General features: G+C 41.2%; 2 protein-coding genes, 1 long non-coding RNA gene and 2 pseudogenes across 7 annotated transcripts; 1 reads left to right on the top strand and 4 right to left on the bottom strand.

Moving 5' to 3' along the window:
- Positions 1–990: 990 nt before the first annotated feature.
- Positions 991–17,449, bottom strand: LOC111757420 (small nuclear ribonucleoprotein G-like; annotated as a pseudogene).
- Positions 17,450–37,516: 20,067 nt separating this feature from the next.
- Positions 37,517–39,501, bottom strand: LOC100719610 (small ribosomal subunit protein uS2-like; annotated as a pseudogene).
- A 20,899-nt stretch (positions 39,502–60,400) lies between these two features.
- LOC100721715 (chymotrypsinogen B-like) lies at positions 60,401–63,933 on the top strand. The gene is made up of 7 exons (XM_063247686.1): positions 60,401–60,518; positions 61,925–62,028; positions 62,131–62,210; positions 62,325–62,403; positions 62,494–62,674; positions 63,159–63,292; positions 63,709–63,933. The coding sequence occupies exons 1-7, from the start codon at positions 60,467–60,469 to the stop codon at positions 63,868–63,870; spliced, it is 792 nt and encodes a 263-aa protein (XP_063103756.1). The 5' UTR covers positions 60,401–60,466; the 3' UTR covers positions 63,871–63,933.
- Positions 63,934–75,249: 11,316 nt separating this feature from the next.
- LOC134475790 (uncharacterized) lies at positions 75,250–97,764 on the bottom strand. Its single transcript, XR_010047037.1, has 2 exons — positions 97,718–97,764; positions 75,250–77,944 (listed from the first exon to the last, which is right to left on the bottom strand). It is a non-coding gene; the product is annotated as an uncharacterized LOC134475790 (long non-coding RNA).
- Positions 97,765–115,982: 18,218 nt separating this feature from the next.
- Zfp1 (ZFP1 zinc finger protein) lies at positions 115,983–142,738 on the bottom strand. 5 transcript variants are annotated; one of them, XM_063247683.1, is made up of 6 exons: positions 142,536–142,711; positions 134,621–134,684; positions 133,380–133,478; positions 132,822–132,889; positions 121,645–121,771; positions 115,983–119,934 (listed from the first exon to the last, which is right to left on the bottom strand). In XM_063247683.1, exons 4-6 carry the CDS (start codon positions 132,822–132,824, stop codon positions 118,859–118,861), a joined length of 1,206 nt encoding a protein of 401 aa, XP_063103753.1. In that variant the 5' UTR covers positions 132,825–132,889; positions 133,380–133,478; positions 134,621–134,684; positions 142,536–142,711; the 3' UTR covers positions 115,983–118,858. The 5 variants fall into 5 exon arrangements, with proteins under 5 accessions (XP_063103753.1, XP_063103754.1, XP_063103752.1 ...); XM_063247684.1 differs by lacking the exon at positions 132,822–132,889 and having other exon boundaries at positions 142,536–142,716; XM_063247682.1 differs by lacking the exon at positions 133,380–133,478.
- Positions 142,739–144,179: the final 1,441 nt, after the last annotated feature.

Below are 144,179 nucleotides of genomic sequence, written 5' to 3'. Positions count from 1 at the left end.
GGACCCCACATCCAGGCACAGAATGGATAGAAGCAAAGATTGTCATGGGGACCCCAGATGTCATCTCCTGTCCCCAGCCTCCTCCCCCACACACTTGGCCCAGCTCCCCAGACCCCTCCTCTGAAAACTCGGTCCTGACTCGGGCCCAGCTCCGGAGTCCCCACAGGCATCACAGTGTGATATATGTTAGGCGCAGGGATGCAAGGGACTCCCTCTCCTACCCCCTCAGTATGGTCAAATGGAGGACGTGGCATCAGGGAGACCAGGCTACATGGCTGGGACCCCTTCCCCAGGTCCAGCTGCAGGGCTGGCTCAGCCACTGAGTTCAGAGACTCAATTTCCTCATCCAGGAAATGGGGATCTTACAGTTGCCCCCCACCTCAGGTGGGTATAAGGACAAGGGACAGATGAGCAGGGGAAGTGCTTGTTCTGTTCATGGCATGTAGTACATGCTCAATGAACAGGGGTGTAAGTGGACACCAAGACACCGCTGCCTGCAAGGTCATTGCTGACTGTTCAGAGCATTTATTGTCTTCTAGGCAGGTCATCCTTGTCCCCTGCACAGGGTACAAGGCCTGGCACAGCTAGGAGTGTCTGCCTCCTCCCCCAGGGTCTCAGCCCTGCTGGGTGCGAGGCTCAGGAATGAGATGACAATGCTGCATTCTGTGGTGGCTTCAGTGCCTGAGCAGGAGAACATGGCCGGGTGCCATCTTCCCCGGGTCACCACTGTAGAGATGTCAGCTCAGAGAGGACTCGGCAGAACTGGGAGCAAGGGCAGCAGCCTTGCTGCCTCTTCCCAGTGTGCAAATCCCTAACAGTGCCTAGCAGGTCCCAGCCCCAGAGGAGCCAGAAGCAGCCCATGGGCAGGGGCAGGCTGACACCACACCCATGCCCGAGAGAAGGCAGGGACTGGCATGGGAACCCTGTGAGTTCCCATGTGTCTTAGTCACTTGTTACTGGTTGTTGAGACAAAATACCTGAAGCCCAAAGTTAGGAAAGGAAAGGTTTATTTCTTACAGTTTTTGGTGGTTCATACTCAGTCCATACTTGGTTGGCTCCAAGGCAGGGTAGCATGGCTGGGTCGCAGTTCATGGCAGCTGCAAACAGCAAGGAGGAAATAGGCAAAAGAGAGTGAGACACATCTTCTTCCTGCCATTAAATCACATCCTGGCTCCACCCCGGGGCCAGTGTAGCACTCACACCCCCAACCCAAGCTCTAGGCAATGAACCAATCACAAATACATGAGGCCTGGGGGCCACCAACATAAACCATGGCACCATGAGACCTGTGGGCTCATGATATCCATGTTCCCTTCCTGGGTGACTTGTTTCTTTTGTAAACGGAGTGCATTTGTGGTACCACGCACCCAGATAAAGCGGCTATAGCTCAAGGCCTTTCAGCAGTACTGGAAACTGGAAACTGGGAACTGCACAGAGAGAAAGAAAATATTTGTCTCCCTGGACAGGTCCCTTACCCTTTGGCAGTTTGTGCATTTCCAGGAGCAACTTCTGTTGTCAGCTTTTTACTCATAGGTTAGATTTTGTTTTGACTTAAGGAAAAACATTTTAGTTGTATGGGACCTGTGGCACACACCTGTAATTCCTGCACTTGGGAGCCTGAGGCAGGAGTATTGTTTTGAGTTTAGGGTAACTTGCGTTACATTGTAAGTTCGAGCCTAAACTACATAAGGAAACCCTGCCTCAACATATCAAAAAAAATTAAGATTAAGTCATTATAAAACACATGCAATTGACCATCTTTTTTTCTTATCTATTGATCTATTTACATATCCATCTATCTATCTATCTATCTCACTCTTTCTCTGTCTTTATCCATCTGTCTCTGTACCAGGACCTCCCTCATGCTATTAGGTGCCCTTTCTCTGAGCTGCATGCCCAGCTCTTTTTCTTTTTTCATTTAAAGCAAGGTCTGGTCGAGCTGCTCAGACTGACCTCAGACTTGCAGTCCTCCTGCCTCAGCCCGCAGCGTGCTAGCCTCACACTTGCTGGGCTTTTGGGAAAGTGACTGGGGCCTGAGGCTTCTGCCTTCATCAGTGGTGCAGCCCTTGATGAGACCACAGTTTGACAACATTACTGGGTGGTGATGGAGATGAGATGGGGCCCCACTGAAGCAGTGGTTGGGGACCAGGTTGGGGACCTGGACACTGGGTCTGGTCCTCAGCCCCTTCCTCTCCTGCTCTTCCCTTTCTGCTCTGATTCCTGGCTGCCATGAGCTGAGCTGCTCTCCTCTACCAGGCTTTCTATCATGGATGGAGGAGGCTTCTGTCTCCTCAAAGGTCTAAGCACATCTGGACCAGCTGTGCATGGCCTGGAACCTCTGAAGCCATGAGCCAAACAGAAGCCTTTCTTTGCTGCTTGATTCCAGTGCCAAAATCCCAGTGCAGGTATGCTCGTGGACATTGCCAATGGCTTTCCACACTGCTTCGCCAGTTTCCTTTAACAGCAAAGCAGAAGGATTGGATTCCTATGTTCATTCTGAGGGTCCCCTCTTCTGAGAGTCACCTTCTTTAAGTTCCTTTTAAGAAACCTTAAAAGCAGGGAACTTGGGGACTAGGCTCACGCAAAGGACTGAGTCTCCAGAGCAAGGCCAGAGACATGTGAATCAGGAAAGGACTCAGGAGAACCGCCCCCCCCCCCCGCCCGGCACTGGAAATGATAAAAGGGCAGGTTGCACCCAGGCAGGGACAGGGGACCAGACCCACATCCCTGCCTAGCCACTCCCTGGGCTGAGGCCTGGGTGAGGGCTATGCAGAACAGCGGGCCTGCACGGCATGGAGCTGTCAGACTGGGCCAGGGCACTGGACACGGCTCCCTCCAGGACTGGTGTTGTTAAGACTGTGGCATCTTCTGAGCCACAGAACACAAATGCTTAGATGAAGGAGACTGAGGCGGGAGGACTGCAAGTTGGAGCCCAGCCTGGGCAACTGAGCCTGTCTCACCCGTAACATTAAGGAAATAAATCAGACGCACAAACTTCAAAATCACATGGTTTCTCTCATATGAGAAAAACCAAAGTATAAGTGAAGAGGAAAATAAAAGTAGATAAGAAGAAATGGGAAGGTGAATCTTTTCTGAATGTAAAGGGGACCAAGAGACAAGGGGAAGGGGAGGGAGAATGGTGAGGGAATGTAAAATAAATTAGGATATTTGGTGTGTGTCTGCCAACTCCTTGGAAGGAATGCAATGATTAGGTGCTGAAAACATGCACCAACAAAAAATTATTGAGAAAATGAATGATTCGGTAAAAAAGAAAAAAAAAAAAAAAGAGAGAGAAAGAGATCCTGTCTCAAAAAATACAAAAGCTCAGTGTGAAGGCCTTGGGCCTTCCCCAGTGCCATAAAAGAAAAAAGAAAAAAAAAAGGGTGAAAGAGCCATTTCACCCAGGTCTGTCCATGGGGGATTCTACCCACAGCATCATTCTGTCAAAGATGAACTTTATTGAAGTACAATTTGTATATTGGAAACCTCACAGATCTTAAGTACATCAAACACTGAAACCAAGATACACAGACCTGGTTGTTTCCAAACCCAACTGTGATAGGAGATTAGAGCGTGGAAAAGCTGGCTGCAGAAGTAGGTGTGACCTGTTCATCACAAGGTCCTGGAACACACCCCAGAGCAGTCCCCAGAGCCCTGCACGTGTACTTCTCATGAGGATTTGAGCAGTTTTTCAACCAGAGGCCCAGACTTGATGTCAGTCCGAGGTGTGAAATCCTAGCAGCACCACTCACGCCCTGTCCGTAGAAGGTCTCATGGGTTTCCTGGAGATGTGGGGGAGATAAAAGGACACGGACGCCAAGGAGAGCTTGCTGTCATGGCTTTCCTCACGACAGCCAGCCCTGCGTCCTCCAGGGTGAGCCCTTCCTCCGGGCTTTTCCTGGCATACTGAGCCAAAGCTCACTCTGCAGAGCCAGTTTCTCCCTCTCTCTTCACTTTTCCTTTTTCAAAGAAACTTTATGTCTTAGTTACTTTTCTCATTACTGAGAGAAAATATCCCACACCTAGTGTTAATTAAGGAAAGGTTTATTTAGCTCACAGTCTGTAGAGGCTGCTGCAAGGCAGGGTAGCCTGGCCGACGGGCATCACAGAGGAGAAACAGTCCATGGCAAGTGGAAGGGGACAGCAAAGCTGCACATACCATGTAGGGCATCCACGATAACCTCATTATTCTACCTGCATTCTGTCTAGGGTGGCTATGGATTGATGCCACAGAATCAGGGTGTGTGTTATGCTTTGTATCTGGATGCCCCTCAAAGCCTCATGCGGTCATATGGGGTGGGCTTTTCACAGGCAACAGAATCCCAGGTTTGTTATTGGTTCATGGTCTAGTGCTAGGAAGGGAAGTGTGAGTGCTTCATCTGCTCTAGTGTGGAATTCTGCATACAATATAAGAGAGGAAAAGAAGCTTGCTCCTCCATTTTTGCTTCTGTTGCTTTTGCTGTCTTCCACTGCCATGGACTGTTGCCCCTTGGCCACACCACTCAGCCTTGGAGCCAGGGATTATGAACTGAAACATCCACAAGTCATGAGCTAAATAAACTTTTCCTCCCTTTACTTTGGGTGTCAGGGATTTTGTCTCAGGAATGAGTAAAGTAAGACAGTGGTCCACCCTTGATCCCAGCATCACATCCTTGCTTGAGCACCACACACCATAGAACCAGCCACCTCTGAACAGCCCCACTTATGACTGCCTGAGGCTTTGTAGGGACATCTAGCTACAAGCCCTCATACTTTGTCATCCCTTTTTGCTAATTTCATTCAATTCTTTCTTGGAGATGAGAAGAACCTGGAATCCAACTCCAGAAGGAGATAAGAACAACACACAACCTGGAAATGCTGATTTGCTGAGCCACTTTTAGAAGCAGCTACCTGGTAACAGAGCCTTTCTGGGTTTCAAACCACCGATCAGTGTAGGGTCACTTAAGGAAGTCAAATGAGACTGATGAACATCCACAGCTCCCGGTGACCCCTTCCTGTAGGGCTAAGACAGAGTCCACACGTCCATGCTGTAGCTTTGCATCTGAAAATTTCCCCAAGAATCTGTGTGATAAAGGATTGTTCAGCAGACTGTGGCTCTACATTGTGAGGTGTCAGAAACTGTAGAGGGCGAGGTGTGAAGAAATAAGTGGGTCACTGGGGTGTGGCTTTGGTTCCCAGAGCCCCTGAAGTGAGCAGCTCTACTGGGCCACCAGTGCCCCACAGTGATGCTCCACCTTGGCACAAGCTCCAGTGAACTGGGTCAGCCAACCATGGGACGAAACAAATGAATCCTCAAGCCAAAATTTTTTCTTCTTCGTTCATTGACTATCTCAGGTATTCCATCAGAGCTGAGGAAAAGCCGACTCAGGATCTCTGGTGGGGAAGATGCATAACAGGACAACACTGGGTGCATTTATGCAAGAAAGGGCAGGATCCAGGCGATCTGTAGGATTGTGACCACGGTGTGGAGACAGACAGTGGGCTGACAGACAAAGGGGGTCCCTGGACTGAGAAAGGGTGGCCCAGAAGGAGCCAGGCCTTTGAGGTCAAAAGTGAAGACCACTCCATGAAAGCTCGCAGGGGCTGATTCTGCAGTTTGGCATTGTGAGGAGTCCCCAAATCTCCTGTGAGTGGGGGAAACTGAGGTAGACAGGGCATCCTTGGAGGCTGAGTTGAGCTATGGTGCAGGCTGTGGGTCAGAGAAGCTACAGGCCTAGGAAGCCACAGGCCAGGGGTGCTGTGGTTTGAGTGGTGTAGATTCTGAAAACCATCGTGAACCTGGCTGGGGAGAGTCGTCCCCTTCCTCCAGGTGAAGCCCAGCCCAGCTGTGGTGTTTGGGGCCCCATTTGGGGCTCAAGAACCCCACAGCTGATGGCAGCCTGAGCCAGGTCTTCCAGTGTAGGAGCAGGTCTTTGAATACACAGGAAAAAGAAGAATAGGGTCCTCATTAGGTCTTCTAGCTAATCTTGACTAGAAAGAGTTAAATAAAGACAAACTAAATTAGGAAAAATCCCTGGGAAATAGATCAAGGATAAGGTAGAGAATGAGAGAAAAGTCTGAAAAGAAAGGCACCAAATGGCCTTGAGACTTGCACCAGGAGACCAGATAAAGGTCTGCCAGGCAGGACACAGAGAAGCCAGCAGCACAGATGATGAGCTGCCCCTGCCTCCAGTAGAATACAGGGAAAGCAGAGGGGACCGACTAGCTTTAAGGCAGTAGGTACTCACACCTATGCACACATGTGCACACACATGCACATGTGTGTTCACGGTGCTCACTGCATTATCCACTCTCGGGTCATTAGAGAGGACAATAGATAGCCACACCTCCCCTTTCTAGCACAAAGGTTACCGAGGGTAAGTCGCCCCCTTGCTGCCTAGGGGTTCACCCCAGAGGTCAGGCCTTCAAAGTGAGGTCAAGGACAAGTAAACACACAGACAGACAGCTGCATGTAGACCACCAGAAAAGATGCTGTCAGGCAGAGCTGCCCAAAGCCAATCCAATGAAGGCCAGATCTGGATTGGGGGGTGCGGTTCTGACTCCCCTATAAAAACAGCCACTAACATGGGACCAATCAGCCCCCATCTTTCCAGAGGTCCCTGTGCTGATTCTCCCTTCTCAGTGAAGCTGTCTTACCTTTGCTTCCTCTTCCTTTTCATCTTTGCAAGTAAAGTGTCTTCCTCTCACTTCATTTTGTCCTTCTAATTCTTTACTGGGGCTGAGTTTGCAATCCAGGTGAGTGCCTTGGACAGGATACCAGCCCCCAGCCCAGGAGAAATTCTTAGTGTCCGTTCCAAAGAGCCCCATCTCTGGGGTTCAGCTATGGCAGCACTGCACTGGCTTGGATGTGGACTAAGTCCCCGCACAGCACTTGTGTGACAGGTAGGTGTGTGCCTGGCTTCCTTGTGCTGGTCCTGAGTTGGATGCCCGACAAGGATGAGGGAAGAGGTGGCTGTGCATCACCTGCATTGAGGTGTGGAATTGAGGCCCCATTGTATAAGAAACTAATGCTTCATTCAAGGATTGATTCAAGGACTTCATTCAAGGTCACTGAAGAGAGTCCCTCAAACACTGCACAGAATTTGATATCCGACATGGCTTCAACTTTCTGTGGCCCAAGCAATCCTCCTGTAGAGGAACTTTTCTGTCCAAATATATGAAAACCCAACAGTCCTGGTTCATAGTTCACTATATTCCTTCTGCTTCTGTAAACAGGTTTGCAAGATACATCAGAGATATAAGCTGACCCCAGCCTGGTTTTATTTGCAGTATTTGTAAAGTTCCATTCATTCACAAAAGACCTGAACCCTACCAGATGAGGGTATAAAATTAACTTCCTATACTAGCTTGGGGCTCAGACTTTGGAGCACACAGCTCCTCTGGTCCCATCAGGGTAATAAAATTTGGTTCCTTCTACTTCTCTGAGTGCTGCTTATTTGTTTTGCCTTCATTAACCCAAATTTGCTGTACCATTCTCACCCTACCACACTCAAACTGCTTGGTGTACAGGGAAAAAGTGACCCCTGGGATAATTCTGATTGTTCAAGCAACGCTTTTTTTGGGGGGGTACTGTGGATTGAACTCACAACCTCACACTGGTCAGGCAGGTACTTATGCCGCTGAGCTGAATCTCCAACCTATGCTTTGCTTTAAATGAGTGTTCGTTGAATTCCTCTTTGCTCAACCCTTGCAGTCAATATTCAGTGGTCCTGGATCTGTGCTGGAAAACTCTCAGACCTACCACTCAGGCTCCTTGGATCCCTGCCTTTAAGGCTGGAAGGGTCCCATGAGGCCCTTGGGGATATCAGACTCCTGTGCCTCACTTGCAAGTGTTTGCTGTTTGAGCCAGTTCCGCGGGCCCCAGGATCCTGCTTGGCAGGGCCTTGTCCTTGGTGTTGCCAGGCTGAAGGTGTCTTGGGTACATGGCAGCTGTCCTTTTCCAAGGAGCTGGAAAGTTCCAGGTTGGCAGCCACCAGGCTGGGAGAGGGACTTGGCCCCATTTATCACTCAAGGTCCTGGATAAGAGGGAGGTGGCACATAGGCCCTCATGGCAGGGCATGGTTTAGGGGATACTGAGGGAAATAAAAGGGCCCCCAAACAGACAGACACCATCTCCCCTGACAGCAGTACAATGGTCTTCTTTTGGCTCCTGTCCTGCTTTGCCCTTGTAGGGGCCGCATATGGTAAGTGCTGGGACCTAGGGTCACCAGATCTGGAGAATGTAGGAAGAAAGCCCGAAGCCCTCATAATCCCCATAGCCAGGCCCCACAAGACAGCTTGGAGCTCTGTCCCCAGTAATGGGTGAGCCTCTTGGCTTTACCTGGTGCCTACAGGGACCTTGAGGCACCAGGCAGGAGAGGGGTCCTTCAGGGCTCTCAGCCCTGGCTCCCTGCAGCAGGAGTGGGAGAGACAAGCTGGGCCAGCTGGGCTTGGTGTCTCCAGATGCATCTGTGGGCAGGGTAGGAGGTGACTATAGCCCTTATAAGGCGTCAGACAGGGGTTTTATTTGTCATGCTGGATACTCATTGAGCTTGTTGTTTATTAAATTTAGAAAGAAAGGCCATGTGTGGTGCCAGGCACATGTAAGCTGAGGGCTCTGAGAGGCCGAGGCAGGAGGATTAAAAATCAGTGTCCAGCCTGGGCAATTGGTGCCTTAGTGAAACCCCATGTTCTCAAAATTTAAGAAATGAATAAGGGCTGGGCTCTAGCTCAGTGCAACACCTCAGGTTCAATTCCTAGCATCACCCCCACTACACAGACACACACACAAAGGAAAAGGATATTTAAAAATATAGAAAGTTGGATGATATCTAGGTATATATGTCGAGATATAGCAGATCATACCTTTTTGAAAATTTGCTTCAGTGATTTAGTTTTTGTTGCTTTTGATTTTGTTTTTATTTTTTGAGACAGGATCTCACTATGTAGCCCTCTCTGTCCCAGAATTCCTGAGCTTCCTAGATCCTCCTGTCTCAGCCTGATGGTACAAACATTGAGGTCCATTCAGATATTTTCTCTACTCTTTCTCTCTCCCTCTCTCTTTCTTTGTTTCTTTCTTGTTTTTTGAAGTTGTTTACATTTCTTACTTTATATATAAGGAATTAGCCTAGTCTCTTTTATCCAGTGGATGTCCCGTGTAATCTTCCTGAGTAGAAGGTCACTAAGCCCAACCTGATGAAGCCGTATCCTTCCCGTCCTGATGGGAACACTGGAGGCTCTTGTTTCTGCATTAGACTATGTTAGTTGGAGCACAGGGACGTGCAGTCTCCTGAGTGCTCCAGGAGAGCTGCTGGTGACCCATGCTGCCTCCAGAGACCCAAGGAAGCCAAAGGAGATACTTCTTTTTTACACATAAAAGGAAATGTAGTTCAAGTAAGGCTTCACTCTGTTCCTTCTTGTTCTGAGTTCTGTGTGTCATTCTAAGTTGGCTCGTACAAGCATTCTACACACACACACACTTCTATCCATAAACAAAGATTCTAAAAATTTGCACAAATAGCATCTTCTCTACCTGAGTTTCATAATGTGTTTTTTCCTACTCATAATGCTTTACATTTGTTCATGTTGCTATGGAGACCCAGCTCTTGCTTTGAACCGCTATAATGCACTCTGCTGATCACTGTGCCTCCTCTCTGTCTCTCTCACTCTTTTTTCCTTTCATAAACACAGACGATTGGGGCTTTTTACATGTGCAGTACCAATCTTCCCCGAAGCCTTTGTTGTGTCTTCACTCCTGTGGGCAGAGAACCCAGAGGAGACGCCTGTTGCCCAGCACTGCACACTCTGAGGGAAAGGCCAAGTATGTGGCCGGTACAGGGCTGAGAAGCTGCTGAGTCCAGGGCCCGCCCAGCACAGCTGTCTTCTCCCAGATCATTCCACACCTCCTTGCTGTGAGCTTTCATGATGTGGAATCAAAGTCTTGTTTTATTTATAATTAAGAAACCCAACCCTTACATGGTCGTAGATGCTGAAATGGTGAGGTGGCGCAGGAATGGAGAATTCCACCCAGGCCTGTGTTCTGAGTCGGTGCCACGTCACACTCCATCAGCCTAGTGTCCGGGCTGGAGGACACAGGATGGGGGTCACAGGTATGAGCTCGAAACACTGCTCCCGCCTGTCCAACAGATGCACAGCGACCTGTGGAGTCAGCGTTGTTCTGCTCCCACTGAGCAGCTGAGGACACTGGAGGGCCTGGTCCAAGGCCACACAGCCAGGAGGGGCACCTAGAGGTCAAGCCTATGTCATCTGAGGGGTCAGCTGTTTTCTCTTAAGGCAGGACAGGCCCGGGTGGGGACAGCCGTGTCCCTCTGCACCTGTGGAAGAGGACTGGAGTCAGCAGGCTGCAGGTTAAAAGAAGCAAGGGGAACTTGCAGAGGTGGAGTCAGCTGTGGAATGGGAATAATGATCCTTGCTGGGTGGGCTGAGGTGGAAACAGAGGCTCTACAGCACCGGGGGATCAGCTGCTCCTGCAGGCCGCAGCCCTCCCTTGCCCTGCTCTCAGAGTGTGGGGTCCCAGCCATCGAGCCTGAGGTGAAGGACCTGGCCAGGATCGTTGGTGGTGTGGATACTGTCCCTTTCTCCTGGCCCTGGCAGGTGTCCCTGCAGGTGAGATCGGATTGGGGCAATGCAGGTTGTAGGGCAGGCTGGGGTGTTACGAGGTAGCAGCTGGGACCCTCCCCTTCTTCCTTCCCAGACAAATACTGGCTTCCACTTCTGTGGGGGCATCCTCATCTGCCCATGCTCGGTGATCACCGCCGCCCACTGCAGAGTCAGGAGAGCAGGAGGCCTGGGCTCTGCTCCAAGCTCCAGGGCAGGGTGGGGACGTCAGCAGCCCATGGTGTTCTGAACTCCTCCTGTCTCTCTTCCTAGTACCTCTGACCTGGTGGTGCTCGGGGAGTATGACCTGGTCTCTGATAGGGAGGATGTGCAGATCCTGGAGATCAAAGAGGTACCTGGCCAGAGGACAGGGGCTTGTCCCTCAGAGATGGGTTACCATGCTGCTCCAGACCTCATGGGCTTGTGGTTGTCTCCCTCAGGTTTTCAGGCACCCAAAGTTCAACTGTGACACATGCAACAAGAGGGTGTCCCTTGTATGCCTGCGCTGGGATACTGATGACTTCCCTCCTGGGACCTCTTGTGTGGTCACTGGCTAGCGCCTGACAAGTGTCTCCATGAGTGTCACTCGGCCTTTCCACAGCAGGAGCTATCGCTGGGTTTAGGAGCTTCCTGGGCAGCAGGAATCCCCACATGTGATCCAAGTGGTTTTTTAAAATTAAAAATCTGTAAAGTATTCTGGCATGGTGGTAGATGCCTGTAACCCCAGCACTGTGGAAGAAGAGGCAGGAGTGTTGCTGGGAGGTCAAGGCCAGTTTGGACTGCATAGAAAGACCCTATCTTACAAGACCCTACCTCACAAGCTCAAAAAAATTCCTATAAAATCTATAAAATATACAATTATTGTTTTGGAGCTAAAAACAACAACAACAAAAAAAACCCACAAATAAGTAAACCGAGGGCTAACTGAGATACATTTCACAGACAGCTTGTGAAAAGAGCCTCAGCAACTGCCTGCACCCCCGTGTGGGCACCCAGCTGGGCATCTCTCCAGGCTTTGGAGGGGGCAAATAGGATCTGAGTGTGGAGAGGGGCTCTCACACCACCCCTCCTGTCCCTGCAGCCTATAAGACCCCCAACACTCTGCAGCAAGGTGTCGACCCCTCGTGAGCACTGATTATTATAAGAAGTACTGGGGCAATCATTTCTGTGACGCGATGATCTGCGCTGAAGGCAAAGATGTCTCCCCCTGCTTGGTATGGTCGGGGTGAACCAGGAGGGACACAGGGACCCTGAACACACTTTCCTTTACTTAAAAGGCACCACTGGTGCTGGCTGGCATCCTGATTCGGGTCCTCTGGCCAGGCCCACACAGTGCTGCCCACAGAGCTCAGTCCTTACCATAGCCCTGGGCACACAGATGCCAGCCCATGGGAGAGGGCACAGCCAGGCCCACAGGGGAAGCCACTAATGCTGGGTCCTTGGGAGTAGATGGCAGAGCTGGACTGCATGGCACCCAGATGGAAGGTGCTTGGGCAGAGCCACTGGGCCCACCCTTGTCATCCCTCTGCCCTCTCCCTGCCTCTGCTGAGCCCAGAGACCCGGGACCTTAGCACCCCTTTCAGGCTGACTGTCAGGTTCTCTTCCTCTCTGCAGGGTGATTGTGGTGGCTCCCTAGTGTGCCACAAAGATGGAGTCTGGTTCCTGGTGGGCATCGTGTCCTGGGGCAGCAGGGACTGCTCCCCCTCCACTCCCGCTGTGTGTGCACACATCACTGCACCGCTGCCCTGGATTAAGGAGATGATGGAAAAATATTGTCATTCATAATGATCCTGAGGTCCCCAATAAAATCCTCATTCAGAAACACTGGCTGTGTGTGTCTCACTGAATGAGCCATGGGGACGTGGGACTGTAGTTATTCATGTCAGTCACCAGGAGTGGCATTGTAGTTCCCTTACCATGCTGTGGCACTCCTCTCAGACAGCTGAGGTCTTTCTGTGTCCTTCTCACGCAGAATCCAGACCTCACTGCTGGAGCAAACTTGAGCCCTGGAGCTCTCTGGAAGGGACCTTTCTATGCCTTCAGCCCCCTCCAGCCAGTGCCCTGGAGCTGCCTTCCAATCCATCCCATCTGCAACACCAACCCCTGCTCACACTGCACACAGACTCAGCTGCAAGCCTGGCCATCTTCAATCTGGCTGCAACACACCCGCAGCTCCCTGCCCGCCTTGTCCTCGGGGTTTTCTGTTATGGAGGAGTTGGCTCCAGAGGCCTGAGCACCCTCAGGTCCATCTGTAGTCACGTACAGGTGGAGCTGGCCGTCTCCTGGGGCAGGGTCAGGACTGGCTGTCTCTCTTTGCTGAGGTCAGCTGGCCTTGATGCTCCAAGCCTGCACCATGGATCCTGTGAGGGACTGCAAACAGGTGGCAGCTGAATTTTAGCCTCTCCTTCTCTTTACTACCTGGGAGATTCCATAGCGTTGCCTCCCCTGCTCTCCCATTTAAATGCCCAGAGGCACAGGGCATATAGAACAGTGATGGAGAACCTTTTAGGACTTTCAGTGATGCAAACAGCCTGCTATGGCACACAGCATAGGTTTGCCACCACTGACATGGAACACGCTATTTTAAAGCAATGTTTCTTCCTTATCCAATGTTTAAGATATGATTTTGTTCCCTCTTATCCTTCAGCAGTGGGCCAATTGGTTTTCTGTTGATGTTTTAGAATCACTAGGATCTTGTGGGTTTAGACATATTTGAGGACTTTGATCCAATGTATTAGAATCCTTCCTGAAGCTCACCTGTTCCCTGCTTCAACCAATGGGAGCTTCTCCAGTGTCCTCTCCCACTGTGTCACTGTGCCCCATGTCATCCTTCATCACTTCCTCCATCTTCATACAACAAGCCACAAGCTTCTATATGAACTGATGTCTTCTGCTTGTTCCAATAGTTTGATGAAAAATTCGTTGGAGAAAATTCTCCCATTTTGGGGCTGTCTAAAAATATCATCGCTCCCATATTTTTTCACTATTACGAAAACTTAACAGAAAATTAACATGAAAATATGTATGGCTCAATTTTCAGTCAGTGAAAACTGCACTTTAGGAGGACCCTGGGTATCTCTGCCGAACAGTCAGTCACTGAACCCTTCCAAGGCTTCCAGCATGATGACAGTATGTCGTATCACCACCAGTTGAGCACTGTTCTGTTGCCCACTTGTTGCCATCTCTACAGATTCACCTATCACAGGATTCATAAAGAGGTCAAATCCTCACAGTATTCCTTGGACATGTTTGCCACTGTTTAATTGCGATGATAACTTTTGTCCATAAATTTTCTCAGCTCGGGAGGGTAAGCTTTGCTCCTCTTGTCTAGTCCATGAGCTCAGAGGAAAGGAAATCTGCAGCCTCCGTCACGCTCCCGTGGCCTCTCATACATTTTTGGGGCCCTGGGCCTCCCAAATATTAGGCAAGCCCTCTACCAATATGCATCCTCTTCAGAACAATTGTTTTTTTATTTCAAGATGGAGTCATCCAGTGTTGCCCAGCCTGGCCTCAAATTTTTAATCTTCCTTGAAAGTAATGGAATTAATTTTCAAAAATTTGCTTATAATTTTGTGGGGTGTTTGTGCTATAGCATGCATACATTTGTGTATGCATGTACATATCTGGACTCTGAAGATGTTTCATTGCCTTTAGAAAGCTTTCTTTGAGAGGTCAGTGTTCAGAATTCTTGTTGCTTTTAAAGGCGTTTTCATAGTTTTCCTTTGGGTGCTTTTAATTCTGTTATCTCTCTTTTGGGCAGTCTTACTGTGATGCTTAGTTTCCTCCATTGTTAACCTAGCTGGAGTTCTTAAGAGATTCTTGAAACTATTTATTTACTTTCATTTTGATAAAACCTGTTTTGGAAATGCATCTCAGCTATTATCTTCCCACATATTGCCCATGATCCATTTTTTCCTAACTTAAAGAATTCTAATTATACACATTGTAACTGGTGGAACCAAGGACACCCAAAGTATCCCTGCCCCATAAATAAAAATATTTTCCTCAAGTTCATTTGCATCATGAATCTGGAGGTGGATTTTTCCAGATTACACAAGTGTGTCCTAAGCCCCATTCCAGCTGTCCTTGAAAGATAGGCAGAGGAACTGGGCACACAGAAAAGAGAGGGACCTGAGGATGAAGATGGACACTTGGCATAATACAAGCACAGGTAGAGGATGCCAGCAACCACCAGAAGCTGGGAGAAGCAAGGGACGGCTTCTCCTCTAAGGTCTCTGGGGAAAATGGCCCTGCTGACACCTTGATCTCAGTACAGTGATACTTGGGATGAACTTCCAGCCTCCAGAACTGTAGGAAAATAAATGTTTGTGCTTTAAAGCCTCTAGGTTTAAGGTAACTTGTTGCAATGCATCAGGAAACTAACAGACATTTCTTAGACCGCTTTCTATGTCTCAGGTGATTCTTATGTTCTTTGGTGTATTTGCCATTCTTTTGTCTCTCATGCTTCCTGTGAGATGTCTTTCTACTTGACTTTGTCATCAAGTAGAAAATCCACTCACTGCATCATCAATTTTAGGTTTTGATTTTCCACTTTAAAGGTTTTTTTCTAAATCTTCTTTAAAAATTCTTTTCAATTCTCCACTGAACTCTCATCTATATTATTCATTTCCTTAAACACAGTAAGTAATCATGCTGAAAGTCTGTGTCTAATATCTCTGTTGTCTAAATGTCCTGTGAATCTTTTTCCTTTTTATTCTGTTGGTGTTTTCTTTCTTTTTTTTTTACTTCAAGATAATAACACCAAATGAGAAAAAAAAATAGGGTCAATCAAAACAAAAGGATCAACATGACTTAAAAACAAAATATAAGGAGATCAATAATGGCTAACATAATGCCTCCTTTTATCTTCAAAAGAATTGCTTAGGTCATCAGACATTATAAAATTAAGCAAAACTACAGAACAAAACCAACAGAAACAAAACATTGGAGACATTATAGGACTTCAAAAGAAGATGAGTCCAACCAAAAATTGGTATCATAGTGTATCTTATTGTCTTCAAAGTAGTTGCCTACACCATAAGACTTTATACTATCAAACAAAGCAGAATAGAATAAAATCAGTCAAGAAAAATAGGGAACGCAATACAGGGCTTCATATCAATACAATAGGAAATCAAAACTAGTTACCATAATATATCCTGCTATCTTTGGGATCGCTGTCCATGCCATCAAATCTACTACAAGTAGATAAACTGAAACAGAATGAAATCAAATTAAACAGATCAATGAAAACAATATGGGTTTCAAATTATGATAATAGATTAACAATTGCTACTGCCTTCCTTTTTTATACAATTCCTCCCCTTTCACTTTCACAGAATGTATTGTACATTTTGGATCCCACTAACTCCTTTAGTTTTTATATTAGGGAGGCAGCCCGCTATTTACCTAAGTAATTCCGAACCTTTTTACCCCTGCACATGATCTCAAGCTGTATCCATTTGTTTACAAGAGCCTCAAGGTTTTCTTTCTTTGTAGCTGAGCAGTTTCCCATTGTATAAACGTGTCATGGCCTTCTAAGCTACCTGCAGCTGATGGGCACAGTTCCTCTTGTCATCTTCTAGCCTTTGTAGTGTCACTTCCAGGTTCCTTGTTATTTTTAAGAGATCTTTCCTTTCACAATCGAAGCTGCAAACCTGTCTTCAAGGTTTGATAGTTTCTTTCAAGCAGTTTTGCCAGCTTTCAATAGAGTTTTTAATTCCCTGGTAATCTTTTTGATTCTGCTTCATGTATTCTAAATTTTTTAATATTCTTTATTGAAGGTTTCCCCCCTTTTTCTATGCTCCTCTATTCTTCCATCTGTGTTTGCTTTAGAGGTGCTTAGCAATTCTTTTATTATGTTTCTCATTTCTTCTTTTACCTGTAATAGTGTTTCTGTTTTAAGTTCTTTTATAGCTTCATGAAGTTGTTTATTTCAATTGCTGTTGCTTCAGAAACTGCAGGTGGGTGACTCTCGATCTCTTCCATGTTTACATCTCCTGGGCCAGCACTGCTTGGGTTGGAGGCCATCGACTTCCTTTTGCTTCTTCCTCTTGTCATGTTCCTGGTTTCTTCCAGACAAGTGGGTAGTGGGGTCCCTGGCACTTCCTGTATTGGTTATAATTACTCTGAAGCATGCTGGCTAGGGATTTCTGCTGTTTGCTGCTTTTCCAGCCTGTTGGTGGCTACTGGAGTGCAAGCAGGGTCAGGGCAGGCTGGCCCCTCCCTTCCAAGCTGGCGGTCTTCACCACGGTAGTATGTGCGGGGTGTGCAGTGTTGGTTGGGGATAGCTTTAGGGAAACCTCAGAAGTGGCTATTGGACCATGCACAGGGGCAGGACTCAGTCCAAGCAATTTCCACCAGTCTGCTCTGAGCTGGGAGTGGCTGAACGAAGCCAGCTACAGATCTGGCTCTGAGCTTATCCTGCCCAACTCTGAAATGGCCTCCGGACAATCTCCCACTCCTATGGGAGGACTGAGTCCCCCCACTCTCACCACCAGCCAGTGCAGTTCTCTGGTCCGCTGCTCCCCTTTGCCACCGCATCTCCCCAGAGAGATCTTCAGGCTTTCCAGCTTCGCTGTGACCGTGCATCTCCAGATTCCAACAGCACTTCTTGCATGGTGGTTCTAGTTCTGGTTGAAAGTGCCACCAACTCCCTCCTTTTTCTGTTTAAGTTTTTCTTTCTTTTCTTTTTTTTTTAATTCTCTCTGTGGGCTTCATTTCTCACTTTAGTTTCTTCCTGAGTCAAGGGGACTCACTTCCTTCCTTCTTGTCTTCTCCAGAATGCTGTATTCCAGCATCTGGACTGTTTTTCCCAGAGGGGCTGTTTACTCTGCTGCTTACTGTTCGACATCTTCCCAGCTTGCTCCGTTGGTATTTTCATATGCTGTGCTATTTCTTCATGTCTAGTCATTTGTTATTGAGTTCTTGGCTGTATACGATGAAGTTTCTAGAGATCATATGAGATTCCATATGAGAATATCTGCCTTTCCAAGGGACCTTCTTTTGCTTCTGGAAAGCTGCTTGAGGCACTAGCAGATTTAGGTGACCTGTACTTTACCAGGAGTTAGGGAATTGAAACAGGGCTTTCATCCTGATTGAGGGTCACAGTTCTTCACCACTGACTAGTTTTTTAAATGCCTTCTATTTTTCTGATTGATTTTTATCTTGAAATGTTGGCTTTTGTTTAAAGCCTTTTCAACATCATGTGAGATAATCATGTGATTTTTTTTCTCCTTTATTCTATTAATGTGGTATATTACACTGATTGATTTTCCATGAGGAATCACTCTTGTATGCTTGGGACAATCTCACTTGCATATGTTATACAACCTTTTTAATATACTATTGGATTTGGTTTTCTAGTATTTTATTGAAGATTTTTGCATCAATATTTAAGACAAATATTGGTCTGTAATTTTGCTATATTGTGATGTTTTATTAGTCTTTTCTTCCATTTCGTTGAGACAGGGTCTTGCTATGTAGCACAGGCTGGCTTTTAACTCACAGGACACCTCTTGCCTCAGCCTCCTGAATACTTCAATAACAGATGTGTACCACATGGCTGGTGATTTTATTAGATTTTGTTGATGCCCTAATGGGCATCTTTGTGTGCACTCATTTATGATCTTTTTTTTTTTCTACTGGTGGCAGTTGAATCTAGGATCATTTGTAATTTTTTTTAACATTTTGATTTGGGTGCTCAGATAATTTTCAACCTTTCTTCCTTCCTAATATACTTTAGGCCATAAATTTTCCTCCAAGCACTTATTTTATTGTATACATTCAGTTACATTTAGTAGTAATTTTTATTTCAACTAAGATTTTTCATTTTGATTTGTGTGTTCTGTTGGTAAATGAACCTAGGTCCTTTGCACGGAGCTATATCCCCAGCCTTTTTGTATTTTCTAAAACAGGAACTTACTAAGTCACTAAATTGCCCATGGTGTCCTTATACTCATCCTCCTCCTCAAACTTTCTGGAGCAAGGAATGCATGTATGCATCACCACACCAGGTTTGTATTAATTTTTAAAAAGCTTTAATTGTGATAAAATACATAAAATGGTACCTTGGTTCAAGAATTTAACTTATTCTATGATTCTGGAAATAATAGCCACATTCCTTTTTGTGGGACAAAGATGGTCACAGTTCTGTTCATAGCTTGGCACAGAATTTGCAAACAAAAAATTTTTTTTTTGCTGATCACTTCTGTTTGTGAACCAAATTGTTCCCAAACAAAAACAAGGTACCAAGATACCAAGGTACCACTGTGTAATATACAATTCACCATCTACCCAACCCCCTCACACCGAGTCCACAACCTCCAGCTTGCTAGCAAGGTACCCCAGGTCAATAGGCGAGAACTGCTGTTAGAGAAAACAAAGGACATGACTTTTGCCCTGTGAGCCGGTGCAGGCCTGTAACCCCAGCACTTGGCGGGCTGAGGCACAAAGATTACCACCCTGAGTTTGAGGCTAGCATGGACTACACAGTGAATTCAAGGTCAGCCTCAACTACAAAGTGATACCCTGTATCAAAAAATGTAGGCAACTCTTCACTTACAAATGAATGTAGGATTTAGTTCATACAGAAATGGAGCAGCAAGCAGACATCTAATGACTTCTTCACTTACTTGTAAAATGTACCTGAGTCAGCCCTCCTCAAGTGCGATAAAAGCAGTCCTGGGACAAGGGTGCCACCTAGAGACCAATGTGAAAACTGCACAGCTGGCCGTGCTTTGCTTCTTCCTATCCCTGGAGCTGGTGTAGAGCCCTGGTGGTGAGTGAGCTGCAGAAAGCAAAGGACAAGGTTGGGCTTGTGTCACGGACCGCGTGGCTGACAACTCGCCATTCATGAACCACAACAGTGCTCTGAAGGAAGACAGTTTCCAGATTTTCCAGAGCAGGATTTTGAGAAATATGGGAGGACAGAGAAAGTGTAAGGCTGGAGAGGGAGCTGAGGCAGAGTTCAGTGGTACAGAGCTCCTCTAGCAAGCCAGGGGTCCTGAGTTCATTCCCTAGCATAGGCTGGGTGGGCGAAGGTAACAGAAATGTAGGCAGAAGGGTCTCATTGGGCGTGCTGGCTAATTCTGACTAGGAAAAGTAAATTTTGCTGAAGGGATAAATAGTTGGGATCCTAGTCAGAGGCATGGTGGTGTACATCTGTGATCCCAGCACTGGAGAGGCTGAGGCAGCAGGATCACCATGAGTTCAGTAGGATCACCATCCTAGCCTACATCATGGTTCAAGGCCAGCCTGGACTCCACAGTGAGACTCTGTTTCAAAAAAGAAAAAAAATAATGCACTTGAGATCCTTAGGTAGGATGAGATTAGGGGTCCTGGGTCCCTTTCAGTAGTAGAAAGGAAGGGGCTCTGCATGTCAGCAATCAGCAGGCAGCAGAGGTAATGGCCTGTGGTTTGTTAGTTTGTTTTTTGGCCCTTGGCTTTGGCATCTCCCTCTGTGAAACTATACTGAGCTCTGTGTGGCTACATTGTGTTAACTAAGTCCTTTTTTAAGTTGGTTACTTCTCCCCTCAAAAATTCTCCTATTAGCACACCAAAACGAGCCCCCTAGCAACCAGCTCAATAACCAATCAAATAGTTGTTGGACACCAGACTACACAGGGTTAAATTTCTGAACAAGAACCTGTGTTGGAAAAGAGCATATGCATGTTATTTGAGGCAGCCAAGGACACAGGCTGCTGACACCCCCATTTTCCGAGCAAGAGCAACGAAGCTGCCAGTCTTAGAGATAAGACAAGACAGTCCTCTTAACCAGTATAACTTATTACTTGGTGAAGTCTTCCAACTGACTCCCAAGGTCCTGCTCAGTTCTCATGCTGGTCTCAGTCTCTCCTTCCTTTGTTGGAAACCAAATGAATGTGGGCTGCTGGATAAGTGCTTTGTCTTAATCCCCAGGGAATCCCCAGTGAATTCCTTTGAGGGTTCTGACCTTCCTGGAGCCCTAAAAATCACACCACTTCTCTCTTTTACTGAAGCTGTTCGCCATCCGCTCATTTAGATTTGGGCTAAGTCAAGACCCCAATAACTGGTGCCGGGACCAGGGACATGCAATCCATGTAGTAGAAATTTTTAGCCTAAACTAGTAAGTCTCCTCAAAAAAGATTCAAAACTGAGAAGGCCTTCACAGTAAGAAACTGCCAAGAATATTGGGGAAAAAGAAGGAAAAAAGTCTCCCACCATGAAGGAAAGCTTGAGTCTTCCACCTGAGAAAACCTTAAAGAAAAATCCAGGAATAAAGCATGGAGCAAAATTTATCAGCTGAGAAGCAAAAATACATATAGTCCAGGGTCTGCTTCAGCGCTCAGGGGCTCATGTGCCAACCAAAGACTAACAGAAATGCTACGAGAACAAACCAAATATCATCCATAATTTCCTCAGACAGGCACTATAGATACTGATAATTGGGAGAGAGTTGGAAAAGTTCTTAAAAGGGCACAGGATAGTTAAAAAATTATTTCCCCTGAGTTGTTCTCACCTTGGAATGTGATTCACTCAGTTTTAAATCCTCCATGGAGCTCACAGCCAACAGCTCCTGCCTCAGGAACAGAGGAGACGTAAATGCTCCTGTCAGAGGCTGCTGTCCCCAAGGCTGAGGCTCTGCAGGAAGAGCTGACTTCCCAGGCACAGGACCCTTCGTAAAGCAGTCAGTCACTGCCAGGGGTGTTTGGGGAGAGACCAATGTGATCTGCAAGGCTTGGGATAAAACGAAGCAGCACAAATCTATCTAGATCCCTACAGACTCTTAAAGGGAGAGCCAAAAGTGCAAGAACAGGGAGAAACTGCTGCCTTCCACTCCTGTCATCACTTCTCATAGACTCCTGGGCAGGGGAGAAAGCTGGGCCTGTGAGCGCTGGCCAGCAGAGCATGGCAAGAACCACACAGCTTGGCGGCCCAGAGCACCCTGCCCCCACCCAGCTCCCCACACCCTCTCCTGGTTGCTGCCCCCTGTCCAGAGAGCTGCAGTGGAGGCAGCAATGGAGGGGGAGGGAGCAGAGGCAAAGGTGGCAGAGCAGTGGCCGGAGGCCCTCCTGGACCTCCCTTTCTTTGCTTTGCTCTCAGCTAAGCGTAACCACTGATATGGCTGTACCCATGCATTTCACCCAGCCAGGTGGCCACAGGAAAAAGAGCACAGGAGCAAGGGCTTGGAAGGACAAGAAAGGCTCCAAGTATGAGTTGTGTCATAAACTAAAATAATAGTTGTTGCCTTGTAGCAGAAAATGCCTCCCTCCAGTCATACCTTCAGTTTCTTAGTTCTCCAGGTAATAGTTCCTGCTCCAGACCCAGTTGTTCCTGTCCCTTAGAAACCACTGGTCACTGTGATGCACAGCCGGTCACTACGATGCACATTGTATAAACCAGCCCCCAGTTGACAAGCCATTCTGCTTCTGTACTTCCTGCTTGCTTATCCAGTATAAACCATCGACCATCAGAGATCAGAACTTGATATTTTCGAGTGGTCCTGACCAGTGTCTGTCACAGTAAATAAATCTGCTTCCAAATCCTGGGTGTCATTTCGGTATTCCTGTTTGTAGTTGTTTACTGATCGGCCAATACATCCAAGAGTATACTCTGAGTGAAATACAACTGTCTTATATTTGTCTATCTGTTCAGTCTGTACTAATAACCTCTCATGACACTCACAGGTGCTTTATTTGAGCTCAAAAATTTTTTTTTCTGTTTCTCAGATTTCCATGGAAAACAGTTCATATAGATTTTCAGGACAGCTGAATATATTAGAGCATTTGGACGTGTGATTTGGGTTGGCTGATAGATAGAATAAAACTGAAGGTATCTTGAATGCATATGGTTCGTGTTGCTTAAGTATGGGATAGTTTAATTCAGTAGAGAAAAGTACTGATGTCTTTAAAGTTAATGACATGTTTCCACCCAGGTTGTCAGCCAATCAAAATGATATAAAAATTGGTTTTACAAATACAATACCAAAAAAGAAAAAATATATAAATTTATATATACACACTTATGATAACTAAAATGATTGTGCTACTAATTCTATTAGTTCTTGGGATAAAACTGTTGAAATTCATAGGATTAGCTCAATTTTGCATGTTTATATCTGATAATCTGAGTAACTTTTGAAGATAACTGCAAAATAACAACCTTTGGTATGTTCCCTACCTCCTTGTTTTGAAAGCCTATATTATTATTGTTTGGATTTTTGTTATTATTATTTATTTGTCTCTTTTGTTTCTTATTTTTCTTGTATTTTTTGTTTTGTTTTGTTTTTCTCTCTCCTACAGAAAGGATAAATGTGCATGTATAGGTTTATACAAGCCTAGAACTTCTCCTAAAAAGTTTACAAGAATCTATTTTATTATGTGTGATGGTATGAACAGCTATTTTGAAGAAAATGAGAAATTATGGTAGCCATTGCTAATTTCCTATCATATTTTTTGAAGTCTTATAATGATTTTATTCTTTTGATTGGTTTTATTCTGTGTGTTTTATTTGATTTTATTATACATGATAGTATGGACAATAGTTTTGAATAAAATGAGACATTATAGTAACCATTGTTTATTTTCTGTTATCTTGTTTTGAAGTCCTGTAATGCCTCCATTCTTTTGCTTTGATTGGTGCTATTTTGTTTTCTATTAGTTGATTTCAATGTGTGTGAAGGTATGGACATCTATTTTGAAGAAAACAAGAGAGATAATGGCAGCCATTGTGGATTTCCTACCACTTGGTTTTGAAGTCCCATAATGCTTTTAATCTTTTGTTTTGATTGGTTTTATACTGTTTTGTTTTGTTTAAATTTATTGTGTGTGAAGGTATGGACACATGATGGTAGCCACTGTTGATTTCCTATTGTCTTGTTTTGAAGTCCTGTATTGCTTGCATTGTTCTGTTCTGATTTACTCTGTTTTGCTTTGTTCTCTAAAATAAAAAATAAAATTTAAAAAATACAAGCCAATTGTCATTTAAAATAATTTAAGAGTTTTCATTGCTACTCAAGAGCTAAACATGAGGAGCAGGGAGCAAAGGATGGCAGATAGATAACAGCTGGCTACAGAAGTTCCCTGAGATGGTCAACTTAGAATTCAACATAATACAGCATGGGGAACCCTGAACAGAGGGAGATGAATTCTCTCATCCCAAGAAGAAACTAAGGTGAGAAGAACCAATCAAACATACAGTCTCAGTACTATTATTGGAACAGCTAAAGGTTCAGTATTCCCCCTGCAGTGGGTGACTTGCTGAGCTGACTGAGGTCCTGCCGCCTCAACTCACTGGAGGTGCAGTCACACTGAGGTTGGGGGTCAGCCAGCTAAGCGGAGAGCTGAGCTGGCAGGGAGCCTGCACTGACCTGTGGTGAGGGGAGTGAAGCCATTCCACAAAAAGGGGGTGTTCTAGCGGACAACATTCTGGGACCAGGCAGGACTGGCAAGTACAAGGGGCAGCAGTGACTTCAGTCAGTTGTTCCCTTCCTGAATGGGATTGGTGGAGTAACTAGGCCTGAGTCACGTGACTTGGCTGAGACCCAACAGGTTATCCGAAATCAAGTCTCTACATGGCGGTGCACTAACCACACTAACACAGTGAAACCTCAGAAGTTTGACTGATCCAGAGGGGAGAGGCCAGCATACTCTGCCTCTGCCTGCGACTCACTAGCACACTGCAGGGGGAAGGGTCATCTAGCCAGTGTGCTTCAGAAGAATTGTAACCAACAAAGAAAGAAACTGGGGCCTCCTGGAAGGAAAAAAAAAAGATGGGAAGAGGAAGCAACAACAAAAAGTCCCCAGGTCCCAACCTTGAGAACATTGACCCAACACAGGTAAATACAAAGGAGAATGAGAACAACAAACATGCAATATCAGACACAGCACCAGTGGACATAAAGAGATACCTTCAGTACCTCATAGACAAGTTCAAAAGTGAAATATTTAGCCAAGATTAATAAGAGATGCTAAGCACCCCTTAAGCAGACACAGACAGAAGAAGGAAGGAACTCAAACAAAGAAGAGAACCACTTGATTAAGTATATAAACAAAATATAGAATACATGAAGCAGATTCAAAGAGATAACCAGGAAATTAAAAAATTCTATGGAAAGATGGCAAATCAGCTTGAAAGAAACTAAAGATAGATTAACCAAACTGGAGGACAGTTTTGCAATGTGGGATTATGAAAGGGAAAACTTTTAAAAAATAACAAGGAAACTGCAAGCAGGCAGTCGTGAGTTCGATCCCTGGTACCAATAAAAAGGAAAAAGACAAAAAAAAAAAAATAACAAGGAAACAAGCAGTACCAACACAAAGGCTAGAAGATGACAAGAGGATCTATAACGTGAGAATAAAGAATGTGAATGAAGAAGCAGGGGTAGGGACTTCTGGGAGAACATGGCAGACAAATAACAGCAGCCACGGAGGCTCTCTGAGATTACCAGCTTAGAATCCAGGAGCGGTGCCATGTGAGGAGTCCTATGCAAGGGAAGATGTACCTTGCCAACCCAGGAACAAAGTAAGCTGAGAGAAACCAACTGGAAATGCAATCCTGATGCTATAACAGGAACAGACAAAATCTCAGTGCGGAAGCTGGATCCCATGCCATTGGAAGCCGCGATTTGAATTTCCTGCTGCCGATACTGCATCCCAATCTGCACGGCAGGGAAAGAGGCACGTGAAAGCTCTGAGAGCGGGAATCGGCCCAAACAGCATTGAGAGAGGAACTGGCAGGGAGCCCTGCATTGACCTGCAGTGAGTGAGAGAAATGGGGACCCTTTCATAGACTAGGAGGCTCCAACAGAGGACATTTTGGGAACAGGCAGACTAGCTGGAACACAGCTCTGCAGTGACTTTAGTCGCATATTCCCCTCTCAAGCAGGAGTGGTGGGGAGCACTTGGCCTGGATGCCGTGGACTAAGATCCTGTAGGCTAGCCCAAATCAGGTCCCCGTGCCTGGTGGTGCACCCTAGCAGTGAAACATTCAGTAGGTTGACCTGGAGGGGCAGACCCAGCAGAGGCTGCCCAGGTCTGTGTCTCACTAGTACACTACAGTGGGCGGGAACACCTAGCCGGCGGATTCAAACAAACTGCAACAAACAAAGAGAAAAAAAAAAAAAACTGAGCCTCCTACATACGCTTGTATGGAAGGAACAAAAAGTATGGGAAAAGGGAGCAACAAGAAAGGGTCCTCAATCCCCAATCCTGAGAACACTGATCTAGGAAAGGGAAATGCAAAAGAGAATGAAGACAGAAAACATGCAATATCAGACATGGCACCAACAGACATAAAGCGGTATCTCCGGAGCCTCATAGATGAGTTCAAAAATGAAGTATTTAATGAAATAAAGCAAGAAATAAGTAGAATAGTTAGAGAAATGCTAAGCACCACCCAAGAAAAAACAGATGGTGGAATGGAAGAACAGAAAAAAAGGGGAGAATTGTTTGATGGAGAAAATAGAGAAAACATAGAATATGTGAAGCAGGTTCACAGAGATTACCAGGAAACTAAAAACTCTATTGAAAGCTGGCATAACAGCTTGAAAGAAACTAAGGATTGATTATCTAAACTGGAGGCCAGATTTGTAAAGTGGGAGCACGAAATGAAAAACTTCTTAAAAATAACAAGAAAACAAACAGCAATAATACAAAGACTAGAAGATGACAAGAGGATCTATAACTTAAGAATTAAGAACATAAAAGAAGAAGTAGGGACACAAACAAATGAACTACAAAAGCTATTCACAGAAATAATACAGGAGAATTTCCCTAATTTAGCAAAAGGTAAAGATATTCAGATGTATGAGGCATACAGGACCCCAGACACCTACAACCCAAACAGAGCTACACCCAGGCATATAATAATCAAAATTCCAGAAATCCAATATAAGAACAGAATATTAAAAGCCGTCAAAGACAAGAAACAGATCACTTACAATGGAACAGCCATCAGACTTACAGCAGACTTCTCGGCACAAACCATCAAATCACAAAGAGCATGGGGGGAAATAATTCAAGCTTTTTTTTTTATTTAAAGAAAAGGAAATGAAAAAAAAATACATGGAGATTAAAAAAAAGGGTAGAAATACTAAATTACAGACAAACAAAAGGTAAGAAATTGCCAGTTGATAAGTTACAAATTGTCATCTTCGAAATGGCTGTTCAGGTTATAGAATTGAAGTATTTAGAATGACATTCAAAAAAGTGACCCTACAAACCATTCTGCTCTATGGCCGAACAAAAGCTCCGTAATATGATTATCAGTCCCACCTATTTGTTTTACATCTCTAAGAGGATAAGGTTAACCATATCAAAACAGAACAGAACATTTAAAAAAAAATAAAGAACAATTTAAAGAAATACAGATTTCAAAGCAAGTCCACTGGAGATCTACCTTATCTAACTGTCTCTAGCTTCTTACAAATAGTTGTCCCTAACTTCACCCACTTTCTATACTTATTGCATATTATAGAACTAATCAAATCATTACAGGATGATGGAGTCTTTTTAGGTCCTCAAGTTCCAAATTAGGGAAGACAATACCAACTACCATCACATCTCTCATTCTCTTTGTGATAGCCGTCCCCATCTCTGCATATGCTGAAGTTGAGCTGAAGAAACCAGTCCAGAGTCATTTTAATCAGCAAGCAATAGATTGCTAGAATTTATATTATAATGCTACAAAATAAGCCTCGGGTTTTTCAGGTCTCTTCCTCAGAGTATTTGTTCCTATCCTCTCTGTATTATAGGGAAAACCAAGTCATAACAAGACAGCGAAACAATTTCCTAGATAAACATGCAATGGATAAGACTTATAAAACTATAATATAAATGATCTTCCGTAGCTACTATGTTTTCTCTTGTTATTTTCAATAGATTTGTCGACAACACTGGCTTATTATAGTTAAACATACTATCACCTATTTTTATAAAAACTTATCTTTGACTGCATTGTAGTATTTGAGAGCTGTTACTGATTCATACCAGTATGGATATCCTTTACATCTTGTCATGCTCAGAGTAGTTTCCTCTACTTTTAGGGTTGATTCTAACACGCATACCGATTTCAAATAGGATCAGTCAAGGTCAACCAATAGTCTTATGATTCAGATACAATTAAGATCAGTCATAGTAAGACAATGTAAGTAATACAGAATTTCAGCCTAAGTCAATAGGAAAGTAAGGATAGTTACCATGGTATAACCTGCTATTTTTGGTTCTAGAGGTCTGTGTCCTCAAATCTGATATGAGTGGACAGACCAGAACAAATTTAATTCAATCTAAATATGGCACTAGGACTACTGTGTCTTTTAAATCGTTATACACCATTAGCAATGACCTCTGCTTTTTTTTTTAAATATAGTTTCAGAGCTGTCTCTACTAAAGACTAGCTTACTGTCTCTGCCTCATGTCTGCTACTCCACTTTTCTGCTATAATTTGTCCACCTTATTCCCTCATTCCATGGTCTGCCCCGTTCACTGAGGCCTCTCTGCCACTGTAGCTGTAATCCTGATATCTCTTCCTCTCTTTCTCTGTAATGTCCTTCAGCGCTCTCTGTAGGGTTGGATTGGTGGCCACGAACTCCCACAGTTCCTCCTTGTCTTGAAAGTATCTTATTTCTTCATTAATTTTTAGAGAGAGTTTTGACGGATATATGAACTTAGGTTGCATATTTTTTTCCTTCAGGACTTGGAATATTTCTCCCCACTCCCTTCTTGACTTAAGAGTTTGTGTTGATAAGTCTGCTGTTATTTTGATAGATTTCCCGTTATAGGTAACCTGCATCTTTTCTCTGGCTGCTTTTAATATTCTGTTTTTTTGGTGGATTTCTGGGATCTCGATTATTATATGCCTAGGCGTAGATCTGTTTTGGTTGTAGGTAGCTGGCGTTCGGTATGCTTCTTTTATCTGGATATCATTTCTTTTTGCTATACGTGGGAAATTTTGCTTTAATATCTCTGTGAATATTTTTTGTATTTCATTTTTGGATGTTCCTGCTTCCTCACTCACATTCTTTATTCTTAGGTTATGTATCTTTTTATCATCTTCCAGTTTTAGAATTGCTTCTTTCTGGTTCCTTGTTATTTTTAAGAGGCTTTTTCTTTCATGTTCATAAGCCCTAAATCTCTCTTCAAGTTTCAGAAGGTTGTCTTTAGTTTCTGTCAAGGCATTTTGCCAATATTCAATGGAGTTTTTAGTTTCCTGATATTCTCTTTGGATCTGTTTCATGTATTCTAAGTTATGCTTAAATTCTTCTTCAGATGCTTCTCTTTCTTTTCTGATTTCCTCAGTTCTTCCATCTGTGTTCTCTTGGGCGGGGCTTGTCATTTCTTTAATTAATCTCTTTATATCTTGCCTCACTTGGATCAGGAGTACATCTTTAAATTCCTCTATGAGATCATGTAAGTACTTTTTAATTTCGGCTGATGCTGTGTCAAGTAGAGGGTGGTTACTGTGTTTGTTCTCTTCAGTGTTTAGTTCTCTTGGGTTTAATTTCTCCTGTTGAACAGCTGGAGATTTTTTTTAATTTTTATCTCTTGTCATGTTTCTGGTTTCTTTCAGACTGTCCTGGAGTTCTCTGGCCCTCTCCGAATTGCTTAGGGCCTTTCGGAAGCATGCTGGCTTGAGTTTTTGCTGTCCTCCCCAATTTGCTGTTATCTGGGGCGGTACAGTCTAGTCTCTAGCCTCTGTGTCAGTTAGTTCATAAATTAGGCTGTACTTTCTGGTTGTCACTTAGTTGTGACTATTTTGTGTCTGCTTATTGGGCCCCAAGCAGAGGCTTGGTTTAGCCCCAGTAGCTCCTGCCAGTTCTCTTTGAATCAGAAGCAGCTGAGTAATGGCACAGGATTCTGCCCAGGTCCCAGCCGTTCTCTTCCAAACCTCTCTGTGATAGGAGCACCAGAAAAGCAGATCTGCCCAAAACCAAGATGGCTCCCACTAAGTTCTCTGTGTGGAGCTGAAGCCAGCAAGTAATCAGGCTCTGCCAGGACTCAAGATGTCTTCCACCAGCCCTCCCTACAGGGGGACCTGGTGATGTCACCAAGCTGCGGTTTCTGCCGCCAGACTAATATGTCTGCACCAGACTCTGTGTTATTGATTTCCCCGTGGTGGCGGGCCAGCTGTTCTCTGGCCAAATCCAGCAGCCGTGGGGTTTTCTGTACTCACCAGAGTCCGGTGCAAGTCCTCATTCCGGGACCGCCGCACACCAAGCTGTCCACTTTTCCCCCACTCGCGGCTCAGCGCTGAACGGTCAGATTTCTGTGCACCATTTAGATTTGAAACGCCAGAGCTTTGTACATCCGCTCTGGTGCAGCGGTGCAGAACTGGCTGCTACTTGAAGTCTCGATCTGGGTCTCAGTTTCCCGCAGTCCCCAAAAGCAACTCAACTTTTCGTGCTGGGTCCGCGAGTCTGTTTGTTGATTTAAGGGCGCGGGATTTGCAGCCTCCGGTCTCAGTACGACTTTAAATCCTCCAGCTGTACTGTCTTGGTTAATAAGAATCGCTATCGATTTGTCTGGTCCTCTCCATGCTGTCTTTTTTTTAGCTTTGAGTTTGAATTCTCTGGAGAGACTCTTCGCTCGATCCCCTAGCTCGCCGCCATTTTCAGACCCCCTCGATAGTTTCTATTTTAGAAGGCTCATTCCTATTTTATATGCCAATCTTCACAAAATTAACATTGTATCCCTTGATTACAGAAGAGGCTCCATAGTTTAGCGAAAATCAGCCCCATCATGAGCACGGGGCCGGGCCGCTGGCTCCCTAAGCAGCAGGTGCCGCCGAGCCGGGTCCCGCACCACGGCACTGGCCGTGGGGACCGAGCAGGAGCCCACCGAGACGCCGCGGCGAAGGCACCGGTCGGCCGCGCACACTCGACCTAACGGCTCAGCCACAGCAGATGAGACGCCGCGCCGAGAGTGGACCGAGAGTCCTTTGTTTCGGGTCAATAATTCAAGCTTTGAAAGATAACCACCTCCAGCCAAGACTGATATATCCTGCACAACTGTCCCTAGAAATTGATGGAAAAACAAGGTGCTTCCAGGATAAAGAGGAACTAGGGGAATTTGCAACCACCAATTCAACTCTACAGAGATTACTGCATGATATTCTAAAAATGAAAAATACCAAGATTCCAGAAACAGTGGCAGAGCGGCCATAATGAATGGAGCAGAAAGCAAAATGAAGAGGACAAACTGACAACTAGTGATAGAAAAAAAGTTCAACAGAAATGAGGCAGAGAAGGTTGGATGGTAGGAACAGCCATTTTGGAGAAAACAAGACATCATAATAGGTAGTGCTGATTTAATATCATCTTGTTTTGAAGTCCCATCAAGCTTTTGTTCTTCTGTCTCCATCGGTTTTAACATGTTGTATCTTATTGGATTTTATTATATGTGACAATATAAACAAAAACTTTTATAGACAAGGAGATTATACAGAAACCACTGTTCCTTTTCTGTTAGTTGATTCTAAATACCCTGTAATACTGTCATTCTCTTGAATGGTTTTACATTGTCTTGATATGTTTGATGCTACAGTATACGAAGTTATACCCAAAGATTTTAAGGGAAGAGACACCATGGTAACCACTATTATGTTGAGATTATCTTGTGGTGAAACAATATTTTGCTTAAATGGCTATGTTTTGACTTGCACTGTTTTGTTGTTATGCCCTCTTTTTTTAAATCTCAATCTCCTTTTTCATTTTTATCCTTTTAATTAAGGTAAAAATTAAGGTAAAAAAAATAGCAGGATATATTATAGTAACCCACTTTGATTTCCTATTAACTTGATTTGAAACTCTGTATTGCTCTCACCATCTTGTTTTGACTGATTTTCCTCTATTCTGTTATGCTAGATAGTACCAAGTTTGAAAGTATAGGCAACAACTATGAAGACAATAAGATCCATTGTGACACCCATTCTGGTTGACTATGATCTTCTTTTGAAGTACTCTAATGTCTCCAATGTTTTGATTTTATTGGTCTTATTCTTTACTGTTTTGTTCAATTTTATTATAACTGCTGATATAGGCAATTCTTTTTTAAGATAACAAGAGGCATTATGGTAACCATAGTTGATCACCTTGTATTTTGTTTTTACATTATATATTATGTCCATCCTTTTGATTTGACTGACTCTGTCCTGGTATGTCACATTTGGTTTTACTTTCTTTTTTTTTCTTTTTTTCTTTTTCCTTTTTATTGGTACCAGGGATCAAACTCACGACTGCCTGCTTGCAAGGCAGGCGCTTATGCCGCTGAGCAAAATCCCCAGCCCCTGGGTTTTACTTTCTTCAAAAAAAAAAAAAGTAATAAGAACTGTGGGAGTAATAAAACCCAAAATGTGTAATTGTCATTGTACAAAAGAAAGGAAAAGAAAGTTCTCTAAAAGATATAACTGCATATATATTTAAGTGTGTAAGATAGATAACCATATTACTGAGTTTTGTTGGATTATTGAACAAAACTATTTGCAGTCTCACTGTTTGAAAGTCCCCTCTATATGCTTTAATTTTGTAACTTCAACAACTATTTCTAAGATGACAATATGTAATTAACTAGTGATTTCCTACTGTTTATTTTTTCTGAAATTCTGTATAATTTGTACCCTTTTTCTGTTTTTTTTTCTTTTTTCTCCTTAAAATTAAAAAAAAAAGAAGCAGGGGTACAAACAAAGGAACTACAAAGGCTATTCACAGAAATAATTAAGGAAAACTTTCCAAAAATAGGAAAAGGAAATGATATTCTGATGTATGAGGCATACAGAACTCCAGCCACTTACAACCACAACAGAGCTACACCTAGGCATATAATAATCAAGATCCCAGAAATTCAATATAAGAACAGACTATAAAAAGCTGTTAGAGACAAGGAACAGATAAGCTATAAAGGAAGGCCCATCAGAATCATGGCAGACTTCTCAACACAAACCATCAAGTCAAGAAGAGCCTGGAGCAAAATATTCCAAGCCCTGAAAGAAAATAACCTTCACCCCAGACTGATATACCCTAATAAACTGTCTCTAGAAATTAATGGAGAGACAAGATGCTTCCAAGACAAAGAGGAACTTGGGAAATTTGCAACCACCAAGCCAACTCTATAGAGAATACTGCAGGGCATTCTAAAGAGAGAGAAAAGTACTAGGATTCCAGGAACAGTGGCAGAGAAGCCTCAATGAATGGAGCAGAAAACAGAATGAAGAAGATAAGCAGACAACTGATGGTAAAAAAAAAAAAGAGGATAACAGAAATGAGCCAGAGGGAATCTCTAATATAGATGGCCTTGATACACTAAATTAAAAAAAAAAAAAAAAGAACCACACGTGGAGTAGATTAGGAGGCAGGGTCCACCGAGATGCTATTTATAGGAAATATAATTAACATGAAAAAGAGTACATGGACTGAAAATCAAATATGAGGAAACAATGCTCTATATGACAGAGAACCAGAGAGTAATAGGGACAACTAGACCAGTATTTGTGGATAGGCTGGAAAGACAGGCTTTAATAGGTAAAAGTATACAATTAGAGATCAAGTTCAGGAGAGAGAAGGTTCGGAACCACTTAGGTAAATAGCAGGTTGCCCCCCACTCAATTTAAAACCAAGGGTCTTGGTCAGACCCAAAAATGCACACTGTACCCTGGGGAAGTGAAAGGGAAGGGAGAGTCTTAAAAAAGATGACAGAAGATATTGTTAATAGTGTATCAGGATTTTAAATGCACATTACTCACACCACTTTGCTTAGATAGATTTTATTCTTTTTTGATAGATTTTAATCTGCCCCAGTTTGTCTACTTACATTAGATTTGAGGACACAGACAGCTATCCCTAAAACATCAGAATATAGCACAGTAATCATCTTTAATTTCCTGTTATCTTAATCTGGAGCCCTGTATGACTTATATTGTTTTATCATGACTGATCTCAGTTAAATCTGGCTTGTTTGATTGCTGTTTGGTATCGACAGATTTTATTTAAAACTGATATGATTGATAATATCAAGTCTGAGAGTATAGACAACTACACTGAAGATGACAAGACTCTATGATACACATTCTGGTTTGATAACTGCCTGCTTTTGAAGTTTTATACTATATACAAAGTTGTGTTTTTATTAATACTGTTATGTACTGATATATTCAATTATACTATGTCTGATGATATAGTCAATTATATTGAAGATAACAAGAGACAACACAGGAACCATGGTAGAACTTCTTATACAACAGTTTTATATGTCTTTTTCATTTCATGTGTTTATAGGAATACGTTTTATTTTGTCTTGCTTTGTTTGGTTTCTCCCTCTAATATAGAAAGGATAGAAATAAATGTTAAGATTCATGCATGCGTAGAATCTATAAACAGTTTATGAGAACTGACCTTATGACACATGATGAAATGAACAGATACTCTGAAGAAAAAGAGACACTAGAGTACCCAGTGTGCTGATCCTGGAGTGTCATAATGTGAAACCCAGCAATAGTATTGTTCTTTAATCAGAGTGATATTAGACTGCTTGGGTTTGTTCAATCTCACCATAATTGAAGATACGGATAACCGCATGTATGTTTAAGTGTATAAGATTGAGAACCATATTTCTAAGTTTTTGTTGGATAGTTGAACAGAACAGGTTGCAATCTCACTGTTTGAATCCCCACTTTATATGCTCCACTTTAGTGTCTTGAATAGCTGTTTGTAAGAGGACAATCTGTAATCATCAACTAGTGATTTCTTACTGTTTATTTTTTTCTTTGAAAGTATGTATTATTTCTATCCATTTTCTGTTTTGTTTAGTCTTTCTTTAAAATAAAATTTTTTAAAAAGACACTACAGTACCCAATGCTGATCATGGAGTGTCGTGATGTGAAATCCAGCAATACTATTATTCTTTGTTCAGAATGATTTTAGCTTGCTTTAGTTTGCTTAATCTCAACATAAATAAAGATATGGATAACTGCATGTATGTTTAAGTGTATAGGATTGACAACCGTATTACTAAGTTTTTGTTGGATAGTTGAACAGAACCATTTGCAGTCTCGCTGTTTGAATTCCCACTTTATATGTTCCACTTTTGTATCTTGAACAACTATTTGTAAAAGGACAGTATGTAAACATTAACTAGTGATTTCTTACTGTTTATTTTTTCTCTGAATGTATGTTTTATTTCTACTCATTTTCTATTTTGTTTAGTCTTTCTTTAAATAAAATTTTTTTAAAAAGAGCTAAACATGAAAATGGAACCTAAATCCTAGAATGGGAAAAAAAAAAGAGTTAAAAATAAAAGCACCCAGCTTCTCACTCTGATGCGCCCGTCTGTATGTTTGGACACCACTCTGAGTGAATACAGATTACTACCTTGCTTTTTTTGCTTCTGGAGTCCCATTTAGGTCTAGACAAGTAAATTCCTTTCTAACCTTTAGGGGCTCACTTAGGAGATGGCTGTGAGCACCAGGTCCTGGTGGAGGGGAGAAACATCCCTAATTTAGGTGGCCCAATCTGCCTGGCTATTCCATCTCCTCATAGAAGCCACAGAACACTGAGACTGCTGTGCTAAAGACAGCAAAACCAGTGCAGCAAGAGATAAAACAGGTAACTCTGGTGACCAGACAACCCATAGTCCAGCCATGGCGGAAGAGCTGGATGATAGGTACTGCATCTTGGTGGTCAGGATATTTTCAGGAAACCAGTGTATGACCAAGACCTGTCTTGGATGGGGGTTACATGTACAGACAAAAAATTCAAGGTACAAAAGAAGACTCCATTTGGGATGAGGTTAAATATTATTGTTACTGAGGACATGAGAAAGGCTACAGGACCCTGGTGCAATTTCCATTGGAGAAAGACCCATCAAACATGCTGACTGCAAACCCATGCATGGGTAGATGCTGATGAATCTCACCAGTTGGGTTGGGGTACAGCAGGATTTTGAGATCTTGTTGGATCTCCTGATGAGACCGGAGATGTCCTGTCTCTTTATCAAAAGGTGGGAAACTGGATGTGGCTGCACACCTATAATCCCAGCAAGCAGGAGGCTGAGGCAAGAGGATTACTGTTAGTTGAAGGCCAGCCTGAGCTACACAGTGTATCAAAATCCAGCCTGAACTGCACACTGACACCCTGTCTCAAAAAAAGAAAGAAAGAATAAAAAGAACAGTTGAAAAGACAAACTACCATAGGCGGGTGCTTGCAGAGGGCAGTTTGGAGGCTTAGCCAGCCTGCTTCCTCCAACTGGGCCTTGGAAGCAAGGGATCTTCTGCATCAGGGGAGTGGTGTTACAGGAGGTCACCCTCTCACTCAGTCTCTCCCTCCAGAATTAGACCACCAAAGTTTAAGAAAGAGGGCCTTCATCTCAGAGTGCACAAAACACCTTCATTACAGTAGGTTATAGGATATTCAGTCACAGAAATCATCCAAAAATGGAGAATAAAATTCTAGGCTCAGGGAAACAAAGAGAGGGAAAAGCAATTCTTCTTGGGACATTGCCCTGAATAACCTATTGTACATAAACACCATTTCCTAGATTTACAAAAGCTCTAAGGATGTCCTTTCATGTTTGTCAGTAGAGTTCCGAGTTATAAAACCTCTTAAAGGGAATCTGAGTTTTGCTAAATCTTTTATGCAGCAGTGACATTCATTATTGTCACCTCCCTGTTGTATTCAATGTATTCAAGATTTCCAAGTCTACAGGCCTTCAGGGGTGCAAAATTGAAAACATCTCATCATACTGGTGACTTTCAGGCTAAAGTTGTTTGTGAGAAATTTTTTAGCCTCAAACACCTGGCTTTCCCTCTCACGTGTTCCCATATCCTGTGATAAGCTGTGGATGTCAATCCAACACCAGCCAGATGGTGCACATACTTTTGCAAGGCTCATGCATTTGTGAAGTGTGTTATGTAGGTGGCACAGCACTTAGAGATTCTCAGATACTGTGCATTCCAGGCAAAGTCATTGTAGAAATTAGAGTCGGAACTTAACAACCTATAAGTACATCCACGGACAGATGCACTGTTCTTCAAGGGCACCCTACAAAAGAATGATAAACTTGGGTGAAAGTTATTTATGTCAGAAAGATAATGGATTCATCTGGGGATATAGCTCAAGGGTATAAATGCCTGCCTGGCAAGTGCAAGGTCATAAGTTTCTGGTGTCCTCCCTACCAAAAAAGACAATGGACTTACATGGTTACAGATATAAAAATAAAACCAAATAGTTCTAATATAATAATGTCATCATGACGGCATGTTAAAAGTTATGTTGGCCTTGATCTCAAGTGTTCTTTGTAAAACTGTTCATCGTTATCTGTATTATTGTTATCATTGTTATTCTGCAGGGATTCAATTTCTCAGACAATTGTGACTGTAAGGAGATAACTGTTCCCTGGTCACACTATATATTTCAAGTTGCATGCTATATAGATAAAATAATAAAATAAAATCTGGGGGCCGGGGATTTAGCTCAGCGGCATAAGTACCTGCCTTGCAAGCAGGCGGTCGTGAGTTCGATCCCCGGTACCGATAAAAATGAAAAAGACCAAAAATAAAATAAAATAAAATAAAATCTGAGCAGGGATATTTGGGGTCCCCAGAAGACAGGAGTCAACCAGTGTACAGTGGGATAATAGCAGGGTCACCAAAAAGAAAAACATTTCCTGTGCTTCCCTGGTAAGCCACATGGTCAAGCAATCCTTGAGCATCCTGCACAGAGGAGCTTAAGAGGCTCTGTACATAGCTCTAACTTTAGCTTTTAAATTATTGAGGTTTCATCAGAGGGATGGCAAGTCTAACTCTGTTCTGTTGAACCTTGTAACACAATCATTTTGTGATAATAAAAGTTGGGAAGAAAATTTGTTACCTTACTTTTTCTCATTAAAAGCACAGTTGGTACTTCACATCCATACATTTTGTATCTTTGGGTATACTCAATTAGGGGTCAGAAATGCAGTTACCCCTGTGTTGGCTGGTTCTGTATGGAACACATACAAACCTTTTCCTTGTCATTATTTCCTATGCAATACAATATAAGAACTACTCACACAGCACTTACGCAGTGTGAGGTATTATAAGTCATCTAGAGATTATTTAAAGTATACAGAAGGGTGTGCATAAGTTAGATGCAAATACTATCGATTTATATAACGGCCTTACACATCTACAGATTTTGTTGTCTGGTGGCGACTGCCCATCACATATCCCCAAAGATACTGAAGAACAACTGTACTTCATCAAATTCAGCTCTTTCCTAGTGAGAAGAGTGCTAATTCGCCAACAGAGCAAAGCAAAAGATGACTTTGAGCAGCATGCCCTAGAATCATTCAAGTCTAAGTTTTCAATTTCAGATGTCTTTCAATCAAAGATAAGGTTTTCATATTATCAGACAAGGCTGTGAACAGTAGCACTCCAAAATAATACAGCAAATAAAATAATGGCCAAGGCAAAATTAACTAAAGATCAAATAGGAAAAATTTTTTAAATCTCCCAAAAATATAAACTAAAATTTGACGTAAAAAAGGAAGTGCTGAAGGAGACACTGTTTTCAAACTATCAGGTTTAGAGACTCCCCAAAAGCCAGATTTCTTTGAGGATTAAGATCCACCAGAGATTTACAGATGTCACTCTCCTAGGACCTGGTCTCTGATCTAACATACCCAAGGACACAGAAATGTGCCTATAAGGCAGAACAAGCTTGAAGCATGGAAAAAGTTCAGTCAAGTAAAATAAAAAATGAATCACATTCAATTTCAGAGTAGCTTTAAGTTTCAAATCATGACCATACCCTCTCATGGCCCATCTTGCCCTACTTCTGGAGGTCTCTGGAGGTTCTTTAGCCAGTTCCCCAGGCCACCTGCTTCTTGGACTCTGCCCCCTTCAGTCCTGCAGCTCCATATATGGTCCCACAGCCTTTGTCTAGTCCTTTCCAAGTTCCGTATTCTGAGGTCAAATTCTCCAGTTCTGCGACACGAGCCCTTTCAGTAACATTTTGTACTCCTATATCTTTTTTTTAAACTGGTGTTTTATTTTCCATCAACCTCATTCCCATTTTGCTGAAATGTCTACAGAACAGCTCAAGACCACTTGATGGTGATTCCTACCTGCTCAGTGGCCTGGGCATTAGGGGCTTCAGACCAGCATTCTGAGCACTCCAGGCTTCGGTAGGGAACTGCTGGATGGGCACAGAGGGCACCTGGCAAGCCTTCAGACCAGTCTGCAACCTCAGGCTGAGCAGCAGTGAACTCAGGAGCTGGTGCAACTCATTCACCTGAAATTCCTCCTTGGTCACCGCTTTTTCAGCAACAGCAGTCTGTTCTTCCTTTCAGTCTCTTCAGGATCCCTGTAGAAGTAGAGAGAGCAGGCATGATTTCCCACAGGTGTTGACGGGAGATGGTGCCACACATGTGCAGCACTTCCCAGGCCAGCATCCACCACATCAGACCCACTGACTGAGCTCCCTTACGTTTGCCTAGGACTCGAGGTCCACATAATGCAGAGGAGAATCTGTGTTACACAGAGCAATGGTTGGCAGGTTGACATACTGGAATGTCAGTTGGCTGCCCTGGAATCAGTAATCACCAGAAGAAATGCTCTCAGAAGCTTGCCTGGATCTGGTTAGTGAAAGGTCCCAGGAGTGAAGCAGCCAGAGATAGGAGTAGCTTCAGTGGTAGCGGCAAACTCCAGCATAGCCCACTAGCCAGTGTTCCTAGAGGATATATCATCAGCAGGATTTTCAGTGGCAATTAGGGCTCCAGATTCCAGCAGAAGCTTCTCCCAGATCGGCTTCAGATTTATGATGTAGAGCCCATCACTTTTCCTATTGTAGATATACTGCTCCTCCTGGAAATCCAGGTTGGTGCCACCTAAATGGGTTCCTGCAGCAAGCAATTTGAGGACATCCTCCTTCATTTGCAGGACACCAAGGGCTCTAGACATTGTGAAAATTTCCCTTTAAGTTACTATGGGAATAAAAAAAAATGCCATTTGGAAGCAGCTCCCCTCCCTAGTAAGTGGCTGTGGTGTGGCAGACTGCGGCCCCTCCAGGGGGAGAACCACCAGTGTCTCCTGAGATCCACGCCATGTTGGAACTTAGGACGCTGGGAAACCAAGCAAGCAGCTCACCTCCCTGATAAGTGCCTGCAGTGTGGCAGACTGCAGCCCTTCCAGGGGGAGAACCACCAGCAGCTCCTGAGATCCATGCCATGTCAGAACTCATGACACTGTGAAACCAAGCAAGCAGCTCACCTCCTTGGTAAGTGGCTGCAGTGTGGCAGACTGTGGCCCTTCCAGGGGGAGAACCACCAGTGTCTCCTGAGATCCGTGCCATGTTGGAACTTAGGACACTGGAAAACCAAACAACCAGCCTGCCTCCCTGCTAAGCAATAGTGAACCTACTGGTGCACAGCCTAGAGTCAAACATCCCACTTCCCCTACCCATTTCCCCTGTCCACCCCCCCTACCCCACCCTCCGTTAGCAAATGGGAACCAGAAATCTGAGCATCTCCTGGGAGGTTGACCTAGCAAATAAGGGAGATTTCCTTCTACCATCTCTTTGAAGGCAAATATTTTTATTACTGTTTTGCTTTATTCTGATTAATGTACTGCTGTATTCAATATTCTGTTTTGATAAGTACTATAATGTTCTGTATTTCATTTTATTTTGATATATGTGATTGAAAGAACAACTATTTTAAAGATAACAAAATATACTGTGATACCTATTACTGTTATCCCGGTAACCTGCTGGGAATTTCTGTACCAATTTCACTACATGGTCTCAGTTGGCTTTATTGTCTTGTTCTGTTGTATTTTACTATTTTCAAAAAAAATAAATAAAAATGCCATTCGGACCCCTACTTGGGCAGCATGGAAAGCTACTGTTACATCTTTGTTCTTGTTGCTGTTCAGGTCTCCAGTTTCCTAAAGGCCATTCATGTACAGCTACTACTCACGGGTTCTCACAGCTTCATGCTTTACAACTCATCACTGAAAACACACTGATCATTATTTATCCTTTCCTGAGTGGTGAAGAGAAAAATTTATTTTTCCTTTGGAATGCAGGCAAGAGAAAAGAGTATGTATTTCTATGGTCCTGAACCATTATTTTACACTAGATTGTTTTTTGGATGAGAAGAAGCAGTTGTCTTTTGTGTTAGACCATTTTCTGTTCTTATAACAAAATACCCGAGGTTGGAAATGTTATAGAGAAAAAGAAGTTTATTTAGCTCACAGTTCTGGAGATTCAAAAGCAAGACTCCAGTAACTACTTTAGCTTCTGGTAAGGATCTTGTGTTGGATAGCATCATATGGCAAGGGGCTGTGCCAAAGAAGAGGAGTTAAAGAAGGTTCCAGGTTTGCTTATAACAACTCATTCTCAAGACAGTTCTATGAGACCTGGTGCATGCTCATGAGATAGTATTAATCCCTTCAGTGAGTGATATCCTGTCTGAGTACCTTGGACTGTGCCTCACATCTTAAAGGTTCTCGCCCTCAACACTGCCCCACTGGGGATCAAGAATCAACCTCAGGAACTTTCAGAACAATGTATATCTGAACCATAGCACGTTCTACATACCCTGTCCCTGAAAGGCTTTGCTTCCTCTCACAGACCTCAGTTAGCATTGTTGTCTACATCATCATCCAAGCTAGGAACCGGTGAGCCTTCTCCATCCTATCTTTTCCTCTTCTTCACCATTAGTATCTACATACACATCACCAAAATGGCTATGTTTGCTTCCCAAATGTTTTCAAATAGATTGCTTTCCCACCTTCAATAATATCCTGTCCAGGTTCAGGACTTCATCTGTTCTCATGTCTTTCCTCATTTATTGCTGCAACTCCCCACTTGGTCCTTCCACCATTATTCCTGTCCCCTTCAATCCACCCTCCAACATCTGCCCATGGCACAGTCAAACATAGCAGAAAGCTCCCTCAGTAACCCTCCCCTTATCTGTCTCATGCCACTTCCTCCATGGTGTGTTATGTTCTGGTTGCAGTAATGAGGTTGTGAGAGCAACCACTGTGCTTGACTTCAGCCCTGCTGGCCCTCTATGCATAGCCTGCCCTCTTGGCTCTGCCCATCCTGCTCCTCTGCTCCTCCACATAGATGCCATCTCCTCTATGGAGCTTCTCAGACTCATTATCCCTGTTAACCTAGATTGGGCCTCTCTTCTGCACCCCAAGATCAGTATAGATATCCTTTATCACTGATCTTATAGATTATATGTGCTTCATTTATTTAACCAGTTTGCAATCCATTGAAAGCAGTGACATCAACACCTGATCTGGTATGTAGTAGAAAGTCAATACTGAACTGAATCTGAATCAGTAGTCTACTGACACCTTAAAGTCCACATAGACAAAACTATATTCACTAAACTTACTCCCAAACTGTTCCTGAAATGGCACCACCCATTCATCTGAGGCAGAATGAGCTTTCTCTCTGCTCCTCATTCTTCTCAGTTAATCAGTGATAAATCCCTCACTAACATCTCTTGTGTCCTCTCTCGCTCTCTCCAAATTCAAGGTCACCATTGCAGTTACTTTGTGGTTCATCTTGATTGAACTGAGAAACACCTAGCCAATTAGTAAGGCACACTTCTGAGTATTTTGGTTAGCGTGCTTCCAGAGACAAATTTCAGGTGGGTCAGCCAACTGATGTGGGAGATTCGCCCTGAATGGGTGCCACCATCCAATAGAATGGGGGCCCATTGCAAGAAAGGCAGTAGGATGCCTTCTCATCCCCCTTCCCTGCTTTGCTCTGCCATTTCCTTGTGCCATGGTGCTTTGCCTCAATAGAAGCCCACAGCAATGGAACCAGTCAACTGTGGGCTAAAAACCTCCAAAACTGTGAGCCAGTTTTGACTTTTTCTGCTATTTTTCCACAGCAATGAAAAGCTGACTAACTCAGATTTGATTCACTGGTATCTCTGCCTGTCTTTTACTTAATTAACTCATCTCTCAAATGTTCAGGGACTGAACAGCAGGTAATTAAGGTTTCTGCAAAACTGAAATTAAAGTTCATTACTGTGTATATTACTGTTCAACATGGGTCCTAGGGAAGCTTTGGTCCACCACCACTACCACTCCCTCTTTACCACTCAGAGACCAGGCCAGCAGGTTCCACCTTCTTAGATCAGCTCACTCTAAACTGCACTGTCTCGTTCAGCAGCTGACAAACATTTATGGCCATTGAGTGCTTGAAATAGTGATAGTCTCCCCCATTGATTTTAATGCATTCTCTTTAGCAACCATCCATAGATCAGCCTTTTGAAATCATTGATGGAGATCAGCTTCAGAAACTGCAATAAACATTAACAAATAAATAAATTGATGAACATAAATTAAGTATATATATAAGCTATGGAGTGGAGAGAAAATATATGAATCACAGAAATTTGAAAGAAACCTAAATAAATTAAGATGAAATAAAGGCAGTTATAATAGGAAAAAAAGGATTATAGATTAAGGAAATTTTTAACTCTAAAAACTAAGTTTAGACAAAATTAACTATGAGATTATATCCAAATGCAGTCAATGTTTTTATTTTAGGAAGTAAAAACATATGAGACTCAAGAGAAAAAATACATAAAATCAGAAATCAAAATGTATATTTACATCATACTTTTTCACATCAGACATTAGGAGAAAATGGAGTAGTCTTCAAGACTCAGGAGAGAGCAGATATCAGAGAGTATCCAGCAGGCAAATTTTTCTGGACCTCTCTGATAAGTTGCATATTAGATTGACTCATATGCTTATAAGTTGTACATTTTGTTATATTATGTAAGTAATTTGTCAGCACAGCTGTGGGTATGGTGCCCCCAAATCAGAAGGATTAAGTGATTTTATAGCTTCTAAATGCTCAAAGAGTTTTCACTCTCAGATTTCTTTACCCTCACAATTTCCAGGACTCTAACAACAATCTTTTTGCCTTCTGGTAAAATACTAAGGAATCTGACTGGACAAGGGGTCTCCTGCAAATGATCCAGATCACGCTTTAGTAAAGCTCAGAGTTCAAAAATTTACCTATATATACTGAGATTCCAATTGGCTTCTATCTTAATCTTGAGCAGACTTCTAGGGGGAAAAAGTCCCTCTAACATACAGACAGTGTCATAGTTTATGTCAGTGGTCCCCAAACCTCATGCAATTATGTGTTTGTCTAGCACTCATATTGGTGGTGTGAGTGCTACACCCGCCTAGGGGTGAAGCTAGGATATGATGTAACAGCAGGAGGAAGGTGTGTGTGTGTCTCTCTCTGGCTGGTACAGGCCTTGTTATTTGCAGCCAGCAATGAAAGGTTTCCCACCATGCCACCCTGCTGCTTGGAACCAACTGAGTATGGACTGAAACCTCCAAGAGTTGTAAGAAATAAACCTTCCCTTCTCTAACTTTAGGCATCAGGTATTTTGCTCAACAACAAGTAAAAAGTTACTAAGGTAGAATTTGATAACAGGGAAATGGGGTCATTGCTCTGATTATATGTGACCATGTGGTTCAAGAACCTTTGGAAATAGCTTGTGGGAAGTTTGGGAAGGCTTGGAGATGTTGCTTGAAAGAGTGGCATTGGAACAGCTTAGGCTGTTGTTCTGTAGGGCAGATTCTGGTCAGAACTCAGGAGACCAAAAGGATGATAGAAAGCCTGCCAGTAAACACCAGACTTGGGAGGTTTCTGCTGGGAAGAAGGACTGCATTGGTTGTTGGACTCTAGACCATGTGTGTTATGGATTAGCAGAAAGTTTATCTGCATTTTGCTCATGTCTAGAGACTTTGTCTGAGATTGAGATTCAGGGCAGAGGATTTATTAATCTGGCAAAGGAAATTTCAAGGCAGTTGGAGATAGTGTCAGTGGCATGGCTATTATTGGATGTTTTTTTAACGAGATTTATATTGCAAATTAAGAACAAAGAACCCAGCAGGATAGTTTAAAATACTGTGAGTTTGGCCAGAATAAAAACTCCAGTAAAGTTGTGGATTGTAAAAACAGAGTGGACACTTTGATTGTTGAGAAGGAACACAGAAATAAAAAAGATGGCCAGGTGGTATCCCAAGAAGCAGTGTGTCTCCATACTTTGCAGCCTCAAAACTGCAAAAGTGAAAGACTTTGCTCAGAGGAGAAAGCTGCAGAGAACCATTCTCCAGAATGGTGATGGAGGCCACGTGCTATTCCAAATTGGTGGCAGCCATATGAGGTCTATCACTACAACCTATCTCTTAAAATATCAGCAGCCAAAATATCTCTCAAAATGGCAGCAGCCAGATGAGGTTCCAAACCTCATGCAATTATGCGCTTGTGATTGATTAATTGTCTAGCACTCAGACTGGTGATGTGAATGCTACACCTGTCTAGGGGTGGAGCCAGGATAGGATGTAACAGCAAGAGAAAGGTGTGTCTCTCTCTCTCTTACTAGTGTGCACCTTGCTGTTTGCAGCCAACCATGAAAGGTGGCCCACCATGCCACCCTGCCACTTGGAGCCAACTGAGTATGGACTGAAAGAGTTGTAAGAAATAAGCCTTCCTTTCCCTAACTTTGGGCATCAGGTATTTTGTCTCAACAACAAGTAAAAAGTAGCCAAGACAGACAGATAATTGAAAGAAAGAAAGAAAGAAAGAAAGAAAGAAAGAAAGAAAGAGGGAGGGAGGAAGGGGGAAAGAGGCAGGAGAGAGAGAGAGAGAGAGAGAGAGAGAGAGAGAGAGAGAGAGAGAGAGAGAGAAAAGCATTAGGAAAAACAGAAAAGATGCAAGCACAAAAATATGTTAAAGCCTAGTTAAAGAGCTCAAAGACAGACCTACAATGCATAATGGCTGAACAAATCTCTGTTTCTCACTCTCATAATGTTTTGAGTGATTGTTGAGTGTTTGAGTGTTCATGTCTCTACCATATGGGAATTAAGGACCAAATTTCCTTTTTTTTCATTTTATTTTTTTATTTTAAAGAGGGTAAGATTGAACAAAACAAAACAGAACAGATCATAAGGAAATAATTGTAAGAAACACAGATTTCAAAGCAAGTTCACTGGAGATCTTCACTGTCTATCTTATTGTCTCTAGTTTTCTTCCAAATAGTTGTCCCCATCTTCACACACATTGAATATGTACTGAACATTATAGAACTAATCAAGTCATTACAGGATGATGAAGGCTTTTTAGGTCTTCAAGACCTGACATTGGGGAAGTCAATAATGACTACCATAATGTCTCTCATTAGGTAGTAGCTGCCCTTATCTTTACGTATGCTGAAATTGAACATAAGAGACTCGATTAATATCACTCTGAACAGTGAATAATAGTATTGCAAGGTTTTATATCATAATGCTATAGAATTAGCACTGGGTTTCTTAGGTCTCTTCTTCAGAGTATCTGTTCATTACACCATGCATTATATAATCTGTTCCTATAAACAGTTTAGAAATTCTCCCCATATGTGAATCTCTACATGTATATCTATCCTTTCTGTATTATAGGGAAAAACAGATCATAGCAAGGCAGCAAAACAAATTTCTAGAAAAACATGAAATGAAAAAGACATATAAAACCACAATATTAGGTGATATACAGTAGTTACTATGCCTTCTCTTGTTATTTTCAATAGAATTGTCATATTCAATTCAAATTCAATAGAATTGTCATCATCAGGCATAATATAATTGAACATAGCATTACATAGCTATTTTAATAAAAACACAACTTTGGAGACATTGTAGGACTTCAAAAGCAGTTAATAATCAAACTGGAATGGGTATCTTACTACATCTTGTCATCTTCAGAGTTGTTGCCTCTGCTCTTAGACTTGATACTATCAAGCATACCAAATTCAAATAAAATCAGTCAAGGCAAAACAGTGGTCTAACAAACCAGCTTCAAGTAAGATCAGTCACAGTAAGATAATGTAAGTAATACAGGGTTTCAGTTTAAGTTAATAAGAAATTAAGTATAGTTACCATGGTATAGCTTGCTATTTTTGGGATAGCTGTCTGTGCCCACAAATCTAGTATGAGTACGCAGACTAAAACAAAATAAAATCAAACTAAACAGATCGATAAGACTACTATGACTTTTAAATCCTGATACACTATTAACAATGTCCTCTGTCTTCCTTTATAGGCAATTCCTCACCTTTCCCCTTCTCAGGATGCTTTGTATATTTTGGGACCCACTAACTCTTTTAGTTTTTAGATAAGGGGTCAATCCATTATCTATCCGAGTGTTGCTGAACCTTTTTACCCCTGAGGTTGATCTTGAGCTGTACTCCTTTACTTGCTAAAATCACAAGGGTTTCCTTCCTTCCAGCTGTGCAGTTCTACACTGCACAAAAGTGTCATATCTTTCCAAGCTATCTGAGGCTGCTGGACGAGTTGTCCCTATTTCTCTCTGGTTTCCTGTCACATAGAGCATCATTTTCTCATCTTTGACTTTCAGATTATTAACCCTCTTTCAGGTTGAGTATATTTCCTATTCAGAGCTTCTTGATGGATCCCACCTCCTAATCTACTCTGCCTGTGCTTCTTTTTGTTAGTGTATCAAGGCTATCTATATAAAAGATTATAGCCTACCTTCTCTGGCTCATCTCTGCTATTCTATTTTTCTGCTATTATTTGTCCACTTTTCTCCTTCATTCAACTGTCTGTCCTGTTCATTGAGGTCTCTCTGCCACTGTTGCTGGAATCCTCATATTTTTTCCTCTTTCTCTCTCTGGAATGTCCTTCAGTATCTTTTGTAGGGTTGGATTGGTGGCCATGAACTCCCACAGTTCCTCCTTGTCTTGGAAACATCTAATTTCTCCATTAATTTTGAGAGAGGGTTTTTCAGAGTACATCAATCTGGGTTGGAGGTTACTTTCTTTCAGGGCTTGAACTATTTCCCCCCAGGCTCTTCTCAATTTGAGAGTTTGTGGTGATAGGTCTGCCATTATTTTGATGATTTTTCCTTTGTAGGTGGTCTGCTTCTTTTCTCTGGCCACTTTTAATATTCTGTTCTTCTGGTGGATTTCTGGGACCTTGGTTATTATATGTCTGGGTGTAGATCTGTTTTGGTTGGAGTTGGTTGGAGTTCTGTAGGCCTCATTTATCTGGATATCATTTCCTTTTCCCATGCTTAGGAAGTTTTCCTTAATTATATCTGTGAATAGTCTTTGTAGTTCATTTGTGGTTACTCCTGCTTCTTTGCTCATGTTTTTTATTCTTAAGTTATAAATCCTCTTGTCATCTTCTAGCCTTTGAATAGTTTCTTCCTGGTTCCTTGTTATTTTTAAGAGATATTTTCTTTCAGGATCACACATTATAAATCTCTCTTCAAGTTTCAAAAGGCTAACTTTAGTTTCTGTCAAAGCATTTTGCCAGCTTTCAATGGAGTTTTTAGTTTCCTGCTAATCTCTTTGGATCTGTTTCATGTAACCTAGATTTTGTTTATATTCTTTAACAAAGGTTTCTCTTCCTTTTCTAGGTTCCTCCAGTCTTCCATCTGTGTCTTCTGGAGAGGGATTTAGCATTTCTTTAATTAATCTTTTTATATCTTGCCTCACTTGGATTAGAATTTGTTTTAAGTTCGTCTATGAGGTCACAAAGGTATTTCTTTATGTCCGCTGATGTTGTAGCTAATATTGCATGATTGCTGCACTGGTTCTCTTCTGTATTTACCTCTCCTGAACTTATTTTCCCAGGATCAGAGGCTAGAGGTTTTTTTCTCATTTCTATCTCTTGTCTTGTTTCTGGTTTCTTTCAGACAGGTGTGTCGTGGAGATCTCAGGCCTTTTCCGTATTGCTTACAGTTTTTCTGAAGTGTGCTGACTGAGGTTTTGCTACCCTCTCCAATTTGCTGTTATCTGAGGTGCACACAGGGACGATGCAGGCTAGCCCCTCACCTCTGAGCCAGTCAACCGGCAAGTGCCTTCAGCAATTTAGCCTGTGCTTTGCGGACATCACAGGGTCGGGATAGTTTCTTCCCTGGCTTTTGAGTCCCAACCAGGGGCATGGCTCAGCCCAAGCAGATCCCACCAGTCCTCTCTGGGTCAGGGGTGGCTGACTGATGCCACCGTGGCACCGGGCTCTGCCCCACTCCAAGATATCATCCAGCCAGCAACACCTGTGGTGAAACCCAATTTCTAGCACTCACCGTGAACTATTACAGTTCTCCACCTTGGCTCCACTCTATGCTGCCCTGTGTCCTCCTGCCAAGGGCCCAGGGACTCACCAACTCCCATTATCGGCAGCCATGGCTTCAACGTGACCTTGAGTCGCCCAACTCCATGGTGCTCCCAACACAGCACAGGACCGGTCTCAGTGAGCACATCAGGCTCCAGCCCTCCACCCGCATTTTTCCTTCCTCTTCTTATTTTTCTTTTTCCTTCAGTTTCCTTCTGGGTTCATGAGAGTGCCTCTCCACTTGTCTGGCCCTCTCCATGTTGTCAAATTCCAGTGTCTGAGCTATTTTTCCAGAGAGGCTGTTTTTCCAGTTACCTAGCAAGCTGCCATCTTCTCTCAATCCCCCCAATTTCCTCTTCATCTCATGGATGTAAAAGTGCTGGAAAATATAGTCCCTGGATGAGCACAAACCTCCCAAATGCAACTCTCTGGATGGAACATGAGGGCAGCTGTTAGTTTTGCTTCACTGTCGCACCTCACAGGCCCCAGGGTGTCCCAGGTCCCACAGACAGCCTCTCTAGAATACATTCCTATAAAATCCTCCCTGGAGGGCCCTTCCCAATGGAATCGTTTCCTTCTCGTTATTAGCTGGGGTTATGTTTGTTCAAGTGGTTCTTCAAAACTAAGCAACTAATACAGCAGCACAATTTGTAGTAGCCAAATCTTGGAAACGACTCAAATGCCATCAACTGAGGAATGGATAAAAAAAGATATGTACTTTTATGCAATGGAGTACTTCTCAGCTATAAAGAAGGATCACATTGAGGCTTTTATAGGTAAAAGATGCAACCTGAGACCATACTCAAAAGGAAAATTAATCAAACTCACACGTGTAAATAAAGTATTGTCCCCCTCCAGGGCCCCTCTTCCTGAGGACATGCAAGCACCCAGCATCCCCCTGCAGTGTCCTGATGATTGTTCAGGTGACCTTGTAGAGGAGGCTTGAGATTCAGGACATCTGAAGTGGGGGCTCAAATCCTCCAATGTGCACCCTGGGGAGCTATTCGTCCCTTTCTGAACTCAAGTGTCTTGGGACAGGATTTTGGGCTACCCTGCTCCTGTGGACTTTGCTCCCATGGCCTGAGTCTGGGGCAGGAGGGAATGAAGCACTTGGGGACACAAACACTCAGCTGTTGACAATGGGGGTGGCAGTGAAAACATGAGGAAGGGGCAGGCTGTGTGGACAGACATGGATGCAGAACAGGATGGGGGCTTAGGGAATAAATTTGGAAGGTAGAGGAGCCAGGTGACCCCTCTGCCTCAGCTTATGGGATGTGAGACTAAATGAGTAGTTAAAATCAAGACCAGAGAGGGTACAAGAGGTGTCTGCTGACATTGGGCATAGCCAAGTGATGGGGAAACTAGGGAAGGAGCCCAAGGGGTGTGCAGGTGGGCAGCAGCTGTGAGGGGAGATAGCATGTTGGCTTCTAAGAGGAATGGGGACCCCTTCAGGTCACGGGCTTGCACTGCTGGCCCTGTTCCTACTATTGGCACTTAAACCCTGGGAGACATGCATGCCTGGAGCTCCCTGGTGGCCCAGCCTCCTGCTCACAAAGCCTCCGCCAGAAGGGTGAGGGGCACCATGGAGGCCTCTTTGTGCCCCCACTCCGAATGCCGGCTGTCACCCACATCATGTGGCCTTGGGCTCTGAGGTTCTGAGCTTGACAAAGGGAAAGAGTGCCAGAAGGAGCTGGGAATATGGGACCACTATGAGGGAAGAAGGGCTTTCACAGTGTCCCAGCCCAGGCCACACACTGCACCACTCCAGGCGGTGCCCTCCACATGGGGATCTATGCAGCTTTGTGATGTGGCTGCTCTGAGCCTAGAGTCCCCGCCCTGTGCCCTCTGCTGAGCCAGCAATGATCCCCTAGGAGTCCTGTCTCCCTGACTACTGGGCAGGCAGGTCTTTGGGGGAGAGCAGACTATTTAGCACTTTTGCTCCTCTCTCTCTGCCTGTCTCTCTGGCCTGGGATGTTTCCTGAAGGAGCCCATGGTGGGCAGGGAGAGGGAGTGGGCAAAGCCCAAAGGCCCCACAGAGCAGGAGGAGATGCCACTGGCTCTGGTGCAGATTGTCACATTAGTGGCTGGATTAGTACAGAACTTCCTGCAGTGGGTAGAGACAAGCAGGGGCACAGCCACCTCTTGCAGGTGTTCCACAGGGCAGGGTGAGGAGTCAGCATTCATAGTACCCAACCTGCCAGTGCTCACCTCCCATTGGTCTCAAGTGTGTCTGGTGTTCCCCAGCCTGTGGTGGCATATAGTATCCCCATGGAAAGCCCTCATCCTCACTGGGCAGGCACATGGCAGACGCTCTCTGTGAGCAGCGGGCATGCATGGCCAGCTTCATGAGTGATGTCACTTGAGATGGTGAACAGGGTGGAATCAGGGTTGCCCAAAACCTGAGGGTGATAACACAAGCCCAGTGAGGCCTTAGGGGAGGCCAGGTCTGTGCATCTCCTGGGGTCAAGCTCCTATCCCCAAACTCCTGTCCCTGGGCCTGGTACCTTGTGATCTTCATTACCTGCGTTGCCTCCTCATCAGAGCCCTGGTCAAACTGAGCAGCTACCACCATGTGGGGGGTCCCGGCCCAAAGACAGGAGGGGTTGGGGACAGGATGGGGTCACTGATCTCCACTAGGTCCACCCAGCATGTGTGCCACCTGATCACCTGACCCTGTATTGCATCACAGTGAACACCCAGTCTGGGGTGACAAGAGCTCCCTTGAAGAAGGGAACACGTTTTTTCCTAGGGTCAGAAGAAGGGAGGATGACAGCTGCCACCTGGGCAGCACCCCAGCATCTCCACATCACCTGCAGGAACACCTGCCAGGGTCAGGAGCCAGGGCCATTGTCCTCACCATTGAAGATCCTGGCCAGGCCACTCAGCATGGGGTGAATAGCAGGGACCCCACATCCTGGGCAGGGAGGGTGGAAGCCAAGGTTGACTTCAGGGCCTCCAGGTGCCACCTCCTCTCCCCAGCTTCCTCCCATCCACACCCAGAACAGCTCCCCTGCCCCTTCCTCTGAGAGGTCAGTCCCGACTCCTGCCCAGCTCTGGAGTCTGCAGTGTGACATTTGCTAGGCACAGGGATGCAGGGGACTTGCTCTCCTGTCCCCTCAGCATGGACAAATGGAGGGAGGTGGCAGCAGGGAGACCCAGATCTGTGGCTGTGGCCCCAGGTCCTAGATTCAGTTGCTGGGCTGGCTCAGCCACTAAGTTCAGAGACTGTTGCCTCATCCAGGAAATGGAGATCCCACAGTTGCTCCCCACCTCAGGTGGGTTTAAGGACATGGGACAGATGAGCAGGGGAAGTGCTTGTTCTGTTCCTGGCACGCAGTATGTGCTCAATGAACAGGGGTGTAAGTGGACACCAAGACACCGCTGCCTGCAAGGTCATCGCTGACTGTTCAGAGCATTTATTGTCCTCTAGGCAGGTCCTCCTTGTCCCCTTCACAGGGTGCAAGGCCTGGCACAGCTAGGAGTGTCTGCCTCCTCCCCTAGGTCTCAGCTCTGCTGGGTGCGAGGCTCAGGAATGAGGTGACAATGCTGCATTCTGTGGTAGCTTCAGTGCCTGAGCAGGAGAACATGGTCGGGTGCCATCTTCCCCGGGTCACCACTGTGGATACCTTGGCTCAAATAGGGGACAGTGACTGTGCTCAAAGGGCAAGAAGAGCAGCCTTCTTGCCTCTGACCACCGAGCACCTCCCAAGGACAGTGCCCAGCACGTCCAGTCCCAGAGAAACCAGAGGCAGCCCATGGAGCTGCAGCCACGGGAGTGCAGGCACCTGCCTGGGTTCCCCACTATACACACCCTCTATGCCAGGTGTTACTTGAGATCTTGAGGCCATGATCCCTCCAAGGCCAGGTACCCAAGCACACAGAATGTACCAGAGCAGGTCTGGCACCACAGCCTGGGATGGCAGCAGCTGTGGCCCACAGCTGAGCCCAGGACCAAGGGCAGAGGTCAAGCTTTTCTCTGCATCCCCCTTCTGAGCCCAGCCTTGTGTCTCATGTTCTGGAGACATGAAATTTGTTTGCTGTTGGCTGTTCAGAAGCCCCTGGGCAGTGAGGTCAAGCAGGGAGCAGCTTGGAGAGCTGACTTTGCCATGTGGCCTTAAGAGAGTCTAGGGAGGCTCAGGGAAGACTCCAGCACACTCTGTGGCTGTCACTTGGACTGGAACAGAGTGACTTGCAGGGCCCAGCTGCCCATTCACAGCTGGGCCCCTGGAGTTGGGCCACAGACATTCAGGGACCCTGCGGTTAGCCCATGACACCTGCCTGAGTTGGGTGTGGTGGCCTATGCCTGTAATACCAGAACTTAGGAGGCTGAGGCAGGAGGATTATTGCCAGTTCCAGGTCAGGCTGGGCTACACGGTGAGCTCAAAGCCAGCCTGGACTTCATAGCAAGATTCTGTCTCAAAAATAAAATCTGACAGAGGTTGGAGTCACTCAGGAAATGTAGGTACAGGGAGACCTGGTTCTTGGCTTGGAATACAGGGTGGGACCTCTCCCAACAGCTAGAATGTAGGTAGCAGGATGATATTTGGGGTGGAAGCTTCCAGATGCAGGGCAAGCTCCCAAGATGGCCCAGGACATTGATACTCCATGGCCAGGTTTCATTTCCATTGCACTGGAACTAGAATGTTCTGGTGAGAAAACTGTGGAGATGTGGGCAGGGCACTCACCCTCTTTGACCCACTTCTCTCTCTGCAGTTAGGAAGTTTTAATGTCTGGATCCCACTTGACAAAGTCCATTCTGAGACCACTAGGAACAGATCTCACACATAATCCACACTGTTGCCCTTTGTATTTGTCTTGAACAAATTTCCTGTTCATGCCCTGTGCTCATTTTTGGAGAGTATCTATGACAGAGACTGACTGTAAAGCCGAATGCAGTGAGGGTGGCCCTTCCCTCAGGGACAGCTCAACTGTGCTGTCCATAGCTCTCCAGGTCCCCTGAAATAACCAGAGAAACCACAAGTCCTGCCTTTGACAGGGACATGGGAAAAGGGGTGGGATCTTGAGGAAAGAGCCCATTTTTAAAAAATCCAAATACACATCACCACCAGCTAAGAAATTATATCATTACTATTTCTTTTTTCTCAGTATTGGGGGTTAAACTCAGGGCCTTCTCAGTTTGGGGAAGTAGCCAAGGGCATCATGGAGGAGGCAATGTTCAAGTCATAGGCAGCAGGGACAGGTGTCAGGATCAAGGGCAGCAGCCAGAATGGAGTCCAGCAGCTGACCCACGAAGGGCCAGTCTTGGAGGTCAGATGGAGATGGGCAGCCCTATGGGCCTGGGAGCCTGCAGCTGCAGGCACTAGGCAGTGAGAATGTGCAGGTGTAGAGGTGGGTAGGGGAGGGGCAGGCTGGTCCCCACATGGGAGAGAAAGGCCCATGGCATTGGGGGAGGGAAGGCAGGTGTCTGGCATGGGATCCATGGGCCCAAGGAGATCCCTGGACAATGGGGGAAGCTGCTTCCTGGGCCACCCCTTTCTTTTGTAAATGGAGTTCGATTTATGATGCAATGCACCCATATGAAATGTATATAGCTCAAGGCCTTTTGGCAGCACAGGTAACCTTAAAACCAAGAGCAACCCAGAGAGAAATAAAATATTTGTCTCCCTGAAAAGGTTCCTATATCCTTTGGCAGTTTTCCCCACATTTCCAGAAGTAACTTCTTTTCTCAGTACTTTTTTCATAGATTACATTTTGTCTTGATTTTTTAAAAATTTAAGTTCACCATATCTGATGGCACATGGTTATAACCCTAGCACTTAGAACGATGAGGCAGAAGGAGCTTCCCAAGTTCAAGGCCAGCCTGCATTACATAGTGAGTTCAAAGCCTGTATTACCTGTGGTACACAGTGAGTTCAAGGTCAGCCTGAACAGCATAGTAAGACCCTGTCTCAAAAATCAAACAAAAAATCAGAACACACACACACACAGAGTTGTGGTCAAACATACATACTATGAATTTAGCATCTGTTCATTTCTCTTCTCTTCTTTTTTTTTTTTTTTCCTCAATATGAGGGCCTCCCCAAGGCTAAGCAAATGCTGAGTTGCATCCCCAGCTCTTCTGTCTTATTTTTAAGGCAAGGTTTGGCTGAACTCCCCAGACTGGGTTCAAACTCGCAGTCCTCCTGCCTCAGCCCCCAGCATGCTGGCCTCACACTTGCTGGGCTTTTGGGAAAGTGACTGGGGCCTGAGGCTTCTACCTTCATCAGTGGAGCAGCCCTTGATGAGACCACAGTTTGACGGCATTACTGGGGGGGTGCTGGAGATGAGATGGGCCCTCTGAAGCAGTGGTTGGGGACCAGGTGTAGTGACCCTGGAGACTGGGTCTGGCCTCAGCCCCTTCCTCTCCTGCTCTTCCCTTTCTGCTCTGCTTCCTGGCTGCTCTGAGCTGAGCTGCTCTCCTCTGCCAGGCTTTCTACCATGGATGGAGGAGACCTCTGTCTCCTCAAAGGTCTACGCATACCTGGGCCAGCTGTGCATGGCCTAGAACCTCTGAAGCCATGAGCCAAACACAAGTCTTTCTTTGTTACTTGACCCCACTGCCAAAATCCTACCATGAGTATGCTTATGGATATTGCCAAACAATTTTCACACTGCTGGCCCACAGTTTCCTTTAACAGGAAAGCAGGAGGATTGGATTCCTATGCCCCATTCTGAGGGTCCTACCTTCTGAGAGTCACCTTCATGAAGTTTCCCTGCTTCTTCTGAAAGGCAGAGAATTTGGGGACTGGGCTCACACAAAGGACTGGGTCTCCAGAGCAAGGCCAGAGAAGTGTGCGTCAGAGACCTGCCCAGCACAGGAAATGGCAACAGGGCAGCCTGCTCCCAGGTAGGGACAGAGGACCAGATCCACATCCCTGCCTAGCCATTGCCTGGGAGGAGGCGGGAGTGAGGACTATGCAGAACAGCAGGCCTGCCTGGCATGGAGCCATCAGAGTGGCCCAGGGCACTGGGCTTTGTCCCTCCAGAACTGGCTCTGTTAAGACTGTGGCATTGTCTGAGACACAGAACCCAAATGCCTTAGATGAATCAGACTGAGACAGGAGGACTGCAAATTCAAGCCCAACATGGACAACTTAAAAAGTCCCTGTCTCAGTCATAACGTTAAATAAAATAAATTAGACACACAAACTTTAATATCACATTTTCTCTTATATGAGAAACCCAAAGTATAAATAAAGAGTAAAATAAAAGATATATAATACGAATCAGGGAGGTAGATCTTTTGCAAATGTGAAGGGGACCAAGACACAGAGGGAGCCGGGAAGGTCAAGGGAATGCAACAAGAATTAAGGTGTGTGTATGTGCACCACCTCCCCACAGGGAATGTAACCAGTAGATGCTGCAAACATCCACCAATAGAAAATGAAAATGCACCAACATAAAATGAATGATCATATAAAAAATGGAGAGAAATTCTGTCCCAGAATAAAAAATATAAAAGGTGCTGGAGTTGCAGCTTAGTGTGAAGACCCTGGTTCAATCCCCAATGCCACCAAAGAAAAGAACAATAGTGAAGGAGCCAATCCACCCAAATCTGACCATTGAGGAGTTCTATCCCAATCTTATTTTTTCTTAGAAATACTGTATACTGAAATATAACTTGCATATGGCAAAACTTGTAGATTTAACTACAATAAACAGTGCAACCAAGGCACACAGACCTGGTTGTTTATTATTCAAAGCCAGGCTCTCTGTTTCAAACCACCAATCAGTGAAGGGCCACTTGAGGAAGTAAAATGAGACCAGTGGATGTCTGCACTCCTGATGATCCCTTTCTATAGGGTCAACACAGAGTTAAGACATTCATGCTGTACTTTTGGATCTGAAAGGTCCCACAATGGTCTACATGCTGAAGGATTGGTCACCAGCCTGTGACTTTACAATGGGTAATGTTAAAACTTTTGGGAGGTGAGGGTTTGTAGGAGGAGGTGAGGTCACTGGGGGCATGCCTTGGTTTCCTAACCCTGCACTGAGCAGCTCTGCTGGGACACCTATGTCCCACAATGATGCTCTGCCTCAACACAGGCCACCAGCAACCCAGCCAAGGAACTGAAACTAATGAAACTTTGGGTCAAAAACCCTTTCCTCCTCCTACTCCTCCATAGATTGTCTCAAGTATTCTGTCAGTAATGGAAAACACCACTCACAATCCCTGGTGGGGCAAATGCAACAGCATAACACGGGAAGCGTTTCAGCAGGGTCCAGGAGATCTGTAGGATGGTTGACCACAGTGTGAAGACAGACAGTGGGTTGACAATGAAGGGCATCCTTGGACTGGGAAAGGACAGCCTAGCAAGAGCCAGGCCTTTGTGGATGTAAGTAAAGATCACTCAGGGAAAGCACATGGGGCTGATTCTGCAGGCTTGGTACAGCAGAGTCCCCATGTGCCCTGTGAGTGGTGGAGGCCAAGGCAGCCAGAGGATCCTAGGAGGCTGAGATGTGCTATGGCACAGGCTGTGGGCAGGGGAAGATGCAGCTGGGGAAGCTGTGCTTTAAGTGGAACAGACTCTGAAATTTACAGGAAATTGAGATGGGAAGGGATCTCCCCTTTCTCCAGAGGAAGCCAAGCCCAACCACACGGTTCAGTGTACCATCTTAAATTCAGAAACCTTAAAGCTTCTGGAAGCCTGAGTTTCCAGCATGGGAGGAATTCACTCTTGGTTACAAACAGCCTTATCCCTAGGATTCAGCTGTGGCAGCACAACTGGACGTGGGGTGCACACCTGTAATCCCAGGGAGACTGAGGCAGGAGGATCACTACCACTTCAAGGCAAACCTGAGTTACAAAGTGAGTTCAAGGCCAGCCTGAACTACGTAATGAAATTTTGTCTCAAAAAGACCAAAAAAAAAAAAAAAAGCTATGGCAGCACACAAAGCACTCAGATGCAGGCTAAGTCCAAGTGTGGCATCTGTGTGGCTGCTGGGGGTGGACCCAGCTTCCTTCCCTTGGTCCTGACGTGGAAGCATGGCGAGGATGAGGGAAGAGGTGGCAATGCATCACCTGCCGGGCACTGGGGCACATGCTGCTGGGTGGGGTTCCTCTCACTGGCTGCCGGGGCTGCTGCTGAAGATGGGAGATGAGCTTTTATAGCCATCTCCATAGCTTTTATGTGCAGCCTAGCCACTGTGCAGTTGACTTCTCAGCCTCTCTCCTTCTTCCAAATTGAAACAAAGATCAAGGCAAAGGATATGGGTGCAGGGAGATGTCAAGAATTTTGAATTTTCCAATCTATTACTGGACCTACTCTTGCTAATGGTTGGGGGCTATGAAGGGAGTGACAGGGGTTCTGAGGAGATTTCCTATCTCCTTGTGAGATTACCATCAAGGCTATAACTGTAAGGGATTTTTGCTTTCTTTTTTCTTGGGAAATGGGTACTGCTGGGGAATAAACCCAGGACCTTCACATGGAGCTACTTCCCCCGCATTTGCTTATTGTTTTAATTTTCAGATGGAGTCTCCCTAAGTCACTCAATTGCCCAAGTCAGGCTTCAGTGTGCAGTCCTCCAGCCTCAGCTTCCCACATGGCTTGTGTTACAGGTATGTGCCACTATGCCTGGCTGTCACTGATTTCTGCAGGGGAAGACTGGCTTCCTCCCAGAAGGCCAGTTTCCTAGGGACAAAATGAGACAGAAGGCAGCAGCACCATCATGATGATTCTTTTTTGTCACTTTGACCTTTTGTGGAATCAAATGCAAGTCCAGTAATGGCTAAAAAACCAGTGTTCATTTTTCCTCCAGGAGCGGCAATTTGAGGACGCCACCGCCTGGCAGAACATGGCACTGTGGCTCAGGTGAGGGTCTCTTGTCTCTTCTGTGGGCTCAGGATGGAGGTCAAGCTCCACATCCCCACAAGGACACGTTCTGCTCCCCTCTCCCTGCCTCTCTGGGTCTGTATTGGTCAGCACTCACAGACTAACACACTGGGGAGGTGGGCTCCCCAGAAGCATCATCCATGTGGACAGGAAGTGGAGACGGCTGTGCCAGGTGGTAGCCAAAGCTGTCCCTTTGTAACATCAGCACCTGCCCCAGGATGCACGGGCTTCAGGGCTGGCTGGAATAAGGCCCGGGATGGTGACCAGAGAACCCACTGGGTATGAAGACACACAGCACACGCAAAGCTCAACCTGCTGTCGCGCGCTCATCTCCGGCTTTCCCTCCCCTGTCCTGAGCCTCCCAGGGACAGATGTCCACATCCCCAAGTCTTCAGGAAGTTCAGTTCCCACAGTGCACAGGAAAAACCCATGACTGAAGGCTGCTTTTGTTTTTCTGCGCTAGAAAAATCTCCCAGGTGAGTGAAATGGAATGGATGATGGAGGAAACCTGGCAAACCTCATTAGTTCAATAAAGTCCCTGCCTGGAAACTGAAATATGAATTCCTCAGGCTCAGAGCCAGGCTGCTGCTCAGTGACACAGTTGGGCCCCAGTGCAAGGGAACAATGTGGAAAAGTCACATTACTGGAGGTGGAATGTAGCACTAGGACCATGGTCCCCACACATGGGGGTCCAGGGCCTGCAGGACTCTGCCCCTCCCCCATGGGCATTGCCAGTCAGAGCTTCTGCTTGGCTGCAGGCTGGATGCTGTGACCCCTCCCTGCTGGAAGACACTGCACCAAGCTGAACTCCTAGGATAAGGACAAAGTAAACTTCTAAGTGCACCAAGTTTAAAACAACAGCTCTGCCCTAACAAACCCAGTGCCACTGTTCTGCTCCCCTGGATCAGACTCTGCCTTGATGACATGTCCCTGGGGACCACAGGACCCCAAGGCCTCAGAGGAAGCCTCAGTTCAGTGACTTTGTCCTTCTGTCACTCAACTACACACAGTGGGGTGTATGCATCCCGCTGCTGTCACTGTGTTCTGTCCACCGAATTACTACATTCTCTTCTCACTGGTGTGGTGCCTTCCTCTATCACTAGGGGTGGGAATAATGCAGGGTCCTGAGAATACATGTGGCCTCTACTTCCTGCTTGTGTATAGGCATACCTTTCATACTGTCCTATGACAATGAAGAGTTGGTGTGGTATCAAGATCCCATTTTATAAGAAACTAATGCTTCATACAAGGACTGCTTCCTTCACTCATGAGAGGTCACAGGACAGAGTTCCACTAAATGCCACAAAGACCCAGGTGGGTGGCCTGGCGCTGGTTTTGCTATTCTGTGGCCCAGGGCACCCCTCTCCCCTCCCACACTCGAACTGTTTGGTGGGCTGGGACAAGGGGAACCCTGCATCATGTTGATGGTCAAAGAAATGCTCTGTTTTTAGATGAGTGTTCACTGTGCCCCCCAGCTGACACTCAGTGGTCCTGGGCCAGGACTGGAAAACTGAGGCCCCAGCCACCAATGCTGGGAACCTTGTGGTGCCAGGCCTTTAATTCAAGGCTGGGAGGCCACCACAGCATGGGGACAGCAGTCTCCTACCTCACCTGTGAGCAAAGGCTGTGTGAGCCTGGTTCTGCAGGGCCCAGGTTCCTGGCCTTTTCTGACCTTAACCATGGCATTGCCCAGGATACAGGTGGCAGGGGTACAGGGCAGCTGTCCTTTTCCCAGGAGTTGGAAAATTCCAGGCTGAGATCCAGCCAGATTGGGAGAGGGGCTTGGATCCCACTTATCACCCAAGGTCTCTGGATAAGAAGGAGGTGGCACACAGGTCTTCTAGGTGGGCATGGCTTAAGGGATACCAGGGGACATAAAAAGGGCCCCAAAACAGGCAGGCACCATCTTCCCTGACAGCAGCACCATGGCCTTCCTTTGGCTCCTGTCCTGCTTTGCCCTTGTTGGGGCCGCACATGGTAAGTGCTGGGACTTGGGGTCAGCAGACCTAGAGAATTTGGGGAGGAGGCCCAAACCCCTGATAATCACAAGACAGCTTGGAGCTCTGTCCCCAGTAACAGGTGAGCCTCTTGGCTTCACCCTGTTCCTGATGAGACTTGAGGCTGCAGCAGGAGAGGGGTCCTTCAGGACTCTCAGCCCTGGCCCCCTGCAGCAGGAGAGAGAGAGATATGCTGGCCCAGCTGAGGTTGGCGGCTCCATGCATGCCTGTAGGCAGGATAGAAGATGACTGCAGCCCTCGCAAGACATCCAGAAAAGGTTTTTAATTTATCATGCTGGCACTGGCTGAGCTTTTTGTTTATTAAATTTAGGAAGAAAGGCCAAGCATGGTGGTATGCACATGTTATATGAGTACTCTGAGAGGCTGTGGCAGAAAAATTACAAACTCATGTCCAGCCTGGGCAATTTCTGGATCAGGCCTTGCTGGTTGGAGCAGATGCTGCTTCATGGAGAGCCCTGGCCGAATTCCCTTGGGCACCTCCAGTAGAGCTGTTGGTGACTCACATTGCTTCCAGAGGTCCAAGGAGAGGAGATACTTCTTTTTAAAACTTAAAAAGCAGTTCAGCTAAAGCTTTCCTTCACTCTCTCCTCCTTCCCGTTCTGAGCTTCGTGCATCATTCTAAGCCAGCTAATAAAAATATACTATATACACACAAACACATTCATAAACAAAGTTTTTAAAAACTCACATAAATAGCATTCTACTCTGCCTGTTTTACTTTTCTCTGTTCATAATGTTTTAGATTTATCTATGTTGCTATGGAGAGCCACCTCTTGCACTTGAACCTCTAATGTTTCAATATGCCACCTCTGTCACTCTATTTTTTCCTTTTATAAGCATCAATGGCTTTTTATGTGTGCAGTACCAGTCTTCCCTGAAGGTCTTATTGTGTCCTTGCTCCTGTGGGCAGATGGAGACCTAGAGGTGGTGCCTGGTGCCCAGGGCTGCATCCTCCGGGGGAAAGGCCAAGTGTGTGGCCAGTACAGGGCTGAGGTCTGCCCAGCACAGCTCTCTTCTAGTCCATTCCACATTTCCTTGCTGTAAGCTTTCATGCCAGGAGAGGCTCCTAGAGGTCAAGCCCATGTTGTCTGAGAGCCCAGTTGTTCTCTCCTAAGGCAGGACAGCCTAGGTAGAGACAGTCATGTCCCTCTACACCTGTGGAAGAGGACTGGGGTCGGCAGGCTGCACGTGAGGGAGCCTGATCCCAGAAGTTGGAAGAAGCCAAGGGAACTGTAGAATGGAGATCCTGAGTCAGGCTGAGTCAGGTGGAAAATAGTAGCTCTGCAATGCTGGTGGGTCAGGCCCACCGTAAGTAGGTCAGGCTTGGCCCACAGGCCTTCCTTACCCACTTCTATTTCCACCCAGGCTGTGGAGTCCCTGCCATCCATCCTGTGCTGACTGGTCTGACCAGGATCGTCAATGGTGAGGACGCTGTCCCTGGCTCCTGGCCCTGGCAGGTGTCATTGCAGGTAAGATGGGAATCCAGGGCATGCAGAGGGTACCCTGGGTTGTTGGCCAGGCTGGTATGCTTCCTGGGCAGTAGCTGTGACCCTTCCCTCCCCTCTCTCCAGGATAAAACTGGCTTCCACTTCTGCGGGGGCTCCCTCATCAGCGCAGACTGGGTGGTCACTGCTGCCCACTGTGGAGTCAAGTGAGTAGGCGGCCTGGGTTCTACTCCTAGCTCCAGGATCTGAGGATATGAGGGGATGGGTGTGAGAGGGCAGGGCCCCATCCTCTTCCCAACCTCTTCTGTGTCCATGCCTAGGACAACTCATGTGGTGGTGGCTGGGGAGTTTAACCAGCGCTCTGATGAGGAGGATGTGCAAGTCTTGAAAGTTGCAAAGGTACCAGGCCCAAGAACAGGAGCTGGACCCCCAGAAACACGTGACCTGTCTAGTTCATGTCCTCACTGAGGTTGTGGTTGTCACTCTCAGGTTTTCAAGAACCCCAAGTTCAACATGCTTACCATCCGCAATGACATCACCCTGGTGAAGTTGGCCACGCCTGCCCAGTTCTCCAAGACCGTATCTGCCGTGTGCCTTCCCAGTGCCAGTGACAACTTCCCTGATGGGTTACAGTGTGTCACCACTGGCTGGGGCAAGACCAAGTCCACTGGTGAGTGTGCATGGCTTTTCCACAGTGGAAGCTGTCCCTGGGTTTGTGAGCCAAATGGTTTTTTTAAAAATTAAAATCTATAAAACACATGGGCATGGTAGTGCATGCCTATAATTCCAGCACTCAGGGAGCTGAGACAGAATTTTGCTGCACAGTCAACCTGGGTGACACAGTGAGTTCAAAGCCAGCCCGAAATACACAGCATGACCCTGTCTCAAAAATTTAAAATAATACAAATTTTTGTATATAAAATATACAATTACCAATTAAGAACAAAGACAAAAACCTACCACATACAAATAAACTGAGGGCTAATGGAAGTATGCCTTACAGAAAGCTTGTAAAGAGAGATAGGAGCGGGGGGCGGGGGGGGGCTGGGCAAGCTGCCTGCGCCCCCTGGGGCACCTTCAGCAGACAAGGTGCTCTCCAGCCCAGTGGCTTTGGCGGGACAGAGGCTGTGAACCCACCTCTCCTTTCTGTGCAGCTACCAAGACCCCCGACAAGCTGCAGCAAGCAGTCCTGCCCCTTGTGTCCACTGCTGACTGCAAGAAGTTCTGGGGCACCAAGATCACTGACGTGATGATTTGTGCTGGGGCCAGTGGCGTCTCTTCCTGCAATGTATGTTCCTGGGGAACCAGGAGGAACACAGGGACCCTTCACACAGGCCTGGGCTCTCCCCTGCCCTCCTCTACTTACAAGGCACCACTGGTACTAGCAGGCACCCCTGGCCAGGTCCTTTAGCCAGTGCCGTGCTGTGCTGACCACAGAACTCAGTCCTCAAGGCCTAGGAGCACAGATTCCAGCCCATGGGAAAGGGGACAGCCAGACTTAAGACAGTGGAAGCCACCTGTGCAGGGTTTTAGAGAGTAGACAATAGAGCTGGGCTTCATGGCATCCAGATGGAAGTCAGTTGTGCAGAGCCACTGTGCCCACCCTTGCCATCCCTCTGCCCCATTTCTGCCTTTCCTGACCCTGGAACTGTGGTCCCTGGCATCACTTTCAGATTGACAGTTAGGTCCTCTCCCTCCCTGCAGGGTGATTCTGGTGGCCCCCTGGTGTGCCAGAAGAATGGAGCCTGGAACCTAGTAGGCATCGTGTCCTGGGGCAGCAATACCTGCTCCACCTCCACGCCTGCTGTGTACACTCGAGTCACCGCACTCCTGCCCTGGATTCAGGAAATCCTGGCAGCCAACTGATCATATTTCCTTGCCATCCCTTCTCCAGAGATCCCCAATAAAGTCTTTTATTCAGAAACACTAGCTACATGTGTCTCACTGAGTGACCCATGGGGATGTGGGACTACACTGGTCCACATCAGTCACCAAGCGTGCACTACCATTCCCTTACCATGCTGTAGCACTCAGACAGCTGAGGTCCTTCTGGGTCCTCCTCACACACAGTCCAGACCCCGCTGCCAGAGTCATCTTGAGCCCTGGAGCTCTCTGGAAGGCAGGAGGCCCTGCCCACTCTCTGCTCCACTCACTGCACTGGGACCTAAGCAGCTCCCAGTCACGGCTTCTGCCTGCTCCACAGGCTCCAGGCACCTTTCTCTGCATCTAGCCCCCTCCAGCCAGTGCCTGGAGCTGCCTTCCAATCCATCCCATCTGCAACACCAACCCCTGCTCACACTGCACACAAACTCAGCTGCAAGCCTGGCCATCTTCAATCTGGCTGCAACACACCCGCAGCTCCCTGCCTGCCTTGTCCTCGGGGTTTTCTGTTATGGAGGAGTTGGCTTCAGAGGCCTGAGCACTCTCAGGTCCATCTGTGGTCAGGCACAGGTTGGAGCTGGCTGTCTCCTGGGACAGGGTCAGGACTGGCTGTCTCTCTTTGCTGAGGTCAACTGGCCTTGATGCTCCAAGCCTGCACCATGGATCCTGTGAGGGACTGCAAACAGGTGGCAGCTGAATTTTAGCCTTTCCTTTTCTTTACTACCTGGGAGATTCCATAGCGTTGCCTCCCCTGCTCTCCTATTTAAATACCCAGGGGCACAGGGCATATAGAACAGTGATGGAGAACCTTTTAGGACTTTCAGTGATGCAAACAGCCTGCTATGGCACATAGCATAGGTTTGCCACCACTGACATGGAACATGCTATTTTAAAGCAATGTTTCTTCCTTATCCAATATTTAAGATATGATTTTGTTCCCTCTAATCCTTCAGCAGTGGGCCAACTGGTTTTCTGTTGATGTTTTAGAATCACTAGGATCTTGTGGGTTTAGACATATTTGAGGACTTTGATCCACTGTATTAGAAGCCTTCCTGAAGCTCACCTAATTCCCCTTTGACCAGCAGGAGCTTCTCTTGTGACTTTCCCACTATGTCACTGTGGCCCTTGTTGCCCTTCATCACTTCCTCCCTCTCCATGACAACTGGCTCTAAGCTTCCATCTGAACTCATGTCTAGATCTCTGCTTCTATAATATGATGAAAAACTTGGAGAAAATTTCCCCATTTTTTAGATTGTCTGAAAATATCATCACTCCCAAATATTAGGTAAGGTCCCTACCTGTAAGCTTCACCCCCAGTCCACTTAAAAATCTTTTTTCTGGGCCGGGGTTTAGCTCAGCAGTGTAGGTACCTGCTTGGCAAACTCGAGGTCATGAGTTCAATCCCTGGTACCAAAAAAAAATTTTTTTTTCTAAGACAGAGTCTTCCTAAATTGTCCAGGGTAGTCTCAAACAATTGATTTTCCTTCCAAAATAGCCAATATTACAGGCAGGTGCCATCACACCTAGTTGCCTTCATTCATTTTAATTTTCAAAAACATGTATGTATCTATGTCCACATGTATTTTATACCCTGAAGATATTTCATTGCCTTTAGGTTTTCCTTGAGAGGTCAATGTTCAGAATTCTTTTTGCTTTCATAAAGGTTTTATAGTTTTTATTTGGGTGTTTTCAATTCTGTTTTCTTTTCAGCAGTAATACTTTGATACTTTGTTCTTATCCTACCTGGAATTCTTAGAGATTATCAAAACTATGGATCAAATAATAGGATTTTGCTGTTGGTGATGATGATGATGATTCTGTATTTATTCTTTCTTTTTTTGGTTAAACCAGTTTTGGAGAATGTTAGCTATCATCTTTCCAAATATTTCTTATGCCCCACTTTTCCTTCTATAAGGAGCACTAATTATATATATATATATATATATATATATATTGTAACTGTCAGAACCAGGACCACCCCAAAATTTCCAGCCCCATAAAGAAAGGTACAATTACATCATAGATCTAGAAGGGAGAAGATTTTCCTGGATTATACAAATGAGCCCTTAACCCTATTCCAGCTGTTCTTGTAAGACAGCAATTGAATACACAGAAAACAGAGGAATGTGAAAAATGGAGATGGAGATTTGGCATAATACAACCACAGGAAAAGGACACCAGCATCTACCAGAAGCTGGGAGAAGCAAGGGATGGCTTCTCCTGTAGGGCCTGGCACATACCTTGATCTTAGCGCAGTGACACTTGGGATGGACTTCCAGCTTCCAGAATTCAAATAGGTGTTTGCTCTTTGAAGCCTCTGTGTTTAAGGGTAATTTGCTGCAGTCATGTCAGATACTAACAGATACTTGTTAGACTTCTGTCTATACTCAAATTATCAGGAGCTAGCCAAGCTCCCAATCTTAGAGATGAACATACAGGAAAGAATTAAATAAAGACACAATGTGATATGGTTTGAGGGGAGTCCAGAAAGGTCAGAACTCTCTTGGAGCTAACACAAAGACTTCTCTAGACTATCTGGGTCCTTAACAAATCAGGGGAGTGCAAGGAAGTGCATGGCACATCAGAAGCAAAAGGCATGGGAAAATGAGCAGTCCTTGAGGAATTAAAACAAGGACATTCAAAGTAGTAAATCTTGTTATTTGAGAGAACTGTCTTATTTCTTAGGTTGGCAGTTACTGCCCTGGAATAAGGACTAAGAGAAAATATCCTCAGCTGTGTGGTCTTATCTTGCTTTCAGAGACTGTGAATAAGAACTTTTCCAACACAGTGAGAGAGCACTGTGGTCAGCAACTTACCCCTCACAGAGCCTGACCCCCAACATCAAGTGACTCTTCCGCTGTTTTCTGTATTTTCCACTGTTTCTTCGTATATCCCGTGGAATTTTTTTCACCTGGTTTTTTTTTCAGCTGTTAAATTCATCCATTGATTTATCAACTTTAGGTTTTGTAAGTTTCCATATTAAAATTTCCTTCCAAATAGTCTTTAAAAATCCTTTTCAGGGTCAGGGATTTAGCTCAGTGGCACAGTGCCTGCCTGGCAAGCATGAGGGCCTGAGTTCAATTCCTGGTACCCCCTCAAAAATAATCCTTTTCAGTTTTCTGGTGAACTCTCAACCCTACCATTTGTTTCTTCAAACACAGTAAGTAGTTATCCTCAAGTCCATGTCTAATCTCTCTACTGTCTAAATGTCCTTTGAAACTTTTCCCTTTTCATTTCTCTTGAAGTTTGTATATACTGCACTATTTCCTCATCTGGCCATTTTTTATTGAGTTCTGGGCATTATACTGTATGGTATAATTTTTAGAGATAATTTGAGATTCCATATGATTACATCTCCTGTTCTAGAAGACTTTCTTTTGTTTCTGGAAAGCTGCTTGGAGCACTAGCAACTTCGGGTGACCTGTATCTTATCAAAAGTTAGAGGGTTGAAATTGGGCTTTCATTCTTGTTGAAGATTGCAGTTCTTCACCACTATGATATTTTAATAATGGCTTTTATTATGTTAAGAAGTTCTCTTCCATTACTACTTTTCTGAGTGCTTTTTATCATGAAAGGCCCTCTTCTACATCCAAGGCTTTTTTCTACATCATTTAAGACAATCATGTAATGTGTTTCTATTTTACTAGTGTAGTGTATTACACTGGTTGATTTTCCATGTGGGATCACCTTTGCATGTTTGGGATACATCCCACTTGGTCATGTTGTATAATTCTTTTAATATGCTATCGGACTTTATTTGCTAGTATTTTATTGAAGATTTTTACCTCAATATTTATGACATTCATTGGTTTGTAACTTTCCTTTCTTGTGATGTTTATTAGGTTTAGTATCAGGGTAATACTGTTTTGCTAGTTTGTGCCTATTCATTTATGAATTTTTTTGCAGTGTTGGAAATTGAAGCCAGGATCATTTGCTTTTTTAAAACATTTTGATCATTAATTTTCAAACTTTCTTCCTTCCTAATGCAAGTATTTTAGGCTGCAAATTTTCCTCCAAGCACTATTTTCATTGTATCCTATCAATTTTGCTTCCTCTTAACCCAATGCTGTGCCTTACTAGAAAGACAAAAAGAAACATAAGTTAATTTTAATAATGTATTTACCCCAATATACCTGTCTTGTTATTCTTTTTTTATACACCAAAAACATTTTAATTAATTCCAACTATAGATTCGTTGAATAAGTTAATGCTGCAAATGAGAAACATTTAGGGGGAATATACCCATTAAGTAATTTGATCTAATAAGCACCACTGCTGGTATGGACAAAACACCTGAAAATGGTGTGAAATGACAACCAAAGTAACACTGGGAGCGGGGCACAGTAAGGCATTTAAAAAAGTTCCACATGGCTTTGGCATAGTCAAACAGCTTACACTACTTAACAGAAGATTTGAAAGCACCTGAAAAACATGCCAACTGTTTGAAATCTCTGCATGGCAAATTCAGTTTGCCAGCATCATTCAGATGTTTGCCAACACAGTGCGGAAGCCTCTCCCGAGATGGAGACAATGCACGGTGGGAAGGTCCTGCTTCTGGCTGTCTCACACTGGACGGCAGCCCAGGGCTGTGTGTGGAAGCCTGGAAAAAGGTGGTTTTATCTGGAAGGGGCACTGGAATTTCCATTTGTGAGGAACAACCTAGCTTTAATTTTTCAAGATATTCTGCATGCACAGGCTTAAGACACTGGAGAACTCTGATTGTATCTTCTACTTTGCACCACTCTCTTCCTTCATATATTAACAGAATTTTCGCGACCTTCTAATATTCCTGGGACAGCAGCCCTTGTCCTCTCACTCACTGAAGAAGCTCTGCCTGCTTTTTGAGTCCCTCAAGGTCGAGGTCCGAGTTTGGGGCTTAAACGTCATCATAGAGGCAGCCACCATGCCATCAGGCAGTGGGGTGGAGCTGAGCCGGCCAGTAGGTCAAGGAGCCTTGAGGCAGGTCAGCTCTGAGACCCCAGTGGCTAGGACAGGCGGCTGCGGGCGTGGCTCACTGGAGCCTGGGTGAGGGAAGGAAACGCTGCCACTACTCTGGCACCTGCTGCTCTCCACCGAGCCCCGCTGCCGCCTGCTCAGCTCCCTGCTGCTGCTGTGGCTACGGCTGTGGCTGTAGCTGCCAGAGAAACACCAAGAAGACACCCATATCTTATCATTCAAACATATAATCGATATTTTACAGAGATCAATGATAACTTTTACATGCTGTTTCTCCTATGGAGTCTTGAAATCCAATATTTAATTTGCTTATTTACATTTCCATTCTGTTAAATTTCTTCAGACCTATTGATCTATATTTAAACCTAATAAAATTTACAGTTAAAAACAAAAAAGAATCATGTACCCAAGTTGCCATTTAGGTACTACACCACAAAATGCAGTTAAACATAGAGCCCTGAGCTTACTCCAGAGTCTCTCTTGACGTAAATCTCCATTTCCAGCATATGCATCGTGGAGCAAGGCACCCTGTCAATGCGTTTTGAACCAAGTCATGTTAAACAGGACACACGTGCTCCTCCCTTCCCCCTCACAACTGAGCTCACTGCCCACAACTGAGACATCTGAAGCTTTCAGAAGAGAATCTGTCACTCCCCAGCCTGTAGCTGTGCCCCGAGCAGAACGTATACTGTGCCCAGCTGTGGCACCACTGCACCAGCCTTCAGTGGTCATTCCTCGTTGGGGACATCCTCAGCTGAAGAACCTGGCTTTGAGCATGGGCCAGGCCTTCTTTCTGGGCAGGGACCTCTAGTGACACAGCCCAGACACCACCAGCTGGAAGGAGCCCAGCTGCCATCTTACAGAAATGTAAGTTTCATCTTACTTAGGTCACAAACAGTCCCCCAAGGACATAGCTGTGGGTCACAGAGGACATGCGAGCAGGCCACAAGCAGTCCCTGGAGGACACGTCAGCAGATTACAGAGGTCACAGAGAGTGCATCCGCAAGCCACAAACCCACCAAAGAATGCTATTTAAAAATGCCTCAGCCTGTAAGAGACACCTTCTTAGTTCTGCTTGAGCAGACTGGTCTCTCTCCACTTTGGCAATAAACCTGCTTGGATTGTAGGTTATATCCCTCCTTTCCTGCTCATCTAGTGCCAAAACTGGGAGTGGGAGCCAAGAGCAGGGGCTCTTTTGCAACCTAGGAAGCAACAGGTGGCAGCAGCTGAGCCTCCCGTTTCCCACCGTTTCTCCTCCCCGAAGAGTTGGTTATATGGCTCTCCTGGCCTCTATGAACAGACTTTGAGGCTCTGGCTAAGCCCTTAAAATGTCCAGAGGCAACTTTTGAAACCTGACTGGATAACCAACTCTCCCTTCCTGTCCCCAAACCTCCCCCTTTTATGAACTCCAGTCCAGCTACCATCCTGCCAGACCTCAAACCTGACATCCACCAGGCTGCTAATCCAAGGTCACCCCTGTGAGGGTCAGATTCTGGCCGATCAACTTTCTCTTGGTGCCCAGAGAAAACAGGTCCACTGTCCCCCTTTTTCCTTCCTCTTTTTCTTTCCTTCCTGTTCTCTATTTGAGGGTGCCACAAAAAGGGAGACCTCCTGCACCTGACTAGTGGGAGCAGTTCCTTTCACCGTGCAGGAACTCTCATCTGGATCTGGGAGGCTGACTGCAGGGAGACTTGCCAGCAACTTGTCTCCCAACCCCAGCTGCCTTTCTTACATCTCCCTGCCCCCATGATGGGAATTTTCTCTCAAAAACTCAGGAGACCCTTTGTCAGATGTCTCTTGTATGATCTTTACAGATTGGAATTAAAGGAACAGAATAAACCCCCCAAAATTGATCTTTCTTTTCACTTCGGTGTGACCCCAGTACAGACTCAATAATGGTCACACTGGTCAGCTGAGGGAACTATTGATTTCCAAATTCTCCAACACCTTGATTACTTCTTCCGGAAAATGGCAAATAGTAGTTTCCTATATCCAAACCTCTTACCCTCTGTGAGCAACCTTCCCTCTGTTCTACTCTGTCTTCCGAACTCTTTATGCCCAAATGCCTACTCCTACAAAACTCCTGTCCCCATGCCTGACCTAGCAATATCACACCTGCACCCTCTCTGCCCTCATCTATTCACAAACTCCATCCTCCTGATGACCTTGTCCTATCGCCTCCCTCTTCTACTACCTCAACCAGGCCCACAACCTTCCCAGCCAACAGCCCCTCTCTGCTCTAGTGCTCCCTCTCTTCAGGATCCGTCGGCACACCAGCCCCCTCCTCAAGTCCACCCTTTGCTCCTCCCTTGACATGTTCTCACACTCTTTCTTCTCACTGGACACCTCCCCAGCCTGCTGCTCATCCTACCCTACCCTTGCCCCTCTATGAGGTAGCAGGCTTTGAGGGGCCCATTGGTCTTCACCTTTCTTTTTCAATTACTGGTCCAGAACATTTCCAAGAAGAATGGAGTCCTTCTCAGAAAATTCCAAAAATCCGGGAAAGAATTCCTCCTACTCACCCAAATGTATGCCCGCACCTGGGGAGATGTTTAACTCATCCTCTGGTGCACTCTTACTGTTGACGAAAGGGAGCCTATTTGCCAGGTGGCTGAAAACCCTGCTGATGAGCTCCACCTCTAAACCCCAACTGTACCTATCAACTTGGTGACTCTAGTAGGACAGATTGTGATCATATGATCATTTCCCTCCTGGCAGGAATGGGGAAGAAATAGTAAACAGGTCCACTATGAGCACCTCAGAGAAGTCACCAAGGAGACGGATGAAAATCCAGTCTCTTTGTGAACTGCCTTTCAGAGGCCATGATTAAATATACAAACACCAACCCTAACTCTCCTGGAGGTATAATTCTTCTACATCCCCACTTTATTTCCCAATCTTATCTAGACATCTGCAAAAAGCTCCAAAAATGAGAAAATGGACCACGAACACCACAAAAGGAGCTTATAAACACTGCCTTTAAAGGTTTCAACAACCAAGATGAGGCATGGAGAATTACAAAAGAAAAACAGACTACAGTCAAGTATCAAATCCTGGTCTCCCTAGTTTGACCCTCAGCCAGAAAACCTGCTCAAGGCTCCACCTCACACCCACTTAGCAACTGTTTTCACTGGAGCAGTTCCCTGGGTCCTGAGAAGCAGTGGACTTCATTATAAGCAGAGGTTCTCAGGGAGAACCTTACACAGCAGAAAAACGCAGGCACTCATTTGTAAGACCTCTGCCCCACCCTAGCTACAGTTTCAGACACAATGGAATGGGGCTCCACTCTGCCCTTTAACAAACTTTCCAGGTGACTCTGATGCACACTTATGGTTAAGAATCAGTGATACAAAGTAGGAAGAGTGTTCACATTTTCTTCATTAAATGTCTGGTTGGATCACTTGTTGAGAGGATGTTAAAATCTTAGTACACACGTGGATTTTGCTTTCCTTAAATTAGTTCATTGTTGCTTCATCTATATTGAACTGTTATCAGATTCATAGGCTTTTATATCTTCTTGAATTGACTCTTATATGATTACCTTTTATCTGTGGTGATACTTTTAAACAAATGTTTAATTTCTATTAGGACATGTTTATACTTCATAATGATTTATTGTGGAGAATTGGTACATATACATAGCACACCTTAATTCCTTTTATCATCCTCTTTCCCCCCATCTTTTAGTCCCTTCTCTTTTGCAAAAGATCTATTTCCTATTACTTATCTTTTATTTTGCTCTTAATTATATTTTGAGTTTCTCATAACATTATGGTCTCAAGATGTATTCACTTTCCTACAAATCATTTGAGTTTCTCTTCAATGTAAGAATAGTATTCCACTGTATATAAATAGTACATTTTCTTTATTCATTCACATGTTGATGGACACATAGGCCACTTCCAAAATGTAGCTATGATACATTGTGCTGCTATAGCCGTAGGTATACATATGTCACTGTAATGTAATGTCTTTAACTCTTGCAAAGACACCTAAAAGGGCAATAGTGGAGTCAAATGGAAGTTCTAATTTTAGTTTTTTGAGGAATCTCCATACTGTATGATTTTCATAGTGGTTGTACTAGTTTCCATCTCCACCAACAATGCAGCTGTTTCCCACAGTTTTGCCAGCATTTAAATGTGATTTCTTGATAATAGTCATTTTTTGGAGTAAGATGGAACATGCAATGTTTTAAATTGCATTTCTTGAATAACTACATATGTTAACATTTTTCATGTATTTGAGAAGTATCTATTCACTTCAGTGCTTTTTTTTTTTTCCCTACTATGTAGTGCAGGTGAGCCTTGAACTTGTTTATGTACTTCAGACTGGCCTTGAACTCAAAGAGATCCCGCTGCCTCAACCTTCTGAGTACTGGGATTACAGGCATAAACCACCATACATATTATGTAGCCGAGGCTGGCCTCAAACTCATTCGGATCCTGTCTCAGTGTCCCAAATACTAGGATTACAGGTGTATGTACCAGGGCCAGTTATTTCTGTGGTCTCTTTTGCCACTGATTGCTAGTTTCATTGTACTATGATGTGATAATATAGGTGGGATATTATCAGTTCTTTTGTATTTGTGTCAACATGAGTTATGGGCTAGTATATGATCTATTTCGGACAAAGTTCCATATACAGATAATAAGAATGTGCATTCTGTTCTTGGGTGGAAGATTCTATGGATCTCTATTAAGTTCATATAAGGATTTGGCTCAAATCAGGTATTTCTTTTCACTTTTTTGTCTAGTTCATCTGTTTATTTGTGGCAGTGAGGTACTAAGGGTCTCCATTATAATTGTTTTTATATGGCATCTTATTTCCGGTAGTGTTCATGAGAGTGAGTGTGCTGGTACTGCATGCACATATAACTGTTATCTCATCCTGTTGAATTGTTCCTTTAATTAATATATAGTGATCTTCGTTGCCTCTTCTGATCAGTTTTAGCTTGAAGTCCAGTTTGTTTGGAATAAGATAGACATTCCTGCTTGTTGGTTCCTATTACACGGATTTTTGTCTTCGAGCCTTTGATTATGTATTTATTTTTGTTTTTGAGGCAGGGTATTGCCTTGTTGTTCAGACTGGCTTTGAACTCACTATGTAGCTCAAGCTAGTCTCAAATTCACCTTAATCCTCCTGCCTCAGGCTCCCAAGTGCTGGGATTATAGGCATGTGCCAACATGCCTGATCTCATTCCCTGATTTTTAGACTATGAATTTCTTTTTCAATTAAATTTATTTCTTGTACATGGCATATTGTTAGATGCTTGTTTTATTTTTCTGAGATCATCTCATGGGAGTTAGCACTAAAAACATAGAGGATTTTACATCTAAGTTATAAATGTGAGCTGTCCTGATGAGTCAACTAAAAACACTAAAGCCAAATCATAACATAATTTAAGGAGAGGCCATAGCCTTTAAGTTACAAAATGTGGGTGCAATTTTCTGTGCTGCTCCCAATGTTATCAGCTCAAGTAAAACATATACATTTCATAAACTATCTGTAAAATTCCTTTTTAAAAAAAGCCTCTGTGTGTGTGTGTGTGTGTGTGTGTGTGTGTGTGTGTGTGTGTGTGTGGTGCCAGGAACTGAAAAAAAAAAAGCCTTTATTCTCATTAAATATGTAAAACAAAACACTCCTAAAATAAAAAAGTTGTCAGCCCTCTCGTGTCACGACTCTTCTTTCATCAAAAATCAATCCCAATATCAATTTAAAAACTACACAGGGGGACAAAACTGTCACAACACTGTGATATCCACAAGGTACAGCCTAATTTTGAAAGACAGTTTTGCAGAATATTTCAGTCTGGGTTGGAAGTTGTTTTCTTTTTTAAAAAATGATTTTAGCCAGGGGTTTAGCTCAGCAGTGTAAGTGCCTGCCTGGCAAGCATGAGGTCATGAGTTCAATCCCCAACATCAAAAATAAAAATAAAAATTAATTTTATTCATACTTTTTTTTGAGACAGAGTCTCACTATGCAATTCAGGTTGGCCCTTAACTTACTACGAAGCAGAGCCTGGCCTCAAAACTCACAGCAAGCCTCCTGCCTCAGCCTCCTGAGTGCCGGGTTTACAGGCATGCACCACCAAGGCCAATTTATTCATACTTCTGATATGAATAATAATCACATTCATCATAGGGAATCTGTACCTGTACTTAATATGTCTTGATTCTTCTTTTATTACTTATTTCCCTTTCCTCCCTTCAACCCTTCTTCCCCTATTTACAAAAGCTCTGGTTCCATTTTTTAAATTTTTTTTTCCCTTTGCCCTTCCTTCCCGTATCCCTCCCCCTTTTTGTACCTCTTCTCATGTGAACATTTTCTTCCCACTTCCCAACATCTATCACTCATTTTGGCCCCATTTTGATGTTTTTTGATGTCTCACACAAAAGAAAATATGCAGTATTTAGACACATATATCCAATTTATTTCCCTTAGAAATATGGTATCAGGGGTTGGAGATTTAGCTCAGTGGCATAAGCATCTGCCTGGCAAGTACAGGGTTATGGGTTTGATCCCTGGTACCCATAAAAAAAAAAAAAAAAGAAAGTAGAAATATGGTATCAAGGTGCATCCATTTACCTAAAAATGTCTCAGGTGTACTACTTTATGGCACTGGCACTGCATTGTATACAAAAACCACATTTTCTTTATTCATTCATCAGTTGATGGGGATCTAGACTGTTTCCAAGATTTAGCTACTGCAAACTGTGCTGCTATAATATCTCTGTGGTATGATGCTTGTACTGTAACTCTTTCAAGAAGGGCAATAGCTGGGTCAAATAGAACCTCTAGTGCTAGTTTTTTGAGGAATCTCCATACTGATTTCCTTGGTGATTGTACCTATTTAAACTCCCATCAATAGTGAAGAAGCATTCCTTTTCCCCCAGAGCCTTACCACCTTTTGTTATTGGTTGCTTTCCTGCTGATTTTCATCCTTATAGGAGTGAAATGGGATCTCAGCATTGTGTTTTTTTGTTTGGGTTTTTTGGTACCTGGGATCAAACTCACTACTGCACTTGCAAGGCAGGAACTTCTGCTGCTGAGCTAAATCCTCAGCCCCCACAGCAATGTTTTAATTTGTATCTCTCAAATGAGCAGTGGTGTTAAATATTTTTTCATATATTAATTTGCTGTTTGTACTTCATCTGATACGTGTATTCATTTCAGATGTCCATTTGAGGTTGGGTTTTTACATTTGTGGAGTATAATTTTTTTTTAGTTCTTTATATATTCTAGATAGCCTTTTGAAGAACAGCTGGAAAACATTTTTCCCACTTTGTGGATTGTCTATTCACTCTGTTGGGGGCTTTCTTTTGTTGTGCAAAAGCTTTTTAATATTATGTGATCCCAGTTGTTCCTGGTAATATTTCCTGTGCATTTGGGGTTTTATTCATAAAGTGTTTGCCTACATCTGTGTCTTCAAGAGTTTTACCAATTTTATCTTCCAGCAAGATTGTTTCTGTTTTAATATTTAGATATTTACCTATCTCAGTTTTAGTTTAGTGCATAATGCAAGATATGGGTCTAGGTTTAATCCTCAACATGTAGAAAGCCAGTTTTTCCAGGACCATTTATTAAAGAAGCTATCTTTCTTCCAGTGAAGGTGTTTGGCACTTCTGTCAAAGATATGGTAGCTGAGTGTGCTCAAAGTTGTTTCTGCACTTTCTGTTATGTTCCACTGATCCTTGGGTGCTGGGGATTTTTGCCAACACCATACTATTTTATTGCAATAGCTTTGTAATATGACTTTGAATTGAGATTGTGATGCCCCCTGACTTGCCTTTGTTGCCCAGAATTGCTTTTGCTATTCTAGGTCTCCTGGTTCCATATAAATTTTAGGAGTGGGCCTGGGGATTTAGCTCAGCAGCATAAGTGCCCGCCTTGCAAACATGCAGTCATGAGTTCAATCTCCAGTACCAAAAAATAAATAAATAAATAAAATTTAGGGGGGAAAATGGCGGCTTGCTAGGAAGCTGGACAGAGAACCTTTGTGGAGAAAACAGCTCAGATGCTAGAATTTCACAACATGGAGAGGGCCAAACGATTGGAGAATGATTTTTATTAACCTAGGAGGAAACCAAAGGGAAAAATAAAATTAGGAAGAGGAAGGAAAAGCGCGGGTGGAAGGTTGAAGCCTGACACGCTCACTGAGAACCGTTCCACGCTGTGCTGGGCACGCCCTAGAGTCAGAAGATCCAAAGTCGTGCTGAAGCCACGGCTGCCGATTACAAGAGTCAATGAATCCTGGACCCTTGGTGGGAGGACGCGGCGCATTGTGGAGTGGAGCCAAGGTAGAGAGCTTTATTGGCTCTCGGTGAGTACTAGAAATTGGGTCCTGGGGCCCTGTGGAGCAGCTGGAGCCACCTGGCCAGGCTGGAGGAGGCCACGGAGTTTTCTGGGCCTGGGCACCTGGGCACCAAAGCCAGGTGCCACGCAGTTTTCTGAAGAGGCAGGATGCTGATCTAGCAGTGGAAAAACCACATCAAGCTAGAATCTACATTTGCGGAGGAAGGAAAAATGCTGGAACCCTATGCGCTCACTGAGACTGGTCCGCACTGTGCTGGGAACACCGTGGAGTCAGGCAATTCAAGGTCAAGCTGAAGCTATGGCTGCCGATAACAGGAATTGTTGAGTCCCAGGCCTTGGTGGGACACAGTGCAGTGTGGACTGGAGTCAAGATGGAGAACTGCATTGATTCCCAGTAGTGCTGGGGATTGGGTCCCATGGCTGCTGTTGCTGGCTGGAGGACATCTTGGAGCTGGGCAGAGCCTGGCACCATGGTGGAATCAGTCGGCCACCCCAGGTGCAGAGAGGACTGGTGGGATATGTGGGGGTGAGCTATGTCTCTGGTTGGGACCCAGTATCCAGGGACAAAACTGTCACAACACTGTGATATCCACAAGGTACAGCCTAAGTTGCTAAAGGAACTTGTGGGTCAACTGGCTCAGAGGCTCGAGGATAGCCTGCACCATCCCTGCATCCCTGTGTGTACCTCAGATTACAGCAAATTTGGGAGGGCAGCAAAACCCCAGTCAGCATGCTTTGGAAAGACCCTAAGCAACATGGAGAGGGCCAGAGACTCACAGGACACACCTGTCTGAAAGAAACCAGAAACATGACAAGACAGAAATTAAAAAAAACTCCTCCAGCCACTGACCCTGGGAAAATAAGCCCAGAAGAGGTAAGTACAGAAGAGAACCAGTGCAGCAATCATGCAATATTAGACACAGCATCAGCAGACATAAAGACATACCTTCAAGACCTCACAGATGAATTTAAAACTGTACTTCTGATCCAAGTGAGGCAAGATATAAAAAGATTAATTAAAGAAATGATAAGAACCCTCCCAAGAGAACACAGATGGAAGAACAGAGGAACCCAGAAAAGGAAGAGAAACCTTTGATAAAGAATATAAACAAAATCTAGAATACATGAAACAGATCCAAAGAGATTACCAGGGAATTAAAAACTCCATTGAAAGCTGGAAAAATGCCTTGACAGAAACTAAAGTTAGCCTTTTGAAACTTGAAGACAGATTTATGATGTGTGATCATGAAAGAAAAGATCTCTTAAAAATAATAAGGAACCAGGAAGAAACAATTCAAAGGCTAGAAGACAACAAGAGGATTTAAAACTTAAGAATAAAAAACATGAGCAAAGAAGCAGGAGTAAGCACAATGAATTACAAAGACTATTCACAAATATAATTAAGGAAAACTTCCTAAGCATAGGAAAAAGAAATGATATCCAGTTAAATGAGGCATACAGAACTCCAGCCACCTACAACCAAAACATATAATAATCAAGATCCCAGAAATCCACAAGAACAGAATATTAAAAGCAGCCAGAGAAAAGAAGCAGATTACCTACAAAGGAAAAATTATCAAAATAATGACAGACTTAGCAACACAAACTCTCAAACTGAGAAGAGCCTGGGGGGAAATAGTCCAAGCACTGAAAGAAAATAACCTCCAACCAAGACTGATGTACCCGGGAAAACTCTCTCTCAAAATTAAGGGAGAAACAAGATATTTCCAAAACAAGGAGGAACTGTGGGAGTTCATGGTCACCAACCCAACCATACAAAAATTACTGAAGGACATTCTATAGAGAGAGAGGACAAAATACCAGGATTCCAGCAACAGTAGCAGAGAGGCCTCAATGAACAGGGCAGACAGTGGAATGAGGAGTAAAGTGGACAAATAATAGCAGAAGAATAGAATAGTACAGATGAGGCAGAGAAGGTAAGCAATAATCTTTAATATAGATAGCCTTGATACCCTAACAAAAAAGAAACACAGGCAGAGTAGATTAGGAAGCAGGATCCATTGAGATGCTCTAAATAGGAAATACACTCAACCTGAAAGATGATTAATAAACTGAGAGTCAAAGATGAGAAAACAATGCTATATGTGACAGGAAACCAGAGAGAAATAGGGACAACTCATCCAGCAGCTGCAGATAGACTGGAAAGCTATGACACTTTTGTGCAGGGCAGAATTGCACAGCTGGAAGGAAGGAAACCCTTGTGACTTTAGCAAGTAAAGGAGTACAGCTCAAGATCAAGCACAGGGGTAAAAAGGTTCAGCAACACTCAGATAGATAACAGGCTGGCCCCCTTATCTAAAAACTAAAGGAGCTAGCGGGACCCAAAATATACAAAGCACCCTGAGAAAGGGAAAAGGAAGGAACTGTCTTAAAAAGGAAGACAGAGGACATTGTTAATAGTGTATCAGGATTTAAAAGTCACAGTAGTCTTATTGCTGTTTAGTTTGATTATATTTTGTTCTGGTTTGTCTACTCATAGTAGATTTGAGGGCACAGACAGCTAACCCAAAAATAGCAGGTTAGGAACTTCTGGGAGAACATGGTGGACAAATAACAGCAGCCACGGAGGCTCTCTGAGATTACCAGCTTAGAATCCAGGAGTGGTGCCATGTGAGGAGTCCTAAGCGAGGGGAGATGTACCCTGCCGACCCAGGAACGAACTAACCTGAGAGAAACCAACTGGAAATGCAATCCTGATGCTATAACAGGAACAGATAAAATCTCAGTGCGGAAGCTGGATCCCGCACCATTGGAAGCCACAATTTGAATTTCCTGCTGCCGCTGCTGTGTCCCAGTCGGCACAGCAGGGAGAAAGACTCGCGAAAGCTCTGAGAGCGGGAATCGGCGAACCAAACGGTGTTGAGAGCGGAACTGGCAGGGAGCCCTGCATCGACCTGCAGTGAGTGAGAGAAATGGAGACCCTTTCATAAATTAGGAGACTCTAACAGACGACATTCTGGGACCAGGCAGACTAGCCGGAACAGGGCTCTGCAGTGACTTTAGTCGCATATTCCCCTCTCAAGCGGGATTGGTGGGGAGCACTTGGCCTGGTGACACTGCGGACTAAGAACCAGTAGGTTAGCCCAAATCAGGTCCCTGTGCCTGGCAGTGCACCCTCGCAGTGAAGCCTTCACTAGATTGACCTGGAAGGGCAGGGCCTGGCAGAGGCTGCCCAGGTCTGTGTCTCCCTAATACACTGCAGTGGGCAGGAACACCTAGCTGGCGGATTCAAACAAACTGTAACAGACAAAGAGAGAGAACACTGATCCAGGAAAGGGAAATGCAAAAGAGAATGAAGACAGAAAACATGCAATATTGGACATGGCACCAACAGACATAAAGCGGTATCTCCGGAGCCTCATACATGAATTAAAAAATGAAGTATTTAATGAAATAAAGCAAGAAATAAGTAGAATAGTTAGAGAAATGCTAAGCACCGCCCAAGAAAAAACAGATGGTGGAATGGAAGAACAGAAAAAAAGGGGAAAATTGTTTGATGGAGAAAATAGAGAAAACATAGAATATGTGAAGCAGGTTCAAAGAGATTACCAGGAAACTAAAAACTCTATTGAAAGCTGGCATAACAGCTTGAAAGAAACTAAGGATAGATTATCTGAACCGGAGGACATATTTGTAAGGTGGGAGCATGAAATGAAAAACTTCTTAAAAATAACAAGGAAACAAATAGCAATAATACAAAGGCTAGAAGATGATAAGAGGATCTATAACTTAAGAATTAAGAACATAAAAGAAGAAGTAGGGACTCAAACAAATGAACTACAAAAGCTATTCACAGAAATAATCCAGGAGAATTTCCCTAATTTAGCAAAAGGTAAAGATTCTCAGATGTATGAGGCATACAGGACCCCAGCCACCTACAACCCAAACAGCTACACCCAGGCATATAATAATCAAAATTCCAGAAATCCAATATAAGAACAGAATATTAAAAGCCATCAGAGACAAGAAAGAGATCACTTACAAGGGAACACCCATCAGAATTACAGCAGATTTCTCAGCACAAACTATCAAATCACGAAGAGCATGGGGGGAAATAATTCAAGCTTTGAAAGATAATAACCTCCAGCCAAGATTGACATATCCTGCACAACTGTCCCTAGAGATTGATGGAAAAACAAGGTGCTTCCAGGATAAAGAGGAACTAGGGGAATTTGCAACCACCAATTCAACTCTACAGAGGTTACTGCGGGATATTCTAAAAATGAAAAAGACCAAGATTCCAGAAACAGTGGCAGAGAGGCCACAATGAATGGAGCAGAAAGCAAAATGAAGAAGACAACCTGACAACTAATAACAGAAAAAGAGCTCAGCAGAAATGAGGCAGAGAAGGCTGGACAGTAGGAACAGCCATTTTGGAGAAAACAAGACATCATAATAGGTAGTACTGATTTAATATCCTCTTGTTTTGAAGTCCCATCAAACTTTTGTTCTTCTGTCTCCATCGGTTTTAACCTGTTGTATCTTATTGGATCTTATTGTATGTGATAATATAAACAAAAACTTTTTTAGACAAGATTATACAGAAACCATTGTTCATTTTCTGTTAGTTGATTCTACATACCCTGTAATACTGTCACTCTCTTGAATGGTTTTACATTATCTTGATATGTTTGAAGCTGCTACAGTATATGAAGTTGTACCCAAAGATTTTAAGGAAAGAGACACTATGATAACTACTTTTATGTCGAGATTATCTTGTGCTGAAACACTATTTTGCTTAAATGGCTATGTTTTGACCTGCACTGTTTTGTTGTTATGCCCTCTTTTTTATCTCAATCTCCTTTTTATTATCTACTTTTTCATTTTTATCCTTTTAATTAAGGGAAAAATAAATAAAAAATAGCAGGATATATTATAGTAACCCACATTGATTTCCTATTAACTTGATTTGAAACCCTCTATTGCTCTCACCATCTTGTTTTGACTGATTTTCCTCTATTCTGTTATGCTTGATAGTACAAGTTCGAAAGTATAGGCAAAACTGTGAAGACAATAAGATTCATTATGACGCCCATTCTGATTGACTATTATCTTCTTTTGAAGTCCTGTAATATCTCCAATGTTTTGGTTTTATTGGTCTTGTTCTTTACCCTTTTGTTCAATTTTATATAACTGATGATACAGGCAATTCTTTTTAAGATAACAAGAGACATTATGGTAACCATTGTTGATCACTGTGTATTTTGTTTTTACATTATGTATTATGTCCATCCTTTTGATCTGACTGACTCTGCCCTGTTATGTCACATTTGATTTTACTTTCTTCAAAAAAAAAAAGTAATAAGAACTGTGGGAGTAATAAAATCCAAAATGTGTAATTGTCATTGTACAAAAGAAAGGAAAAGAAAGTGCTCTAAAGGTTATAACTGCATATATATTTAAGTGTATAAGATAGATAACCATATTATGGAGTTTTGTTGGATCATTGAACAAAACTGTTTGCAGTCTCACTGTTTGAAAGTCCCCTCTATATGCTTTAATTTTTTAACTTAAACAACTATTTCTAAGATGACAATATTAACTAGTGATTTCCTACTGTTTGTTTTTTCTGAAATTCTGTATCACTTGTACCCTTTTTCCGTTTTTTTTTTCTTTTTTCTTCTTAAAATTTTAAAAAAATAGCAGGTTATACCACATTAACTATCCTTAATTTCCTATTAACTTAAACTGAAACCCTGTGTTACTTACATTGTCTTACTATGACTGATCTTATTTGAAGCTGGTTTGTTAGACCGCTGTTTTGCCTTGACTGTTTTTATTTGAATTTGGTATCAAGTCTAAGAGTAGAGGCAACTACTCTGAAGATGACAAGATATAAACAATATCCATTCCAGTTTTGATTATTAACTGCTTTCAAGTCCTACAATGTCTTCAAAGTTGTGCTTTTATAAAAATAGTTATTTAATGCTATGCTTAACTATATATTGCCTGATGATGTGGACAATTCTATTGAAAATAACAAGAGAAAGCATAGTAACTACTGTAGATCACCTAATATTGTGGTCTTATATGTCTTTTTCATTTCATGTTTTTCTAGGAATTTGTTTTGTTGTCTTTTTGATCTGTTTTCCCCTATAATACAGAAAGGATAGATATACATGTAGAGATTCACACATGGGAAGAATTTCTAAACAATTTATAGGAACAGATTATATACTACAAGATGTAAAGAACAGATACTCTAAAGAGACATTAGGAAACCGATGCTAATTCAGTAGCATTATGATATAAAACCCAGCAATACTATCATTCACTGTTCAGTGATATTAGTCTAGTCTCTTATGTTCAATTTCAGCATACATAAAGATAAAGACAGATACCATGAAGAGACTGAGAAACATTATGGTAGTCATCATTGACTTCCCCAAAATCAGGTCTTGAAGACCTACAAGGCCTTCAGCATCCTGTAATGATCTGATTAGTTCTATAATGTTCAGTATATATTCTATGTGTGTGAAGATGGGGACAACTATTTGGAAGAAAACTAGAGACAACAAGATAGACAGTGAAGATATCCAGTGGACTTGTTTTGAAATCTGTGTTTCTTTACATTGTTTCCTTATGCGGGGCTGGGGATTTAGCTCACAAGCATAAACACCTGACTTGCAAGCACGCAGTCATGGATTTGATCCCTGGTATGGATAAAAAAAATTAAAAAACATTGTTTCCTTATGAACTGTTTTGTCATGTTTAATCTTACCCTCGTTAAGATAAAAAACAAGTGTGTAGGACTGATAACCTTATTACTAAGTTTTTGTTGGATCACTGAGCAGAAATGTTTGCAATGTCATTATCTGAATATCACTTTGTATGTTTTAATTTTGTAACTTGAACAACTATTTCTAAGATGACAATATATAACTTATCAACTAGTGATTTCTGTTTATTTTTCTGAAGTTCTGTATTATTTCTACACTTCTTTCCTATTTTCTCTTTAAATAAAAAATTAATTAATTAATTTTAGGAGTTTTTTTCCTAGTTCTGTGAGGAATGCTGTAGATATTTTGATTTGGATTGCATTACATTTGTGTAATAGTTTTGGAAGTATGGCCATTTGCACTATATTTGTTCTATCTACCTAAGGACAAGGGATATCTTTTAATTTTCTGATATTCTCTTTGATCTTCTTTTTCACAGTACTGTAGTTTCAATGTATAGGTCTTTCACTTCCTTTGTTAGGTTGCTTCTTAAATATTTCAATTTTTAGATGTTATTGTGGAAGGTGTGACTTCCCTAATTCATTTCTTAGTTTGTTATTCATGTACAGGAATGCTATTAAATTTTGAGAGCTGACTTTGTATCCTGCTATACTGCAGAATTTGGTTATTACTTCTAAGAGTCTTTTGGTGGAGTTTGTGGTGGTAATCTGTCTAGAATATCCTGTTATCTGCAAATATCGATAATTTAACTTCTTCCTTTTCTATCCATATCCCTTTTATTTCTTTCTCTTGTCTAATCACTCCAATATTTCCAGAAATATACTGTACAGAAGTGGTGATAGTGGGCATCCTTTCCTTGTTCCTGATTTTATAGTGAAAGCTTTCAGCTCTTTTTTTATTTAAAGAAAGGCAAAACAAAATAGAAAACGGGCAGAAATACATACTTTCAAAGAAAAGAAATAAACAGTAATAAATCACTAGTTGATGTATACATATTGTCCCCCACCAATAGTTGTTCAAGATACAAAACTGGAACACATAAATGGGAATTCAACTAGGAAAACTGCAAACAGTTCTGTTCAACTATCCAACAAAAACTAAGTAATATGGCTATCAATCCTATACACTTAGACATGTACACATTTATCCATATCTTCATTTATGTTGAGACCTAAAATTTATTAGATTAAAATCCTTCTGAACAAAGATTAATAATACTGCTGGATTTCACATCATAACACTCTGGAATCAGAACTGGGTACTGCAGTTTCCCTTTCTTTCCTTCAAAGTATTTGTACATTTCATCATGTGTCATAAGATCAGTTTTGATAAACTGTTTATAGGTTTTATGCAAGCATGAGTCTTAACATGTATTTCTAACCTTTCTGTATTAGAACAAAGCAGGATAGAACTATACATTTTTCCTATAGCTACATAAAACTAAAAAGACAAATAAAACTGTTGTATAAGGAGTTCTAGCAGGTCACTGTGCTGTTTCTTGTTACCATCAACAGAATTGGCTATATCATCAGATAAAGTATAATTGAACATATCAGTACATAACAGAATTAACAGAAATACAACTTTGTAGATAGTGTAGAGCTACAAAAACAGGTAGTAATTAAATCAGAATGGATATCGTGGTGAATCATTGTCATTTTCAGTATAGTTGTCCATACTCAGCTTGATACCAGCAACCTAGCAGTTTTCAATAAAATCTGTCAATAGTAAGCAGCAATCAAACAAGTCAGATTTAACTAAGATCAGTCATGAACAACAGTATAAGTCATTTAAGGATCCTGATTGAGTTAGTAGGAAATTAAAGATGACCACTATGCTATGTCCTGATATCTTCGGGACAGTTGTCTGTGCCCTCAGATCCAGTGCTTGTATACAAACGAGGATGGAACAAGTTCCAACCAAGCAGAGTGGTGCGAGTAATAGGGGTTTTAATTCCTGATAGGGGTTTTAATACACTATCATCTATATCTTCTGCTGGTTTTTTTTTTTTTTGAAGACTATTCTTCTTCTTTATTCCCCCAGAATGAACTGTGTATTTTTTGGTCTCCCCAACACTATATTGTATTGTATTGTTTTGTACTGGGGTGGGGGGGGCAACCTGCTATTTACCTAAGTGTTTCTGAACTTTCTCACTCCTGGGCTGGATTTCGAGTTATATTTCTTCATTTATTAAAGCCTGTCTGTTCAACCTATCCATAAATACTGATCCAGTTACCCCTATTACTCTCTGGTTCCCTATCACATCGAGTTCCGTTTTCTCATATTTGAATTTGGTCCATATAATCTTCTTCAGGCTAATTATACTTCCTATAAAGAGTCTCTTGGTGGACCTTACCTCTTGATCCACTCTGCCTGCAATTTTTTTCCCTTAAATTAGTGTATCTAGACCATCTATATTAGAAATTATATCCAACCTTCTTTGCCTCATTTCTGTTGTGCTCTTTTTCTGTCATTAGTTGTCTGTTTGTCCTCTTCATTTCACTTTCTGCTCCATTGATTGTGGCCTCTCTGCCACTGTTTCTGGAACCCTGGTACTTTTCTCTCTCTTTAGAATGCCCTGCAGTATTCTCTGTAGAGCTGGATTGGTGGTTGCGAATTCCCCCAGTTCCTTTTTATCTTGGAAGCATCTTGTTTCTTCATTAATTTCTAGGGACAGTTGTGCAGGATATATCAATCTTGGCTGGAGGTTATTGTCTTTCAAGGCTTAGATTATTTTGCCCCACACTCTTTGAGATTTGATGGCTTGTCCCAAGAAGTCTGCTATAATTCTGATGGGAGTTCCCTTGTAAGTGATCTGTTTCTTATCTCTGACAGCTTTTAATATTCTGCTCTTATACTGGATTTCTGGAATCTTGATTATTATATGCCTGGGTGTTGTTCTGTTTTGATTGTAGGTAGCTGGAGTTCTGTATGCTTCATACATCTGAACATCTTTTCCTTTTCCTATGTTTGGGAAGTTTTCCTTGATTATTTCTGTGAATAGCCTTTGCAGTTGCTTTGTTTGTACCCCTGCTTCTTCATTCACATTCTTTACTCTTAAGTTACAGATCCTCTTGTCATCTTCTAGCCTTTGTATTGTTACTGCTTGTTTCCTTGTCATTTTTAAGAAGTTTTTCCTTTCATGTTCCCACATTACAAACTTGTTCTCAAGTTCAGATAATCTATCCTTAGTTTGTTTCAAGCTGTTATGCCAGCTTTTAAGTTTTTAGTTTCCTGGTAATCTCTTTGAACCTGCTTCATGTATTCTATGTTTTCTTTACTTTCTCCATCAAATAATTCTCCCCTTTTTTTTGTTCTTCCATTCTACCATCTGTTTTTTCTTGGAAGATGTTTAGCATTTCTTTAATTACTCTTATTTATATCTTGCTTTACTTGGTTAAATACTTCACTTTTGAACTCGTCTATGAGGTCCCGAAGATATCGCTTTATGTCTATTGGTGCCATGCCTGATATTGCAAGTTTTCTGTCCTCATTTTCCTTTGCATTTACCTTTCCTGGATCAATGTTCTCAGGATTGGGGACCGAGGACCCTTTTTTGTTGCTTCCTCTTTTCATATTCTTTGCTCCTTCCATACAGGCATATATAGGAGGCCCAGTTTCTTTCTCTGTCAGTTTCAGTTTGTCTGAAGCATGCTGACTAGGTGGTCATGCCCACTGCAGTGTACTAGGAGGTACAGACCCGGGCAGCCTATGATGGGCCTGCCCTCCAGGTCAACCTACTGAAGGCTTCACTGCATTAGGGTGCACTGCCAGTCACAGGGACTTGATTTGGGCTGGCCTATTGGGCCTCAGTGCACGGTGTCACCCAGGTCAAGTGCTCTCTACCAATCCCACTTGAGAGGGGTATATATGACTGAAGTCACTGCAGCACCCTGTTCTGGCCAGTCTGCCTGGTCCCAGAATGTCCTCTGTTGGAGCCTCTATGTCTATGGAAAGGTCTTTATTCCTCTCACTCACCACAGGTTGATGCAAGGTTCCCTGTCAGCTCTGCTCTCAATTTAGTTCACCGATTCCCGCTCTCAGAGCATTTGCGTCTCCAGTGAGTTGAAACTAGTGGGCTATCCCAGCTGCACCAATTCAGGCACAGCAGCAGCAGTGAGTCCAACCCGCAAGTTCTAGTGGTGGCACCAAGACGAGCTGTTCCAATCATAGCACCTGAACTGCATTTCTAATTAGTTTCTCTCAGCTTAGTTTGTTCCTGGGTTGGCAGGGTATATCTCCTTCTGCGTAGGACTCCCCATGCCACACCATTCCTGGAATCTAAGCTGGCTATCTCGGAGAGACTCTGTAGCTGCTGTTATCTATCCACCATCTTTTCTTGATCCCAAGCTTTCAGCTTTTGAACATTTAGTATAATGTTGAATGTTGGTTTGTCATAGATGGCTTTTATCAGATTGACACAAAGACCTTACAGTCTAATTTTCTATAGGTTTTTTATCATGAATGGTTGTTGGACTTTATCAAATGTCTTTTCTGCATCTAATAAGATAGTCATGTGATTTTTTTCCTTTGGTTCTGCTAATATAGTATATTACATTTATTGATTTGTATAAGTTGAACCATCTCTGCATACCTGGGATAAATCCTAGTTTGTCATGGTATATAATCTTCTTGATGACTTGCTGCATTCTGTTTGTCAGTATCTTATTGAGGATTTTTGCATCCATGTTCAATAAGGAGACTGGCCTGTAATTTTTTTATGGTTAGACCTCTTTCTGGTTTGGTATCAGAATAATGCTTACTTGCAGAAATGAGTTTGGGAGTATTGCTTCCCTTTTGATTTCATTAAAGAGTTTGAGGATTAATGGCATTAGATCACTACATTTCTTGTAGAATTCAGCAGCAAATCTTTCAGGATCTAGGCATTTATTTCTTTGTAGGTTTTTAATTTTATCTTCAATTTCATTAACTAATATTGGTTTAGTTAGAATTTTTACTTCCTAATTCAGTTGGGAATTTGTAAGTATCTAGGAATTCATCTATTTCTTCTAAGTTTTCCATCTTACTAGAGTACGACTTCTCAAAATAGTTATTAATGATCTTCTGGATTTCTGCAGGATCCATTGTGATTGCACCCTTTTCTTTCCTGATTGTATGGATTTAAACCTTTTTTTCCCTTTCTTTAATACGGTTGGCTAAAGGCTTGTCAATTTTACTTAAGCTTTCAAAGAACCAACTCTTTGATTCATTGATGCTTTATATTATTTTCTTAGCCTCAATTATATAAATATCTGCTCTGATCTTTATAACTTCCTCCATATATGAGATTTGGGCTTCACTTGCTCTTCTTTTCCTAGAAGTCCGAGATTTAATGCTAGGTATTTGAGTTTGCTCTGTTTTTCTGATGTGGGAATTCACTGTTATAAATTTCCCTCTTAAGACTGCTTTCATTGCATTCCATACGTTCTGGTATGTTCTGACACTATCATTTAGTTTTAGAACTATCTTTTCTTCTTTAATTTTGTGACCTATTAGTTGTTTGGGAGGATGTTGTTTAATGTCCATGTGTTCATGTAGTCCATGTGTTCATGTGAGATTTCTTTTAACATGATTTCCAATTTCATTGCACTATGATCTGATAATATACACGGGATAATTTCAATTGTTTTGCCTTTACTTAAGCTTGTTCTATGAGCTAGTATGTAATCTATTTTGGAGACCATCCCATATGTACTGAGAAGAATATGTATTCTGATGTTGTGAGGTGGAATACTATTAGATATCTACTAAGTCTATTGGATCAGCTCTGATTTTTTTTGTTGAATTTTGGGTCTATTTGATCTATTTGTGACAGTGGAGTACTGAGGTCCCTGTTACAACTGTATCAGTGCTTATATGATTTTTCCAATCAATTAGTTTTATACAGTTAGATGAATCAATATTTGATGCATATATATTTATGACTGCTATATCTTCTTCTTGTTCTCTTAACAAGAATCTATTCATCTTCTTTGTCTCTTCTGACCACCCAGTTTGAAATTCACTGTCTCCAATTTGAATAACTACTCCTTTCTCTAGCTTCCTGTCATGAGTATTTTTTTCTACCCTTTAACTTTGTCTATGAATTTCTTTTTGAATTAAATATGTTTCTTATATGCAACATATTGTTGGATATTGTTCCTTGATTTATTCTGCCAATCTGTTTCTTTCCACTGTTAAATTAAGACTATGTACATTGATGGCTATAACTGCTATGAACTGACTTATCCTTGTTATGGTAATTTCCTGACATTGGTTCTTTTTCTTTACCCTCTGTTTATTTGCTTGTCTTAACTCATAAAATCATGGAACTATCCTCATTATCTTTTTCTAGAATATCCTTCAGAACTTTTTGGAATGCTGGTTTGATGGTCATGAATTTCTTCAGCTATTATCATGAAGTATTTCATTTTCCCATCATTTGTGAAAGGTAATTTTGCAGGGTACATCAATCTGGCCTGAAGCTGAATATTGCTTTATCTATTTATTGGCCTTCTGTGAAGTGTCTATTCATTTCAGTTGCCAATTTATTAATTCTTCTATTTTAGAGGATTTTAAGTTTTTGAGTTCTTCACATACTTTAGATTTAGTCCTCTAGCTGGTAGTAATTTTCCCATTCTGTAGACTTTTTCACTCTGTTGTTTATTTTGCTGTGTAGAGTTTTTAAAATTTGATATGATCCTATTGGCTGATTTTTGGTACCATTTACTCTGCCAGTGGGGTTCTGCCTATGCCTATGACTTGGAGTTTTATCTATTCTATCTTCCAGCAGATTAAATGATTCTGTTTTAACATTCAGTTCTTTAATTTTGACTTTAGAACACTGTGAGATATGGGTTTAGATTCATATTCTACATATGAATAGCTAGTTTCCCCAGCATCATTTATTAAAAAGGTTATCTTTCCTCCAGTGTATGTTTTTAGACCTCTGCCAAAGATAAACTATTCAGATGTGGTTGGGATTCTTTATGAAACTTCTGTTCTCTTGGTTCTCATGTCTGTTTTCATGCCAGTACCATGCTGTTTGCATCACTGTAGCTTTGTAATACAACTTCAAATCCAAGATTGTGATGCCTACCTCTTAGCACTGGTTGTTCAGGATTTATTTGGCTATTCTGGGTCTTTATGGTTCCACATAAATTTTAGGATTGTTATCTACAGTTCTTAGTGAAGAATGCTGTTGATTTTCGATTGTGATTGTGTCAAATCTGTGTATCAATTTTTGAAAAATGGCCATTAGACTATATTGGTTCTGCCTATCCAAGAACCAAGGATGCCTTTCCATTTTCTGATGCCCTCTTCAACTGCCTCTTTTAGAGTACTGTAATTGTTAATGTGAAGGTCTTTTATTTCTTTAATTCCTATGTAATTTTTCTTGATGCTATTGTGAATGGTATTGTTTTCCTAATTTCTTTCTCAGTGGGTTCATTATTAGTATAAAGGAACACTACTGATTTTTGTGTTGATTTTATATTATGCTACATTGCCAAATTTGATCGTTAATTCTAGAAGTCTTTGATATTTTTGTGCCTTTCACATAGAGGATCATGTCATTTGCAAACAATGATAATTTGGCTTCATTTCCTATACCTATCCCTTTTATTTTTCTTACCTAACTGCTCTGCCTAATTTTCAAGTACTATGTTGAACAAGAATGGTGATAATGGACATGCCTGAGAGTGACTTTGTTTCTGTTTTAGAGGGAAAACTTTTGGGTTTTCTTCATTTAATATGATATTGGCAGATTTGTCTTAAATAGCTTTTATCAGATTAAGGCAAGTTCATTCTATATTTATTCAGGGTTTCTTTTAATCATGAAAGAATGTTTAACTTTGTCAGATACTTTCTGCATCTACTGAGATTATCACATGATTTTTGTCTTTGCTTCTATAATGTAGTATATTTACTGTTTTGCCTGTGTTGAATCTTTCTTGCATCCTTGGGATGAAGCTGACTTTGCCATGATATATACCTTTTGATGATTCTTTGCAGTGTTTGTCGTATCTTATTGAGGATTTTTGCACCTGTATTCATTAAAGAGACTGGTGTTCACTTTGTGGGGGTTGGGGGCTGGATGCTTGTCTGGTTTTGGAATCAGGGCAATGGTAACTTCCAGGAACAACTTAGGAACTACTCCATCCCTTTCAACTTCATTAAAGAGCTTGAGTAGTACTGGTGTTACATCTTTCCTGAAGTTTTTGTAGAATTCAACAGTTAATCCATCTGGACTGGGGCTTTTTTTTTTTTTTTGAAGAGAATAAAACCAAATGAAATAAAACAGAATAGAATCAATCAAAACAAAAGGATAGACATGGTACATGACTTAAAAACAAGTACAAGGAGATCAATAATGGCTACCATAATGCCTCTTGTTGTCTTCAAAAGAACTGCCCTAACATCAGGCATAATAAAATCGAACAAAATAGTACAGAATAAAACTAATAAAGGCAAAATAATGGAAACAGTGCAGGACTTCAAAAGAAGATAAGAGTCAAACCACAATGGGAATCACAATGAATCTTATTGTCTTCAAACTAGTTACCTATACCATCAGACATGATACAATCAAACAAAATAAAATAGAATAAAATCAGTCAAAACAAAACAATGAAAGCAATGCAAGGCTTCAAATCAAGCTAATAGGAAATCAAAAATGGTTTCTATAATAATATATTTTATTACCTTTGAATCAGCTGTCCATGCCATTAAATGTAAGATTAGACAAACTGAAACAGAATAAAACCAAACTAACCAGAACAATGAAAACAATATGGGTTTCAAATCACAATAATAAATTAACAGTGGCCACTGCCTCCCATTTTTAGATACTTTCTCCTCTTTTACTTTGACAGGATATATTGTACATTTTGGATCCCACTAGCTCCTTTAGTTTTTATATTAGGGAGGCAACAACTACCCCTGAGCATGATCTCAAGTTGTATCCATTTACCTACAAGAGCTCAAGATTACCTTTCATTATAGCTGAGTAGTTTTCCATTGTATAAACATGCCATGGCTTTCTAATCAGTCTGCAGCTGATAGGCAAGCTACTACCACTTCTTTCTGGTTCCCTGTCACATAGAGCATTGTCTTCTGACCTTTGGCTTTCAGTCTATAAATCCCCTTTCAGGTTAAATGTGTTTCTTGTATAAGACATATTGATGGACCCTATCTCCTGATCCACTCTGTGTTTCTTTTTATTGGTGAATTGAGGCCATCTATATTAGTGATTTTTTTTGTCTTTTTCCTTTTTATTGGTACTGGGGATTGAACTCACGACTCCCTATTTGCAAGGCAGGTGCTTATGCCACTGAGCTAAATCCCCAGCCCCTATATTAGTGACTATGGCCAACATTCTCTGCCCCATCTTTGTCATGCTATTTTCCTGCTGTTGGTTGCCTACTTTTCCCCTTCATTCCATTTTCTGGCCTACTCGGTAAGCCCCCTCTGCCACTGATCTTAAAGCCATGGTCTATCTTTCTCTGTCTCTGTCTCTCTCTGTCTCTCTCTGTCTCTCTCTGTCTCTCTCTCTCTCTCTCTCTTATCCTACAGTATTTTTTGTGGGGTTGGTTTGGTGGTCATAAATGCCTTCAGTTGTTCTTTGTCATGGAAGTATCTTGTTTCTCCATTAATTCTGAAAGATAGTTTTTCAGGGTACAAAAATCTGGGTTAGAAGATGTTTTCTTTCAGGACTTGAAATTCTTCACTCCAGGAGCTTTGGGAGTTTAAGATCATCGCTCCCAGTGGTCAAGGACCCATCCAGCTTCCAACCACACTAGACTGGGTTCTGCGTTTTTGGGTCTGCTTGGGCCATGCCCAGTGATCTTCTTTCAATCAGGGGAACTAGGCTACTGGAGGAGTTGAGTTTCTGTACACTGGCGGGGAATCTGGGAGTCCTCCCAGTGGTTAAGGACCCGCCCAGCTTCCAAGCATACTAGACTAGGCTTGGGAAGTTTTGTGGCCCAACTAGATTATGCCCAGTGACCTTCTTCAATCAGGGAAGTCGAGGGCACGTGAAGTGAGTTCCACACATTGGTCCTTACCCATGGAGAGCTTTGGACCATCATGCACAGTGGTTAGGTGCCTGCCCAGCTTCCTGGAACACTGGAGGTGGCACGGGAGGTCCTGTGGGTCTGACGGGACCATGCTCAGCAGCCTCCATTCAGTCCCAGGAGCCGAGGGCATAGGAGACAATTTCCAACATGCCCAGGGGAAGCCTTGGAACAACGCTTGAAATATGGAAATATAGGAAAATGATAAAAAGGCAGACCAAAATGCAATCTCAAACCTCCAGCCCATCCAAAGAAAGCCTAGGAGCCCTGTACATAGAGAAAATATATGCCATACACCTGAAATACCTGAAATAATAGCAACTGAAATAAAGAAGCAACTCTGGGAAGCTTTAAAGGAATTCAAACTAGAAATAACCTCCCAGGTAAAAGAAGAAATGATAAAAGTAATGAAAGAGATGCTGAACACATCTGAAGAAGACACAGTTAAAAAATTAGAGGAACAAAACAAAAAGAGAGAATCTCTGGATGAAGAATATAAGAAACAAACAGAATACATGAAAAAGATTCAAAGAGATAGACAGGAAATCAAAAATTCCATTGAAAGTTATCAAAACCACCTCAATGAAAGTGAAGATAGAATTTCAGACCTCAAAGACAAGATTGTAGCTAGTGAACAGGAGAGGAAATATCCTTTAAAAATAACAAGAAATAAGGAAATAACAATTCAAAAGCTGCAAGATGATGCAAAGAAAAACAACATAAGATTGATAGGGATAAATGAGGATAGGGATAGGGATAAAGAAAGGGACAACACAAATGATATCAAGAGGCTATTAACAGAAGTAATAGCTGAAAATATCCCAAACATGAGAATGGAAACTGACATTAGGATTAGTGAAGCATATAGAACTCCAAATAGCCATAACCAAAGTAAAACTACACTCAGACATAATCACCAACCCAGAAATCCAACATAAGATATCACCATCCCAGAAATCCAACATAAGAATAGAATATTAAAAGCTGTTAGAGAGAAAAGACAGATCACCTATGAAGGAAAACCTATCAGAATCACAGCAAATTTCTCAACACAAACAATCAAGTCAAGAAGAGCACAGAATGAAGTATTTCAGATCCTAAAAGAAAATTATTTACAACCTAGACTGATATACCTTGCAAGCTGTCCTTCAAAATGGATGGAGAAATAAGATACTTCCACGACGAAGAACAGCTGAAGAACTTCATGATCACCAAGCTAACCCTGCAAAGAATACTGAAAGACAGTTTAGATACACATAGGAAAAAACCACTAAGCAAGGCAGACAATTAAACAAAATGGAAAGATAAAGATGCAACAGCAGAGAGATAATATGTCAATAATAAACCAATATATAACAGATATAACCATTAATGTACATGGTCTCAATTCACCAATTAAAAGAAACAGACTAGCAGAATGGATCAAGAAACAATATCCAACCATATGCTGTCTACAAGAAACCCATCTAACCCAGAAGGAAACTCATAGACTGAAAGTCAAGGGATGGAAAACAATACTTCATGCAACAGGAACCCCCCCAAAAAAGGAGAGGTAGCTATTCTGTTTTCAGACAATGTGAACTTCAAACCAAAAATGATACAAAGAGATAAAGAAGGTCACAACATACTGGCTAGGGGAAAAATTCAAGAGGAAGAGATAACAATCTTAAATATATATGCACCAAATTCCAGAGCACCCAGTTACACAAAGCAAGTTTAATAGAAATGAAAAATCAAATAAGCAATAACATAATTATAACAGGAGATCTTAACACACTATTGACACCAAGGGACAGATCAACCAGACAGAAAATCAGCAAAGAAATAATAGAAGTGAATCACACCTGTGAACAAATGGACTTGATAGATATATACAGAGTGTTCCATCCAACAACATCAGAATATACATTTTTCTCAGCAGTACATGGGACATTCTCTAAAACAGAACATATACTAGCCCACAGAACATATTTAAATAAATGTAAAAGAACTGAAATCATCCCATGCATGTTATCAGATCATAGCACCATGAGACTAGAAAATAATGATAAAAGAAACTGAAAAAAACCCCACAAACACATGGAAATTGAATAATACACTCTTGCACAATCAGTGGGTCATGGGGGAATTAAAGAAGAAACTAAATAATATCTACAAGCAAATGAAAATACAAATACAACTTACCAGAATCTGTGGGCTGCAATGAAAGCAGTCCTCAGAGGAAAATTTCTTGCACTGAAATCCCATATCAGGAAAACAGAACGAATACAAATAAACAACCTGATGCTACATCTCAAACATCTAAAAAAAGATCAAGTCAAGCCCAAAGCCAAAAGAAGGGAGGAAACTACAAAAATCAGAGCAGAAATTAACACAATAGAGACTAATAAAATAATCCAAAGAATCAATGAATAAAAGAGTTGGTTCTTTGAAAGAATAAATATAATTGATAAGCCCCTAGCCAGCCTTATTATAAAAGGAAAGAAAAAGCTCAAATTTATGCAATAAGGAATGAAAAAGGTAAAATCACTACAGACTCTGTGGAAATACAGAAGATCATTAACACCTATTTCAAAAACCTCTACTCTAATAGGTTCAGTAACACAGAAGAAATAGACAGAGTCCTAGAAACATATGAAGAACCAAAGCTGGGTCAAGAAGATGTAAAACTGCTGAATAACCCAAATTTCTATTAATGAAATTGAAAATGTAATTAAGTCCATACCTACAAAGAAGAGTCCAGGCCCAGACGGATTCACTGTGGAATTCTACAAGAAATACAAAGAAGACTTAATGCCAACACTCCTCAAACTCTTCAATGAAATCGAAAGGGGAGAAATTCTTCCTAAGTCATTCCTGGAAGCAAATATTACTCTAGTACCAAAACTGGAGAAAGACCCAACTAAAAAAAGAGTACTACAGACCAATCTCCATAATGAACACAGATGCAAAAATCCTCAATAAAATACTGGCAAATAGAATGCAGCAAATCATCAAGAAGATTATATACCATGACCAAGTGGGATTCATCCCAGGCATGCAGGATAATTCAACATATGTAAATCAATATATGTAATCTACCATATCAATAAAGCCAAAAGCAAGAATCAAATGATCATTTCTACAGATGTAGAAAAAGCTTTTGATAAGGCCTTATACTCACTCATGATAAGAACCTTACAGAAAATTGGAATAGATGATCTTTACCTCAATATGATAAAGGCCATCTATGACAAACCAACAAACAGCATCATATTAAATTTCCAAAAACTGAATGCCTTTACCTTAAAATCAGGCACAAGAAAAGGATGTCCCTTATCATCGCTCCTATTCAACACAGTACTGGAAATACTAGCCAGAGGAATTAGACGAGAGAGAGAAATAAAAGGGATAAAGATAGGAAAAGAGGAAGTTATCATTTGCAGATGACCTGATGCTCTACATAGAAGACTCCCAAATTCCATTGAAAAATCTCCTAGATATAATAAATAAATTCAGCAATGTGGCTGGATACAAAATCAATACTAAAAAGTCAATAGCACTCCTATACACTAACAACAAAATCACAGAGAGAGAAATAAGAGAAGCCACACCCTTCACACTAGTATCCAAAAAAATGAAGTACTTAGGAATTAATCTCACAAAAGAAGTAAAAGATCTATACAGGGCAATCTGTAATACCCTGAAAAAGGAAACTGAAGTGGATCTCAGAAAATGGAAAGACATCTCTTGTTCATGGATAGGAAGAATAAATATTGTGAAAATGGCCATTCTCCCAATGCAATCCCAATGAAAATACCATCAACATACCTCATAAAGCTAGAGAAATCACTCCCAAAATCCATCTGGAACTAGAAGAGACCTAGAATAGTAAAGACAATTCTAAGCAGCAAAGGCAAAGCAGGAGGCATCACAATCTGACTTGAAGTTATACTACAAAGCAATTGTAATAAAATCAACGTGGTACTGGAATAAAAACAGATCTGAAGATCAATGGAATAGATCAGAAGATACAACCACAACTACAAATATACTCAACCACCTTATCTTTGAAAAAGGGGCCAAACATGTTCACTGGAAGAATGACAGTCTCTTTAATAAATGGTGCTGGAAAAACCAGCTCTCCATATGCCGAAAATGAAAACTAGACCCATGCCTATCACCATGTACTAAACTAAAGTCTAAATGGATCAAAGATCTGAATATTAAAACAGAAACACTAAATCTGTTGGAAGACAAATTGGGTAAAAATCTTGAAGACACATGGGCAGGTACAGAATTCATGAACAGGAATCAAACTGCACGGGAAGTACTTCCCAGAATCAGTAACTGGGATCTCATCTTATTAAAAAGTTTCTGCATGTCAAAAGAAATCTCCAGCATAGTCAAAAGAAAATCTACAAACTGGGAAAAAAAATCTTAGTGAACTGTCCCTCAGACAAAGGTCTTCTGTCTAAAACATATCAGGAATTTTAAAAAAATCAGACCCCTGAAATTCAAAGACCCAGCCCAAAAATGGGCATCTGAGATTAATACACAGTTCTCAGATGAAGAAATACAAATGGCAAATAAATATATGGAAAAAATGTTCACCATCATTAGTCATTAGAGAAATGCAAATTAAAACCACACTGAAATTTCATCTCATTCCTGAAAGAATGGCCAAGATCAAGAAAACCACCAACAACAAATGCTGGAGAGGCTATGGGGAAAAAGGAACTCTCCTGCACTGTTGGTGGGAGTGTAGACTAGTGCAACCATTGTGGAGGTCAGTCTGGAGATTTCTCAGAAAGCTGGGACTGGAAGCCCCATTTGACCCAGCTATACCACTTCTAGGCATATTCCCAGAAGAACTGAAAGCATCATACCACAATGATATATCTGCACCCATGTTTATAGCAGCACAATTTGTAATAGCTAGGTCTTGTAAACAACCTAAGTGTACAACTGAGGAATGTATTAAAATTTGTGGTATTTTGAAACACTGGAGTATTACTCAGCTTTAAGGAATGATCTCATTGAGATATTTATAAATAAATGGACGCAACTTGAGACCATACTCACAAGTGAAAGAAGTCAAAGTGACATACATAAATCCTGTATAGTCTCTCTAGTGTAAGAAATGGTAAGAATACATAAGATTTTATGGTAAACATGATTCCCCATTACATTGTTTTAAAGCCTTATATTGTTTCCATTCATTAGTTGAAATGGTTTTATCCTGGGTTGTTTAATTTTATTACCTGTGATGGTATGAACAGCTATTTTGAAGAAAACAAGATATTATAATAGCCAATGCTGACTTAATATCATCTTATTTTGAAGTCCTACCACATTTTTGTTCTTCTGTTTCCAATTGGTTGTATCATGTAGTATCTTATTGAATATTATGTGTGGTAGTATAAACAAATTTTTTATGGACAATGAGAAAATTTAATAACCACTGTTCATTTTCTGTTATTTGGCTCTCAATGCCCTGTAATACTTTCATTCTCTTTAATGGTTTTATACTATTTTGTTGTTTGATACTATTGTATATGAAGGTATACTCAACTATTTCAATGAAAGAGACATCATGGTAGTAGCTACTGTTAATATCGGGTTGCCTTGTGCTGAAATACTGTGTTGCTTAAATTGTTCTGTTCTGATCTGCTTTGTTATGTCCTCTTTTATCTTCATCTCTTTAAAATAAAAAAAATTTTTAAAAGAAATACTTCACTCCAAGCTCTTCTTGATTTGATGGTTTGTGTAAAGAAGTCTGTCATGATTCTGATGAGTTTTCCTTTATAGGTGATCTCTTTCTTTTCTCTGACAGCTTTTAATACTCTGTTCTTGTGTTGGATTTCTGGAATGTTGATTATTATCTGTTTGGGTGTAGATTTATTATGGTTATAGCTGGCTGGAGTTCTATATGCCTCACTTACCTAAATATGATTTCCTTTTCCTATGCTTGAGAAATTTTCTGAAATTATTTCTGTAAATAGCCTTTTCATTTCATTTGTGTTGACCCCTGCTTTTTCACTCACATTTATTATTCTTAAATTGTGCTTCTTTGCATCATCTTGTAGCCTTTGTATTATTACTTCCTGGTTCCTTCTTAATTTTTAAAAGATCTTTCCTTTCACAATCACAAGCTGCAAACCTGCCTTCAAGGTCTGAAATTCTATCTTTAGCTTCTTTCAAGCAGTTTTGCCAGCTTTCAATGAAGTTTTTAATTTCCTGGTAATCTCTCTGAATCTGTTTCATGTATTCTAAGTCTTTTTTATATTCTTCATTCAAGGTTTCCCTTATTTTTCTATGCTCCTCTATTCTTCCATCTATATCTTTAGAGGTGCTTAGCAATTCTTTTATTATGTTTTTCATTTCTTCTCTTACCTAAGACAGAATTTCTGTTATAATTTCTTTTATAGCCTTGTGAAGTTGTTCTTTACTTCAATTGCCATTACTTCATAAACTGCAGGTGTGTGACTCCCAATTTCTTCCATGTTTACATCTCCTGGACCAAAACTGCTTGGGTTGGAGGCAAGAGACTGCCTTTTGCTTTTTCCTCTTGTCATAATCCTAGTTTCTTCCAGACAGGTGGGTAGTGAGGTCCCAGGCACTTCCTGTGTTGGCTACAATTTTTCTATAGTGAGACTATTTGATTTTTCTAGCCAGTGCTGGCTACGGGTATCTGATGGTGACCACTGGATGCACAGGTGTAGGGCTGTCTGCTGCTTTTCCCAGCCTGCTTTGGCTCACTGGTGGCTGAGGGAGTACACGCAGGGGCAGGGGCGCGGTAGGGGAAGGGGCAGGCTACTGCCTCCCTACTGAGCTGGTTAACAGCAGAGAGCCCCCACCATGTAGAGTATGTAGCGGGGAGCTGGCCACCACCTCTACACTGAGCTGGCTGGGAATAGATTTAGGGAAACCTCAGCGATGGCTGTTGGAATATGCACAGGGGCAGGACTCAGTCTAAGCAATTTTCACCAGACTGTTCCCAGCTAGGAGTGGCTAAAGGAAGCCAACTGCAGCTCTAGTTTCAGGCTTATCCTGCCTGATTCCAAAACAGCTCTCAGTCAATCACCCTCCCTGTGGGAGGACCAAGTCCTCTGCACTCAAGACCAGCTAGTGTAGTTCTCTACATCTCATGACAACCAATTTATAACTACAGCTATGTTATTATGGCTATAGTAATAAAATCAGCATCATAGTGCCAAAGATGAACTAAACATGGACAAACCCTAAGGACCAACAATGTATCATCCTTAACCACAGTAAAGAGATCTATGATTATAGTATGAGTATTATGACAAATAAAATATTGACCTACTATTTATCTATAGTAAATATCTACTAAGTGGAACATCCCTACTTCTACTAACAAAAGAACAATAATAGCATAATATTAACTATCAAGACATTCATAAAGCTTAGTAATTATAATAATACAGGTAGAGAGTTAAGAACTGGATAATAAAGTAAAATTTGAAAATTCAATGGGACATGAGGACAGAAAGTAATATAGGAGATCCTTTGAAAAATAAAATGAAATTTATTGCTTGAAAACAGTCAATGCAAAGAATGAACAAGATAAACACGGAGCAAACTACAGGAAGTAAAAGAAAGATAAGAAGGAAGCGGGTATGGCAACATATGCCAATAACCCCATGCAGGAAGATCACTGTAAGCTCAAGGTTAGCCTGGGCTACACAGTAAGTATAAGGCCAGCCTGCACTAAAAGAAAGATTAAGTAAAAAAAAAAAAAAAACCTTTAATTTGTGAACAAATAGTTTCTTCCCAAGATCTGACATCTTGGGACTAGTCAGTCATGATTTTATCTACCTATCTTGGGCTTTATGGGTTTTTGAGGTACCTTCCATGGCCCCTCTGATTGTTCACCCCTGAGTTTTGTCATCCAAGCAAGGTATGTTTTTGATCACATTGGTAAATGGGAAATGTGATCAGTCCTCTGGTATTTGCTGAACGTAGGTTGCCAGGTGGATGTTCAAGTGGACTGCTGGACTTAATGTCAACACTCTAAAGTCCAGGGCGTATGCCATTCCCAGCCTTAGCTTACTTCTCTAGAAGGTCTCTGTCTAGTCCACTCCCTCTCCATGGTGGTCACCTATAACTATTTCTCATCCAGTCAATTTAGGAGAGTAACACTGGGATCCCTGAAGTCTCTGGCCAGGTCCATACCTTCTCCATGTTTCTGCAGGCATTCTGGGCATAGTCCTTATCTATATCAAGTCAGTTTATTAGTCTGCACCTCTGCTGCCCCATGGCAAAGGGAAGCAAAATGTTCTAGGGCCATCTTGGAGTTGGAAGATTGTTACACCCTTGTGTGGGCAGTTGTTGGGCCTGCCTATTTGCATTGAGGGGTCCTGCACTGAGGTTTTTAAATTACTGATTCAATCTTCTTATTTGCTACTGAGTTGCTCAAATTTCTATTTATTTATGACTCAGTTTAATGAAGTATTTTTCTGGTCTACTCAAATTGTTAGTATATAATTTGTTCATAGTGGTCTCTTATAATCCTCTGCATTTCTATGGTACAGTAAGTCCCTGACTTATGAACATTTCAATTGTGAATTTTCAGATTTTTATAAAGGACCTTGCCTTTGATGTGATGTGAACAATTCATAGAAGTAGCTCATATGTCTGCTGGATACTGTCACAGATGCACTGCTGTGTGTTCACTGTATGCAATAGTGTACACTAGTACAGTACTCAGGGCCCAGGATGTCCAGAAACAAAAGGAAAAGCCGTGGGGGTGTGGAAGAGACTGCTACGAAGTGTAGAGCAACATACACTGTACTGTATATTTGTGTCAAAGGTACACCAGACTCACTTTGTTGGACTTAGAAATGAATCCAACTTATGAATGTTCTCCCAAAATGTAAGTCAGGAACTTACTGTATTATGCATAATGTCTCTTCATTTTTTTATACCTGGAATCGAACCCATGACCTTGTGCTTGCCAGGGAGGCGCTTATGTCACTGAGCTAAAAACCTGGCTGTTGTCCTTCATTTTTGATTTATTTTTCTTAAAGGATGGCTGATTTTCTTTCGAAAAGCCAACATTTATTTTTTTGCTCCTTTTTATTGTTTTCCATTCTATTTCATTTATACCTAATCTTTATTTCCCTCATTCTCACTCTGGACTTAATTTGTGTTTTAACGCCTTAAGACATAATGTTAGACTACTTGATATATATATACATTATATATATTTTTTCCAAGATAGGGTCTTGTCATTTACCCCAAAGTGACCTCAAACTCACAACAATCCTCCTGCCTCAACATCTTAAGTGCTGGAATTACAGGCATACCTCTTTTTTAAAAATTGGTATGTTTTAAGTATACCTAATAACATTCATCATAGGGAGTTTGTACCTGTACATGATGCATTTTTTCCCATTCTCCTTCCCTCCCTTCAACCCTTCTTCCCCTTTATTTACAAAAGCTTTATTTCCACATTTCCCTTCTTTCCTCCCCCATCCCTGAATCCCCTCCCCATTTGAACATTTTCTTCCCATTTTCCAATATCTAGTATACATTTTGGCCCTTATTTATACTTTTTCTCACATCACAGAAACTATGGGATACTTGGATTGTGTATCTCATCTATTTCACTTAAGAGTATGGTCTCCAGGTGTATACATTTAGCTAGAAATGTCTCAAGCTTATCCTTCTTTATATGGCAGAGTAGTACACCCTTATTTAAAAAAAAAAAAAAACCACCTCTTCATTCATTGGCTGATGGGCATTTGGGCTATCTCCAAGATTTGGCTGTTGTGAACCATACAGCTATCAACATGGGGCATGATGATTTACTTCAGGAAGACACTCAGGAAAGGAATAGCTGGGTCAAATGGAACAGCTAGTTTTCATTTTTTCAGGAATCTTCATACTAATTTCCACAGTGGCTGCACCAGTCTACACTCCCACCAACAGTGGAAAATGGTTCCTTTTCCCTCATGTCCCTGAGAGTTGACTTCTTAATAATAGTCATTCTTCCTGGAGTGAGATGGAATCTCAGCAGTGTTTTAATTTGTAGCTCTTGAATGACCAGAGATGTCAAACATTCTTTCATATATTTATTTGCCATTAATACTTCTTCATCTGAGAAGTGTACGCATTTCAAATGCCCATATTTGGATTGGGTCTTTAAATTTGTGCGGGTCTGTTTGTTTTTTGAGTTTATATATTCTAGACAGTCTTCTGAGAAATAGCCAGCAAAATTTTTTTCCCCACACTGTGAGTTGTCTCTTCACTCTGTTGCTTTCTTTCACTGTGCAATAGTTTTTTTAATATGATGAGATCACAGTTATTGATTCTTTGTGATAGTTCCTGGCAATCAGGGTTTTGCTCATAAAGTCTTCGCTTATACCAGTGTCTTCAAGAATTCTACCTATTCTATCTTCCAGTAGATTAAGATTTTAATATTTAGGTCTTTAATCAATTTCAATTTTAGTTTAGTGCATGATAAAAGATATGTTTAGCTTTAATATCTGACATATTAAAGCCAGTTTCTCCAGCACTATTTTTTTAAAGAGACTATTTTTCTTCCAGTGAATGTTTTTGGCACTTTTTCAAAGATAAAGTGGCTGAATATGTATGAAGTTGTTTCTAAGTCTTCTAAACTGTTCCCTTGATCCCTGGGTCTGTTTTTTGCCAGTACCATGCTGTTTTTATCATGATAGCTTTGCAGTATAATTTTAATTCAAGGAGTATGATCTCCCTTGCTTTGCCTTTGCTTCCCAGAATTGTTTTTGCCATTCTAGGTCTCTTTTGTTTCCAAATGAATTTTAGGAATATTTTCTCTATTTCTGTGAGGAATGCTATTGATTCAGATTACATTAAATTTGTATAATAATTTTGGAAGTACAGACATTTTCACTATATATATAGGTTCTCCCTACATAAGAACAAGGGACATCTTTCCATTTTTTAATTTTCTCTTTGATCTCCTTTTTCAGAGTACTGCAGTTTCCAATGCAAAGGTCTTTTGCTTCCTTCATTAGATTAATTCCTAGGTGATTTTTTTGGGTGTTATTGTGAAAGATGTTGTTTCCCTAATTTCTTTGTTATTTGTGCACAGGTACTCTATTCATTTTTGAGCACTGACTTTGTATTCAATTATGTTACTAAATTGGGTTATTAAATCTAGAAGTCTTTTGGTGGAGTTTTTGGTGTCCTCAGAATATCATGTCATGTGTAAATAATAATTTAACTTCTTCCTTTCCTAACCTTAATGTTTTTGTGTCTTTTTCTTATCAAACTGCTCTAATTTTTCCAGAACTACACTAAGAGTGGACATCCTTAACTTGTTCCTGACTTACAAGAGTGGAAGCTTTGGTTTTTCTTTATTTACTATAATGTTAGCTATTGGTTTGTTATAAATGTCTTTTATCAGTTTGAGACAAAGACCATGTATTTCTACTTTCTGTAGGACTTTTTTCACGAAAGGGTGTTAGACTTCGTTGAATGCTATTACTAAATCTATTGAGATGACTGTATGGATTTTTCCACTGACTCTGTTAATATGGTATGTTATATTTGTTGATTTGCATATTGTTGAATCATCCCTGCATACCTGGGATGAATCGGCTTGGTCATGATGCATAATCTTCTTGATGATTTACTGCATTCTGTTTGCCAGTATATTACTGAGGATTTCTACATCCATGTTCATTAGGGACATTGGCCTATAGTTCTCTTTGTTGGCTAGATCCTTCTCTGATTTTGGTATCAGGGTAATGCTTGCTTCCAGGAATGAATTTAGAAGTACTGCTTCCCTTTCAATTTCATTAAGGAGTTTGAGAAGCAGCAGTATTATGTCTTCTCTAAATTTCTTATACAGTTCAGCAGTAAATCCATCAGGGCCTGTGCTTTTCATGTTAGTAAAGTTTTAATTACATCTTCCATTTCATGGACTGATATTGGTTTACTCAGAATTTTTATATCTTCCTGATTCAACTTTGGCAATTCATATGTATCTAGGAATCTGTTCATTTCTTCTGCATTTTCCATCTTATTAGTTCTCAAAGTAGGTGTAGATGATCTGGCCTTGTGCAGAATCTGTTGTGATTTCACCCTTTTCATTTCTAACTGCATGGATTTAAGCCTTTTCTTTCCTTTTTTTGATAAAGTTGACTAAGGGTTTGTCAATATTATTTAATCTTTCAAAGAACCAATTCTGCAATTCATTGATTGTATTGTTTTTCTACTCTCCATTCCATTAATATCTGCCTAATTTTTATAATTTTCTTCCTCTGAAAAGCTTTGGACTTGACTTGCTCTTTGTTTTCTGGAAGCTCAAAGTCAATGTTGGTTTATTTGAGTTTGCTTTGCTTTCCTGATATGGGTAGTCACTGCTATAAATTTTCCTTACAGCACTGGTTTCATTGAGTGTCATGAAGTTCCAGTATGTTGTGTCAGCATTATCATTTAATTGTAGAAACTGTCTAATTTCTTCCTTAATTTCATTTGTGACCCAATGACTGCTCAAGAGGGTGTTAATCTTCACATATTTATGAAGTTTTTGTGGTTTCTTTTGCCATTGCTTTCCAATTTCACTTCACTATGTTCTCATCCTATGCATGGGATAATTTAAATTCCTTTGCATTTACTTAAGCTGTTCTATAAGCTAGTATGTGGTCTATTTTGTAGAATATCCTGTGTCCAGCTGAGAAGAATGTATATGCTCATGTGGTGGGGTGGAACACACTGTAGAAAGTAATTTGTTCAAAAGTTTGGTTTGGGGGCTGGGGATTTAGCTCAGTGGCATAAGCGCCTGCCTTGCAAGCAGGCAGTCGTGAGTTCAATCCCTGGTACCGATAAAAAGGAAAAAGACAAAAAAAAAAAAAAAAAGTTTGGTTCAGTTCACTTACTGCTTTGATTTTTTTTTTTTTTTTTTTTTTTTTGGTCTGGTTGATCTATTTGGAACAGTGGGGCTTTGAGGTACCACATTAGAGTTATATTAGTGCTTATTTGATTTTTCATGTCCATTAATGTTTCATATAGCTGGATGCACTGTTTATTTAGTGCATATTTATGATTGTTGTCTTTCTTTTTGATTGTTCCCTTTACCAAGATGTAGTAACCATCTTTGTTTCTCTCAATCAGTCTTGCCTTGAAGTCCACTTTATCTGCAAATAGAATAGCTATCCTTGGTTTTTCCCAGGTTCCTGTCCCATGAAGTATTGTTTTCCATCCTTTGATTTTCAGTCTATGAATTTCTTTTTTAATTAAATATATTTCTTGTATGTCACATATTGTTGGATCTTGCTTTTTTTTTTTTTTTTTTTTTTTCTTTTTTGAGAAAGGCCTCTCTATGCAGTTCAGGCTGGCTTTGAGCTCTCTTTGTAGCCCAGGCTGGTCTCAAACTCGCAACGATCCTCCTCCCTCAGCCTCCTGAGTGCTGGGATTACAGGTGTGAGCCATCACACCTGGCTGGATTTTGCTTCTTGATCCATTCTGCCAGTCTACTTCTTTTGATTGGTAAACTGAAATCATAAACATTAATGGCTATAATTGATATGCACTGACTTATCCTTGTCATGTTGTATTCTTGTTGTTGCTCCCTTTTCCCCTCTCTGCTAACTGGTTGCTTTGCCTTGTAGATTCATTCCGTCAGGGTTCATGGAATAATCCTTATTATCTCTCTCTAGAATGTCTTTTAGAACACTTTAGAGTGCTAGTTTGGTGTTCATGAGTTTCCTCGAGTATTATTATGGAAATGCCTTACTGCTTCATCAATTTTAAACAATAGTTTTTCAGGGTATGTGAAGGTGGGTTGGAGATTATTTTGTTTTAGGGCTTGAAATACTTCACTTCAAACTTTGCTTGATTTCAAGGTTTGTGTTGAGAAGTCTGCTGTGATTCTGATAGGCTTCATTTTATAGGTGATTTGTTTCTTTTCTGTAACAACTTTTAATATTGTTTTTGTATTGAATTTCTGGAATCTTTACTATTATACACCTTGGTGTAGCTTTTTTTTCTTAAATCATGGCTAAATGGAGTTCCATATGCTTCATTCATCTCTATGTCAAATTCTTTTCCTCTGTTTGCTAAGTTTTCTGCCATGACTTTTGTCAACAGGTTATTTTATATCACTTGCACCATCTCCTGCTTTTTTCATTGACTCCAACTTATGTTATTCTTCTTTGCATCACTGAGCAGATGCTGGATTGATTTTTCGTGGTCCCTAGCTATTTTTAAGAAATCTTTCTTTTTCATGATTGCTAACCACAATTCTGTCTCCTGTATTTGATATTCTGTTCTCACACTGACTCATTCTGCTGCATATACTTTCAGTGGACTATTTTTATCTCATAGATAAGTGTTGGAATCTTTTTCATGGATTCCATTTCTTCCTTATGTTGGATGATCATAGTTTCCATCATTTTTCCTATGCCCCTCTATTTTTGTATTTGTATCTGCTCTACAGTCACTAACCATGTCTTTCATTATGGTCACCATCTCTGTAGTTATCTGAGAAATTGTTTTTTATGTGATTTTTCCTAGAGCCTTGTTCATCTGCTTTATTACTTCCATTTTTACCACTTTAGAGAGTTCAGGTGGGCAACTTTTGAATTGTTCCAATTCATTGACTCCTGGGATTGCCTTTGGTGGGCTGGAAGCCTGGGGCTACATTTTGTCTAAGTATCTTTTCATTTTCTTTTTTTAAAATTTCTGGGTTTACGCTTATAAATTGCTTACGGTGAGTACATTTATTGTTAGTATTTAGAACCCTTAGGAAATGACTACTTCTCAAAAATGTCTTCTAGGTGTAGCTGGCTTTTGGATTTTGAGTATGTTACAAGATCCTCTCTCTTCTGTTTATTGGTGATGGGAAGGTGCTATCTGCTCGGCCCAGCCCAAGATTCTTTGGCACTGGCCTATAATTTGTTTATAACCCTTATGCAATCTCAGTCTGTTATATCAGAAACAACAACTGATTGGAATAATTATGCCACCAATAACAAAGCCTAAAACAAACCAGAAAATTGTATACAGTAATTAAGCCCTCAATACAGTAATTTTACCCTCAATGGAGAAGATTTAAAAGGGGCCAGAGGAGAAAACAGAGAAATACAAGAAGAGGAAGAGATTAAAAGCAAGGCTGGAGGACAATGGAAGAGAATATAAACCTTAGGAATCTGGTAAAGGAAATAGGAGAGAAAAAGGAGAAGAAAAAAATAAAAACAACAGAACATCAAAAATAAAAACTAGAAACCATGTTCGCACTCATATAAAAACAAGATCAAGAAAAAAACTAAAAAGAAAAAAGAATTTTTAAAAATGTCTACATCAAGGCATGCCTCTTCTGTCACTGGCAGACAGTATGGCCACTCAAAGAGTCCAGATCTAAGTTGATTACTCCCTGCAAAGCCAGTCACAGGTTTACAGTGTGTTAGTAGATAACCCCAGAAAACCTGTACTTTTAGTTTCACTGAGGTTTAGACTGGTTTCTGGTTGTAAGGCTGGCACCTGATTTGTTCAGTCTATAACACCCTGTGTAGTTCTTGTTGGCTTGAACTCAACTCCCTGACTTCCTGCAGACTTAAACTTACCCTGACACTGGGAGCCACTAGAGGGAGCCAGTCTGCAGCTGTCCTCAGTTCTGAGCTCACCAATATCCCTCTCCAATATGGCCACCAGCCAATCACCCTGTTTTGGAGGATGTCTGAGCCCAAATGACTCACCAGCCACTGCCATTAGTTTGAGTCTAGCCTGGGAAACTTCGGAACTTAGTTGAGACTCTGTCTCAAAAAATTAAAAAGAGCTGGGGAATGTAGCTGAATATAGCTGGGGAATGTAGCCATGGGTTCACTGAATAGTACCAAAAACCTTTTGCTGTGTCCCACAAGGCTAAGTATACTGCAAGTCCACTTTCATTAAAGATTTTTAAATTTTCTCTTTTAACTTGTTTGACACATTGTTTAAGAGAATGTATGTGATTTTAAGGTATCTATAAATGTTCCAAATTCCCAATGCTATTTCTAGTTTTAGACCATTATGATCATAAAAGATGTCTGATATACTTTTGATATTCAAAAGTTCAAGACATACTTTGTGGCCTAACAAAGAATGAGCATGCACTTGAGAAGAATGTGCACTCTGCTGCTGTTGGGTGGAATATTCCATGGATGTCTGTAAGGTCCATTTGGTCTAAAGTGTAATGTCCAGTGTCTGTGGAATTATCTTGATGATCTGTTCACTGCTGAAAGTAGGATAATGAAGTCTCCTTCTGTTATTATAATCTTTCTTTTCCTTCATGCCTAATATTTGCTTTATATATATTTAGGCACTCTGACATGTCCACATACACAATATTTCCCATGAGGTCATAGGGATTGAACTCAAGGGTGCTCTACCACTCAGCTATATCACCAGCCTCCAAAATAGTGAAATTCATATTTATTATCATTATATCCTCTTGATGAATTGACATGTTTATCATTACATGACTTTGTTTTTAGATGTGTGTAGTGCTAGGCATCTACCCCAGTGACTTATGCTACAAGTAAACTACTGATGAGCATACATGCTCAGCCTTTTCTATTTTGAGACAAGCCATCAAGGCTAAACTTGAACTTGTGATCCTCCTCTTCAGTCTCCTCAGTACCAGAGATTATAGTCAAGCTCCACCACACTGGTACTGTTTTAAAACTTTTTACTTAATGTCTACTTTAAGTATAGCTACCTCTCCTCTCTTTTATTTCTATTTACATAGAATATCGTTTTCCATCCTTCCACTCTTGAGTATCCTTAAAGCTTAAGCAAGTCTCTTGTGGGGAACATTTAATTGGGTATTGTTTGTTTGTTACTTATGGGTGAGATTTTTTTGTTTTGTTTTGATTTTTAGCATTCAGTTGTTCCTTGTTTTGTTCGTTTACAGTTCTGGGAATTGAGGCCAGTGCATCACACATGTGAAGAAGGCGCTCGACCACAGAACTACACCCTCAGCCCTTTGTAAAATTTTGAGACGGTCTTTCAGTAAGTTGCCCAAGCTGGTCTTGAACTTGCAATCCTCCTGCCTCAGGTTCTTGTGTAGCTTGGATTCCAGGTACATATTACTATGCTCACTCTTTTGACTGGGAAATTCATTTACACTCAAGGTAATTATTGATAGGAAATAACTCACTATTACTATTTTGTTAGTTGTTTTCTGTTTTTGTAGATCCTTTCTTTTGCAGCCCTCTTTAATAAGGAGATGTTTGTTGGTTTGGTTGGTTTTGGTACTGGGGATCAAACTCATGACCTCATGCTTGCCTGAAGGCGCTTACACCACTGAGCTAAACCACCAATAAGAGGTGATTTTCTTTAATGGTATGCTTTGATTGCTTGTTTCCAACTCTGTTTACTCATGCTTTTTTTCCTTTTTGTTTACCAGGAAACTTACATAAAATACCTTTTAGATATAATCTATTTTAAACTGATTATTTAATTTTGATCATATGTGAAAACTGCACTTTGAATCTATCCATGCCCACATTTTGTGCTGGGTTTTGTTTTACTTCTTTCATACTAGCGATTGAACCCAGGGAACTTAGCACTTCAACTATAATCCTCAATTGATTGATTGATGGGGACAGGGTGTTACTGTGATTCTCCTGACTCAGCCTACCAGAGTGCTGAGATTGCAGGTGTGTGCCACCATGTTTGGCTCACCTTTTTTAAAGGTCATAAATTGCCATCTACTTAGAGTATTAAGAACTTGAATATGCATTTACTTTTATTAGCTGGTTTTAGTCATCTGTATCTAGTATCGATTTTATACTAACTGCCATCTTGTTTCTGTCAGTAAACTGATGGAGAATTGTGTCTTAACAGAAACAGACAGATAGCTAAAGAAATGCAGGCTGAAGACCTAGATGTGGTAGAAAAATAAATAAATAACCAAAAACAGAAGTTTAACAGTTAAAAAAATTAAAGAAAAATAAATATAGCAGTGAAAATGAAAACATTAACAGCAGAATTAGAGAAGAATGTAAACTCAAAGAGAGATTGTTTTCAGATACAGTCAGAAGAGTGAAAGTGAAAAAAAGCTTACAAGATGTATGAGAGATCATCAAACAAGCAAAATTTGAGTCATGGGGATAACATAGAAGAAAGACAAAGAGTTATAAATATTAAAGAAATAACAGAAAATTCCAAATTTAGGTAAAGATATTATCTATGGGTTTACTATGTATCTGCCTGTCTTAAAAGTATAGGTACTGGGGCTGGAGATTTAGCTCAATGGCATAAGCACCTGCCTTGCAAGCAGGTGGTCATGAGATAGATCCCCGGAACTGAAAAAAAAAAAATTATAGGTACTGATGGCCTTTGTTCCAAACTATGTTTTCAGGATGTGTGAGCAATAAATGGTCCTAGAACACAGCTTTCTCTCCAAAGGACAGACTAGTTTTGATTTGCATCAAGCATAATAAAAATGTCTCTCCCTGGGGCCAAAGTTGGACATGTTTGACTGCAAACCACTGTAAGACTCAGGTTCCCTAAATCTGAAAGTCCTTTCCTGTAAAAGACCAATACATATGCTGGTATCACATGGCCTGTCACATCATCCTGTAGAAACTGGGACAAGAAAATGATATCCTGGCCATAGTTGAGTAATAACTATCATGGGTATTTCTTAAGGGCAATAAAATGTGTCGTCAACTGATCCATGAAAGTGTGACACATTAACTTGTTACCTTGTAAGTAGAATAAAATCTCAGATCCTTTAATATTGATACGTTGCTTCTTATCTACACTTTCTATTTTCAATTTCATCTCAATTCCTTCTAGACTTTGTTAGATCATTTCTTTGAAACTATTCTTATCAAAGTGTCCTCACTCTATATAGGCCTGTATGGAAGGAACAAAAAATATGAGAAGAGGAGGCAACAAGAAAGGGTCCTCAGCCCCCAATCCTGAGAACACTGATCCAGAAAAGGTAATGGCAAAGGAGAATGAGGACAGAAAACATGCAGTATCAGACACAGCACCAACAGACATAAAGCGATATCTCTGGAGCCTCATACACAAGTTCAAAAGTGAAGTATTTAACAAAGTAAAGCAAGATATAAGTAGAACAGCTAGAGAAATGCTAAGCATCGCCCAAGAAAAAACAGATGGTGGAATGGAAGAACAGAAAAAAAGGGGAGAATTGTTTGACGGAGAAAATAGAGAAAACAGAATACATGAAGCACGTTCAAAGAGATTACCAGGAAACTAAAAACTCTATTGAAAGCTGGCATAACAGCTTGAAAGAAACTAAGGATAGACTATCTGAACTGGAGGACATATTTGTAAGGTGGGATCATGAAATGAAAAACTTCTTAAAAATAACAAGGAAACAAACAGCAATAATACAAAAGCTAGAAGATGATAAGAGGATCTATAACTTAAGAATTAAGAACATAAAAGAAGAAGTAGGGACACAAACAGATGAACTACAAAGGCTATTCACAGAAATAATCCAGAAGAATTTCCCTAATTTAGCAAAAGGTAAAGATTCTCAGATGTATGAGGCATACAGGATCCCAACCACCCACAACCCAAACAGAGCTACATCCAGGCATATAATAATCAAAATTCCAGAAATCCAATATAAGAACAGAATATTATAAGCCATCAGAGACAAGAAACAGATCACTTACAAGGGAACTCCCATCAGAATTATAGCAGACTTCTCGGGACAAGCCATCAAATCATGAAGAGTGGGGGGGGGGAATAATTCAAGCTTTGAAAGATAATAACCTCCAGCCAAGATTACTATATCCTGCACAACTGTCCCTAGAAATTGATGGAAAAATAAGGTGCTTCCAGGATAAAGAGAAACTAGGGGAATTTGCAACCACCAATATAACTCTACAGAGATTACTGCAGGACAATCTAAAAAAGAAAAGTACCAAGATTCCAGAAACAGTGGCAGAGAAGCCACAATGAATGGAGCAGAAAGTGAAATGAAGAGGACAAACTGACAACTAATGACAGAAAAAGAGCTCAACAGAAATGAGGCAGAGAAGATTGGATGGTAGGAACAGCTATTTTGGAGAAAACAAGACATCATAATAGCTAGTGCTGATTTAATATCATCTTGTTTTGAAGTCCCATCAACCTTTGTTGTTCTGTCTCCATCGGTCTTAACATGTTGTATCTTGTTGGATTTTATTATATGGGATAGAGATTATACAGAAACCATTGTTCACTTTCTGTTAGTTGATTCTAAATACCCTGTAATACTGTCATTCTCTTGAATGGTTTTACATTGTCTTGATATGTTTGATGCTACAGTATACAAAGCTATACTCAAAGATTTCAAGGAGACACCATGGTAACTACTTTTATGTCAGGATATCTTGTGGTGAAACAATACTTTGCTTAAATGGTTATGTTTTGACCTGTGCTGTTTTCTTGTTATGTCCTCTTTTATCTCAATCTCCTTTTTTATTACTTTTTTATTTTTATCTTTTTAATTAAGGGAAAAATAAATAAAAAATAGCAGGATATATTATAGTAACCCACTTTGATTTCCTATTAACTTGATGTGAAACCCGTATTGCTCTCACCATCTTGCTTTGACTGATTTTCCTCTATTCTGTTTCGCTTGATAGTTCCAAGTTCAAGAATATAGGCAACAACTGTGAAGACAGTAAGATTCATTATGATGCCCATTCTGGTTTGACTATTATCTTCTTTTGAAGTCCTGTAATGTCTCCAATGTTTTGGTTTTATTGGTTTTGTTCTTTACTGTTTTGTTCAATTTTATTATAACTGATGATACAGGCAATTCTACTTAAGATAGCAAGAGGCATTATGGTAACCATTGTTGATCATCTTGTATTTTGTTTTTACATTATGTATTATGTCCATCCTTTTGATTTGACTATGTTTTGTTATGTCACACTTGGTTTTATTCTCTTCAAAAAAAGTAGTAAGAACTGTGGGAGTAATAAAATCCAAAATGTGTAATTGTCATTGTACAAAAGAGAGGAAAAGAAAGTGCTCTAAAGGATATAACTGCGTGTATATTTAAGTGTATAAGATAGACAACCATATTACTGAGTTTTGTTGGATCATTGAACAGAACTGTTTGCAGTCTCACTGTTTGAATGCGCACTTTATATGCTTTAATTTTGTAACTTGAACTATTTCCAAGATGACAATATGTAATCTATTAACTAGTGATTTCCTACTGTTTATTTTTTCTGAAATTCTGTATAACTTGTACTTTTTTTTCCTCCTTAAATTAAAAAAAAAAAAGTGACCTTACTAATGATCACTCTCAGCAAACACCAAAATAGCAAGTAGTATTTAAGATACTGTGATTACCATGTCTAGCTGCAAATACCCTTGGCTTCTGGAACTACCCTCTCCTGGCTGTTCCTTCTCAGTTTGCTTTCCTGGCTCCTCTCAAATCCTCCTAAATATTCTAGTAAACATTTGAAATTCTCTACACCGTGAAACCTTAGATTGTGAGTAGCTTGTTCTGCAAATGTTCTGCAAGATAAGCAAAAATTTCTAATAAATTTTACAACGATGTGATGTCTTGCAATACAAGCAGTGTGACACCAAATGTCACATGATGACAACTGAGCTAATGGTTTTTCTGTCTTTTGCTGCAGGACTGTGGGTGATCATCTCCCAAGAGTAAGAGGTTATGAAGGAGAACTTGTCTGTAGAGGAGGAAAAAAAAGTGGAAGAATCCCTCCCTTCAAATAAGATCAGGGAAATGTTTAAAATGTGACAAACTATAATTTTGGAGAAAAGCTTCACCTGAACAAGGTTGTAGTAGTGTAAGCAATGAATCTGTTTAATGACAATGAAATGTCACATTTTCACAAAATACTCAAAAAGAAGCAAAAGCAAGTGGCACTGGATGGGTTCCTTATTAAAGTTGCACACACACACACACAAAAAAAAGATTCCACTGAGCCGATAATAGAGGTTATCCTACATGATAACACTCCTCTCATCTCCCTCACATCAGCCAAAGGAAAGTGCAAGTTAATTTATTATTCTTTATATTTTGTATTATATTATAGTATTGTAATCAGTTTTATATAAATGAATTTGCAGTGTAGATCAAATCATCTGAGTTTCCAATAATTTTATGAGGAAATTTGCTTTGACATACAGGTGCTTTGGATTGTAAGCATGTTTCTGGAACAAACTGTCCTCACAAACCAAGGTTTTACTGTACAGTTTTCTAGGTAATTTCATCAAGTTTCATGGCTTACAGTACTATCTGTGCAAGATACCAAAATTATATTTTGAAATTGGGTTTTGTGGAACCACCCAACCCTAAATGTATAAGGAATACAAGAGCAATAGCAGGCATGCTGCAGATGACTGTTAGGGAAACCCTCGTTACAGCTGAACACAAGGTTGAGAAACTGTGATGATCCGCTCACTGCTGCATGCCCTCCAGATCTACTCCACATCCTTGTTGTCCTTTTATCCCAGGAGCATTACATTGTCTCCACTTATGGTGGGGTCCAACCAACAGAAGCGCCTGCAGGAGACTGGTAGCAGCAGAAAGTTGAGGTTTTTCATCTCTCCTGCCTCCCTGTTGCAGGTGTTTCTCCCACACAAGCTGTGCTTCTCAAGAGCTTCACCATCACTCAGCAAATCCCCTTCCAAGATTTTGGCTCGCTGGGGGTTCCTGAAACACTGCTTCCTCCCTCTGTTCCCAGAGAAACAACAGGTTCTTGATGCTGCTTGTCTCTGGATGCCTCACCATCCTTTGTTCCCTTGACCATTTCCTCATCTTTTCTTTCACAAGGATTCTGTTAGTTCAGCTTCCTGCTGGAACCTTCACTTGAGCAGCTGAGAAGTTAGTTTCAAAGGGTACAATGGGAGGAATTTTATTCTCTGGGCCCATAAAATCAAACACACACACAAAGGTTCTTGAGCTTTATTTTGTAAAAATCGGTATATTCGCTCTCTTTCATTAGACCTGGAAGAGCTTGTGCCTACACGTTCCTTTCTATGGAAAACCATTCCTTACTGATGGTCTTTTTTTTTTGCCTTTTTTGGTCCTTGCCAAAAAAATACATAGATAATCAAAAAATCTCAAGTCCTGGCACTTTATGTTTTTCTTAGAAATACATTCCCAGGAGTTAGGGGCTGGGGATTTAGCTCAGTGGCATAAGCACCTGTCTAGTAAGCACAAGGTCATGAGTTTGATCCCCAGTGCCGCTAAAAAAAAAAAAAAAAAAAAAAAAAAAAAAAAAAAAGATTTAAAACATTCCCAGGAGTTAATATTCCTGGGCTAAAGAGTATATATATTTTCAATGTTAAAAGACAGACTAACAATGTTTTCCAAGAAGGCTGTTACAATTTACATTTCTAACAGCAGTGCTGAAAGTAACTCTTTCCCCTTGTTTCCTTGTCATTAGTAGGTAATATTCTAACTTAGAAAGGTAGGATTTGCTGGGCTATGGATGTCCTGGTATAGTTTTCCAGAAAGTCATTCACAATCATATTGAGTCACAATACCTCAGAGATCTTCAAAAATGATAAAAACCAGTTCTGCTTTCCATTTATAATTCCACTGCATGATGTATGATTAAGAGGGAGAGGTTGAACTTGTGCACTTGAAATAAAGCTAAAATGGCAAACTACGATTATGCAAAAAACGTAACTATAATGTCAATTATCACAGCATATGGAGAAACCACTGAAAAGTCTAACTTACAAAGTGTGAACTCTAAAAAGAAACGTAATCAATTTATGCTAAGTCAGATCACAAAAGGATAGTTTTAGATTGATGAAAATGAGATTCAAGGAAATAAAGATCCTTTCTTTAAACAAACTACTAGAAAAATTCATCTCTAAAATGGGTTATACACATAGAAACTTTAAAAAGCAAAACAGAGAATTCTTTATACTTTTCTTAAAATAAATTTTTCCTCCAAGGTCTTTGAAATGTAACTAGAATTTTCAAGGTACATAGCATCATATGACTTTTTGTAAGACAATTCATGAAGTATTAAGAGAACCAGGGAAACACAAAAATACAAGTGACTTCTGAGCTACACAATCTTTTGGAAATACATATGCATTTGTATGTCAATATCCCATGGGAAAATAAGAGCATAATGGTTGATATTCTCTGTGCATGGCCTATTTTTATTCTGTAGTACACACTGAGTAATACAGTCACATCTGCTTCTCTTCACTGATCTCTTAGCTATCTAACACTTCTATATTTATATAAATATTTCTAGAAAATCTTCAACCAAGAATCAATTCAAGATTCCAACAATACTGTCTTTTCTTTAGCAAAGAGGCTCAGTGACAATGGCCACATTAATTTATGTATGTCAGCAAGCAGTAAGAGAAAAAATCAGCACCATACTACTTTAAAATGCAACATATTTCATTTGGAACCCATACTGGGTTGGAAAGGTACTGAAACAAACATGATGTTTACCATAGTATGAAAAAATCTTGTTTGATATCCTAATTAGCACCAAAGACAAGAATTTCAAACTCCCAATAACTGTTAAATTCACATATGCAGATTAAAAACAGAATTTGTGCTTTGTGGCATACTTTCATACATAAATTCCATAGGGTATTGTCAATATAGGCTTTATGCTGTTGCCCAGAATATTCAGTTCTTTCAAGATTTTAAAAAGCTCATTGTGCGCTGGTGTTGTGGCTCAATGGAAGAGCACTTGCCCAACATCGGCAAGAGATCAGGTTCAATCCCTAGTGCTACAAAAACCAAACAAAGCTCACTGTAATATAGCTGGGTATGTCTATTTACAACTGAATATATTCCAAGGTGTATACTTCAGCTGTATATCATACCTATCTTCCAGTAAAATGTTCTATATGCAATGCTATTTTTTAACACACATTTCTGACTTGAGAGAGATTCTATCTTGGCATGAATTTCAATGCTTATTTTTCCTTCACTGGAGAGATTCTGAGTTTTTACAACACCACCTCATAGCAGTCTCAAGGTCTATCCCCCATATGAACTCTCTGATGGACACTGAGTCGGGACTTCCTGCTGAAGGCCTTGCCACATTCAGTACACTCATACGGTTTCTCTCCAGTATGGATTCTCAAATGTAATCTAAGTGTTGACCTCTGGCTGAAAGTTTTGCCGCATTCAGTACATTCATAGGGTTTCTCTCCTGTGTGAGTTCTCATATGTATGATGAGTTGTGAGTTCTGGATAAAAGATTTCCCACATTCACTACACTCATAGCGTTTCTCCCCTGTGTGAATTTTCTGATGTATAATGAGGTTTGACTTCTTAAAGAAGGTTTTTGCACATACATTACATTCATAGGGTCGCTCTCCAGTATGAATTCTCTGGTGTGTAGTGAGTTCAAACTTCTGAGCAAATGTCTTTCCACAGTCACTGCACTCATAGGGTTTCTTCTCCATATGTGCTCTCTGGTGTACAATAAGGTTTGACTGGTGGGTGAAAGCTTTTCCACACTCAGGACATTCAAAGGGTTTTTCCCCAGTGTGAATTCTCTGATGTTTGATGAGGTTTGCCTTATGGGAGAAAGTTTTCTTACATACATTACACTCGTAGGGTTTTTCTCCAGTGTGTATTCTCTTATGACTAATGAGGAGCGACTTAAAGGGGAAGGCCTTGTCACAGTAATTACAAATAAAAGGTTGAACCAAGTTCTTTATTTTCTGATGTTTAAAAATGACTTCTTTATGGACAAGGGCTTTCCCACTTTTATTATATTCAGAGTAAACTGCTCCAGAAGTATTCTGCTCTTGCTTCAGATACAGGAGTGGTTTTCCAAATCCAGTATATTCATCACCTTTCTTTCTTGCATAGCTTTTGTTAAGTAAGTCTGAATTATATTTCAGAGTTTTTTCATACAAATCATATTTATAGGGCATTTGTCTTAAAGAAACAAAGTTTGTGTTCAGCGTAAATGTTCTTCCAAAGAGATTACCTCCTTCCTCAAGTGCAGTTTGGTTCTTAAGGATCATAAACTGCCTTGCCTGCTCATCTGGATTTTCATGCTCCCTTTCCATTTGGTCATCAGCCTTCCACACTTCTAGGATAGAAACGTATGAGATGCATGTTGTTAATCCTTTTTCTAAAACGAGACAATGGAAAGCCTCCACAAATAGTCTATACTTAAACTAACTCTTCAGTTTTGAAGCAAGTCACTCAGTATTAAAAAATATCAGGAGGAAAATTTCCAATTTTTTGAACTTTGAAAGAAAAAGACAAAAATGCAAACTTGTGGCAAAAAATACAAACTGACACAAGTAGCCAGATAACAAAATGACCTGAAAGTGGAGAGAAAAAAGTGAAAAAAAAAAAAAAAAAAAAAAGAACACAAATGAGATAAGAAGGTAACAATTCCAGGGATGAAGGAGATTCAGTGTCTTAAAACACACTGAGCTGCTACTCAGAGAACAAGAAAGGAGGCAAAGACATTAAGTGGAAACACCCAGGCCAGTGATAGCAAACCTTTTAGAACCTAGGTTTGCCACAACTGAGCTAGGCAGAGCAGGTTAGTAACTGACACTTTTGACTCTAGATTACAGCATTAGTCTACCTGCTTCTCTCATACAAAACAAAGCAACTTCTTAATCAGTATTCCTCATAGGTCTGCAGGAACAATTTAAATTCTCATTTGTAAATGGATGGCAAGATCCAGAAACAAATATTGCATCAGAAATGTAAAATAAATTTAAACCTTACAATAAAAGCACTCACTGATGCTAGGTTTAGTGGTTTTTTTCTATTGCAGTTGTTAGTGACTGTTTTTATTTATTTATACACATACACATAAAAAATACATTAATCTTTTTAAAATTTTGCTTTATAGGAGATTGAACCCAAGGGACACTGAACTACGTTCTCTGACTCTTTCTAAATTTTATTTTAAGACAAGATCTTGCTGAGTTCCCAGAGGTTGGCTTCAAACCCATGATTCTTCTGCTTCAAGATCTGGAGCAGACAGGGTTACAGGTGTACACCACTGAGCCCAACTCCTCATCATATTCTGTTTTTCCTCCTTTATTATGTCCCTGCTTTTATCTGAAGAGATCTTAAGGATCAAATTACCCAGCATTTACTTTCATCTTACATATTACTTGTTATTCCCAATTTTTATGATTCTGCTGCCATTTCACTTGGGATAGTGATTCTACTGCAGTACCAAAAAACTGCATCTTCCTCAAGGTCACTACACCAATGTCCCAAAAGCTGCAATATGAAAGTTAGCATTCTGGCAAAGTGAGAATACATAATTAACAGCAACTAATAACAACACCAAGGTTTAAGATGTTAGGTGAGCATCTTCAAATGGAAAAATCAAGCAAGGAAAGCTGAATATTTGGAGGTGTAGCTAAGATAAGAGGTACATATCACTTGCCCTCAGCCACCTCTAAATCTTTTAGGACTTGAAAAATAGGCTTCATGAAAAGTATTCAAATGTACTGACTGCTCAGAATCACTGCGTTACTTTCACTGGTTCCGATGCCATTTTCCTTCTTTCATATCTTCCCTCAGAATTTCTGAATTGACAATTGTAAGTCTACCACTCATGATTCCTTTTGGTAACTCCTAACTGCTTGGAATTCAGGGACCTTGAAAATCAGGAAGGTAGATCTTCAGAAGCTGTACGTGGCACCAACACTTCAAGATGGAGGCCAACATTGTTTAATAATACAGAAGCTCATAATTTTTGGTAACCAAGAAAGGACATCTGATACTAAGCAAACAGTGAAGTAACCCCAAAAGCTGTTCTTACCCACTGAAAGTAAGTTGCTATAATTTTCCAGCATCACATCCATGTATAAAATCCTCTGAGTAGGGTCCAGCTGCTCCCACTCTTCCTGGGTGAAGTCCACAGTCACATCCGTGAAAGAAACTGACACCTGAAATGGTACATGCTTGATCATTCTGAAATAATCAGCTTTTGGTGATGTATAAAGAATATAAGAGAGCTTAAATACATTCTGTATATACACTGTAAGTCACTCACCATGAATATTTACTTATAATACCAATTTTTCATTTTGTTTGCTTTGTTTTGGTGTATCTCCAAATACTTTTAAAAAGTTAAGACATTCATTCAGATTCCCATCTCTGGTACTTTCACTTTGATCAGTATCTAAAATAAATAAAACACTGTGCTCCCTAGGCATGTACAGGTATACAACTACATAAATATTCAGCATTTGATGTTATTATTGTAGTGCAATGATGAAGCTCACCTAAGTAATTTCTGTGATAGCAAAAATATTCAATAAGTTTAGAATATTTCAAGCCAGAAGATATATTTTCCATTATAAAACAAATTATTGCACACAAGTGAGGCTCTCTTTAGCCCTTCCAAGCCACAGAAACAGTAGAAAAGATGATCAGCTAACTGGAAAACATGTCAGTAAAAAAAAATCCAAATACAGAAATAACAATTGAAGGTAAATACATCAAAGAGCCTAAAAGACACAAGGAACCAGTTAAAAGCCCTAATACAGAGGTAAATGCATGAAAACAATATTTAAACAGGTAATGGCTGAGAAATTTCCAAAATAGCTCACATCAGGCCATAGTTTCAAGAAACACCACTAATCTCAAATAGAATTTTTTTAAAAATCCATACTTAGGTACATCACAATAAAACTAAAATCCCAGAGGTAGAAGTATTACCTTCAAAAGCATAGTAATAAAAGAGCTTATTAAAAAATGGAATCCAGGAACCAGCCATGGTGGGATTCAGGCAGCTTATTCACCCGCCCTCTTGGTAAGTGCCCCTGGTATGGGCCAGGAGGAAAACCAGTGCTTCCCGAGATCTGGCCACGGTGGAACTTAGGCAAGTTATTTGTTTGCCCTCTTGGTAAGCACCCCTGGTGCTAGCCAGGAGGAGAACCAGAGCACCCAAGATCCAGTCATGATGGAACTTAGGCAGCGTATTCATCTGCCCTCTTGATAAGCGCCCCTGGTGCAGGCCAGAAGAAGAACCAGCAGCTCCTATGAGTCTACCAGAGTGGACTGAGACTCAAACACAGACACAGACACACACACACACACACAGACACACACACACACACATACACACACACACATACACACCCCGTTGCAACTGGGGATACATGTCTCGGTATATCTTGGGAGGATGACCATATGCAATATAGCAAATATGGGGGATTTCTTTCTATCTTCCATTTGAAGGAAAAGGTTATTTTCACTGTTCTGTTATGTTTGTTTCACTCTATTCAGTACTCTCTATTAATTGGTTTTATAATGTTCTGTTTTGGTTTGATTTCACTATACCTAATTGACTGGACAACTATTGTGAAGATAACAAGATATACTATAGTACCTAATACTACTATCCCAGTATCCTATTGTAAAGTTCTGTACCAATTTCACTGCATTGTCTCAACTGGCTTTGTTCTGTCTTGTTCTGGTGTATTTTTACTACCTTCAAAATTAAAAAAAAAAAAAAAAATGGAAGTCAGAAAGTAATGAAACATCTCTGAAATGCTGAAAATATTTAAAGTTGGCAAACTGTCTATAAAGGACCTGAAAGTCAGTATATTAGTTTGCAGGCTGTGTGTAGTCTCTGCTAGAACTAATCACTCTGCCACCCTACCATGAAAGCAGACATGAATAACTTGTAAATAAATGGCACAAGTGTATCCCAACAAAGCTTCATTTATAGACACTGATATTTGAATTTCATATAATTTTTAAAGCATACAAAGATTCTTGATCTTGTTTCCCATTTAAAACTAAAAATCAATCTTCCCCTGTGAATTATACAAAAACAAGGCAGCAGGCCATTTGGACAATGGGCCAGAGTTTGACAACTCTTGCTCTAGAATGATGACTGGTACACAATGTCAGGTATATTATTACTAGAGATAAAAGCATACTCCAAAAGAAAATTAAACCTAGCAAGAATCAGTTGGATACAAAAATATTAAATAAACCAGTGAAGTATATTATATAATAAGCTGTAACTAATACTTGGGTGCCAACAACTTGGGAATGTGGCAGGCAAGAAGTATGTTCTGGAGGAAAATAAATCCTGATTAAACTTTAAGATATACATTCAAATGAGCACAAAAAATACAAAAAACATTTAAAAGACATTTCTGGCAGACAGGGAAAGTGGATCAAGAAAATCAGTAGTCACAGCCAAGTGTGGTAGCATACACCCATGAACTCTGCACTCTGGGAGGCTGTGGCAGGAGGACGCCAAGAGTAAGTCCAGTACGGCCCTGTTTCAAAAAAAAAAAAAGCTAGGAGGGGGTGGAGGATGTAGCATAGTGCAAAGGCCCTGGGTATGGGGGATGGGAATATGAATGTTTACTAAAAAACTAAGGCTTTCAGAGGTGTTTTTTTTAAACATGTTTTTATAAGAGTTAAGTTTGACATTAAAGCCTGAAAATAAAAGTTCAACAAAATTCCAAAAACTGCATTATTTGACCTCAAAACTTTACAAAATTCTATTGATACACACAAAAATACTCTTAAAAACTGGAATGGTGTTATGGTTTATATCTGTATGTTTCCCTAAAGCTTCATGTGATCACACGCAAGGCTTTTCAAAGGAGATAAGATTATAGGGCTTACAGCTGACCATAAGCTGAAATCTCTACAAACTGAGAATCAAAATAAACCTTTCTTTCTTTCACTTGTGTCGGATATTGTGTCCCAATAACAAGGACAAAATACATCAAACCACCACATGCAGACAATGCACAGCAACCACTGCAGGGCTGGAACCACTGAGAGGGGTATTATATCAACAGAACCCACACTCACAGTGATGCTATAATCATGGAGGGTGCAAAAATATTCTTTAAAGGCAATTTTCAAAATCATGACATGGAGCCAGGCTCACGCCTGTAATCCCAGCACTCAGGAGGCTGAGGTGGGAGGATCGTTGCGAGTTTGAGACCAGCCTGGGCTACCAAGTGAGCTCAAGGCCAGCCTGAATGGCATAGGGAGACCCCGTCTCAAAAAAGACCAAAAGAAATCTTGACATGGAAAATAGAGCACAAGCAGAAATGAGTATCGCTATATGGAAAAAAGCAACTAAGATTTGGGCGCAATGTGCTATAGCCTGAATATTTTTGTCCCACATAGAAATTTATGTTTATCTTAGCACTTAAGAGGCTGAGGTAGGATTTCAAGCTCAAGGCCGGCTGCGGCCCCTCCAGGGGGAGAACCACCAGGTCTCCTGAGATCCACGCCACGTTGGAACTTAGGACCCTGGGAAAACAAGCAAGCAGCTTGCCTCCCTGGTAAATGGCTGTGGTCTGGCAGGCTGTGGCCACCCCTGGGGAAGAAGCACCAGCGTCTCCTGATATCCACCCCATGTTGGATCTTAGGACCCCGGGAAACCAAGCAAGCAGCTCCCCTCCCTGGTAAGCGGCTGTGGTGTGGCAGACTGCGGCCCCTCCAGGGAGAGAACCACCAGCATCTCCTGAGATCCGTGCCATGTTTGATCTTAGGACGCTGGGAAACCAAGCAACCAGCCTGCCTCCCTGCTAAGCAACAGTAAGCCTACTGATGCATGGGCTGAGAGTCAAACATCCCACTTCTCCTACCCCCCTTCCCCTACCCCCTGTTAGCAAATGGGAACCAAAGATTTGAGCATCTCTTGGGAGGTTGACCATAGCAAATAAGGGGGATTTCCTTCTACCATCTTTTTGAAGGCAAATATTTTTATTACTGTTTTGTTTTATTCTGATTAACAGTACTGCTCTATTGAATACTCTGTTTTGATAAGTTCTATAATGTTCTGTATTTCATTTTATTTTGATATACGTGATTGAAAGAACAACTATTGTGAAGATAACAAGATATAGTGTGATACCTATTACTGTTATTCTGGTAACCTACTGTGAATTTCTGTACCAATTTCACTACACAGTCTCAGTTGGCTTTATTCTGTCTTGTTCTGTTGTATTTTACTACCTTCAAAAAAAAAAATGTTCAAGGCCAACCTGCTTGCTCTCGCTGTCTCTCTCTCTCCCTCTGTCTCTCTCTCACACACACACACACACACACACACACACACACACACACACACAGATTCATCTTGAGTGCTAGGGATACAGCTCAGCAGTAGAATACTTGCCTAGCATGCACAAGAGCCTGGGAGGTTCAATCCCTAGCACTGTTAGAAAAAATAATTTATGTTGAAACTCAATCACTAATGTAACAGCAATAGTATATATAAACTCTGACATGCAATTGGGTCATGAGGGCTCCCCTCCTCAAAAAAGAAAAAACAGGATTAGGTGCTCTTATCTATCTATCTATCTATCTATCTATCTATTTACTTATGGCCTTGTGAGCCAAACTGACCTTGAGCTTACTACATAGTCCAGGCCGGACTCAAACTCATGATCCTTCTGCTTCTGCCTCTTGAGTGATAGGATTACAGGTATGTGCCATCATGCCTAGCAGGATTAGGTACTCCTATCAAAAGGCTTGACAGAGTGAGCTTATCTCCTTTTTCCCCCTCCCCGTGCCACAAAAGGGAATAGGATTTAAATCCCCATACACACACACACACACACACACACACACACACACACACACACATATGAATTGAGCACTGAACCCAGAGCCTTCATACTGAGCTACATCCTCAACGCTTTAAAAAAAATTTTTTGATGCAAATTTCCCTAGACTGTTAGGTTCCCCAGGATGGGCTAAATTTGAGGTTTGCCTACCTCAGCCTCCTTGAGTACACCAGAACAGCCAGATTTAGACTACTCTTCCAGAAGCAGAGACTGGGCCTTCATCAGACACTAAACTTGCCAACACTTTGAGCAAACTCATCCTCCAAAACTGAATAGATCAGTTTTCTTATGAAATCTCAGGTATTCTATTAAGACTAAAATACAGGGTAAAGGGCCTAAGGACACTACAGAGAAGGGACTCAAAATTCCACATAAAAGTTTACCACAGATCTTTGGCTGGTATCTAGTATGGGCTGTTGAGGGCAAACTTCCAGGAAAAGTAGGAGACAGTAGCAACTGAAAGACTAGGAGCTGAGTCAAGATTTCGGAGATTATATAGTGCTGGGGAGATGCTGCAGTTTAGACCAAACAAGAACAGACATACCAGCAAATAACTGAGGTGCCAGTGAGTAAGGACTATGCCCTGAGAGGACTGTGACCTAACTGAAAGAGGCCTTCCTTCACAGTCATATGTGGCTCAGTGGATCACGATGGTTTGCCAATTGTTTATCTGGCAGAACAAAACATTTTCTAGAGAGAGCTATATATCATAGGACATGTCAAATACATGGGAAAATGCAAAAATCAATGGAAAGACAAAAACAAGATGAAAATGCTAAAAGCAGCAGATGCAAGGATAACCCAAAGAGCAGAGTTGACACACAAAGACTTCTAATGACCTGTAATGTGTAAAAGAATATAGAAGTGGGAGCTGGGGATTTAGCTCAGCGGTTATCATAAGTGCCTGCTTTGTAAGCAGGCAGTCGTGAGTTCGATCCCTGGTACCGATAAAAAAAAAAAAAAAAAAAAGAATGTAGAAGTGGTTTGTAAAGTATATAAACTGTAATATCTGAGTAACCACTAAAGAAAAATAATAAACAGCAGCCAGGTACAGAGATGTACACCTGTACTCCCAACTCTCAAGAGGCTGAGGCAGGATTTCTGGACCCTAGGAGTTCAAAGCCAGCCCAGGCAATACAGTAAGACCCTCTTTTTATTTTTTTTTTTCTTTTTTTATCGGTATCAGGGATCGAACTCAGGACTGCCTGCTTGCAAGGCAGGCACTTATGCCACTGAGCTAAATCCCCAGCCCCCAAAGACCCTCTTTTTAGAAAAAAGACAAAATCCTAATATAGATTTAAGTTACAAAAGGCAGCTAGATGACAAGTTTGAATTCAACTGTGCCTATAATGAAATTAATCATAAACAAAATAATTAATGGATTAAAAGACAGATGATCAATGTTATGGTTTTTATCTAGACATCCCCCCAAAACCTCATGGATTCATAGGCGGAGCTTTTAGAAGGTCACTGGATATGGTAGTGTGGATCATGGGTAGATTAAATGTGATGATGGGAGAAGCCTGGTTGAAGGAGGAGCGTCACCGCAGTCATGGTATTCAGTGGTATCTTGGTTCACAAACTTAATCTGTCCTATAATTTTGGAAAAGCTGTCTGTGCTGTGTTTGTATAGGAAAGATGGCCATGGTCATGTTTGTCACCTGACACAAAGTTTGCAAACAAAATCAAAATTTTGCCAAATGCTTCTGTCTGCATACTAAATTGTTTGCAAACAAAAGCATTCATGAGCCGAGGTATCACTCTATCGCCACCTCATCTTTATCTCTCTCTGCTTCCTATTTGCCATGCAATGCACTTGTCACTCCTCTTATGCTGCCCTGTTTTGGAGCCAGCTGACTATAGACTGAAACTTACAAAACTGTGAAGCAAAATTAACCTTTCCTCCTTTAATGTGTTAGTGTGAGGTATTATGTCCCAGTGTTGAAGAAAGTAAGACAGGTCAGGAAAAAAAAAACTACAACCTAACTACATACTATTTAGAGGAAATATATTTTTGGTTTTTGTTTTGATTTGTTCTGTTTGCTACTGGAGATGGAATTCATGACCTCACGCTTGCCAGGTAGGCACTTATGCTGCTGAGCTAAATCCTTAGCCCCAGGAAGTATATTATTAATGTAATGATGTAAGAGGAATAGGAAAAGGTAAGAATACTGATCAGAGCTGGGTGTAGTGGTACATGCCTGTAATTCCAGCACTCAGGAAGCTAAGGCAGGAAGATTGCTGTGAGTCTGAGGCCAGCTTGGGCTACAAAATGAATTCAAGATAGCCTGAACTGCACAATAAGACCCTATTTCAAAAAACCAAGACAAAACTGATCATTAAAAAAGCATTTAGTTTTATTTACATTAGACAAGGAGTATGACCAGAGATAGCCATTATAAAATGATAAAAGGATAAATCAGCCAGAATTTAGAATAATCATAAATGTGCATGTAACCAATAAGCATATCAGGTGAGATTGAAATATACACTAAATATTTAAAATCTTAAAAACTTATGACAGTAAAAGACACATTACCATTAATCCCCCTCAAAATATTTCCCCTTACTTCAAACACACATTCCATCATTCTTGCCACTTTCTGAAGCAGTTCTGGAAGTCTTTTTTAATGTCTTTACAAGGTGTGATAAAAAAAGAAAAACCACAGTGAATGCTGATACTGAGTATCATCCAACGAAAAGGCAGGCTTATAAAAATATAATGGTATGTCCTCATCTAACTTATTCACTGCATCTGGCATCAAGAGACTTCTGACCTTCCCCAAGTCAAAACGACCATGAAAAGTAAACATTTTTTAATCAATTCAGGACATCAAAGCAGCTGTAACAGTGCAAATAAAGACATTCATGAAAGAGGTCTTTCAGAACTTTCTCAGAAAGAGTCAAGAATGATGGGATAAGTATATTCAAAGCAAAATGGAGTATTTTGAGGGAGATTAATGGAAATACATCTTTTACTGTAATAAATTTTAAAACAACTTAGGCTTTCACCGTATCTTTTGATCATACTGCATATATACAATTAGTAACACAGCAGCAAATTGCATTAAGTCGAAACTGACAGCACTAAAGCAAGGAAAGGACAAACCTACATTTATTTACAAGTAGTATTCAATCAATAATCAGAAAACACGACATTTTCAGGAATGCAAAGTTTTAAAAAGATACCTCTCACACATCCTTTTTCTCAAGAAGCTACTACAGAATGTACTCCAATAAAATAATAGTAATCAAAAAATGATAAGGCACATGAAGGGGCAAACAAAAGATCAACACAAGAGAGCTAAAGGAAATTGCTAGGAAGAGTCTCAAAATTATGCAAAATGGCAGGGATTCTCTAATAACAGCAAACTGTCTCTAGTATAGACTGAAACAGTAAATTCAAAAGCATGCATTTTGAGGGCTGTCATTAACAAGATATCTTTTGCCACTGTGCCATTAACTTATTAACCTGAGGGTAGATGGCTTCAGTTAGCTTAGCCCAGATTCTTATCCATATTTGGTTTGATTGGTCTTGAACATGTGCTGATGACATGTGTTTCTCTCCTACCCAGGCTGGCTTGCATCAGATGAGGACATTCACATCACAGAAGTATCCTACTTTAATCTGCTCTTGAGAGTTGGGAATTGAACAGTGAGTCAAGAGCAGAAAAGGCAGAACACCCCACTCCTTCCAATGATATTCCTATCAGATATTCAATACTTCTCATACTTCGACCCTGCCAGAGGACCAATTGTGGTTTAGCCTTATCGTTATGCGTCTCATGATCCTGCCAATGACTTCTCCAAATAAAGACTTTTAGACATTCTCAGGAAAGCTGAAACTAGACGATGCCCTGTTACTTGGCTCGTTTTCTCCTGAGATTTTGTTCAGTAGTAGCAAAATCACTAAACTCATCTGCTTAGAAAATGTTGCCTGCAGTAAAGTTCTATCATTTTATACTATTACTAGAAATGTATACTGTCTTAGTTACTTTTCTCCCATTATTGAAACAAAGTGAAGCAAGGGAAGGTCTATTTCTTACTTTTGGGGGTTTCAGTTCATACTCAGCTGGCTCCAAGACCAGATGGCATCACATTCATGGCCACTACAAACAGCAAGAACAAACAAAGTAAAAGAGGAAAGACATACCTTCTTCCCACCCTTACACTGTATGTCAGCTCCACCCCTGGGTGGGTGCAGCACTCACGTCACCAATCCTGGCACTAGACAACAAACCAATCACAAACACTAGATTCAGCCCTGTCCATGACTGCACGAGGTTTGGGGGTCTCTCCAAACACAACCCATAACATATACTTTCTCCTCTTAAGTTAATAGCTAATACAATTCAAAAAAATGATGTAAAAATCTCTTAAGCCTTAATAAAGAGCACATGGGTGCTGTGTAACTTTCTTGTCATTGGAACATAATACCTAACACAACTTAAAAGGAGGAAAGGTTTGTTTTGGCTCAGTTTCTAGCGATTTCAGCCCATAGTCAGCTAGCTCAAAAGCAGGGCAATACAGCAGAAGGGCATGGGAGAGAAACAATCCATAATATGGGATGCAAATAGACAAGAGCCATCAAAGAGGAAAGAGGGGACAGGCGTGGTGGCACATGCCTGTAATCCCAGCACTCAGTAGGCTGAGGAAAGAGGATAGTTGCAAATTTGAGACCAGTCTAGGCTACCAAGTGAACTCAAGGCCGGCCTAAACTGCACAGCAAGACCCTGTCTCAAACACACACACACACACACACACACACACACACACACACAAAAGAGATCCTGCCATGCCACATTCCCCATGATCCACTTCCTTCAACCAGACTTCATTTCCCAACATCACATTTAACTATAAACTCCTAAACACAATTAGTTTCACATCCCCATGACCCAATCACCTCCCACAAGTCCACCTGTGAGTGTATGAAGCATGGGGCGGGGGGTGCGATCTAGGTATTATCTATAACAGGTGCATAAACGGATATAATTTAGACATTATATACCTACCAAAAAACCAATCAAAGATTATACACATTAAGGTAATATTGACTCATTTTTTTTTCAAAACTGGGTTTATAATGATTAGGGATACATGTATAAATGGTAAAGTCAAGAAAAACAAAGACATTAGTATTTTTTTTTTAAATACATAATCTCACAAAGTTTCCCATGCAGGCCTCAAATTTCTTATTGCTCTGCTTCAGGCTCCCAAGTACCTGAAATTACAGGCATGTGCCACTGTGCCCAGCTAATGTTCTACTTCTTAACGTGAGTGTGTCTGACACCCACTTTACTCTTCTTTAATGTGTGTGGGTGTGTAAATATATACACACTGTTATATATATTTTATACATTGCTATGAAGATGTTCTATGTTATACAATTAAAAAAGAAAAAAGGACAAGGAAACTATGCTTTGATATGCAAACATTTCAAAAAATATAAGGCAATGAAAAACAGAAGAGAATAAAAGACAAACCACAGACTGGGAGGAAATCTTTGAAGAACACATAGCTGATAAAGGACCAAATCTAAAATAACTCTTAAAACTCAAAATATGAAACAATCTGATTTAAAAATACACAAAAGATCTGAATGGAGAAGAGAATCAAGAAACCAAACCATACCTTCCCATGAGCCAGCCAGGGTGCTGACTGGAAGACAAAAAGAGCAATCCCCATCCTTCCCAGTAAGCAATGGGCAGAGTAAGAGGAAATTTGGCTGAGATGATAACAACTGAAGTAAAAATAATAATAATAATAACAGAATGCGTGTATTGTTCAATTGACTTTGCAGGCCAAAAGCTGGTAGTCTGAGCGTCTATTTGGAGGATAACAACATGCATTATAGCAACTGTGGGGGATTTCCTTCTGTCTTATTTTGAAATCCAGTGTTTTGTTCTGTTTTACTGTTTTGTTTTATCCCTGTAACTGGTAACCTGAACAACTATTTTGAAGACAACAATATGCAATATAACAACCATTGTTAAATTCCTATCATCTTGTTTTAAAAGCCTACATTTTTCTTTGCTGCTGTTGTTTTTATTGTTTTTTGTTCATTTGTTTCTTGATTTTTCTTTTTTTTTTTAAATAAAAAAATTTGAGTGGACATTTCATCAAAGAAGATAAACAGGTGGCAAATAAACATATGAAAAGATGCTCAACATTATATTTTATTAGAGAATTGTAAAGTAAAACAGGATATGACTACACATCTGTTAACAACGGCTAAATCCAGAGCAATGACAACTCCAAACAGTGGTAAGGACGCATAAGAACAGGCAAGATCATTCATTATTGGTTGGAATACACAATGGTACAACCACTTGGAAGATAGTTTGGCAATTTCTAACAAAAGTAATTATATTCTTACCATATGATCCAGCAATCATGGTCCCTGGTATTTGCCCAAATGAGATGTAAACATGTTCACCCAAAAACCTGCACATAATTGCCAAAATTTGTAAGCAACCATGATCTCCTTCAATAAGTGAATGAACACATATACTGTGTTTTAGCCACACAATACAATATTTAGAATTCTATTTGGCAGTAAAGAGAAATGTACTATCAAGCTAGGAAGATACAGAGGAATCTTAAATGTGCATTTTTAAGCAAAGGAAACCAATTCAAAAAGCCTACTTACTTTATTAATCCAACTATTTTGATATTCTGGAAAAGGCTAAACTAAGGAGGTAAGACAATAACAAGATCTGCAGGTGCCAGTGGCTCAGGAAGAATAGGGATAAACAGATGCATCATGGGGGAATGTGGAGGCTTTAAAGCTGTTCTGTGTGATACTATAATGGTGGATACACATTATACACTCACTAAAACCCATAGAATATACAACACAAAGAATAAACTCTAAAAATATGGACTATTAATTTACTATAGTACGGAGGATTGAAGGCAGGGACTTCACACTGACCTGGTTATTAAGCCCATGTTTTATTTAGAGACAAGGTCTCCCAAAACTGCTCAGGCTGGGCTTGAATTTGCAATCCACTTGACTCAACCTCCCAGAGTGCTGAGATTATAAGCATATGCAACAATGTGAGGCTTAAATTATAGGTTTGAACTAAAGTTTATCAACTATAATAAATGTAGTACATTAATGCAAGGTGTTAATAACAGGACAAAGAGGAATGATAGGGAGGAACTATGAGGGGGTATATGGGAACTATCAGCATTTTCCACTCAACTTTTCTGTAAACTCAAAACTGCTCTAAAAAGTGAAGTATATTAATTAAAAACAAAATAGGAAAAAAAGACTTAGAATAGTCTGATTCACATACTATCTTGTATTTTTATACTTCTGTAAATCTTTATAAATAAATCTGGAAAGCTATTTTTTTAAAAGGTAATGACAATGGCGGCTGTGGGAAATTTAAATACACATCCACATATTTAATGAGTTCTCTGGCACCATGCTAATCTGACTGGAAAAACCAAATACAATACCCTATTTCAAGAATGCAGTATGAAACAATGTTAGACAAAATGATAAACTTTAATTTTGATTGTTTCTGGAGGTGCTATTCAAAAACATTACCTGTATGAAAGTCTATAAAAATAATTCAGACCTAATGTAGAGACCTAAGGTCTCCACATTAACGTTTAGAATCAACAAAGAAAATTAGTTTGTGTTATGGCTTTTATCTAGATGTTCCTCCAAAGCCTCATGAATTCACAGGTGGGGTTTTTTGGAGCTGGTTGGATCTTGGGTGTGTGATACTGGGATAAAGGGTGTGTAGTCCTAAATTAGCCCACTGATTAAAATTAACATAGTTCTGGGTGGCACCACCCAAAAGGCTGGTATAAAAAGGAAAGACAGGCTGGCTGCTTGCTACTTTGTAGCTTCCTGCCTGCTTTGCCTTGGACTGTTTCTCTTCAGCTCTGCCACCCGCTTTGGAGTCAGCTAACTATGGGCTGAAACCTCTACAAATCCTAAACTGAAATGAACTTTTCCTCCTTAACTCTGGGTGTTGGGTCAGAAACAAAAAACCAACTAAGACAGTTTGCTTTTTGGCTGCTGATATTGATCACCTATTCTTACTATGTTTTTCTTCAATTTAACTCATTTTTTTACTTTTCTGCTTGATTTTCTATATCCATTTAAACTTCCACAAATGCACTAAAAATAAAGTGGGGAATAAACAGACAACTCACCTGGGATTTGTTCATTTTCTGCAGTTTTTGGCTAAAGGCAGAGAACTATGAAGGCAGAACTGGACTAGAAAAAAGAAAAAAAAGAAAGCATTGTTATTAAAATCTGACCTGCCTTACAACCCTAGAATATCTTGTTTAGAAGTCCCTACATACTATCTATCCAACTCCTGACATTATTCCTTTAGAAAGAACAAAAAAGATTACAACTGGTAATATATACTTTCCATAAAACAGCATAAGACATCCAAAAAGGCAAAAACTAAGGCAACTCAGAATCAACAGAACCCTCAACTACTGAAATTATCACACAAGGAAGTTTTAAAACAGCTAAGATTCATGTACTTTAATTGAAAAGATAGACAACATGAATGAAAAAACAGGAAATTTAAGATAAAAAAAGAAGAAAAAATCAAATAAAAATGCTAAGAGAAACATTAACAAATGAAAAAATGCCTTCAATAGCTTCATTAATAGACTCAACAGAGTTAAAGAAAATTTCAGTATATACAAAGTAAAACAATATCACATAATAATAAATATGTCAAATCATCAAGAGGATATAACACTATAATATATATGCACATGACAAAACATCAAGAGCAGGCAAAAATTGATAAAACTGGAAGGAAAAATAGCTAAGTACACATTACAGTTTGATATTTCAATATTTTTCTCTCAGTAACTGACAGAACAAGTAGATAAAAAGGCAGTAAAGGTGAGCCACCTTGGCTCAATTAACTTTTATAAACAATCCCATCACCAATAGCAATTTTTACTTAAATAAATATAAAACATTCACTCAGAGAGGGAATTTTCTTGGCCACAGATATGACACATTTAAAAGAACTGAAATTTAAAATTGGGTATATTTTTAACCAAATCAAAATTAAACTCTTAATCAACAAAAGAATGAGCTCTGGAGAAAAAAAAAACCAACATATTTGAAAACTAAGCAATATACTTTTATATAGCTAAGGGGTAAAAAATGAAGCCAGAAGGGAAACTACTAAAACTTTGAGGAGCCTGGTATCCACAGAGTATTCTACCCTACGACCTAGAACACACAATCTTCTCAGCAGCACATGCACTGTCTCCAAAATAGACCACATACTAGTCCATAAAATCTGCAGAAATAAAAAGAATCAAAATCATCCTGTGCATACTACCAGATCATAGTGCACTGAAACTAGAAATCTAGAAATTAATTACAACAGAAGCCATAGAAATTTCACAAACACTTGATGAGTCATGAGAGAAATCTGCTGAAATCCAGATCATTAGTAACTATTATGAGAAATTACTCACCAAATTGGAGAATCTTGAAGAAATAGATTCCTAGACATATGAATTATCAAAACTGAACCAAGAAGACAAAAAAATCTCTGAACAAATGTAGTAACAAGCAATAAAACTGTGGCAACAATAAAGAAATCTACCAAATAAAAAAAGCCTAGAACCCAATGGATTTAACCACCGAGTTCTACAAGAACTTTAAGGAGGATATAACACCAATACTCCTCCAACTCTAATGTATTTTAAAAGGGAAAGATAATTTCCAAACTCAAACTCATTCCTGGCAGCTAGAATTAATCTTGATTCAAAATCCAGAAAAGGACCCAACCAAAAGAAAAAAACTAAAGCCCAATCTCTTTAATGAACACAAAAGCAAAATACCTCTACAAGATACCAGCAAACACAATGCAAAAAAACATCAAAAGATTATATATTAAGAGCAAGTAGGGTTCTTGCCATGGATGTAAGGATGTTTCAATATATGCAAGTTAATAAATGTATACACCACATAAAAAGAGTCAAAGACCAAAAAAAGAATCATATGATCTTTTTTTTTTTTTTTGTCTTTTTCATCGGTACCGGGGATCGAACTCACGACTGCCTGCTTTCAAGGCAGGTGCTTATGCCGCTAAGCTAAGCCCCCAGCCCCCATATGATCATTTTGACAGATGCAGAAAAAGCTTTTAACAAAAATCAAATACCCAATCATGATAAAAACACTAAAGAAATGGGTAAAGAAGGACCTTATCTTAATCTGAACAAACGCTCAACATTTCTGGCCACTAAAGAAATGCAAACAACACTGAGATTCCATCTTACTCCAGAAAGAATGACTACCATCAAGAAATCAAATAACAAATGATAGCAAGGCTTCAAGGGGGGGAAAAGGATTCCTTCTATACTGTTGGTGGGAATGTAAATTAGTATAACCACTATGGAAATCAATATGATGTTTCCTCAAAAAACTAAAAATTGAAACTATTTGACCCAGCTATTCCCTTTCTAGGTGTCTTCCAGAAACAGCGATGTCATATTACAGTGATATATGCATAGCCGTATTTGATGCAGCACAATTCATAATAGTTAAATCCTGGAAGTGACATATATGTTCACCAACAGATAAACACATCAAGAAAATGTGGCATTATATACAAAGGAGTACTACTTTACTATAAAAAAAAGTAAATTTTTTTTATCAGTACCAGGGTTCAAACTCATGACTGCACGCTTGCAAGGCAGGTACTTATGCCGCTGAGCTAAATCCCCAGCCCCAAAGAAGAATAAATTTTGAAAAAAAGGATAAATCTGGGTCATTGTAGGAAAACAGATGCGCTTTGAGATCATAATGTTGAGTGGAATAAATCAGATATAGAAGCTCAAATATTGAAAGGTTTCTTATATGAGAAAACCAAAGTATAAATAAAGAGCAAAGTGAAAGACAGATAATAGAAATAGGGAGATAAGATCTTTTACAAATTAAATAGGATCAAGAAATCGACTTTCAGGAGAACATGGCGGACAGATAACAGATACTACGGAGGCTCTCTGAAAGGCTTGGTTCAGAAGTCAGGAAGGGTGCAGAGTAAGGAGACATAAGCAGGTGGAGATATGCTCTGCTGACTCAGGAACGAACTGGGCTGAGAGAAACCAACTTGGAATGCAGTCCTGGTGCTAAAACAGGAACAGAAAAGCCTCAGTGTGGAGGCTGGAGCCCGCGCCATTGGAAGCTGCAATTTGGGTTTCCCACCACGCGGCGGCTGGCTACCTCTACAGCGGCTCGGCAAGGAGAGAGACACGCGGAAGCTCTGAGAACGGCAATCTGCGAACGGAGTCGAAAACAGGACGGGCAGGGAGGCGTGCACTGACTTGTGGTGAGGTGAGTGAGAGAAACTGACACTCTACCACAGTTTGACTCCAGCGGAGGACTTTCTGGGCCCGGGCAGTCCTGCGGGAGCAGGGCGTGGTGGCGACTCCAGCCACACATCCCCCTCTCGGGCGGGATTGGTGAAAAGTGCCTAGCCTACGTGACGCTGCTGACGGACCTGGTAGGCTGACCCAACCCAGATCCCAGAGCCTGACGGTGGCCGGGAAGGGCGGGCCCCGCGTAGGCTGCCTGGTCCGTAACTCCCTGGTGCGCTGCGGTGGACGGGAACACCTAACTGGTGCAATTTGATCAGGCTGTGGCTGACAGGGAGAGAAGCTGGGTCTCCTATATAAGCTTGCATATATAAGGAACAGAGAATATGGGAAGAGGCAGCAACAAGAAAGACTCCTCGGCCCCCAATTCTGAGAAACAGGCAATAGCGGACACCGCACCAATAGACATAAAGCGCCATATAGAGAGGCTCATAGACCAGTTCAGGAATGAAGTTATCAATGACCTAGAAGTAGAATGACCTAGAAGCTAGAAGTATGCAGAATAGTTAGAAAAATGCTAAGCACCACCCAAGAAAAAACAGATGGTGGAATGGAAGAACAGAAAAAGAGGGGAGAATTGATGGAGAAAACAGAAAGCATAGAATACGTGAAGCAGGTTCAAAGGGACTAACAAGAAACTCTAAGAAGTCTATCGAAAACTGGCATAACAGCTTGAAAGAAACTAAGGACAGACTATCTGAACTGGAGGGCAGATTTGTAATATGGGAGAATGAAATGAAAAACTTCTTAAAAATAACAAAGAAACAAACAGCAATAATACAAAGACAAGAAGATAAGAGGATCCATAACTTAAGGATTAAGAACATAAAAGAAGAAGTAGGGACACAAACAAGTGAACTACAAAAGCTACTCACAGAAATAATCCAGGAGAATTTTCCTAATTTAGCAAAAGGTAAAGATACTCAGATGTATGAGGCATACAGGACCCCAGCTACCTACAATCCAAACAGAGCAACACCCAGGCATATAATAATAAAAATTCCAGAAATTCAATACAAGAACAGAATATTAAAAGCTGTCAGAGACAAGAAACAGACCACTTACAAGGGAACACGCATCAGAATTACAGCAGATTTCTCTGCACAAACCATCAAATCATGAAGAGCGTGGGGGGAAATAATTCAAGCTTTGAAAGATAATAATCTCCAGCCAAGATTGAGATATCCTGCACAACTGTCCCTGGAAATTGATGGAAAAACAAGGTGCTTCCAGGATAAAGAGGAACTAGGGGAATTTGCAACCACCAATTCAACTCTACAGAGAGTATTGCAGGATATTCTAAAAAAAGAAAAATACAAAGAATCCAGAAATAGTGGCGGGGAGGCCACAACAAATGGAGCAGAGAACAAAGTGAAGAAGACAAACTGACAGCTACTGACAGAAAAAGAGCTCAACAGAAATGAGGCAGAGAAGGTTGGATGATAGGAACAGCTATTTTGGAGAAAATGACATCTTAATAGGTAATACTGATTTAGTATCATCTTGTTTTGAAGTCTCATCTAGCTTTTGTTCTTCTGTCTCCAATGGTCTAAACAGGTTGTATCTTATTGGATTTTATTATGTATGATAGTATAAGCAAAAACCTTTTAAAGCCAAGGAGATTATACAGAAACCATTGTTCATTTTCTGTTAGTCGATTCTAAATACTCTGTAATGCTGTCATTCTCTTAAATGGTTTCACATTGTTTTGATATACTTAATGCTACAGTATACGAAGTTGTACTCAAGGATTTCAAGGAAAGAGACAATATGGTAACTACATTTAGGTCAGGATTATCTGGTGGTGAAACACTATTCTGCTTAAATGGTTATGTTTTGATCTGCGCTGTTTCGCTGTTATGCCCTCCTTTATCTCAATCTCCACTCCATTATTTACTTTTTTATTTTTATCCTTTTAATTAAAGGAAAAAAAATAGCAGGATATATTATAGTAACCCACTTTGACTTTCCATTATCTCGATTTAAAGCCCTGTATTACTCTCACCATCTTGTTTTTGACTGATGTTCCCCTATTCTGTTTTGCTGGATAGTATCAGGTTCGAAAGTTTAGGCATCAGCTGTGAAGATAATGAGATTCATTATAACGCCCATTCTCGTTGACTTTTATCTACTTTTGAAGACCTACAATGTCTCCAATGTTTTGGTTTTGTCAGTTTTATTCTTTACTGTTTTGTTCAATTGTATTATAACTAATGATATAGGCAATTCTATTAGAGATAGCGGGAGGCATTATGGTAACCATTGTTGATCACCTTGTATTACGTTTTTACATTATCTATTATGTCCACCCTTTTGACTTGACCGATTCTCTTCTGTTATGTCACATTTGGTTTTACTCTCTTCCAAAAAAGTAATAAGAACCGTGGGAGCAATGAAACCCAAAATGTGTAATAGTCATTGTACAAAAGAGAGGAAAAGAAAGTGCTCTAAACTATATAACTGCATGTATATTTAAGTGTATAAGATAGAAAATGATATCACAGAGTTTTATTGGATCATTGAACAGAACTGTTTGCAGTATCATTGTTGGAATGTCCACTTTACAAGCTTTAATTTTGTGACTTGAACAATTATTTCTAAGATGACAATATGTAATCCATTAACTAGTGATTTCCTACTGTTTATTTTTTTCTGTAAATCTGTATAACTTGTACCCTTTCTCTGCTTTTTTTTTCTTTTCTCCTTAAATAAAATAAAAAAAAAAAGAAATCAAGGGGAGATGGAGGAATTGGGAAGGGATTAAAACAAGCTTTAAGATTATATATATATATATGTAGGGACTAAGGATTTAGCTCAGTAGTAGAACACTTGTCTGGCAAGCTGGAAGCCCTGGATTCAGTCCTTTTAATTTTTTAAAAAAAATGTTTAAAAAAGATATAAATATATATATATATATATATATATATATATATATATATAATATATAACATATATAATATATGTTACCCAGGCTGGGCTTGAATACATGATCTTCCTGCCTCAGCCTCCTGAAGTACTGAATCCTTTCTCTTTATCTTTACCTTCATCTACCATTCTATCTCTACCCTCCATCACTATATAGTCTTACAGAAGAATACCTTTTTAAAAAAGAAAGAAAAATAGAGACTGAGGCAGCAAGAGCGCATCAAGCCCTATCTGAGCAATTTAGCAACTTAGTGAGATTCTAACTCAAAATAAAAAATAATAATAACCAGACATGGAATGTAGCTCAATGTAAAGGCCCTGGGTTCATACCCCAGTACCAACAAAATACATACCTAAAATTTTGCTGAGGGTAATAAAGTAAAAGAGAAGTGGGACAAAAGGTGAAGACTAGCATGCTACTAATCAGTCTGAGGTTCTTTTCCTCAGTTCCAGACAGAAATCACAATAAAGCAAATCCATCTGTGAGATTTCACTGAGGCTTTGGCATCTAAGAAAGAGCACACTAGGTCTGGCTGGCTCAAGTAAAAGAAGAAGGAATGCTTATATGGCCTGAGGTCTTCACTGCCAGGGACTCTGTGCTACAGGCTTTAAAGGAAGCAGGTGGAAAAATAGGGCTATTCCAAGATGCACATCCTGTGGATATCTGCTTCCAGTTAAAGACCAAAAACATAACTGGGAACTCACACCTTTCTTATTCTGTCTTCCAGAAGACTCAAGGTCCCAAAGGTATCCATTATCCCTAACTTAATGCAACCATTAGTAGGATCAAAATACATCTATCAACAGTTGAAAAAAATTGATTCCAAAGTACCATGGGAAAAAAATCTTTCTTCCCCTCCTTATTGGGACTGGATCGCAGACTTTGCACAAGAGATGAGCTTTACACCACTGTGCCACATTCCCCCGCCCTTTTGATTTTACTAAGATAGGATCTCACTAAACTGTCAGACTGGCCTCCAACTTGTGATCCTCCTGGCTCAGCCTTCTAAGTAACTGGGATTATAGGCAAGTGCCACTGTGCCCAATGATGGGAAAACTTGTATAACGGCAAAGTAGTAAAGATTTGGGGTGCCATAAAAGGAAAGAGAAGTGAACTGAGTGAACAATTATAAAAAATATAATATAAAAACGTGTGCATGGCATTACCAAGAATTACTAAGCAGCAAATCAAACCACAACGAAAATATTTGCGCTCAAGCACTAGCTGGCTGTGTAACCTACGCTAAATCACTTCCCTTTTCTGAATCCTGTTGCTACTGTGATCACCATACCGGAAGGCACGGGGTAGATGTGAGGATTGTGTACTGACCATAACTCTCACTCTCGGGACACCAAGAGACTGTCCACCAAGACAGCGCAGCTGGAGAGTCCGGGGCGTGGCCAGGTGCAGGCCCCGCCCAAGCCCCACCCCTCAGCGGCCCGGCGGTGAGGCGCGTGCCCGTGAGGTTTCCCGACTCGTTCCCGCGCGGCCCTAGAGCCTGAGCCTGTCGCAGGCGCGTCTCCTGACAAAGAGAGGAAGCAGAGGCTTCGCAGCCGCCCTAGCCCGCGCCGACCCCGCCTCCGCACGTCTGGCCGAAAAGTCCGGACGGGCCCGAACGGAACAGAGCGCCAGGCAGCCCCGGACGTCGCCCTAAGGGTCACCACAGCCCGCGAGTCTCTGAAGTTTGAGCTCCCAGCTCGCTCGGGCACGAACCCATCCCTCATCTCTTGCCCGCGAGCGCCAGGCCACACAGAGCTGACTGGCAATCCTCTCTCTTACCTTCAAGGGCACAAGCTCCACTCGTGACGCCGTGCCAGGCCAGGTCACGGCGCGGGGCGGCGAAGATGAGCAGAGAAGGGGTCCCTGTCACCCACTCACGGCTGCATGTGGGGGGAAGGGCGGCCGCTGGCGCGCTCGCATCACTGCACATGCGCAGATATGAGGGCTGCTAGGCGTTCCCAGGGTCCTCTGAGAGGGTGCTACGTTGGCCTTCGGGACTACATTTCCCAGAAGCCTCCGAGCTGCGCAGTAGGGACGCTCGGAAAAGTCTGCCTTATTCAGAAGGCCGAAAGAGTGCTTTCCAAGATAAACCTTTAGCCTGGACTATTTAATTTTCCCAAGGTAGCTTGTGAATTTTCAGTCCATTTCCTAATCTCAAAAAAGAAAAATCTGGCTTGTAAAAATTATATGTTTATTAATAACTATGTAAATGTGGAAACGTATACAGGAAAGTAGCTTAATATAATTTTACTACACCTTCCTAATTAAAAATAAAATTGTCAAGTAAAGAGCATCTATTTGCTCCAACTAGTTTTTCTATCCACCCCCAGCTTTATTGAAATGTGGTCGACTATTATAAAATCTGTATAAAAGTTCCAAGAATTTAGTTAAGTGACATAAGCGCCTGCCTGGCAGGTGTAAGGTCTTGAGTTTGATTCCCAGTACCAGAAAAAAAAATCTCTAATATCTGTATATATTTAAGGCACTCAACTTGATTTACACTACAAAGCGTATATTGGGGCTGACCAAATATAAGAATCAGTATCTGGCTGAGCATGATGGCACTCACCTGAATCCCAGCCCTCTGGAGGCTGAAGCAGGAGGATTTCTGAGAGTTCAAGGCCAGTCTGGGCCTTAAACAGTGAGTTTAAGGCCAGATACTACGTAATGAGATGACTCAAAACAACAGACAAAAAAATCGTTACGTGTGTATTTAAGTTGTATAGCTTAATAACGATATATAATTAATGTTCCCACAATCAGATTAATGCACTCGTCATTTCACATGGTTATCATCTGTGTGTATGTGTGTGTGAGTGTGTATATTGAGATTTACAATCTCAGCAAATTTCAGGTATACAACACAATATTGTTAATTCTAGTCACATTAACAGCTCTCCTCATCTTTCATGAGGAGCCTTTGTACTGTTTAGGTTTGTAGCAGAATTTGAACAGAAAGCACAGCAAATTCCCTAATCTCACACACACACACACACACACACACACACACACACACACACACACACGGCCTCCTCCACCCTCAGCAGCCCACACCAGAGTATATATTTGTTATAAAAGTCCTTAGCTAGGGTTCACTGTTGATGGTGTGTGTTTTATAGGTGTAATGACATACATATCATTACAGTATCACGCAGAATACTAGCTTCATTGTACCAACAATCCTGTCCATCTTACCCTCCTCCTAACTTTGAAAATCACTGATCATTTTACTGTATCCATAGTTTTGTGCTTTTTAGAATGTCATATTTTTGGATTCATGTATACAGCATATTCACATTGACTTCCTTCACTCAGTAATATGCGTTTAAGTCTCTTCCATGTCTTTTCATGGCTTGATAATCTTATTTCATAACATCCCACTGTCTGGAGAGATTAAAGTTTATCTATTTACTTACTGAGTTT

This window comes from Cavia porcellus, unplaced genomic scaffold, assembly GCF_034190915.1.
Source record: "Cavia porcellus strain 051 isolate PalLab524CR breed Dunkin Hartley unplaced genomic scaffold, mCavPor4.1 scaffold_4, whole genome shotgun sequence".
Taxonomy (NCBI): domain Eukaryota; kingdom Metazoa; phylum Chordata; class Mammalia; order Rodentia; family Caviidae; genus Cavia; species Cavia porcellus.
The sequence above is the reverse complement of the archived record's forward strand: the minus strand, read 5'-3'. Positions and strand labels throughout refer to the sequence as shown.

Coding starts and splice junctions, on each gene's coding strand:
- Zfp1 (XM_005004600.4), bottom strand. Junction 119,935..121,644: donor TAGCAACTTACTTTCAGTGG/GTAAGAACAGCT, acceptor TTTCTATCCTAG/AAGTGTGGAAGGCTGATGAC.
- LOC100721715 (XM_063247686.1), top strand. CDS start 60,467: ATGGCCTTCCTTTGGCTCCTGTCCTGCTTTGCCCTTGTTGGGGCCGCA. Junction 60,519..61,924: donor CCTTGTTGGGGCCGCACATG/GTAAGTGCTGGG, acceptor ATTTCCACCCAG/GCTGTGGAGTCCCTGCCATC. Junction 62,404..62,493: donor AAGTCTTGAAAGTTGCAAAG/GTACCAGGCCCA, acceptor TGTCACTCTCAG/GTTTTCAAGAACCCCAAGTT.